Source organism: Petaurus breviceps, unplaced genomic scaffold (genome assembly GCF_028583685.1).
Source record: "Petaurus breviceps papuanus isolate PSGF00001 unplaced genomic scaffold, PetGlider_PUasm1.0 90639, whole genome shotgun sequence".
Lineage (NCBI taxonomy): Eukaryota > Metazoa > Chordata > Mammalia > Diprotodontia > Petauridae > Petaurus > Petaurus breviceps.
The window spans coordinates 967914-1112092 of record NW_027187296.1 but is presented as its reverse complement, the minus strand read 5'-3'; the positions used below and the strand labels follow the sequence as shown (position 1 = coordinate 1112092).

Sequence of the window (144179 nt, the reverse complement as noted above, 5' to 3'; positions counted from 1 at the left end):
GCAGTACAGTGGGTAAGAGTGTTGAGTCTGAAGTCAGGAAGACCCGAGTCACAACTTCTGTTTGCCTCAATTTCCTCAGTGGGAAAATGGGAATGATAGTAAGAGTACCTACCTCCCAGGGTTGTTGTGAGGATCAAATGAGATAATATTCATAAAGCACGTGGTAGGCACTTCAGAAATACTTGTTTATACATCCCTTCCTATTCATATCATTCTTGATCTTTGTGACTTCCTTGACCAAAATTTCTGTCCCTGGCCATTAATCTCTTGAATCTTCCCCAATTAGGATGTAATCCTTTTTTTTCTTTGAGAATTCACACTATTTTTTGCCTTCATCTTGCTTTTTGTAATTGATTCCCCAGTACTTAGCACAGGGCCTGGCACGTAGTAAGAACCTAAAAGCTTTTTCATTCATTCATTCATGTATTTATCCATACATTTATTACAATAGTAACAGCTCCCATACAACATAACTGAACTATTGATCTGAAGAATGGATAATGGACAATAAAATCACTGATTCTAATTTCCTAGACAAGTTTAACCGTGTAAAATAAAAGGCCAAAAAGTCTAGAAAATGTCTTACTTAGCCAACATAAAAAGTCTTTTGGTAAATACTACTTACTGAAGATTTAAAATTGGATCATATCACATAACAATAAAAAGTAATTGAAAGGAAATATGTCTTCAAAATTCTTGGCCCGCGCCCCAACTAAGCCATAATACTCCAAGTACATTTGTAGATCATAGAGTAATAGATTTAGAGTTGTCAGCAATCTTGGGAAGGCATCTCATCCAACTCCATCATTTTATAGATGAAGAAATGGAGACCCAGAGAAGTCGTGACTTCCCCAACGTTGTACAGTCAGGAACCATCAAAACTAAGATTCTGAACCAGGTTCTTGGGTATCAGATCTAGTGCTCTTTCCGCCGCCCAACACGGATGAAGAGGTCTTGCAGCCTTTCCATAGTGACCTATTGTTACCATTGATAGCACTGTAGCCACACTGCATTTGAACTCAGCCTGTTATATCCAAAGTACTTATAAGGAATGAAAAATTGTCCTTAAGAAAACTGAGCAAAGTAGCTAACTCTAACCAAACATACATAGGCATACCTTGTTTTATTGTACTTTGCTTTACTGTAATTCACAGATAGTAATTTTTTTGTTTTTTAAAGAAATTGAAGATCTGTGCAACCCTGAGTCAAGCAAGTCTCTTGGTGCTCACATGTCTCTGTGTCACATTTGGTAATTCTCACAGTATTCCTGATTCTTTCATCATTATTATATTTGTTGTGGTGATCTGTGATGTTACTATTCTAATTGTTGGGGCTCCAAGAACTGTGCCCATATAAGATGGAGAATTGATAAGTTTTGTATGTGTGCTGGTCCCCCCACCCTTCTCTTCCCCCACCCCTTTCCTCTGTCATCCTTATTCCCCGAGATCCAGCAATATTGAAGAATATTACATAAACTCAGTTGATAAAGTAGCAGCAAGGTTTGTGAGAACTGACTTCAATTTTGAAAGAAGTTTGACTATAGGTAAAATGTTATCAAACAGCATCACATGTTGTAGAGAAATCTTTCATGAAAGGAAAAGTCAATTGATAAAGCAAAGTTCATTTTTGTTTTAAGAAACTTCCACTGTAAAAAAAAAAAACTGCCACAGCCACCCCAGCCTTCAGCAACTACTACTGATCAGTCAGCAGCCATCAACATATAGGCAAGACCTTCCACTAGCAAAAAGATTGACTTGAGGAAGGCTCAGATAATGGTTAGCACTTCTTTTTTTTTTTTTTTGTTTGTTTGTTTGTTTAAGCAATCGGGGTTAAGTAACTTGCTCAAGGTTACACGGCCAGTTATTTCTGGGTGTGGTGCTGAGTGTCTGAGCCCGGGATTCGATCTCCAGGTCGTCCCAAACACTGGAGCCGGTGCTCTTACTCGCTGAGCCACCTGGCCACCCTATGGTTAGCACTTCTTAGCAACAAAGTATTTTTTAATTAAGGTATGTACTCGGGTTTTTCCAGACATAATACTATTGCACACTTAATAGATACAGTATAGTGTAAACATTAAATGCACTGGAAAGCCAAAAGATTTGTGTGACTTTCTTTATTGTGACATTCATTTTATTGTGATAGTCTGGAACCAAACCTGCAACATCTCCAGAGTATGCCCATACAAAAGAAATGTGCTGAAAGTCACATCATTTTGAAGGTATTGGGGGGTAGGGTGGGAAATTAATCTTCAAAATACCTCAAGAAGGGCAACAATCCAAAAGAATGAAAAAAATCAAACAAAACGTAGATAAGTATTATTACCTAAAACAGGTGACCAAGAAGACACTGACAGTCCATATGCCTACTTTCTCACCTCCATAAAATCTTTATGAGACTGGTCTATGGTCTATACACACACTGACATTGATAAAAATATGAGAAAGGAACAGGAAACCTTTTGCAAATGATTCTTCAAAATAGACCACATCTTCACTGTCACACAATTGATCGAACTGTATTAGAGGATACAAATTCCTTAGTGTTTACAACTTGTCTACAAAAAGCCCCTGACTAGGGTAGCATCAATGTGAGTGGAGAGGAGGGAATATCCAGTCATGTATTTATTTCAAAGCTTTGTCTGAGAGAATATTGAAGTGTTCTCTTTGTAATCAGAAAATGAAGCTCAAAGCAGCACTGAAGAACAGGCTGCTTTGGACTTTCAGCTCAATCGAAGTCAGGGAAAACAATAAGGCTGCAGGTGATGGAAAGGAGCTTCAGAGAAGAGATGTGGAACACAGTTTCTTTTATACATGTTTACAGAAATCCATATGTGGAGGAGCAAGACAGTTCTTGGTGGGGAGTACAGCCAGTGTATACATGCAGAGTTTGGATATGAGGGCATCATTACCAAGAAACAATAAAGAGGCTGCTTGGGAGACAGATATAAGAAGACTGGAATAATAGGAAAGTGGCAGGTTATGACGGGCTTTTAAAAAGCCAAGGGATTTTATATTTGATCTTGGAGGTAATAGGGAGTTTGTTTTTTTTTAAAAAGTTTTTATTGATGCCTTCTGTTTTTTACATCATCCTCTGCCTCCCTCTTCCAGAGAGCCATCCCATGTAACAAATAGTATCTTTTTTCTTTTTTTTTTTTTATAAGCAATCGGGGTTAAGTAACTTGCTCAAGGTTACTCGGCCAGTTATTTCTGGGTATGGTGCTGTGTATCTGAGCCCGGATTTGATCCAGGTCATCCCAACACTGGAGCCGGTGCTCTTACTCGCTGAGCCACCTGGCCGCCCCTAAGCAATTGGGGTTAAGTAACTTGCTCAAGGTTACATGGCCAGGTGTTTCTGGGTGGGTGCTAAGTGTCTGAGCCCAGGATTCGATCTCCAGGTCCTCTCAATACTGGAGCAGGTGCTCTTACTCACTGTGCTACCTGGCTGCCCACAAATAGTATCTTTTAATGATAAAAAAAAAAGGGGGAGATCAACACAATGGATACATTGAAACAGTCCAACAATTTGTGTAATGTGTTAACAACTGTGAACTTCTCATTTTCACAAAGGAGTAGATTTGGAGTGTCCTTTCATGTCATTCTTGATCTTTGTAATTTTGTTACATTTACTTTTGATTTCTGGTATGGTTGTTCTTATCCTTTGCACTGTTGTACCTATTATTTTCTTAACTGTTTATATGTATATATTATTTTCTTGGCTCTGCTTACTTTACTCTTTATCAGTTCATGTAGATTTTTCCATGCTTTTCTGTATTCGTCACATTCATTATTTCTTATAGCACAGAAATACTACATTACATTCATGTACCACAATTTTGTTTTAGCCATTCTCTAGTCAAATATCTACTTTATATTTACTTTTTTGCCAATTCTGACTATCATGAAAAGTAGTGCTATAAATATTTTGGTGTATATTAGGATTTTCTTCTTATCATTAGCTTCCTTGTAGTAGAAGGCCAGTAATAGAGTCTCTGGCTCAAAGGATGAGATTGTTTTAGTTGCTTTATTTATATAATTACAAACTATTTTCTAAAATTGCTGTACCATGTCATAGTTTCACCGATAATGTATTTGTATAACTATCATCCCACATCCCACAAACCCTCCAATTTTGACTATTGATATTTTTGTCATTTTTGTCAATTTGTAGGGTATGAAGTGAGCTGTCGGAGTTGTTTTGGTTTGCATTTCTCTTATTATTAGTCACCTGGAACATTCTTTCATGTGGTTGTAAATTCTATGAAATTCTTTTGAGAACTGTTTATTTGAGAACCTTTGACCACTAGCCAGTGGAGTTCACTTAATAAGGGAAGGTGACATTGTCAGATCCATACTTTAAGAAGATCAGTCAGAAGCTGAATGGAGAATGGATCAGAGAAGGGGAAGGCTGGAGGCCTGGAAGCCAACCATCAGGCTATTGCCAGTGATGAGGAGATGAGGGCCTCAACTTGGTGGTAGAAAAGGTAGAAATCACTTGGACATGACAACTTCTTGGATATGGAAGGTGATAGAGTGAGAAGTCAAGGATGGCACTTAGTTTGGAGCCTGGGTGACCAGGAGGATGGTAGTACATGTGACAGTAATAGGGAAATTTGGAAGAAGTCAAAGAATTCAGTTTGGGACATGATGAGTTTAAAATATCTAGGGGACATCCAGTTCAATAAGTAGTTGGAGACAGGAGACTAGAGGCTGGGAAAAGGTTAGCACTGGAAAATACATCGGAGAATCATCTGAATTGTTGTCAAGTCATTTTTCAGTCCTCTCTGACTCTCTGTGACCCCATTCTGGGTTTTCTTGGCAAAGATACTAAAGTGGTTTGCCATTTCTTTCTCCAGCTCATTTTACAGATGAGAAAACTGAGACAAACAGGATTAAGTGATTTGCCCAGGGTCACACAGCTGTAAGTGCCTGGGGCCAGATTTGAACTCATGAAGATGAATCTCTCTGGTTCTGAGCCCAATGCTTTATCTACTGTACCACTAGAGATGATAATTGCAACCATGGGAGCTGATGACATTACCAAGTGAAATTTTACATTTCATACATATTTTCATTTTATATTTTATACATATAAAAAATAAAATATATAAATATATTCATAACTTATTTATAAAATATGTATATATACATTGTGTGTGTGTGTATGTGTGTAGGATGAGGACCTTTGTGACAGAGCTGTTGGAGACTCCCATAGGTACTGGATGTGATCTGGACCAAGATCCCACAAAAGAGACTGAGGATTAGTCAGAGGGGTAGGAGGAGAACCAGAAGACAGCACTGTCAAGAAAACCTAGAGAAGGGAATATCAAGATGATGATCAACAATGTCCAAGGCTGCAAGAGAGGTCAAGAAGGAGTGAAGATTGAGAAAAGGTCATTAGGTTTGACAGTTCAGAGATTACTGGCAACTTTGGAGAGAGCAGTTTCAGTTGGGTGATAAAGTTACAAGCAAGACTGCAGAGATTTAAGAAAAGAGTGAGATGAAAGACATCTATTAAATATGATCTTCTAAAGGAGTTTAGCCGAAAAAGGAAGAGAGATATAAGATGATGCTAGTGGGGTGGGTGGATCAAGTATTTTTTGAGGATGGAAGAGACATAGGCATGTTTGCAGGCAGCAGGGAAGCAGTCGATAAATAGAAAGCGATTAAAGATCGATAAGAGACTAAGAATGATGAGGGTGGGGACACTCTGCTGGAGAAGATAGTATGGAATGGGATCACTAATGAAGGTGGAAGGGTTTTGTCTTTTCAAGGAGAAGAGCCACTTCTTCATGTGAAACCAGGTTGAAGGAGGAGTCAGCTGTCAAAGACATCTGAATGACATGAGATGAGGAGGAGAAGAGGGAGCTCTTTGCTGTGGCCTCACTTTTGGTTTTTTTTTTTAGTGAAATGTGAGTCAAGGTAGGAGTTTCAGAAAAGCTTCTGTGGTGAAGGGTTGAATGAGTGGGATAGCAAATCAATTAGGGAAGGGCAAAGGAATTTCCTTGCCAAAGTGAGGGGCCAAGTTGATATTATGTAGAGGACCCAGTCAACATGGTTTTGTGATTTTTCTCTAGTTTTGTTCAGCAGCATGTGAGTGGGAGTGACGATACCAGATGATGGGAGTAATTAAAGCTGGGGTTTGGCAGGGCAAGTTCAAAAGGATAAAGGAACATGGTACTATAGAGAAGAGGACAGTATTGAGTGAACTGGTTCACCAAGGGTTCAAGATGAAGAAGGGAACAGAGTGTAGCAAGTACAGGGATGATGGTCTGAAGAACTGAGTGGTGAGGATGATGAACAAGGTTTGGGGTAGCAAGACAGAGAAAGGGGTAGAATGCCAATAGATTCTGATTTGATAAAAGAATTACAAGGATTAAGGATGTGAGTGCTGAACACTTGTAGGTGATGACAAGATCAAGAGTAATATCATCTCTGAGTGTAGCTGTGGTGGGGTGGAAGAGTAACAACATCATGGGAAATGAATAAGGAAGAATTTGGAGGCTAGGGTATTTGAGGAAGTATTGCTATACATTCCGAAGTCCCCTTATAAGAGGGCAGTAGTTGGGAAGGAAAGAAAGACTGATCCAAGCACTGGATTCATTAAGGAAGGAAGAAAAGGGTTCTGGAGGTCAGCTGACAACACCCATCAGAATCCTGATTGGGTGATAAATATGAACTGAATAAACCTCAAAGGAAGCAAGTTACTGAGAGATAATGGTAGAAGGACAGCATGGAAGTGCCAGTGGGGAGCAAGTAATCCAGCTGCCCCACTATGATCAATGAGAGGGGCAGAATATGAAGGAAAGCACAACCAGAGCTGGAAAGGGCAGCTAGGGAAGCTTTCATCAGGAGGGATCCAGGTCTCAATTAGGAGAAGAATATGGAGGGAACAAGAAAGGAAAAATCTTAAAATGAAAATGCAAAATATTTTGTTACCTGTAGAGTAGACAAGATCACACTGGAAAGACTGGATAGTTTTAGATTAGGAAATTGGAGGGATTGGGTTGAAGGGGAGTGGGGATAGTGAACAGAATTTGAACAATGATAACTGGGGGACTCAGAATCACTGGGGTGCAGTATTACAGGATAGAAGTTTGTTATTCTTTGAAGAATGAATTTACGTGGGTAATCATTGTCCACAGGGGTCCGTAGTTCTAGGTGCTATATTTGTAAAGGGTCATTGTTGAGCTAGAACATATCCCGAGGAAGAAAACAGAGAGAAGGCTTGAAATGACTATACATGTATTGGTTGAAAGAATTAAGGATGTCAAACCCAGAAGACAGGGCAAGCAAGAAGTTTAATCAAAATATTAAAAGACTGTCAAACAGAAGAGGAACAACATGTATTCTATTTGGTCCCAAGGGGCAGAAAGCAGCTTTTGGCTCAATACATGGGAAGACAGTCTAACATTTGAAACTGTCCAAAATGTAATTAGCTGTCACAGGAGGTGGTAATTCATGGTCACTAGATTATCAATAAGATACTGAATAAATATTTATCAAGGATGCTATAGAGTGAATTTATGCTTCAGTGTCATGGGTGGGGGAAGGTGGAAGAAAGGAGGGATGGTCTAGCCTAGGACTAGAAAACTACTGAGTTTACTTTCAATTTGAAAATGCTCTATGACTTTATAATTCATTGAATGAAACTGATTCCACAGGGGTAAGGAGAGCAAGGGGTGGAGGGAGAGAGGGGAAAGGTGGACAGCCAAAGTATTTCACAACTGGTACCCTTGAGATGTCAGAAGAAAGAGAGGAAAGCCTCCAGAACATTAAGCAGAACCCCTATGGTCAATATATGGGAAAAAATAGACAAGACTCATCCAGGATGGGAAGGCATGGGTGCAAAAAGAAATCTGTATATTCACTCTAATAATATTTGCGTTTTATTGTATTTCTTATTTATTTTGCTAAATATTTCCCAATTACATTCTAATCTGATTTAGGCCATGTGTTTGACCCCTCTGGCCTAGAACACTGAGAGGTCCAGTGCTGTGCCCAGGGTTATACAGACAGTATATGTCAGAGGCAAGACTGGGTCCAGGCCTTCTAGTGTAGAGGCCAGCTCTCTATCCACCCCCAAGGTATCTTTCCAGAGTAGGTATCAAATATATATTGGAGAACTGATTAAGAACTTTACTTGGTAGTCAATAGGGAACAGCTTTAGGCATTAGAGCAGAGGAATGATATAACAGCAGCTGTGCATAAGGAAGAGAAATCTGGCAGCAATGTGAGTTGTCATTCATAAAGATAGCTTTCATGTACTTAAATGTATGGACAATTATGATATTTATCCCACAGTATTCCAGTAAGCTGGGGGCAGCTGGGTGGTGTAGTGGATAGAATGCCAGGCCTAGAGTCAGGAAGACTCCTATTCTTGAGTTCAAATTTGACCTCAGATATTTACTAGCTGTGTGATCCTGGGCAAGTCACTTAACCCTGCTTGTCTCAGTTTCCTCATCTGTAAAGAAAATAGAAAACCACTCTAGAATCTCTGCCAAGAAAACCCTAAATGGGGTCACAGTCAGACATAACTGAAAATGACTGAAAAAACATTCCATTAAGCCAAACTGACCCTAACCCCTAAATCATGTTGTTTAAACTACTAGCACCAATATTTGCAAGAAAATTCTTTCTAGCTTTTATTGTGTCAGTTTGCTCAAGTCTGTCTATTAACCAAGTATAACATCAAAAGGATTGGACTTGTGATTTTATTGCCATAGGGATCTCCCAGGGGAGGAAAGTCCCTCTATCAATCAACATCTGCTCTGCAATTTAGAGTCTTAGAAAATTGCACTAAGACATTAAGGGATTCCCCCAAGGTCACATAATGAGTATGTCAGAGGAAAGACTTGAACCTGGTATTCCTGGGTTCAAGGCCAGTTCTCTATCCTCTATTCCAGAGGTGTCAAACATACAGCCCCACCAGAGTGTTGCCCAACCAGATAAGAATGTAACTAGGAAATATCCAATGAAATAAATAAAAATAGAATAGAATATAGAGAAGGTTAACACATGGTTATCTATATCAATAAGTGGCTGGCAGGGATCCTTATATTCAGTTTAGTGCCCCACCCCTTTCCATTTGAGTTTGACACCACTGAACGTCACACTGCTTCTCAAGATTTAAAATACAGATTATGAAAATGTACTTTCGAAGGGAATGCTATTCTTAATATTTAATAATCACAGCATTTGTCTTTTAAACTCATTTAAATCTCAACTTCTCAAAGTAATGGGCATCAGAAAGAGGACAAATGAAATCCACATAGTTTACAAACCTCATTTTGAGAAAATATGCCAATTACCATTAAAACTTTTTTTTTCAGTGACTGCAGCAATAAAATAGATTGATTTGAATTCCTCCTCTTTTCCTTCTCTTGATAACTGTCTTGGTAGATGTCCAGTAAAAGGCAGGCCCTAGAAGTGAAAGAGGTCAGTCAATGGTTTGGGATAATGAGTTTAGGATAATCTAAGGGTTTAAACAAGTGAAGGATGGATCAAAATTTAGAACACCCAGACTCTATCATAATTCACTCAGTGAAGAAATTACCACTTTTCTTAGTCCAAGTTTTTCCATTTATATAACCTCCACCCTGAATTCCAAATCTGTTGCTGAAGGACTAGGCTTTCTGCCTCTAGATGTTCTCATTCAGTCCATCTTGAATGCCTCAGCCAAAGCTGTGTACCATTCTGACCTCATTGTTCTTCAATACATCTTTAATAGTGCCTCATCTAAACATTAAACCAAAGTCTAAAGACTGTGGGCTTTGTGGCCCTCTGATCAGCCCACTCCATTCTACCAAATCTAAGTGAATGGGAATTCCTGATGCCTCCACTTTGCAAGAGATAATCACTTGTTCATCAAGTCCTTACATATAGTTATCCAGGAATGGGATAACTCTTGCTTCCATCCATCAAAATGGCATCCTTTCATTCTTATAGCCCATTTGAAAGTCATTCACCACAGTGAAGCCATTTCTTGACAACATGGGATAACAAACACATGTTCAGCTCCCAAATATGCCATATGTTTCTCCCACAAATTTGGGAGTAATTTATTATATACATCTAGTTTTCACTATAAGGAATTTGCCTTTTGCAGCAATCTGTCAGTATTTTACAGACCTGTTACACTTCCTATTGTGCTAATATAGAGTTCCTAGGGGGAAATGAATCACGAAAAAACCGGACTTCCTTTTGCCCTGTTTGGGGGAAGAAAAAAAGAAGACTACTTAAAATGAGACAAAGATTTTTTTTTACATGCCTAATGCAGGAATTTGTTTTGCTTGACTGCATATTTGTTAAAAGACTCTCTCTCCACTTATCTATTATTCAATTTTTGGGGGGAAAATAGGAGGGGAGAAAGACAAATGCTTATGAATTTTTTTAATTGACTAAAAAAAGACTACAAAATGACTGCTTATGATAGAAGCAGGAATTAAGAAATAAAATTAATATGTTCTTTTCTGTTTCCCTTCCCACAGAAGAAAAATAGCATTGACCTATCCTGTGACCAAATGTTATTTGACCTGGTACTATTTTTACTAATGATGGGGAACATATAAAATATATATAATGCAAGAGGCAGATAAACAGGTGTCATGTGGTTTTTTGGGTCCTCTGTTTTGTAGAAATAAGCTACCAAGAATGGATAGTAAAACCTTAGCTCTATGAATTAAAGCTGAGGAAATGTAATACTAAAATAAATATTTCATGCTAGATTCCTTTAATGTGTCTCCAATTGATGTAGCTCATGGAGTTGATTCAATGCTATTTAAAGTATGAAAACTGTAAAAATTTGCTATAAAGCAACCAAGGTAGATAGATGATTCCTGTTTAAGTAATACAATGAGACCATCAAATTGAGATAAGTGTAACTTCACAACTCTTTTAAAATATAAAGTAGGATAAAAGTATATTAGCTGTCTTTTCTAAATTGTTAACATTTAGCCTCTCTAAATGACAAGCTAATGGGCAGTGGACCACCCTTCAAGTATGAAATATCTGGGTTCAAGGCATATTAGCTAGCTGGCCACAAGCAAGTTACTAGCTTTTAACACAGTGCTTGGCACTGAATAGATGCTTAATGAGGGTTTACTGAATGATTGATCGAATTTACCATCTTAGTGCCTTCAAGCAACTCTCTAAGAATCCAAGGTATAGAGCAATTGATGATGCACAACTGTGGAGAGCATTTCCACACCACTCTTATAAAATCACAAGCCCACACTCCAGAGACTCTCCCTTCTCCTTCACTTTCCCACGTGTCTCTTATTAAGATCTTAGAAGTATTAGCATTTTCTAAGAAGCAGGGTATCAAGGAGAGTCATAAAAGGTACTAAAAAAAAAAAAAACCCTTCACGTTAATTTCAAGTGGCAGCATATTTTAAAGGCTGGAAAGAAGAAAACCACTAGGAAAGACTTTTTGCCCACGGTACAACACTACGATTGCAGTCCCTGACTCACTAACCATCTTCTTATTCGCCCAAGTCTCTTTCTCTTCTCTTTTAGCACTTCTTTCCTTAGTAGTTCTTCCTTCTCTAGGACTCATTTTTGAGGGAAGAGAGGAATTGAAGTGTCAGTTAAAATGACAATACAATGATGTGTCTCTTACTAACAAGTCTGTTTTACTCTAGTGGATTATGGCACCCATAGAGGTATTGGTTTAGGCTGCAAAGCAGAAATAATTTAATTATATCAGTGATGTGGACAATAGCTTAAGGGCTTGTCTGAAGTCCATCTAATTCCTTTGCTTCTAAGTACTTGAAGCCACTAAGAACACGGTTGCATGAAGGCAGCAAGAGGAAAAAGTACCCCTTTTCACTCTACCATTCCACTTTCTATTTTCTATTTCAAGTCTTTTTTTTTTTTCTTTTCTCTTTTAGGTCAGGATAGATTAGGAGGAAGGGAGGAGATCGGATATTAAAGAGTCAGGGAAGGTTATCATAAGATAAAAGTTTGAAACTTTCTGGTGTAAACTGATTAGATCTGGAAAAATAAAAAAGGGAGCAAGCTGTTGCTGCCAAAGAAATTCCAGAGATGTTGGGAATTGGGGATGGGAATACCATCCTCAGGAGAGTCATCTCTTCAGGGTTAGAGGTGGAGGAAAAAAATAAAACAAGAATTCTATGACCTTTCCCTTCTATTTGTCACTGGGGATAGGGGGGAGGGGAGGGGCAAGAGGAAAGTAACAGAAGAAAAGGTAGGAACTTTGGAATGATTTGCACACCACAAGACTGTGGAATAGATGGGATACTGCCAAAGCTCCAGTGTTACTTCTCTTTACTCCCTTTCCCCCAAGGATTATTTTTTGTGGCTTGGTTTTCTCCAGATAAATGGTGGAAAACTCCAGCCCTATTTTTTAGGCCCATTGCTGTTCCAGAACTTGGCAGGGAGAAGCACAGAGGTGGTATGGGTCTATTTGAAATAAAAATGAGCAACTACCAAGAGCGGGCTGTTCCCTCTTGCAGAATTTCATACCAGATAAGCTGTTATTAAAGCTTTACCTAACCTTAATGTACCATGGGCTAATAGAGTACAAACACTTTTAATTCTAGCTTCTATTTACTCAGAAAATCATTTATCCTATGACCTTAGAAAATATGAGTACCTACTTTTTTTTGGAGCTAACAATTTTTTTTGTAAGAGGCTCCTCACCACTGCTGCTGCTATGTGCTTTTATGATAATGCATCAGCAGTCCAAGAAACAGCTGGACATTCTTCTCTCTCCAAAATATTTTCCCTTCTGCCACCCTCATCATCAGTTTCCTAGTCCACAGGGATGTTAACAGGCCAAGTAAATCATTTGGGACTACTTTTAGAAATGGCCTGGTCCCTGGGTTAAGAGAACTCAGAAGGCAGGGTAGCCTTATGTCTTACAATATTTATTTTCTTAGAACAAAAACTGGATAGCTCCCATATCCACCAAATGCATACATTTGAAAAGAAATTATGAAGAGAAAAAGGGTTGGTTGTCCTTTCCCCCTTTATCAAAATTAATGCTAATTCCTGGAACAAATTCAGAAGTAATACTAAGAACTGTCTCAAAGCAAAAATCCAAGCATAGTAGAATTCTTTACAGAGACTCTTAGCTCATGACTGATTAGCTAGTCTTGGAAATACTTGAGCACATAAGGTCAGAATGTTAAAGGATCAGTGTTTTCAACAGTACTGTCTCAATTTTGGACCTATCTTCTCCAAAAAGAAAAATTAAAAAATTCTCTCAGGGAGAAAATTATCATATTAGTGTTCTCACAGGCACGAGTTAGTAAAAGGCTCACATTCTTCAAGAATTACATGCCAAAATTTTTGTCTTCTTTTAAAAAAAAACCTGAAATTCTCCCAGAAAGAAGGCAAATAGATCCTTTCTTCTAAAATATCTCTAAAATTGCCTAAAGAATTCAAGAAACAAAACTATTTTGATTTTGTTACCCTTTCTTCCAAGTAAAGTTTGTGACCATTAATTTTGAAATTCTCAAATTACCTGCAGAAAAGGAGTTCAAATATCAGAAAGCATATCCTTAGAGATATGGTGAATTTGGAGTTAGAAGATATGGGTCCAAATCCTGGTTTTGCTGCTTACTATCAGTGTGGACTTAGGTAAGTGACTTTATCTGCGTCTCAGTTTCCTCACTTGCACAATGAAGGAGGTGGCCCATAAGATTCCTTCTAGCTGTAAATCCTATGATCCCCATGACCTATTAAATTGAAGTGAGGAACATAATCCTATCTAATTAACACTTTAGGAATAAACTGGGGTGAATAGAGCACTGGCCCTGGAGTCAGGAGGACCTGAGTTCAAATATGGCCTCAGATACTTAATACTAGCTGAGTGACCTTGGGCAAGTCACTTAACCCCAATTGTCCTGCCCTCTCCCCTTCAAAAAAAAAAAAGGAATAAACTGTCTTCTTTCCAACCCACTCAAATAAATGGCAAGAAATACTTTCCACTCAAATGTGGCCTCAGACACTTAACACAAAAACCAGCCATGTGACCTTGGGCAAGTCACTTAACCCCAATTGCCTTCAAAATAAAAAAAGAAAGAAATACTTTCCAAATAGGAATTCTTGGTCTGATTGCCTTGGTGCATTAAAATATAAGGACTAAATATTTAAACTCAGTAAGGTATTGTTACTCTAGTGATTTGCTCAATATAGGTAGAGAGAGTACCATTTTTCCATGACTTTTCAACCCATATTATTGTCTACATCTTTCCATAAATCCTCCATGGTTTCTCATAAATCTACAGAATGTGTTAGAGGTCTCATTGCATTATTTTATATAGATTAGGGGAAACCAACGTACCTCTACATTCAGGCCATCCTCTTCCATAACTTTTGATTCACAAAAGTATGGGGTGCTAAGGGGAGACTAGTACCTCTGGTGTGAGGGCTGCTGAGCCCTTTTGGAGGCTGTTTTCCACCATTGGCATCCACCTGCCACAAAACACTCACCTGTGGCTCCAAGAAGCTGTAGTATGTGAAGTGGCCAGACTGTTTTGGCAAAAGGGCTAAATCAAGTTGAGAGTAAATGATGGGCCTCAAACCCATTGGTGAATTAGGGCGGTGTCTATAACAAGCATGTGAAGAGTTCCCCAGTGGCAGAATAAGTGAATGTGAACAATGTTCTAATGGGCCAGGAAGGTGGTGGAAGCAGGTGCTATGGAGCCCAAAGTTTGGCTAGACATCTAAGATGCCAATGTCCCCTACTGCATCCACAGTCACAGCTAGTCAACTTGACTTCTGGCTTGACATTGGACTCTGAAGATTCTAGAAGAGAGAATGAGGCCAATGACTTCACACAACTCTGCCTCACTTACATCCCATGTATGCACAAGTCAAAAGACATCACCTGTTCCATTTTACCATTTTTACTTACCTCAAAGTCTTGTGATGACAGCAAGTGATGAAGCAGCAGGTGTAGATACACTGAGAAATGTGTTGCCATAGGAGGCCCAGGACCCTATGGTTGTCTTCTCACTGGACTGAAGCAACAATGGAATTTCTGGGTATCTGAACAGCCTTTTTAAAGGACCACACTGATTACCTCTTGGCATGAGGAAGGGGCTAGAAAAGGCACCCTAAAAATTGTCTGCTTCACCTAACCTAAATGTGGCTTGCTTAACTACAGCAGTCAGGGAATCCTACCCTGTGGTTAAAACACAAAAAAAAGTACAAAAACTTTTGCAATGATTTGATTCACTGTATGTATTCAAGAACCTGTATGGGCAGCAAACCCTGAGGACGTGCTTGGGGTGCTTGCTGCTACAAAATGGCATCACGAACAGGATCTGCAGAGTAAAAGGAAAGTATGGGGACTGGGATAATTGTTTGTTTCCCAGTTGTGGTAGCCGTGATTCTGTGGAGCTGTGGAGCAGGAGAGAAGAGTGGCCTGCATGCAGACTTCGCTGAGCTGAGAGAAGGAATGGTGAGCTGCCTGCATCGGGACCTGGGCAGAAGCCAGGAGCGGCTGCTGCCTGCGGGAGGAGAAGGAACCCAGGAGTTCGGAATTCAGCCACAGGAAAAGATAAGAACTGAGCAGCAAAGCAGGGGCACTGAGTGTGTTTCCTGGCTGCTTCCCACAGTTTGGGACCCAGGGGGAGGATGGACTTGTGACTATGGTGGGTGGGATGAAGTACCTTGGATCCCCAGGGACCCCACCTTGTTGGTTTTGTTGCCCAGCCCCCTCTCTGTGCTTGGAAGCAGGAGCTGTGTGAGGGGAAGGATACCCCTCCCCCCCCAGAGAACTTTATTTGAACTCTTGTTTTAAATTGAGGTAATAATGCTATGTACTTTGTGTTTGTTTAAGGCCCAGTGGCCACTTTGGTAACTTTAGTTCTGTACCTTGGACCTAAGAGATGTTTAGTGCTAATTCAAAAGTAAATTGTCTATGCTATGGGCATGAAAGATCTTGGGGCTGAATAAATGCGAATGTAAATTTTAAAGATCTTCCCTGCCCCTAGGCTAGAGTGCATCTGAAGCTTGGGGAGGGAGGCTTGTTTTTCGGTAGATACTTCTTGATTGGCCAGTGAGTCAATAAGGTTGTTACATTCTCTGAGCCAGGAGAAGGCTATATAAGCCCTGATGTGTAGCTTTGAGAAGTGTTCTGTGATTTGATCTGAATTCTGGGAAGCCGTTGTTGAGAGTCCCCCGGCTTTGAAAAACCCAGATGTGGAAACCCAGATGTTGACTGGGTATGGATGTAATGGTTGGACAGTTTGGAAAGCTGTCTGCTTGATCTGTTAATGTCTTGATAATGCTGCCTGTATACTTTGAAGTTCGGGGTGCTGACCTTTTTGCCCTGAACAAGGTAAACGATATATGGTCTGACTGATTAAAGTAAGCTTGTTAACCCATTTTGAGTTGCTTTCCTTTAACAAAGCAGATCCAAGAACCTGTGGTAGCTGCAAATCCTGAGGACTCTTGGGGTGCTTGCTGCTACACTTACCATGTGCACGCATTTATGGACAATGTGAAATCCAGTAGACCTGAAAGACAAATAGCTTTGGTTGTGAGAGAACTCTGCAGATACCACATCCAAGTACCAGCCCTAAGTGAAACAAGGCTGGTAAAGGAAGGTCAGTTTACCAAAGTCAGAGCTGGATACATGTTTTTCTGGAGTGGTCACGGTGATGGGGAGCACTGTGAATGTGGTGTAGGTTTCACAATAAAATCTAATCCAGTCAGTAAGTTTTTATGCCTCACAAAAGGAGTGAATGGTAGACTCACCACAATGCAATTGCCACTTGTAGGAAAGCATCATACCATGAACCCTGATGAGGTCAAGGAAAAATTTTATGAAGACCTGGAGACCTTCATCATCAATGATCCAGAATAGGACAAACTTGTAATTTGGGGTGGTTTAATGCTAGAGTTGGCTCAGACTACCAGACATGGCAGGGAGTCCTTGGGAGGAATGGAGCTGGAAACAGCAACAGCAATGGTCACTTACTACTTAAGACTGCACTTCATTACCTTCTCATCACCAACACCATCTTCCCTTTACCCAAATGCAACAAAATATCATGGATGCACCCTTGAAGCAAACACTGGCATTTAATAGACAATGTCATTGTAAGGAGAAGAGACAGAAAGGATGAGAGAGAGATGAAGGCAATGTGAGAGGAAGAATGCTGGACTGATCATAGATTTATCCTCTCCAAGAGAAATATCCACATTCAACAAGAGTGGCAGATCCAAGGCAAAATGACTACCCAAAGACCTGTTAACAGATTAGAGTACTTTTCCCTGTGTGAACAGTTTATGAAATTCAGTTTTATGCTGATAGTAACAATGCAAAGAACTTTTATGATGTTCACTTATGGGACAAAGAACTATCTGTGGTGCATCTCAACTACTCAGTACTAATGGAGCCACACTGATTAACAAAAAGGACAAGATCCTGGAGCAACAGGCTGAACACTTCCATAATGTTCTCAACAGACTGTTCATCTATCATTGATGAAGCCATTGACTGTACACTTCAAGTTGAAGTCAATCCCTCTCTAGCTAAACTTCCAACTAAAGAAGAGGTTTTTGAATGCCACTAGGTTTCTCTCATGTAGCAAAAAACATGGTGCTGATTCTATTCTAGAAGAGATTACAAAGTAAGGGATCCACTGCTCATACAAAAGCTGACTGAAATCTTCCAGGTTATATGGCAAGAGGAAGTTATCACCCAGTTCAAGGATGACTCCATTATCCACTATGTAAAGGAAAAGGAATTAGGCTGTCCTGTGACAATCATAGTGGGGCTTCTTTCTTAGTCATCGCCAGCTGGATTCTTGCCAGAGTTCCCCTTAATTGGCTGATCTTTCATCTGAAAGATAGTCATCTATCCTAGAGCCAGTACGGCTTCAGAAAAGACTGAGGAACGATTGATATGATGTTTGCTGACTGACAACTATAGCAGAAATGCCAGGAACACAACAGAGGTCTGTACACATTTGTCAACTTACCTAAGGCCTTTGATACTGTCCATCATCAGAGCTTGTGTTAGATTATGGCAAAATTTGGTTGCCTGGAACAGCTCATCAGTATTATACACCAGTTCCATGACACATGCTTATGTGGATTCTGAATAATGGACAATGCTCTCACATTTTCCCAGTCACCACTAGAATGAAGCAGGGCTATGTGCCTGCTCCAATGCTTTTTTATTAGCATGATATTTTCAGTGATGTCAGAATAATAAGAAAATGGTATCAAGGTAAGCTACTGCACTGATGCTAAATTACTTAACTTGAAAAGGCTATAAGCCAAGACCAAAGTGGAGGGAGAGCTGGTCTGCTACTTTTTGTTGCAGATGATTGTGCACTCAGTGCAGCCTTGGAGGCTGAGATGCAACAAAGCACGGACGGATTCTCTGCCACTTGTGCTAATTTTGGCCTAACAATGAACACCAAGAAAAAAGAGGTGCTCCATCAGCCACCACTACACCATCCATACAGTGAACCATTGGTTACAGCAAATGGAAAGATTTTGAATGCTCTGGATAATTTTACTTATCTTGGCAGTATACTTTTCCGGAACATACATACAAATGATGAGGTTGATGCATGAATTGCTAGAGCTAGCTCAGTATTAGAGAAGCTCCAAAAGAAAGTGGGAGAGAGGAGTATTAGGCTGCCTACCAAATAGAAGGTCTACAGAGCTGTTGTGCTGACTGGAGCATGAGCAGCCTCCTAGAGCCCTCTATTTGAAGATGCTTATGAGGCAGCCCATTCCACTTTTACACTGCTGTCATGGTTAGGAAGACCTTCCTTATGTTGTGCTGAAAACTACCTTCCAAGAGTTTGTGCCCTCAATAGTCAACCTAAAGGAAAATCATCCCTTGCATTCAAATGTCATATGTGAACTAGAGAAGAACCTAAGTCCCTTCTACTAGTTGGTGTCTACTTCTCCAGGGTCTATGTCAATGCCTGCACCAAGTAAATGTGCATTGTTTACAATGATGTGGGTCTTTTGCCAGAAAACAGTAATGGTAAGCATGGTTTTCTTTGGGGGTTGCTGGAATAAAGTTGCCATAGAGTAGGTGAGGGTAGGATAGTTTGGGATTTATATAGTTCTTTAAGGTTCATAGTGTTCTACATATTATTAAGCTTTGATAGCTTAAAGCCACATGGACACACTGTACATTTATTCATTTGATCCTCACAACAACCCTGTGAGGTAGGTGCTATTATAATTTTTCCCATCTTATTTGATGAAGATACTGAGGTTGAGAGGTGAAATAACTTAAAGTCACTCAGCTAGTGTCTGAGGCAGAATCTGAAATCAGGTCAGGGCTACTGCATCTAGCTGCCCTCAGAATGAAGGCCCACAAGAAAGATGAGAAAGCAGCTGAACTGAACTTGGAATCTGCTCCAGCCAATAGCCGATGGTGAGTTTGAATAAGCTCTTGATTCTCCCCTTAGATTGTAACTCCCTTAAAGGCAGACTGTCTTCTGCCTTTCTTTGTATCTCCAGACGTTAGCACCTTGCTTGGCACATGTTAGGAGATTAATAAATGTTTACTGACTGACTTGCATCAACAGAGATTTTGATTTTATTTTCTTCACATGAAAAGAAGTAGAAGAAACAACTGAATGAGCTACTGCCCTCACTGTCCAAATCAGCCTAATTACAGCTGTTTATACGTCAGGATTGAGTGGTATCCAATTTCAGGCAAAAATCTAACCTTCAAATCTATGCAGAAAACCTAAGTTTTGCCTATTAATCACCAGTGTTATTTTCCAAGTCGAAAATGCCAAGTTCTAAAGAAATGTCTTGAGAGAAAGTTCACAAAATTCTGAGAGGTAGAAGGGAGATTACAACAGAAAACAACTGGAGTCCAAATGGTATCTGCAGAGTATTAAAGGCTCTTCCACAATATTCTGGGTTGGTCCCCAAATAGCTGCAGAGATACTGAGATAATTATATTTAGCATTTTATTGTTTGCAAAGCACTTTCTAAGGCAATTCTCACAACAATCTCCCTAAGTACCAGGGCAGGTAAAAGTCTATATATGTGTGTGAGCCATTATCATCTTACTGTATAGGAAACAATCTCAGATTAAATGATTTAATCAAATACTCATTAAAGTGAATAGAGCTGAGACTAGAACTCAGCTATTCTGACCCCCATCAGCTGTGTCTTTTCACACTTGTCCCCAAATAAATAGCATGATGAAAATAATTTTAAAGGGCCCACTTAATTATATAAGCACATTTTAAATAAACCTGTTTGATGTTGTTCCTAATTAACACGTCCCACCTCCATACTTTGTACACTTGACCCTCATGCTTGGAATGGCATCCTTCCTCTACCTCAGGGCTCTTGGAATCTTTAGCCACCTTCTAGGCTTAACACATGTCACCTCCTTCAAGAAATGTTCATGTTGTTTGCCCCCAGTAAGCTCCTTAAGGGATTAAATGACTTTCTCATTTGTTTCTCTGTAACTCCAGTGCCCTGGCATAGTGACTGACACACAGTAAGTGTTTAACAAATGCTTGTTGAACTGAACTGAATGTAATTGTCCTAAAATCTTCTAATTTACAACAAATTGCAAAACAGGGTTAAGTGACTTGCCCAGGGTCACACAGCTAGTAAGTGTCTGAGGCCAGATTTGAACTCAGGAACATGAGTCAGGAATTCCTACATCCAGGCCTGGTACTCTATCCATTACACCAACCTAGCTGCCCATGCCCTTAATGTAAACTTCTTTTAACAGCCCTAATACTGATAAAGGTCTTAGGAATTACATGAAATCATCTCCCCATATAGGAATGTAAACAGTTAAACTTTATTGAGTCCCTTATGATTTCTTTTTCCTATTTATCTTTTTATGATTGTCTTATGTAAGAATATCAAATTTTCTATTCAGTTCTGGTCTTTTTATCAGGAATGCTTGAAAGTTCTTTTTTTCATTAAATGCCTACTTTTCCCCTGAAGGATTGTACTCCATTTTGCTGTGTAGGATATTCTTGGTTGTAATACTTGTTCTGTTGCCTTCCAGAATATCATTCCAAGTTCTCCGCTCGTTAAAGGTAGAAGTTGCTAAATCTTGTGTGGTCCTGACTGTGGCTCCACAATATTGAATTGTTTCTTTCTGGCTGCTTGCAATAGTTTCTCCTTAACCTGTGACTTCTGGAATTTGGCTATCGTATTCCTAGGAGTCCTCATTTTGGGATCTCTTTCAGGTAATCCATGAATTCTTTCAATTTATATTTTACCCTCTGGATTTAAGAATATCAGGACAGTTCTCCTTGATACTTTCTTGAAATTTTTAAATTTAAATTTTTTATTTATTCTTTTATCATGGTTTTCTGGTAGATGATTCTTAAATTACCTCTCCTCGATCTATTTTCTAAATCAGTTGTTTTTTTAATGAGATAGTTCATATTTTCTTCTATTTTCCATTCTTTTGACTATTTTATTTTCTAAGGTTTCATGGAGCCTGGTTTCCACTTACCCAAATCTAATTTTTAAGGAATTATTTTCTTCAATGAACTTTTGTACCACTTTTTCTATCTGACCAATTCTATTTCCTAAAGAGTTTTCTTCAGTGAATTTTTGTACCTCTTGCTTCCACTTGGCCAATTCTGAATTTTAAGATGCTATTTTCTTTGATATTTTTTTTTACCTCTTACCAAGCTGTTAATTCTCTTTTCCTAACTTTTTTTGCATCACTCTTTTCCCAGTTTTTTCTCTTTTCCTTATCATTTTCTGTCCCAGGAATTCTTGTTGGGCCGTGCCCAATTAGCATTTTCTTTGAGGGTTTGGTTGTAGCAATTTTTTTGTTATTGTCTTCTTCTGCCACCATAGTAGTTTTGTTGTTCCTGCTGTTGCTCATTTTTTCCAGCCTGCTTCTTGACTTTAAACTCTGTGTTAAAGTTAGGCTCTGCTCACTGGGAATGGGGGGTGGGGTGGAATGTTCCAAGCTTCAGGCTTTTTCCTTCTGCTGTTTTCAGAGCTAGTTCTGAGGGTCTGCAAGTTTTTCGGTGCCTCGAAGGTAGTGTTACCGCGGTAGAGGTATGGTCACTGCTCTCCTGGTCTATGCTCTGGTCTTTACCCAGGAAAGGTCGCTGCTCTCTTGTAGCCACAAACACTAGCACTTCTCTTGGCTCTGGAACTATGACCAGGACCTCTGTTCCCTTGTCACCCATCATAAGTGCTCCTCTTTACCCTGGAACTATGACCAGAACTGCATATAGGCAAGACAGCTGCCAATCGGTGCTAACTGTACCCAGTGCCAGCAATAGGTCCCCTGTAATCACTTTCAGCTCAGCTGTCTGACCCTCTTACTCTTTCTGGGCTGAGCTCCCCAAGATGCTGCTGCTGTGTCTCTGTGCTTTGGACAGACCTCCCCTCAAATTCTCTAAGGTCTGGCTTCCAACCTTATCATTCAATCAAAACTTTTCTCCAGTTAAGGATTTTCCCCCCCCAAAAACTAATGGCCTTTTCTTAATCCTCATCCTTCTTGACCTTTCTGTAGCTTTCTGACAGTCCTTGGTCACCCTCTTTTCCTTGATACTTTGTGACACCGGTTCTACCTAACTGACCAATCTTTCTCAGTCTCTGTTGCTGGATCTTCATCCAGGCCATGCTCACTAACCAAGCAGGTAACCTATGGGTGTTCCACAGGGCTCTCTTCTCTTCTATATCTCATTTGGCAATCTCATCAGCTCCCAATCAATGATGATCTCTATGCTGAAGATTCTCAAATCTACTTATCCAGCCCTAACTTCTCTGCTGACTTCCAGTCTTTCATCTCCAACCATTAGATATGCTGACTTGGACATTTCAAAATCATCTTAAACTCAACATGTACAAAACTGAACTCATTATCTTTACCTACCTGCCCTCCCCATCCCCAGCCGACCCTTCTCCCTTCACAACTCCACTCATACTGTCGAGGGAACCACCATTTTCCCACTCCCCTTGACTTACAACCTAAGTGTCATTCTTGATTCCTCAAGTCTCTCTTACCCATCCCCCCCAACCAATCTGTTGCCAAGATCTATTTGTAACACCTCTCACATTCAACCCTTTCTCTCCTGATACTGCAACCATTTGAGTGCAGGTCTTCATCTTCTCAGGCCTTGATTATTCCAACAACCTGCTAATAAATCAGCCTGCCAGAAGTCCCTTCACACTCCAATCCATCTGCCACTCAGCTATTAGAGTGATCTTTCTAAATCAGAGGTCTGATCACGTCACCCCCTGTTCAATGAACTCCAATGGCTCTTATTATATCCTGTTGGTGTCCAAAGCCCTTTATAACCTAGCCCTACTCTTAATGCCTCTCCAGTCTTCTTACATCTTACCCATCCCCATTTACTCTTTGATCCAGTGACAAAAGCTCCTTAGTGTTCCTCAAACAAAACATGATTTCTCAACTCTGGACATTTTTCACTGGTTGTACCCCATGCAAGGGATGTTCTCACTCCTCTTAGCCTTCTGGCTTCTCTGAAGTTCCAGCTAAAATACCACCTTATATAGGCATCTTTTCTTGATCTCTCCTAATTCTGGTGCCTTCTCTCTATCTGCAGATTATTTTTTACTTATTCTGTGTATAGTTTGTTTATACAGAAAGTAAGTGCTGTCCTCCCCTTTAGATTGTGAGCTCCTCAATGACAGGTACCGTCTTGTACATTTCTTTATAGCCCCAACACTTAACACAGTTCCTGGCACAAAGCAGGTGCTTAATAAATGACTGGCTAGGCATGTATATTTTAGTCTCTCAGTCCAGTCAGGTAAAAGAAAGAGTCAATAAGAATTATTAAGCAGCAGGGCAGCTAGGTGGCACAGTGAGTAAAGCTCCGGCCCCAGAGTCAGGAGGACCAGAGTTTGGTTCCAGCCTTAGACACTTAACACCCACACAAAAAAAAACTAGCCATGTAACCCTGGGCAAGTTACTTAACCCCAATTGCCTTCCAAAAGGCAAAAAAAAAAAAAATTATTAAGCATTTATTATGTGCCAGGAAAACAATAATTTAACTTTCTAAGAATAAACTTACTTTTTCAATGTTTACTTTTCTGATATTTGAATCATATTGCTCATGAAATCCACAAGTTTATTCTGTGACCAATACATGTTACAAAACAATTAAATGGCTTTGACTTCACAGGACATGTGGATCATGCTCCTATGAGGCACACAAGACACATACTAGGAGGAAAAAAAAACCCAGAGGAATCTTCAAAATATACTGTAATGTCTTTTCATATGGACACTTGTCTACAGCATCCCCAACATAGTCATGGGGAATTTTGTCTCACGTTTTAAATGATATTATGATACAAAAAGCAATTCTACCCTCAGCTCTTGTTTGTAAAATATCATTCCTAATGATTTTACTGCTGCCAGCATATGTATCTCCATTGGAGGCTCCTTGAAGGCAGACAGTATTTCCTTTTCATTTCTGTCTTGTAGCTCCAATGCTTTAGCACAGTGCCTGGAATATTATAAATGCTTAAGAAATCCTTGTTGCTTGACTGATGTATGGCTTCTTGATAAAGAGAAAATGATTGGATATGTCTCTCTGAAATTAAAATTCTCATGTCATAATTTTTATTATCTATAGAATGAAATTTTAAAACTAAGAATATTTTTTTAGCCACCATGGCTAATCTCTTAAACAATTTAATGTTTTTTGTAATGCAAATCAATTACAACAATTATTCGCCATGAATTAACATGAGGGGGAAAAGTAAAATCTCTCTATATTTTATGACAGTGTCCATCTCCAAAAAAATTAAAATGTCCATGTTTTTAGTTGAATTGAATGTTATTTTCTTCAAGAATATTCTTTTTTTCATGGAAATAATTCCGAAACCACTCTATATGCTCAACTTTTTCTTTAACAGTTAGAAATGGGTTTTTTGAGAGTCCACAAGTAACTAGTTCCATGAAATGACGAATTGGTCCTTGCTTTGGAAAATCTTCCAGGTATTTGTCCAAAAATATATGTTCATGAAAAGCAGCACCATCATCATCAATACCTAGAAAATGAGCCAAAACACATATAATTTGAATGCATACAAAAATCTAAATCAGAAATATATTAAAAACTGAGTCAGCTTATTGCTCTTTCCACCAATTAGGAATAAGAATGAAAGGTTTGTTCACAAAAGAGTTAAAATGAATATATTTATTTCCCATATATGTTTCTGTAAAATGGTGAAGTAATTAATTCTGAATTTCTTATAGCTACTTTTGGGACCTGGATTTTTTTTTTTTTACATTTGTGATGTGCTGAAAACTCACATGATGACAGCAATCTCATTTAAATAAGCAAGCCATTATAAGCTGAAAACAGATATTTTCACTGAAACTAATTAAATAAGTTGGCATCCTTTTAAGACAAATACACAGAAATACTCTTTCATATTAGAAACTGATCCACTAATCTATGAAATGCAGATTTGTAGAGGTAGTTTTCTCATTCAAAGAGATTTTTATACCACTGAAATTACAATTCCACCCCTATCCTCAAGTCTGAGATGACCTAGGTACTTATTTTGGAAGTCTAGGATAGGCAGGCAAGAGGTTATTTTATCAACTAAATGGTAAAGAAGGTGAAGGGGAGCGAAGAGAGTGCATGAGGAAGTACAAGGATGAGAAAGACTAATCATGCTTCTTATTACCCTTGTATCATCAGGGAGGGGTTTGTAATCATTTTAGCCAAGAATGTCTCTTAAGTGAAAACACCTGTTATTTCAGGTCTGACCTGGCAAAGGAAGTTGAAAAAAAAAACAACAACCAGAAATAAGAGATACATATAACAGGATGGAAGTTTTCATCAAGAACTTAACTCCAGTGTCATTCTAATACCTAAATGATGCAAAAAATATGCACTAGGGCAAAAGTCAGTTTATAACAATAATCTCTAAACTATTTTTTCATAGAGAATATCTTTGGGCACTGAATTAAATTTTGTCATCTTCACTCTGTATTATGTTTCTACTTCGTGTGCGTGACACAAACGAAGGCTGAGAATGTCTGCTCTAGATTTGCTCCATGCTACTCCCATGAGTTTCTTCTATCAATGCCTTGGCCTAAATATCAAAGAACATACCAACATGGGCTCCACAATATTAAACTTCTTCCCCATTACTCCAAGCAGATTGCCTTGCATAAAATAGGTGCTCAGATGAACACGTTGTCAGATAAATTGAGCAAGTCCAAATTGGCTCATTCTATGCCATGTATTGTGAAAGTGTGGCAATGAAAAGGGAACAAGGAGTCAAAAGAAGTATAATTGATATAATTCAAAATAGAGAATTACTGACTTTGGGTAACATCTCATTATTTCCCCAAACACAATTATTATTGTTTTGATTAAAGACAATTCTTCCTTGGGCACATATTCAAGGAACAAAGTTCCCAGCTGTTAACTGGGTGTTGCTATATTATTCCTAAATTTATTCAACAGTCAAATCCACAAAAGGTTTAGTTTTTCCTCAGCCCAATACTTAAGAGACATGAAAAAAATCTTGTTGTACCTAGTTATGTCATCATAGCCTCTGAAAATGTCCAAGAAGTGTGAAGAATTGTGGAAGAGACAACCACTTTGAATTTTGAAAGTTAATTTAGATGCTGCTTTCAGTGTCATAAATATAAAAGCTTTTTTTTTTAACACACACATACCCCTTTTCTTACTTTCTGATACCAGAAAAAAACATGAGAAGTTAACTGTAAACACACAAAGTGTAATTTCCATTATAATGTTCCAATGCTCACATTTGTTCAATCACAGAACTAAAGAAAAACTTTATTTATCTCATAAAGAAAAAAGATTGTTTTAAGTAAAACAACAATGGAATTTCCTTTGCCAAAGGAATGTGTGTAAATCTTCATGGAAGTTATTAATGACAAGTGAGAAGAACATGATATCTAGTAACCTTTTTAAAAAATGAAAATTAAATACCAAGGACAACAAAAGGAAAATAACCCATATTGTGAAGGACCAGGTCACAGTGCAGGTTCCTCAAAGTCTTTAGAAGTTTACAAATGTGTGGTTAAGAGGGAGATCAAATTCAAAAAGTTTCCATGGTTTCTTTCCTGTTTTTCCTTCAGATATTCAAAGTCTTAAGGAGCTGGAAATGAGACACCTCCTTTTCCTACATTGCGGCATCAATAATATGCAGTGTATATAGATACCTGTCACATTTTTCTTCCCTGACTGATCAAAACAGATGTTTCCCCCCTTCTCAGAGACTAAACATTCTCAGCAACTTTATCGACTATAAGATAAATTTTTGCTAGGTGCTGAAATTCAAGACTGCTGAATGGAAATAGAAAATTCATAGTTGCTATGACGATGTGCCCTGATTCACCTTCCTATAACTGTACTTGGTAGTCATTTGCACCAGAAAATACTGTTGATATTTCAGATTCAAAGGTTATATTGTGCAAAATTTTTTAAAAATGTACAGGAATACAAAAAGTCCAGCTATCCAAAGCATATACTACAAGGTCATACCTAATTATACTGGAACACTACCTTATCAAATGTTGCTAACTGTGTCAGGGCTTAAAACATCCAATCTGCATAAAACTTACTGATGTTTTAGGAATGAATGAAATTGTTTTCTTGAGAAGAGAGATTTTTCTTTTTCGAATGTACATTCTTTTTTTCCCTCTCTTTATTTTTTAGTTTACATCATTCATTTCCACAAGATTTTGAGATACAAATTTTCTTCCCAGTTTTCCCCTACCCACCATCCCAAAACAGCATTCCCACTGAATATTCCCTTCCCCAATCTGCTCTCTCCCATATCTGCCCCCATACCTCCTCCGACTTTCCAGTAGAGCATGGTGGATCTCTATGCCCCAATGCCTGTATATCTTATTTCCCAGTTACATGTAAAATAATAATGATAATAATAATAAGAAGAAGTATATATTTTTAAACATTTGATTTTAAAACTTTGAATTTCAGATTCCTTCCCTTCCTCCCTCATCACCCACCCTTACTGGGAAGGTAAGCAATTCAATATAGGTTGTACATGTGCAGCTATGTAAAACATTTCCATAGTGGATATATTGTGAAAGACTGACTATATTTCCCTCCATACTATCCCACCCTGCACTTGTTCTATTCTCTACTTTGATACTGTCCCTTTTCAAAAGTGGGTGCTTCCAATTTCCCATCCTTCCATCATCCCCACTCTCATCCCCTTCCCCCCTACTCTTCTGTAGGGTGAGATAACCTATTTAGTGTGTATGTTATTCCCTCCCTAAGCCAAATTCAATGAGAATAAGGTTGACTCATTCCCTTTTACTTTCCTGTTTTTCCCCTCCATTGTAATAGTTTTCCCTTCCCTCTTCTAAATGAGATAATTTACCCCATTTTGTCTCTCCCCATCCCCTCTCATTATTTTCCTCTCTCACTTCCTTAATTTCACCTTTTAAGTAATATCCCTTCCTATTCAATTGGTCCTGTGCCCTCTGTCTATGTATACCTGTATACATATTTACACACACTCACATATGTATTCATATGCCCATATACCCTCCTATAGAGACATATATATTATGTATACATATATGTATATACACACACACATTTCTATTCCCTTCAACTATTCTCATACTGAGAAAAGTTTCATAAGTTACAATTATTGTTTTTCCATATAAGAATGTAAACAGTTCAACTTTGATAAGTTCCTTATGATTTCTTTTCCCTATTTACCTTCTCATGTTTCTCTTGCTTCTTGTATATGGATGTCAAATTTTCTATTCAACTCTGGTTTTTTCATCAAGAATGCTTGAAAGTCCTCTTCCATTGAATGACCATATTTTCCCCTGAAACATGATACTAAGTTTTGCTGGGTAGGTGAGTCTTGGTTTTAATCCCAACTTCTTTGACCTCCAGAATATCACATTCCAAGCCCTTTGATCCCTCAGTGTAGAGGCTTCCAGATCCTGGGTTATCCTGATTGTTTTTCCACAATATTCAAAGTGTTTCTTCCTGGCTGCTTGTAACATTTTCTCCCTGATCTGGGAACTCCGGAACCTGGCTATAATATTCCTAGTTTTCTTTTGGGGATCTTTTTCAGGCAGTGATCGTTGGATTCTTTCAACCTCTATTTTGCCTTCTGGTTCTAAAACATCAGGGAAATTTTCCTTGAGAATTTCTTGAAGGAAGATTTCTGGGTTCTTTTTTTGAGCATGGCTTTCAGGGAGTCCAATAATTTTCAAATTATCTCTCCTGGATCTATTTTCCAGGTCAGTGGTTTTTCCATTGAGATATTTCACATTGCCTTCTATTTTTTCATTTGTTTGGATCTGTTTAATAGTATCTTAATTTGTCATAAAGTCACTAGCTTCCATTTGCTCCAATCTAATTCTGAAGGAATGATTCTCTCCAGTGAGCTTTTGAGATTCTTTTTCCATCTGGCAAATTCGGCTTTTTAAGGCATTCTTCTCCTCATTGCCTTTTTGAGCCTCTTTTGCCATTTGAGTTAGTCTATTTTTTAAGGTGTTATTTTCTTCAGTCAGGTTGTTGACTCTCATTTCATAATTTTCTTGCATTGTTCTCATTTCTCTTCTCAATTTTTCTTCCGCTTCTCTTATTTGATTTTCAAAATCCTTTTTAAGCTCCTCTATGTCCTGTAACCAGATCATATTTTTCTTGGAAGCTTCTGGTGCAGAAGTTCTGACTTCACTGTCTTCTTCCTGTTCCATGCTTTGATCCTTTTTGTCCCCAAAATAGGTGTGTAAAGTTGGGTTGCTCTGTTTGCTTTGCTTCCTTTGCTTGGTCATGTTGCCACTCAATTACTTGACTTTTGAGCTTTTGCCACAGTAGAACTCTGCTACCAGAAATGGGAGCTTTATCCCAAATGCTGGGGTTTTTGCAGCTGCTGGAGGTATTAGTTGGGTGCCCTCTCTGAAGCCCCCACACGCTCTGAAAAACTGCTCACTCACCCCAGGACCTCCACCCTAGACAGCAATCTAGATCCAAGCAGGTTAAAGCAAGAGCAATTATCCCTCAGACTGGTTGCTTGGTCCCTCTACAATCTGCAGGCCAGGAGCTCTGAAGCAGTGCCTCAGCCACTTCTCACCTGGGGGGCAAAGGCCGAATGGCACTCCCAAATTCCCAGGTCCCAAAGTTCACACTGCAATGACTTCTTACTTTGTCCTTGGCATCTATGTGTTGATAATTCTGAAAACTGCCACAGCTGCTAGTGATCAGAATTCCCTTCAGCCAGCAGCTGGTCAGGCCACCCTGAGGCTAAAACCTCCGGCTCATGGGGGCTGGGCTTGGCTCCCAAAGCACTGTGCTGGCTGCTTCCTGTCAGCCTGCTGGATTGTCTTCAGTGGGAATTTAGCTTCTCTCTGTCATTTTGTGGGTTCTGTAGTTCCAAAGTTTGGTTAGAGTAAATTTTTACATGAATTGGCGGAGGTGGAAGCGGGAGCTGTGCAGAAGTCCTATTTCTACTCTGCCATCTTGACTCAACCCCTGAGATTTTTTCTTTTTAACTGATTCTATTTTGTTCTGTTTTATAGTTCATGAACATACAGGTATTTTAAAACATGAATAAACATGTAAAACCTGAGTATTTGTACAATAAAATTGTAATATGACAAGAGAAAATTCAGCAAGACTCAAAAAGGCTTCTGTAAAATGTAACCTTCCTTAAAAATAAAGGAAAGGAAAACTATTTCAGGACTACCTGGTGTATTAAAATTTTTCCATTCTATTTATTATTCAATTGAAAATACACATATAACATTTAAAAATAGTATTCCCATTTCAAAATAAAAATCTGTTACAGTGCTAATTAAAAATCAAAGAGTCTAAAATTCTATTTAAATTTCCTAAAACCTATGTAAAGGTTTGTCATTTTTATGCAATTCAGTGCCCTACCTTTTCCGACCCACCAAAGAAATTCAAAGGCTCTATTCTGAATGAAAACTATTCAAAAGAATATTCAGAAAATACTGGATACATTTTGGCTGATGGCAAAACAGGATAAACAAATATATTGCAGCTGGGTAGTTTTCTCTTGATTTAGGAAGCTCCAACATTCAAGGGGAATAGAAAAAAGATGGCACCAAGAATCATGGCTTCTCATGGAAAGTTTGCATAAGACTTCAAACTCAACAACACATTCAATTTATAAGAAAATCATTTCCTATAGGGGAATTAATGTTTCAAATATAGGCTGATATAGATAAGGTGAGGTACTTTTAACTCACTGCTTTTATACAGTGAAGATTTTAAAGTCCTGCTAAACTTGTTCAAATCTATAATACATGAGAAGTGCCATACTATAATCTCTTTGGAATATAAAAAGTCATCACTACTTAAATGGATACAATAAACTTTATTAGCATATGACATCAAGAATGGATATTTGCCATGTCATTTTTTTATGTTTTCTTACTAAGTTGCTAGGAATAAATGGAAATCTAAAAGTCTTATCTCAAATCTCTCTAAAAACTCATTTCTAGGTAATATGAATGCATTTACTCAAAATTATATACATATATGGAGCTTAAATTAGAGAATCTACCAGAAGTAGTTTCTATCTTCTAATTTAAAAAAAAAAAAAGACATACCAGCTTCATTGTTAATTGGGAATGTCCACAGTTTTCCCTCTTTTGTCCACTGGATCATCTCTTCAAAAGCATTCTGGGGAAGTTGTTGATTTACTTTGGCTAACTGTTTAGCAAATTCCACATCCCAAAGTGTTGGTGATGTCTCTGTAGTAAACAAATTATTTCAAATAAGTGCAATCATAAAGAACTTTATCCCAAAAAGTTAAAATTGAACATTAATGTTAGATTTTTAGACTCATGTAATTTACAAGACAAAATCCATAAGATTTTTCACTTATTAGCTATAATTAAGAAACACTAGAAAGGTTAATGTTTTGACCTGAATGATATAATGATTTAAGCTTTCTTTTAATATGGAGAAGGTTCAACTTCTTATTTGCTGGAAAAAGAAACCAATGAAAAATGATGTCTCTTCCTACAGAAGTAGTGAGCTTATAGTATTTTATGTAAGGGTGCCTTCATAACTAAGATGTAGTCTAACAGAAAGTGTCTTGAATATTGACCCTGCCCCCTTATAAGCAATGTAAATTTTAACAAGAAATTTCATTTTTTTGAACTGTGGTTTTTTTCTGCTATAAAGAGAATTATATTTTTACTATGTATCTTACAGCACATTTTTGAGGATTAAATGAAATCACATATGTTAAATACCTTATAAACCATAAAGTATCATAAAAATATAAATTGTTATTTGTCATTATTATTTTGGCTAACAGGTTTTATTACATTTCAAAGACTTTGGGGCAAAAGTAAACAATCCAGAAAAGAACAAAACTTACAAAGTCCCAGATGCCTTTTAATTCTTTTTTAAATGAACTTTTTTTTTACTGTGTACATAAGACATTTTAAATTTTTTTTATTTAATTAATTTTTAAATTTATTTTTAGTTTACAACATTCAGTTCCACAGTCCCTTCAGTTTCAAATTTTCTCTCCCCTTCCTCTCCCCTTCCCCTGCTGTCATGGCGGCATGCACTCAAATACAGGATCTACAAATATCTTTACATTAATCATTAGTCAGGTTGTAAAGAAGTATTATAACTGATGGAATGATCAGTGGGAAAGAGGAAACAAAACAAAACAAGAAAAAGAAAGAGGGCAAGTAGTTTGTTTCAATCTGCATTCAGACTCCATAGCTCTCAATCTGGATGTGGATATCTCTTTAAAAGCCATCATAAGTCTTTTGGAGTTGTCTTATAACCTTACATTGCTGAGAGGAGCCCAGTCTATTGAAGCTAGTAGTCACATATACATTGTGTCTGTGATTGTGTACAGATTTCTCCTGGTTCTGCTGCCTTCACTCAGCATCAGTTTATATAAGTCTCTCCAGGTTATTATGAAGTCTGATTGCTCCTCATTTTTTTATAGCACAGTAGTATTCCATTACATTCATATACCACAGCTTGTTCAGCCATTCCCCAATTGATGGGCATCCCCTTGATTTCCAATTCTTTGCCACACAAAAAGAAGTGCTATAAATATTTTGTACATATGGGTCCTCCTCCCACTTCTCTGATCTCTTTGGGATATAACCCTAGAAATGATATTGCTGGGTCACAGGGTATGCACTTATTTATACCCCATTGGGCATAGTTCCAGATTGCTCTCCAGCATGGTTGGATCAGTTCACAACTCCACCAACAGTACATTAGTTTTAACTTTTTTTTCAAAAATATATCTACCTGCTCTCCCTTCTACTTCTTTCTCCCATTAAGAAGAAAAACAAAATCTTTCTTATAAACATGTATAATCAAATAAACAAATTCCCACATTAATGTTAGCTATTATTAAAACAACTTGACCTTGTTAATTATTGTCTGGCATCTGGAATGTTAGATTCCATCAAAATAAGAATTAAGGATTTCTTAGTTTTGATGACCAGTAAAGGCATCAATACAAATAATGTGATTAGTGTTATTCATAACAATTCTCACAAAATTCCACACTTTAATCCTTAAGACTTCAAAAGGAATCACATTGTATAAGTTTCGTGTGCTTTACTACTGTAACTAAAAAAGCATTTAATAAGCACCAGTTACTGTGTGTCAGGCACTGACTGAAGTACAAAAAATGACAATCCATAAGGATCTTATGTTCTAATGAAGGAAAGAATAAGTACATAAATGAATATAGCATGAATAAAAAGAGAATAGATGCGGGGCATCCAGGTAGCACAGTGAGTAACACCGGCTCCAGTGTTGGGATGACCTGGATCAAATCCAGGCTCAGATACTCAGCACCACACCCAGAAATAACTGGCCATGTAACCTTGAGCAAGTTACTTAATCCTGATTGCTTTAAAAAACAAAAAAGAGAATAGATGCAAATATATACAAAATGGTTAAATGGAAGGTAATTCGGGAAGGAGGGCACCATTAGTTTGTGAAAATCAGGTAAAATTTCATGAAAAAGACTGTGCTTGGGCTGTATCTTACAGGAAGGAAGGGTGCAGAGTGCATTCCAGGCAGCAAGAACAGTTAATAGTGTAAAGGAATAGAGCCATGAGATGCAGTCATATGTGAAAAACTGAAAGAAGGCCATTAAAGGTGAATCACAAATACAGGCTCTATCCAGTGAGCCTGGAAATCTAAGTTGGGTCCAAGGTATGTAGGCCTTTAAAAGTTAAACAGGGCTGATGTTTTATTCTAGAAGCAATAGGAAGCTACTGGAGTTAACTGAGTAGGGAAGTAACGCAGTCAGATTTGCATTAAAGGAAAATTACTTTAGCAGCAGCTTGTAGGATAGACTGCAATGGTGTGAGACTTGAGGCCAGGGAGAGCAATTAGGAAGCTGTTACAATAGTCTAGGCAAGAAGCTGATAAGGGCCTGAAATACAGTAGTATTTATGTGAACATAAAGAAGAGTTTGGATGAGAAATATGTTGTGCAGGTAGAAACAGCAAGATTTAGTAAATGACTGGATATGTGAGTTGACAAAGAACATGAGTCAAGGATAATGCTGGGGTTACAAATCTGGGAGACTGACGGATGGCAGTATTTTCAACAGAAACAGGAAGTCTAGAAGAGAGAAGGGTTTGGGGAAAAGATAATCAGCTCAGTTTGGGATATGCTGAGTTTGCAAAGTCTCTAGGACATCTAATTTAAAATGTCTAAATGGTGGTGCTACACTTCATCTTGTTCTCCTCTTAACTTATATCACTGCCCCAAAGGCTTTAAAGTGCAAATAGCAGACACCATAGGTTATTAAGACTCAGCTCACCATCTGAATGAATGAAAATATACCAATATAATCAGATGTCATCATTCTATATAGATAATTAAGCCCATTCTTTACTATGACTGCAACCTTGGTGCACATGTTCTAGTCATGCCATCCATGTAGAAACAAACTAAGGAGATAAAAATTACAAGCTGAGATACAGTCATGGTTTCAAGTAATAATAATAGGTATAGAAAATGGAAGACATGAGCTTCTCTGAATAAATAGAGTCATATAAATGGGCCTCTTGGAAAGAGACAGCTTTGTCCTTCACAGCAGTTTAAACACTTAAGTTTTGACTCTCTATCTGGGATTTGGTTGTTTGTCTGATTTACTACTTAACAAGAAGGATGTAACTATAGGCACCAATACAAAAAAACATCCGGGAACTTCAACTGTAATAATTTTAAGAGAAACAGCACTTCAAAGGCCTTGTAGGTATGTCTGAAGCTTACTTCAGTACCATCCTTCTGGCACAGTATACAATTCCTTCTCTATAGTACATGCTTTCTGCAATGTCAATATATCAAATAGATCATCTCTATTTTCAAATAATCTAGGAAATGACAAACATTCCCTGATTTACAAATATCTCACTCCTACAAAGATCCACTCTCCATGAAGCTAGATACAAAGTTCTGTATGCCACAAACACAAAAAGTTACTTTCTTGCCATGTACTCCATCGGCAGTAGCTGTGAGGTAAGTTTATAGTTTTTTTTTTTTTTTCCTTTTGGAAGGCAATTGGGGTTAAATAACTTGCCCAAGGTTACACAGCTAGTTTTGTGTGTGTGTGTGTGTGTGTGTGGGTGGGTGGGTGTTAAGTGTCTAAGGCTGGAACCGAACTCAGGTCCTCCTGACTCTGGGGCCAGCGCTTTACTCACTGCACCACCTAGCCACCCCATAAGTTTATAGTATAAATCTATCTTTTTAGTAGGAGGAGAGGAGATAGGTTCCCAATGCCTTAGTGTTTTCTTCTACCACAGTTTAAAATGTGTTTTCCCATGGAAGCATGTTATATACATGGTGCTAAAGCTGTCAGGTTAGCCTATGTTGTGGGCTATCTGCAATTTAATCTCCACATACACTGTTTCTATGGGAAAATTTGCTGCAAGCAACCAACTAATTAAAAAAAACCTTTTGTAACACAACTCAAAAGTTATAGAAAAGAAAAAAATTAATACTAAATAACAAAAAAATTTCTATTTCTCCCCATATTTCTGCCTTCCTCACCTCCCCCCCCAAAAAAGTTGACTTATTTTCAGCCTGGTATCCCTCTGAAGGCAACCTTAAATAAAATGTAACTCTGGAATTTCAACTTAATGACTTACAAGTCCAAGTTTGTATATAATGAAAATTTTAAGATGTGGTTTTGGTTAAAATCTAATAACATTCTACAAAAACTCACTATAGAGTCTGTATAGTCAAGTTATATTTATAATCAAAGTGACTTTAGGGACACTTAAGGTTTTCTTCTAAAATTTTTTTTTTAGCAAATCTCAGAATAAATGTCCTACGTGGTGAGCATGCACCATTTTATTATAACTGATAATAAGATCTTTTAGCTTTAATTTACTATTTAATTATTGGATTTCTCTTTCCTAAAGAAAGTCAATGAAACACTCAGACTATGTTTTAAACTAATTCAGGAGGCTACCAATGTTAGAAAACATTATTTAACATAATCCCCTCTACTGAAGTCCTATCCTAGTATCTCATTATGTCAAGGAGGTGACCCTGGGTTAGTAAACATTATAGAAATAGAACACAAGGGGCGGTTAGGTGGCATAGTCATAAAGCACCAGCCCTGGAGTCAGGAGGACCCAAATTCAAATTCAGCCTCAGACACTTAACACTTACTAGCCATGTGACCTTGGGCAAGTCACTTAACCTCAATTGCCCTGCCTACCCTCCCTCCAAAAAGAAAAAAAAAACACAAGAAATGGAACACAAGTTCTGGTAGTCCAAGAAGTTGGGAAGGCTGACTAAGCAAGCATATATGACTTCATCACTAGAAAGACAAAAAGATGGCCACCAAAGAAGTCTTTTGCAACCCTTCTTAATTCTAATGCTGCTCCCCTTTTTATTATTTCCTATTTATCATGCATATAGCTTATCTGTATTTATCTTTTGCTTGTGGTCTTCCCCATTAGACTGTGAGTTCCTTGAGGGTATGGACTATCTTTTTCCTCTTAATTGTATTCCTAGTAATTAGCACAGTCCCTGGCACACAGTAGTAGATCCTTAATAAAGTAACCTGATTAAAATTTTTTTTTTAGTCACAGAAACTCATTTGGAGTTGCACATGCATCAGTGCAAGGACAAATGAAATCAGGCCTACTTAAGAAATAAGGCAGTATTTAATCCCATGCCTCTAGGTAACATGTAAAATTAATTCCTTCTAATTATAACTGAAAACTAAGGAATTTTACTTCTGTCTGAAAAATAAGACAGGAGAATTTGGAGTATAAAGACTAATTACAAGAGAAAAAGAATAGGCCACGAGTGTTTTCCTTCATATTTCTAAGCTCCTATGATAAATAACATTTTGCAGTTACATAGGGGAGAATATATAAATTATTCATCATAAAGAATGGAGAGTGTTCATTTGGGGAAGCTAGTAATGTAATTAACCATCATTTCTATCTAAGATTTAGGCCACTAACAGGATAGCATATTCAAATACTTTGCCACTATGAATATAAAACACTGAGGTCTTTGAGAAATGAATTCTTGAGAAAAGTAATTTGTTATTGTTGTTTCATAACCAACCTGTTTCAGGTGCCTCTTCAGGAGCTGTTCCAGCCACAGGGAAAATATTAAGTCTCCTCCCTGTGAATAATCCTTTCCTAAAACCAAAAGGGGAAAATATATTTCCTAAGAACACTTTTATATGCTCCAATTTTAAGTTGTTTACGAAAAAAATATTTTACATGAAATGTTTTAAAGGTAGAAATTGAAACAAATTCTAGACGAAATGAGGTTTTATACCTTTGAATTTTTATTTCATAAGGCAATTCATTCGGTAATGCAGCTCAATTCCCAACATTCCTACTGACAGGATTAGCATAATATGCCATTATTTTATAGCTGATTTATTTCAATTTAAGTCATAAGAAAATCTAATGTAATGGCAAAACTGTTAAATATTAATTTAGCAGTTATAACTACAACATTGGGAATACCATTTCTTGCCTTTTTGATTGCATAAAATACTGTAAATTCTAATTGTAAACGATAACAGCTAAATCAAAACATTCCAACTTACAAAGCAGTCAAGAGTGCTTAGAATATTCATGTAGTTTCAACTTTTAATTAGTCTTTTAATTAGCCATAATTAATGGCATGTTAATCTTTTCTTCCTATACTTCAAGTTTTTGCACTCTGATGAACTATTTCATATTTCACTGCTTCCTACTCTTATGCACAGGATCTTCAAAGTGAAATGCCAATGTGACATGCCTCTCAGGACTCTGGGCAACTCAACACCTTCAAAATGCAGAACACATTCACTCATCTGCATTGGTAGTAGAAGTTTCCTATAGCCAATGAAAAAATAGATTTGGATCATACACATACATGTACATCACAAATGAATTTGGAAAGTGAGTGGTATAGCACAGGATTTTTACACTTTCCTATTTATGTAAAGTGATTTTCCACCGACAGATGAGGCTTAGGAACCTAAGGTACCCAAGGTGGAGAGACAATTTTCATAGCTTGCAAAGCCATTTTTGACATCAGGATCTCAGGCAAAATTGGTTTTCTACCTCTCAACCTCCTGGGCTTCAATTTCCTACCCCATAGTGCTTTCTTCTTCTTCTTCTTCTTTTTTTTTTAAACAGTTTTCTGGTTATTCAAAGCCCTCCAGGTCTGCTCTCTACTTAAAATAACAGCTCCTCCCCACTTCCTGGCAATTCAAATTGTCCCCACAGTAGAGATCTCTACTAGGTGAAGGAATCTAATAAAGGAATCTAATTAGCAGATTGTGGTAATTCTCAATAATGTATGAATTGCTGATCAGTTTAAATTCCTCGGGGGTATATCTGCATTTTAATAGGGGAGCCCATTAATATAAACAATCTTTTAACTGATGGGATCTAAGTGGGAGACATTTGGGAAGAGGGGGGGAGTATACCATTCTGCAACTCACCTTCCAAACAAACAGAGATGCTTTAAAATATATCAGGAGGGGTGGAGATAGAAATTACTCCTTTAAACTGTACTACTCCCAGGTTTTGACAGTTACTTCTCAACCATTATAAGAGGATCAAAAAAGGTGGGAAGCAGAAAGACCATACCTTTTCTCTACCATTTTAATCTATTTCAGGTTCAAGTTTTAATAAGTTGTTCAAGTCTGTCAAGATCTTGTTAGATCCTGACTCTATCATGCTGTGCATTAGCTATTTCTCCCAGTTTGTGTCACCTGCATGCCATGCATGTCTTTTAAGTCACTTACAAAAATGTTAATCAGCACAAGAGCAGGCACAGAGCCCTTGGTAACTCCAATGGAGACTTCCTATCAAGCTGACACTGAACCATTAATAACTATTCTGAATCCAGCCATTCAAGCAGTCTGAATCCATATAATTGCACTCTCTTCTAGTCCACATCTCTTCACCTTTTCCATAAGATTAGTATAAGAGACTTTAGGAAATATTTTTTTAAAAAATCTAGCAAACTATAAGCTACAAAATTCCACTGATCTACTAGTTCAACAGTGGTCAGATGCCAATTTCTAAAAAGGCCTTTTCTTTCTCCTTTAGTTTCTCTTTCTTCTGAAATAACTTTATGATCTGTAATTCATCTGTGCTCATATTATATCCCTCCTAGTACAACGTAGTCTTCTTGAGGGCAAGGAGTATCATTTTTATAAAATTAACTTCACAAGGGAATAAAATAGATTGGCATTTATGTGAATGGAGGAAAGAAAGGGAAAAGCTGCTATGGAGGTACAATAAAACTTGACCACTGACTAAATATGGGCAGTAAGGGAGAAGGAAGAGTCAGAGATAACTTAATGGAGGGACCCTCATAACAGTAACAGGAATGTCTGGAGGAGGGATAGGTTTAGGGAGCCGAGACTTAAAAGTGACCTCTGTAGACACGATCATTGAGTCCATGGAACCTAATTAAATCAGAGAACCAACAACAACAAAAAAGGAGAAACATCTTATAAGTTACCACTATAAAGTAAAATGATCTATCATTTCAACAACTTCTCTAGCATACTTCACATTTTAGGGTGGTAGCAACAGCAAGCTTCAACACCAAGATTTCCCTTGCTAAGGAGAAAGATTAGGGTATGTTACTATAAGCTGGTAAGAGTTTACTTCATATCACTAACGTACAACTGAAAAAACAAGGTTGCCAGATGAATATTGCTTATCTAAGATTTGGTCAGGTTTACCTAGCCCAAGTTGGGAAAGCTCTAATCAAAAGAAAGGAGGATTTCAAATATGGACTATAACATGAATGTTCCCAGAATAATATATGTACATGGATGCTGAATCTTCCTCCAGTGAAGGGAATGGGGCAGCATAGAGTGGGAGGATAGGTTTTAACATCCCCTGTCTGCTTAACAGTCTATGGGCAGGCAGATACACAGTCAAAATTCACAACCAAAAGAATAGAAGGAAACTTATAGTCATAGTTAGGAAAACGAGGCAAATAAAAATTGAGAATTAAAGACAAGTACCTTTTCCTAGAGTCATGTTCCAACAACTCTTTTGCAGACAAAAATCCATGTCCTTCATCAAACTGAATCTGATGGTCTGGCCTGGCATAAATTCGAGATGTAGATGTCTTGGAAATTTTCATATCTGAAATTATGTCACTGAAATTTAAACAACAAAAATGGCTTAAATGAGCACTGAAAATTCTAACTGAAAAATAGTAATATGCTTGCTGACATGTAATGATGACTCATGCTACTTATTAATCCTTATATCAAATTATTATAACCACTCTAAAACTGCCAAGTATTAATTGGCAACTATATAAGATGTCAGTTAATATTCCCTTACCATAGCTCTTTAAGGCTCTCATTTTATCTTTTTTAATTGTTCTTTGGATTTCTTCATTAAAAACTACAGTAGCCCTTCAAATTTAAAATAAACCACAAGCTCCGAGTTTAAAAGAACAGAAGACAATCTCAATAAAACTACAGTCCACAGCAAAGACACTTCCAGTCACTAATTCATTGTTATGATATGTGTGAACAGCTAGAAGCACTCTCTTCTCTTTTCTTCTCTCTCAATGTTTAACAATGATAGATGCATAAACTTTTTTCATTTCTACTGGGAGAAAGTAATATTCAGAGAGCTGAGTGAAAGAACTTGCTCAAGCTTACAGTGTTTTAGGAATAATTTTACAGATTCTAAAGTCTTTCATATAACAGGAACACAAATCTTAGAAATTAAAGTGACCATATAGGTCAATTCATCAAAACTTTTAACAGTTTTATTAATACCCTTATGAACTCTCTAAGTAATTTTTTAGTCTCTCTTTCACCATCTTTTCTCTTGCTCTGCCTTTTCCGTATTGTTTAGTTTTATACCATGTGTCCCATGTAGTAGACTTCATCATTTTTTCCCCAAACTTCTAAAAAGGGTTTGTTTGTTTTTTTTTTGGTAACTCTCCCTCTACCCATAGCCTTTTTTTTTTTTAAAGCAATTGGGGTTAAGTAACTTGCTCAAGGTTACACGGCCAGTTATTTCTGGGGGTGGTGCTGAGTATCAAAGCCCGGATTTGATCCCCAGGTCATCCCGACACTGAAGCTGGTGCTCTTACTCGCTGAGCCACCTAGCCGCCCCTAAGCAATTGGGGTTAAGTAACTTGCTCAAGGTTACACGGCCAGGTGTTTCTGGGTGGGTAATAAGTGTCTGAGCCCGGATTTGATCCACATGTCATCCCGACACTGGAGCCGGTGCTCTTACTTGCTGTGCTACCTGGCTGCCCCTACCCATAGCCTTTTAAAAAACAATCTCAGTTCATTTGGGGCCTTAGTCTTCTCGATACTATTTTTGTAAGTCTATGCAACTTTGGAAGACTTCCTTAGTCATATGCCCCTTCTTTTTTAAACATGTATTCTTAAAATCTGGGCTTATCAGATACTTGTCTTTGGGGAAGCTTCATCATTCTCTTTTCTTTGATCTAGAGTATGTCTTGTATGTCCAGATTCACTGGCAATCATAAACTTAAATTTTTTTCTTTCATCTTATTTTTATCTTTCAATTAACAAGCATTCGTTCTTTTTCTCACCTTCACCACCTAGTCCTCAATTTTAAAGAAAAACAAGACATTTTTAACAAATATTCACAAACAAGCAAAATAAATCCCCACATTGTCCATGTCAAAAATTGTGTCTAATTCTGAATCTTGAATTCATCACATCTCTGTTAGGAAGTGGGTAGCATCGTAGATCACCAGTCCTCTGGAAGTTGTCTTTATGGATGCTGTTACTGTAAACATTGTTCTCCTTATACAAGTCTTCCTAGGCGTCTCTAATATCATACCCTTCATCATTTCTTTTTTTTTCTTTTTTTTTGTCTTTATTAATTTGTTTGTTTACTTTTAGTTTACAAGATTCAGTTCTAAATTTTCTCCCCCTCCCTATCCTCTTCCCCCCACCCCCCATGTCGGCATACAATCAAGTATATGATCTGCAAATACTTTCACATTAGACAGTCAGGTTGTAAAGAAGGATTGTAATCGATGGAATGAAGAATGGGAAAGAGGAAACAAAACCAAACAAGAAAAAGAAAGAGAGCAGGTAGTTTGCTTCAATCTGGATTCAAACTCTGTTCCTTCTAGTTCTTTCTCTGAATGTAGACATCTCCTTCCCTCATGAGTCTTTTGGAGTTGAATTATAACCTTGCTTTGCTGAGAAGAGTCCAGTCTATCAAAGTTGGTCATCACACATATGTTGTGTCTGTTATTGTGTACAAATTTCTCTTGGTTCTGCTCTTCATATTCAACATCAGTTTGTGTAAGTCTCTCCAGGTAAATATGAAGTCTATCTGCTCCTCATATTTTATAGAACAATAGTATTCCATTACATTCATATACCACAACTTGTTTAGCCAGCCATTCCCCAATTGATGGGCATCCCCTTAATTTCCAATTCTCTGCCACCACAAAAAGAGCTGCTATAAATATTTTTGTACATATGGGTCTTCCTCCCACTTCTCTGATCTCTTAGATCAACCCTAGAAATGGTATTGTTGGGTCAAAGGGTATGTATGCACTTATTTATAGCCCCTTGGGCATAGTTCCATATTGCTCTCCAGAATGGTTGAATCCATTTACAACTCCAACAACAATGCATTAGTGTTCCAATTTTTCCACATCCTCTCCAGCATTTGTCATTTTCCTGTTTTGTTATCTTAGCCAATCTGGCTGGTGAGATGTGGTACCTCGGAGTTGTTTTGGTTTGCATTTCTCTAATCAATAGTGATTCATTTATTTATTTTTTTTTTTTAAAGCAATCGGGGTTAAGTAACTTGCTCAAGGTTACATGGCCAGATATTTCTGGGTGTGGTGCTGAGTATCTGAGCCCGGATTTGATCCAGGTCATCCCGACACTGGAGCCAGTGCTCTTACTCGCTGAGCCACCTGGCCGCCCCTAAGCAATTGGGGTTAAGTAACTTACTCAAGGTTACACGGCCAGGTGTTTCTGGGTGGGTGCTAAGTGTCTGAGCCCGGGATTCGATCTCCAGGTCTTCTCAACACTGGAGCCGGGGCTCTTACTCTCTATGCTACCTGGCCGCCCCATCAATAGTGATTTAAAGCATTTTTTCATATGCTCATAGATATCTTCAATTTCTTCCTCTGAAAACAGCCTTCAACTCCGGCCTCAGACACCTAACACAAAAACTAGCTGTGTGACCCCGGGGCAAATTACTTAACTCCAATTGCCCTCCAAAAAGCAAAAAAAAAAAAAATTTTTTTTTGCATCTTTATTCATGAGGGAAACTGGTCTATACTTTTCTTTCTCCATTTTGTCTCTTCCTGATTTAGGTATCAGTACCATATTTGTGTCAATAAAAACAATTTGGTAGGATTCTTTCTTCACCAATTTTCCCAAATAGTTTGTAGAGTACTGGAATCAACTGTTCTTTAAATGTTTGATAGAATTCGCTAGTAAATTCACATGGCCCTGGAGATTTTTTCCAGGGAGTTTGCCAATGGCTTGTTCGACTTCTTTTTCTGAGATGGGATTAAGTAATTTACTTCCTCTTCAATTCATCTCTGGGAAACTTTTATTTTTGTAAATATTCACCCATTTCACTAAAATTATCAAATTTACGTGCATACAATTCGGCAAAATAATCCTTAATTATTGTTTTAATTTCCTCTTCATTGGAGGGAGGTTTACCCTTTTCATTTTTGATACCCGTAATTTGATTTTCTTCTTTCTTTTTTTTTTATCATATTGACTAAAGGTCTATCAATTTTATTGTTTTTTTTTTCTTAAAACCAGCTCTTAGTTTTATTTATTAATTCAATAGTTTCCCTTCATTATTTCTTACAACACATTATTCCATTCATTTATATAACATAGCTTATTCAGTCATTTCCCAAATGATAGGTACCCCCTCAGTTTCATGTTCTTTGCCACTAAAAAAAAAAAAAAGAACTACTATAAATACTTTTTATACATATGTGTCCTTTTGCTCTGGGTACAGACCCAGAAAAGATCTCATTGGGTGAAAGGGAACGCACAGTTTAGTGACTCTCAGAACCTAGTTATATATTGCTTTCTAGAATGGCTATACCAATTCACAGTTCCACCAACAATAAATTTATGTATTTTTCCCCCTTAGCCTATCTAACATGCCATTATACATTTTTGTCATCTTTGCCAATCTGATGAATGTGAGGTAGAACCTCAGAGCTGCTTTAATTTGCATTTCTCTAATTATTAGTGATTTGAAGCATTTCTTCATATCCTGGATACCTTTGAGAACTGCCTATTCATCCATTGATCATTTATCAATTGAAGAATGGTTCTATCATGAACTTTAAAATGACAAATTCTCCATAGGTTTTCATCATTTCTATTTCAATCACTAATTTCTTTACTGATCAGAATTAGGTCCTTAATTGCAACAGAAAAATACTGAGAAAACAATCTATATGGCTGGCACTAGATAATAGCCAAATATATGTTATATTAAGGTATTATAAAATAGTGATATGAATAATATGAAACACACAACAAAATGTTGCAAGAGTTACACGAAGCAATAAAAAAAAATCAGTAAAATCAAAACTCTGTAAAATCTGACTACAACTACGATCCCATGAACTACATTTCAAAAAAAAAGAAAAGGAAAACATGTTAAAACTGTTTCTTATTCTGGTTATTCTGAAATCCCTCCCTTTCTAGTCAGTATAGTAAGCTTATAATCAGCTAGTATAAAAGCACAATAACAGAAATTAAGATGTAAAGGGGAACCTGGAAGTCCCATAACAAATGGTCCCAAAGATTAAAGAAGCGTAATTTACAAATTGTATCATATAGTAACCAAAATTCACATCCTGGTCACATGTGCTCAATCAGCAGAAGCCATGCAGGTATTGCCGTTGGGGTTCTGGTCCTATGCTATGTTAATTCTAGACAAATTCCAGACCTCCACAGTTCCAGATCAGCAAAACATCAAAAAAGTCCTGATTGGAGGTAATGAGGACATGTTAACTTTAAAGTCTTACCAATAATGTTGAGATGATTTGTGTACATTAATGAACTAATAATGTTCCCCTCCAAATCCCTATAAAAATGAGACTTCAAACTCTTGCCCCCCCCCACCTATCTCCATCATCAGGTCCATGATGCCTAGTGCCCTCAACTCTAATCCATGGTTATGTGAGTGATATTCTTTGCATTCCTCCCTCTGCTTCTTCTTTTTTCACCATTTCATTCTCCCACCACCACCCCAACATCTGCCTGTGTACCTCTTTTGCTGTTTATCTCTGCCTTTATGAGCTTCTTGCCCCCATGCTTTCTGTGCTTAAAGTATGATTAGCACCTCATTTCCTGCTGCCAATTAGGGCCTTTCCAGGCAAAGTACCCAAAGAAAAGGGAATGCCTGTCCCCATTTCATAATGTCATAAATTAATTAGCAGGCTAGGAAGGGGACACAAAACAAAAGCATTTTCTTTGGTTTAAAAAAAATTCTAATACATGTTGCTTTTGCTCTTATAGATATTTTACTTTTTTAAACATTTAAAAAAAATCTGGAGTTGCAAATTCTCTCCCTCCTTCCAGTGCCTCCCTTGCCCATTGAGAAGGCAAGCAATATATCAATTAAACATGTGAAGTCATGCAAAGCATATTTCCATATTAACCAAGTTGCTGCTACACCCCTCCCCCCACCCCAAGCAAGGAAAATAATGTGAAAAAAGTATGCTTCAATCTGCACCCAGAGTTCATCAGTTCTCCCTCTGAATATGGATAATATTATTCATCATGAGTCCTTTGGAACTGTCTTGGGTCATTGTATTGATCAGAGGTATAATCTCTCCATTAATAAATGCTTTATCCTTCCTTCATTCATCTTTGTTATCATCATCAAACAATAGTTTTCTCTAATATCCCAAGTGGGTGGCAATCTTCCCTTTCAGTGTTTCCCAACTCTCTAATACACAAACTATATAAATGAATTACTTTTGTTTTTGGTCAAATTGAAATCTTATTACTTCATTGACTTGGGAGCTCTCCGGTGAGTAAAAGTCCTGTTAGCAATGAAGATCAACAACTGCTCTGCAAATTTTAGTCTGCAAGTTGCCTGAGGTAATGAAAGTTTAAGTAAGTTGCCCAAATTCCTGACTGAGGCCGCCTCTTTAGCCAAAAGGCCACCCTGCCTTTCTTCCATATTACTGCCTATTTCTGTGCCCTACAACTAGGTGCCCACCATGCCTGAAATGCACTCCCACCTACCTCTGCCTTGGAATCTCTTTAATGAAACAAAAGCTGTATTTAAAACTCAAAAGTAATGTAGGTAAAAAGACATCTGAAAACCTGAAAAACTGCCCAATCCAGGGAATGAGGGAACATCTAAAAGTACAGGTATTCAGGTACAAATCAGCAATTAGATGACTAGAAAAAGAAGTTCAAGAAGTATCATGTAAATGATCCAGTTATAATAAGTTCCTTAAAAAGAGTGAAACCATTTAAGGAACACACAGTTCATATCCCCCACAGAAAGTTTTCATGACAGTCAGGAGGCAATGATAAGCTAACAAACCTAAGAAATGTGTAGCTGAAGCACAAAGGCTTGAAGATAACACAGACAAAGGCAGAAGGCCCAAGCTAGAATCCAGGAAATGTTTCAACTGCTTTCATTAGCATCACAGAACTGAAGGCTCTAAATGAATTTGATTACTAAAAAAGCCTAAGATTTAGTCTGGCACAGCTTTACTAGATTCCAAGTCTCTCTAAATGATAATTCCTATCAAGGGAGCTAAGTCAATCACCATCAGGAGGTCAGAATAAAGGGCCAGATTGCAGGAATCCAAAACTTAACTCCAGGGATCCAATACCTAACTCCTGACTAAATATGCCAAACTCCAAACAGATGAGAAATCCTGTCAACTTTGCAGAAGGCTCAGAAGTAGCTTTAGGCTACAAGTAAGATGAAGTCTTCCTGGCCAAAAGTGTTAACTTGCTTCCATGTCAGATACATAGGCCTATTTAAATAACATCATTACTAACATTTATGTATTTGGGGACAGACTGATAAAACACCAGAATGCCACTGCACTTGTATAGTTGCCTTCCTCATTTAACCTGCCATCAATAAATCTAGCAAAAGAAACCCTTCAAGAATAATTTAAAGCATATCTGAATGAAAGCAACATCACTCATTAAACTTCAGCAAGTAGACTAAGCTGACATGATAATGAAAATTCAGTTCAATTAGAATGTAGGGCCTATTATAAGGAAGTCCCTAGGCACTAGAGATACAAATAACCAAAAAAAAAAAAAGCAGCCACTACCCTCATGAAAGTTACATTGAACTTCGGGGATACATACATACATACATACAACACATATAGCAAGTAAAACAAAGCAACAGAGAGATAAAAAGGAGGGAGAGAGAGCATTCGAACTAATAACTGGGTTGGGGAGGGTGTCCAGAAAAGCCTCATGTAAGAGGTGGTAGCTAAGCTGTGATTTGAAAGAAGTTAGAGATTTATTAAAGCAAAGTGAAGAGAGATAGGGTTACACCAACAAGAAGGTAAATCCAAGAACCCTTGGGAACACAGTGCCCCGTGCATATGCCCCCATTCCTATACCAACACACTGGCCTTGCTTACAGCCCAGTCACTAAAGCAATCATCCACAGAAGCAGCCTTTGTGGAGAAAGGGCCAGCCACACCCTACCATATGTCACCTACAGGACACAAGCGCCAGCCTAGCTGAAGTAGCAAGGTATTCTGAAGGAGAGGTGGCATGTGCCAGGCAAGTCAAGTCAAGTCACCAATAGCATTTCTACCACAACTTTCCTTTAGGCCCTGTAATAGTAATGTAATTTGATCCCTTTGTATTGGCAAAGGTAACAGGGTACTTAGCACTTAGTAATTAATCAAGCCTTTGTTAAAGAAACAGAAGGTATGAACCCCTGTTGCTGATGTAACAGCAAGGACCTGGGAACTGTCTGCCTTTGAACCCAGGTGACAGTTTGGTGAATCCAGGTAGGACTTGGGAATCTGAGAGACTACCCGAGTCATGCTAAAAGAAGACTGACTGAGAAATTGTCATTTATTAGTGACCACCTAGGGGTGGAGGGCTTGTGTATTTTCTGATGATTGAATAGTGAATAAGTGACTGATTGAGTTAACTAGGTGTGCCCCATAAGTGGAGAACTTTGACTATTGTACTTTGTGTCCCTTAAGGAGGCAAACCTCCTTAAGGATGATTGAATGACTGAGAGGATTGAATGATTGAGTTACTAAATGATTGTTCTTTGTTCAAAACTTTGTGACCACTGGGGTAAAAATTATGTGGCCATTTTCTGTGATAAGTTGTGAATGCTGTATTTTGATTTTCTGTGATAAATTGTAACATTGTGAATGCTGTACCTTGATTTACTGTGAATGTCTTGCTTTGATTTGTTATTAAATAGAGTGTTCACTATCAGAACCTTTAAAGTTGTTCACAGCAGCCATCCTCTGGAAAGCTGCTCGTGTGTGGCTTTACAGGTCTTCATGGAAATAATCCAGGATCCCTACCCCAACACCCTTTCCCCACTCCTCCAATCTCCACTCAGAGACCACTGATTCTGCTTCCGGCCCAGTTCCCATAGCCATCATCCAGGGGATCAAATTCATGCCGAAGTGAATGCTTCTGCAGACAGAGCTAATGAATGAAGACTTGGAAAAGAGAGTTCTTGCCACCAAGATCCTTGTCATTATTAAATGGTTCAACAACAGAAACAGATATGATTTTATCCATGGAAATGACATTAAAGGAGAGATGCACTATTATTTGCTTTCCTGCTGTACCCTAAAAACCATTGTGGCTTTCCATCTTACTTATAGCTGAAACCTCCCATCATCTTCTATTAGAATGTGAATTCCTGAGAACCAGGACTGTCTTGCTCTTCTTTATGTATTCCCAGCACCTAACACAGTGCTCTGAAAATAGGAAGGACTTAATAAATGTTCATTCAGTCATTAATTCCAGACATGGAGACCCTCGTATGAAGGCACAAAGATGAAAGATGCAAAGTCACTAATGAGGAATACCTAGCAGGTCAGTATAGCTGTAACAGAGTGTGTGATTGGCAGTGATATGGAATAAGACTGGTAGGGTAGACAAAAGATGAACTATGGAAGATATTAAATGAGAGGCTGAGGATTTTATAGTTTATCTTAGAAGTGAAAGGGAGCCACTGGAGATTTTCTGTAGGAGGTGACAACTCTCTTTCAGGAATATCAATGTCAGCTGTGTAGATGATGAATTGGAAAAGCAAGAAAGTGAAAGAAGGAAGATGAATAAAGAAGCTCTTTCAAGAGTTCAAGAAAGAAGTGGTAAGGGCCTCAGTAGGGGGTCAGACTGTGAGTTGAGAGAAGAGGACGGGCAAAAGAAATTCTGTATAGGTAGGATCACTTAAGCTTTAGCAACTGATTGGATATAGGGATAGGAAAATGAACAGTCAGTCATGACCCCAACTGTATAAACTTTGGTAAGTTGAACAATAGTGATGGCATTAATAGAAGTGGTGCAATTTGGTATAAGGATAGGTTTTGGATGAAATATGAACTGCATTCAGAAGATGCTGAATTTGAGATGCTCATAGGACATCCACATAGAGACTCCAAGGCATCTGGTAATACAGGACTGGGGCTCAATAGAGAGATTAGGACTAGATATGTATACTTAGGAGTCATCACCATGGAGTTAAGAGATCACCAAGGCAGAAAGTATAAAGAGAATAAGCTGGGCTTAAGAAGATAGGGGAGATGAGCAAATTTCAGAAAAATCTGGACAGACTTACAGTGACTGATGCTAAGGGAGCAGAACTAGAAAAACACTGTACACATAACAGTAACACTGTGTGATGATCAACTATGATTCACTTAGCTTCTCTCAGCAATATAATGATCCAAGACAATTCCAAAAGACTTATGATGGAAAATGCTATACATATCCAGAGAAAGAAATATGGTGCCTGAATACAGATTGAAGCATATTATTTTCATTTTTTTGGTGTTTTTTTCCTTTTGTTCTGTTACTTTTTTCACAATATGACTAACGTGGAAATATGTTTAATATGATTGTACATATATAACCCATATCAGACTACTTGCTGTCTTGGGGAAGACAGACTGAAAGAGGGAGAAAAATCTGGAACTCAAAATCTTTATAAAAATGAAGGTTGAAACCTATCTTTACATGTAACTGGAAAAACTATGTAACTATTAAGCTGTGGAAAAAAAGAAGATAGTGGAACATCTAGAGATCCAAATCTATTAGTCTTTGAAACTGCCTCAGAAAGTGGAGTTGGATTTGATACATACAGCACATAAAGGAAGAAAAGAACTAATAAGTGAAAATTGAGGTAGTAAAAATGTTCATAGGTTAATATAACTGAAACTACCAGGACTGGCTTATATTCTTCCTCCAGTAAAGTCTGATTCCATAGTTTTTCCCAAGTCCTCCACAAAATGCCTATTGTTAACCTTCTTTACCTCAATCTGCAAAAGATTCACCTTGACTTTTTTTAGTATAACTTTGGAAATATATGTATAATAATTAAGCTTCTATTTCTCTACAATTTACACTCAGAATTTTGTGACTAGGGGAATGTCAAGAGGCTAGGCAGAAAGATTCTATAATTAATATAAGGACAAAGATTATGAAGGCCAAGGAAGAATTTATTGACCATGCTGTGTACATATCCAGCAATTTACTTTACTTAGTAAAATGTTTCCTGGGGGGCTATTGGAGCAGTGAATAGAGCACTGGCCTTGGAGTCAGGAGGACCTGAATTCAAATTCAAAAAGCTTCCTTTCACAGGAATATTTCCTTAAATGAAGGTTCTTCTCACAGTAGTTAATGACTGTAGTAATCCACTGTTTGATAAACCCCAAAACCCCAGTTTTGGGGATAAGAACTCACTATTTAACAAAAACTGGAAAACATCATGGTAGAAACTAGGCATAGACCAACATCTTACACTGTATGCCAAGATAATGTAAAAATGGGTACCATGATTTAGATATAAAGGGTGATACTGCAAGCAAATTAGGAGAGCAAGGAATAGTTTACCTGTCAGATCTATGGAGAACAGAAAAATTTATGACCAAACAAGAGACAGAGAACACTATGAAATGCAAAATGGGTAATTTTGATTACATTAAATTAAAAATCTTTTGTACACACAAAGCCAATGCAACTAAGGTTATAAGGGAAACAGAAACCTGGGAAACAATATTTACAGTCAGTGTCTCTGATAAAGGCCTCATTTCTAAAATATATAGAGAACTGAGTCAAATTTATAAGATTACAAGTCATTCCCCAACTGACAGTCAAAGGATATGAAGAGGCAGTTTTTAGATAAAGAAGTTAAAGCTATCTATAGATATATAGAAAAATGCTTTAAATCACTATATATTTGACACAGAAAAATAAATTAAAACAACTCTGAGATACCACCTCACACCTATCAGATTGGTTAATATGACAGAAAAGGAAAATGATAAATGATGGAAAAGATATAGGAAAACTGGAACACTAATGCATTGCTGGTGGAATTGTGAAGTGATCAAACCATTCTTTAGAGCAATTTGGAATTATACCCAAAGGGTTACAAAACTGTGCATGCCCTTTGATCTAGTAATATCACTTCTAGAGTTATATCCCGAAGAGAACATAAAAATGGGAAAAGAACCCACATATACAAAAATATTTACAGCAATTCTTTTTGTGGTAGTCAAGAATTGGAAATTAAGGGGATGCCCATCAACTAGGGAATGACTGAACAAGTTATGGTATATGAATGTAATGGAATACTAATAATTCCTAAGAAATGATAAGCTGGCGGATTTAAGAAAAACCTGGAAAAACTTAGATGAACTGATGCTGAGTGAAGTGAGAACCAGGAGAAAACCACATTATGCAATGACCAACTTTGATTGACTTAGCTCTTCTTAGCAATACAATGATCCAAGACAATTCCAAAAGACTCATGTTGGGAAAATGCTATCCATATCCAGAGAAAGAACTGTGGAGTCTGGATGCAGACCGACGCACACTATTTTCTCTTTTGTTGTTTTTCTCATTGTTTTTCCCTTTTGTTCTGATTCTTCTTTCACAACACGACTAATGCGGAAATATGTTTACTGTGATTGTACATGTATAGACTTGGGGAGGGGAATGAGGAGGGAAAATTTGTAACTCAAAGTCTTATAAAAGTGAATGTTGAAAACTAAAAAGATAAAAAGAAAAGAGGTTCTTAGATTTACTGTCTTTACTATTTTTTTATTTTTTAAAAATAGCCTTTTTATGGATAAAACTATCTAACTTGTGACATTTTAAATTGTTTTTCAAATGAATTTATATTAAGATATATTTGACACGTCAGTCAAATGAAAAAATGATTACTTTGAGTTACCATTAAAAAGACTACCATTCAACTTACTGACCTTATTTTAGCTGTTTCTTTTCCTTGGTGTGCTCTGAAGTCTTTCTCATGTTTCCTCAATTGATGCAGCAATTCTGATTTGACTGACTGTTTGTCAAAAGGAAGAGAATCAGCAACAGCAGTTGCAGCAGCCACTAATTCAGGAGTCAGTGATGGGTGACTGAAGAATGTAGAAGGAAAGAAAACAGAATATTACATACTGTTTCATTTATCTCTTAACCAAAATGCAAAATGATAGCCTTGTAATCTATCCTGCCTTTTTATACCCGGTCATATAGCTCCACTGGTTTTGGACCTTAAGGAATCAAAAATAAATTTGAGATCCTCAATATTACTTTGGTTTTTAAAACACCCACTTCTGGGGTAGCTAGGTGGCACAGTTAATAGAGCACCGATCCTGGAGTCAGGAGGACCTGAGTTCAAACCTAGCCTCAGACACCTGACACTTAGTAGCTGTGTGACCTTGGGCAAGTCACTTCACCCCAATTGCCTTGCCTTTCCCCCCTCCAAAAAAACCCCAAAACAAAAAACAACAAAACACTTGCTTCTTGAAGCACATATAACCTTAGAATGACGTTGTATTAAATAGATGTGTAGGTATATATTATAAAACTCATTATTCAAAGCTAATAAAGTAGGAAGGTCAGACTTACTTCGGTAAAAAGTCTGAATTACATAACACTGGTAAAGATTCAATTTTATTACTTTCAAGTACAATCTAAGAACAGATAAATAAAATGAGATTAATAATAGTTCTTTAATTCACCACTACATTACAGTGTTGTTCATGCTTTTCTTCAGTAATTGCATAACTTGAAATTGTTAAGATTTCTCCTTTCAAATCTTTCCCCTTTCTTTCCATTTCCACTAAACATCACCCTAGTCCAGCCACTTTGTAACTTTTAGACTCCTTCAACAACCTTCTAATTAATTTTCCTGACTCCATCTGTTCCTATTCTAATCTATCTATTGCACATCTGCATGAATCATTGTAACTGAAAACATGTATTCCCTCAGTAGAAAATTTCTCAGAATTTAGCTTATTCTCTTTAGCCCGAGGGCTTGTCATATGGTTTGTCAGAGGGTCTATACTTGAAGCCTATCAATCTTAGTATGACCTACCAGAGTTTATATTCCAGTGAGCACAGTCTTGAAAAATCCAGGATCATCTAAACATCATAGTGAAGTATGGGAATTAGACTGGAATGGACGGAGAGCAACCTTTATTTGTTATTAAAGAGTTCAAATTTAGGGACAGCTAGGTGGTGCAATGGATAAAGTACCAGTCCTGGAGTCAGGAGGACCTGAGGTCAAAAAGCTCCAATTTAAACAGTACAAATTCAAAGGGAAAAAAAATGGAATATCAAAACCATCATATCAAAGAACATTCAATTTACCTCTCAGGTGAAGAATCTTTCACAGCTTTCCGCCTCACACTACTTCTCCTCCCCAAATCTTTAACTTCCTCATTTCTTTGAGTCTGGGTTGTATGAGTTTTTGTGTCCTGTAACATGTTAGGTGTACTTAATTCAACTTTCATGCCCTTTACAATATTCAACAAGTTAGTTGCATTTTCCTTTTTATTATCCTGACTCTCTGGAACACTGTCAGGAATCTTCACAACAGGAACAGAAGACTCATCTTTCTTGCTGTAGATCACACTGTTTGTGCTGAAACACCTTTGGATTTTGTATTCTGTCCTAGGAAAGAAATTTTGAAGAGGAAAGAAAAGGAAAAAGAAAAGTATATATTGTATGAAGGTAATCCAAGAGTTTATACCTATTTATTACTCTAAATGGTATTCAGGACTGTGAATCTATACTTTAGTCAAAAACAGGATTTTTCCCCCTCAAAACCTTAGCATTTAATAGCACCACCTTTACCTGTCAATAGCATTACCATTCTACTAGGTCTGAAGCTTTAATCATATTTGATTCCTCACAACTAATCACTTGTTAAGTCTTACAGATTCTGTTTTGGGAATATCTCCCCTACCTATCCCTTTCCATTCCTATTACATTCCTATCCTATCCTCTGCACCTTTTGCACAGACTCCTTCAACAGACTTCTACATGATTTTCTAGATATTGCATCTTTCTATTCTAACCAATCTCACATACCAGCAGTTATCTTTCTCATCCATAGCTTCCTTTAGGATAAAACCCTCCAAAAAAAAAATCTTCAATGGCTCCCTAACTCCAACTAAAAGCAGTTGGCTTTCAACAATTTCTAGCTTTATTTGATAACAACCTACACTTCTAATATTTTAAAGTTTTTTTTTCATTTACTTATAAATTAACATACATTTATTTTCCCTCCCTTACACCTCCCCATTCTCCCATTCCCAGAGGGGAGGAAGAAAAAAAAACTCTTGTAACAAATATACAGTCCAAAAATATGTCTCATTCTGCCTCTTGAGTCTATCACCACTCTGTCAGAAGATGGGTGGCATGGCTTTTCATCAATCCCCTGGAATCTGTTGATCAGAGTTCTTAAGTCTTTCAAAGTTGTTTGTCATTACAATTTTGTCACTGTATAGAGTGTTTCTGGTTCTTTTCACTTCACTCTGCATTATTTTATACATGTCTTCCTAGGTTTTTCTGAAACTATCTCCTTCATCATTTCTTGCAGCATAATATTCCATCACACTCATATATCACAATTTGTTTAGCCATTCCCCAGTTGGTAGGCACTCCCTCGGTTTCCAGTTCTTTGCCACAGTATTTCTTTGATCTCTTGACAGTATAGACCTAGTGGTGGTATTGCTGAGTTAATGAATAGGCAGTTTAATGACTTTGGGAGCTTAGTTACAAATTGCTTTCCAGAACGGGTATATCAATCCACAGCTCCACTAACAGTATATTAATGTGTCTGTTTTCCAGAAGCTCAATAGCTCTCATTTTCCTTTGTCATCTTTGGAACCTCAGAGTTGCTTAAACACACATCTTAAAAAAACAAAAAAAAAACCAATTTTATTTATTTAGTTTGGCTTTTGGCATTCGCTTCCATAAAATTTTGAGTTCTAAATTTTCTCCCTCTCCCCAAGATGGCATGCACATACAGGCTCTACATACACATTCATAGTAGACATTTTCACATTAGTCATGTTGTAAAGAAGAATTAGTACCAATGGGAGGAATCATGAGAAAGAAGAAACAAAAGAGAGCAAATAGTACGCTTGGATATGCATTGAGACTCCACAGTTTTTCTGCTGGATATGGACAGAATTTTCCATCATGAGTCTTCTGGAATTGTCTTAGATCTTTCAACTGTTGAGAAGAGTCAAGTCTATCAAGGTCAGTCATAGTATAATGTTGCTGTTACTGTGTACCATATTCTCCTGGTTCTACTCACTTCACTCAGCATCAGTTCATGTAAGTCTTTCCTGGTTTTTCTGAACTTTGTCTACTCATCATTACATTCATATACCACAATTTGTTCAGCCATTCCCCAATAGATGAGCATCCCCTCAATTCCAATTCTTGGCCACCACAAAAAGAGCTGCTATAAATATTTTTTGTATGTGGGTCTTTTTCCCATTTTTATGACCTCTTTGAGATACAGATGTAGTAGTGGTATTGCTGAATCAAAGGGTATGCCCAGTTTTATAGCCCTTTGTACATAGTTCCAAATTGCTCTCCAGAATGGTTGGATGTTCACAGCTTCACCAGCAATGCATTTCTATTCCAATTTTCCCACATCTTCTCCAACATTTATCATTTTCCTGTTTTGTCATGTTAGCTAAGCTGATAGGTGTGATGTAGTACCTCAGAGTTGTTTTGATTTACATTAAATGTATGTTTCTCTAACTATTTTTAATCTAGAGCGCATTTTTACATGGCTTTTGATAGGCTCTGCAGCCTTATTTCTGCATATATACTATGCTTCAGCCAAATGGAAAAACTCACTATTCAAAAAAATTATGCTGGTCTTTCTTACTTCCATACCTTTGGTCACATGGTTGAAATGCACATTCCCATTTCTCACATTTCCATTCTCCTAGGTTTAGATGCTAACTTTTCCATAAAGCTTTTTCTGGTTTCCCCTCAGATGAGGTCTCTGGCATTTCCTACCATATTTTGTTTGTACTTCTATACTTGATTGTAACAGATCTTCTATCCCCAATAAGAGTGAGAAGCTTATTATTCATTTTTGTATTCATTCCTTCAAACATTACTATATAAAGGGAAATGCTATTAGACACTGAAGATACAACACAGACACAGGATATGACACAGACCAAAGGTTCACCACCACCCCTGGTAGAGAAAAGAATCGGTACAGAAGATGTCCAGAAGAATGAGCTAAATGTAAAAAATTAAGTGAAATTTGAGGGAGAGCTCACTTTGGTGGGGAGACAATGCTGAGGAATGTCACACGTACCAGTTGTTTTCTCTGTAAAATGGGGATAACAGCAACTACATCACACAGTTGTTGGGAGGATTAAATGAGATAACATATATAAATCACTATCATGAATTATATATGTGATGATATTCATTATATATGAATATATGTATTATATAAATCATTATACATGAAGGAGATGCTATCTGAACAGGAATGGAAACCTCCCAGCTACCGGGAGGAAACACAGGCACTAGGAAGGGGAACACAGAATACAATCAGGGGAATCTGTAATTCGATCTTTTTCAGCTGTGTCTGACTCTCTGACCTTATTTTGGGGTTCTCTTAGTGAAGATACAAGAGTAGCTTGCCACTTCTTTCTCCAGCTCATTTTACATATGGGGAAACTGAGGCAAACAGGGCTAAATGACTTGCCCAGGATCACACAGCTACTACGTGTCTGAGGTCACATTTCAACTCGGATCTTCCTAACTCCAGGCCCAGTTCTCTACCCGCCGGGTGAGTCTTGAGCTGGGGTGGGAAGAGCAGTAAGTTAAAATAAAAGGCTTGACACAGTAAGATTACTAAAGATTAAATTTAACAATCGCTGGGCAGCTACTCGTGCAAGAAGGAATCGGAGTGGGAGCTACATCCCACCAAGGACCTCTTACCGCTCTTTACGGCTAATTTAATTATTAACATCACACATTCACTGTCCTACCCTTTACACTACAGGAAAGTCATGGAGGGGGAAGGGGGTTTTCGGCCACCAAACCGCGCCGGCAGCCCTGCGAAGGGGATAGTCAGGGCTCGCCTACACCTGTGTCAGGGCCGAACTGGGAAGGAAGCGAGAGGAAGGCTCCGCGGGGCAGAGGTCACAGGGGCGGGGCGCGTGGTGCGCGCGGTTGCCAGGGTGACCCCCAGGCTCCTGGGTTCGGGGAGCGGAGAGAGAGAGCAGGGCGGTACCTGGCCAGACCGGTCCACAGTCCCCGAGTCTCCTTCGCCGCTTCGGAGCCACCTGGGATGCAAGGAAGACGGAGGAGGCGGGGGCGGCTGGGCCCGAGAGCCGAGACTCGGGAGAACATTGCAGCGGCGAATGAAGAAGCCGACCGGAAGCCACGCGTTCTCCCCGTTGAATAGTTCTGTCTTCTTCACACCTCTTCCGTGTGCACTCCCTTCCGTCCGGCTAGCTACGGAGTTCTGTCACTTGGTTCCGGGGCTGCCAGGAGTCATACATGACATCACCAGCCTTGGGAGGGGAGCGCGCCTGCGCAGCCCGGGGAATTTCATACCCCCAGGCGCCCGGCACTGGTCTCTTGCACAGGTTAATTTTACTGATTGTGCTTCTTTCTGGGGAGTAAGGAACAATCTTAGGACCCGATAATTTAAGGCAGAGAGGAACTTTAGAGGCCAATTTAATCCAGTTTTCTCTTTACTGGTAAAGAAACTGAGTTCCAGAGAGGTTAAAGGACTTTCCCAAGGTCATACAGGGCGCTGATGACCCAAAGCCTTGGACTTCAAATCCTGACAACTTACAAATCAAGAAGAGGGGATTGAAAGGCTGGATACCTTTGTTCCATTCTCAGCTCTACTAATTAATTTTACCTTTTTTACTTTGGGCAAATTTCATCCCACCTGAGTCATGCAGGTCTAGCACAGACCTGGAGTCAGGAAGACACTAGTTCAAAAGTGTCCTGAGGGGTGGCCAGGTAGCACAGCGAGTAAGAGCACTGGCTCCAGTGTCCGGATGACCTGGGGATCAAATCCGGGCTCAGATACTTGGCACCACACCCAAAAATAATTGGCCGTGTAACCTTGAGCAAGTTACTTAACCCCAATTGCTTTTTAAAAAAAAAAGTGTCCTGAGACACTGGGCAAGTTACTTAACTTCTTTCTGCCTCAGTTACCTCATTTGTAAAATAGGGATAATAACAGTACCCCTTTTGTAAAATGGGAATAACCCCTCCAGGGTTGTTAGGAGAAAATGAATGACATATGTGAAGCTCTTTGCCAACTGTAAGACACTGTTATTATCCTTTTTTTCTAGGCCTATGTTTCCTCCACTATAAAATGAAGGGGTTGGATCAGATGATGAGTAAAATCTCTTTGAGTTCTCAATCTTATAGTTCTGTGAAATCACAGAGATAGTTAATGTCATTCCTCATTAAGAAAGGAAAAGGACCTTGGAGAGCACCTTCTTTTTCATCCCTCCCCAAGTAATAAGCACACCTTTTCCAAAGCACTTTCATGACTTATGATGATTTTTACAACAACCCTAATATATGGGCAGGTTAAGTATTAATATTTCCATTTGACAGAAGAGGAAATAAACTCAGTGGTTTAGCGAGTTATGCAAGGTCATATAGCCGCAGAACCTGAAGCTAACTCAGTGTTCTTTCCTCTATGCCTCATTGCCCTTAAATTAGCTCTTCACCCCCATTTCCTGCCCTCATTGGGCATATAATCTAATGGGGGAGAGGGAACCATTTGTTTATAGTAATCAATCAACATGCATTTATAGAATATTTTGTATTTGCCAAGCCCATATAGACACATGCATTTATGCTTTGCAAATCCCCTTCAAGAACCTTATGGGGGTGTGTAATGCAAAGATTATTTCCATTTTATTGAAGTGACTTGACCAGGATTGCATAATAAGTATCATACCCAAGTTTCCCGACTTCAAATTTGGCACTCTTCCCAATCAGCATACTATCCTGGGTGATAGCTCCAGAGACCAAAAGAGGAAAATGTTCATTTTTCTTTCTCTTGTCATCCCTCTGGAGGGGAAGTAGGGGGAAAATGTTGAACTATACGTGTCAGAAGCAAGGAGAAGCAATGCCACCAAAGCAGGCATTGCTGTGGCAATGTTAACTTTACTTATCAAAATTCTCCTGGTACTTTTAGCATCCCCTAACATTCCATTAGTAGTACTGTTACTTTGAGGAAAAACTGTCCTTCAGTATTCTCCTCCCCCTCTCCACCCCACTCCACCTTTGCAACAAACTGTAGTCCTAGGTTAGAAGTGAAATTTAGATAATTCTGAAAATACAGCCTAAAAGCATAATTATGGATGTTTTTCTAATATGGTATATCCTTGAGTAATATGGTATATCCTTTGCTTTTGTTTTATTAGATTTATTAATTGGACACTTCATGTCTTTTGGGTCTGATGAGAAATACCAAGATTATATCATTTAATATTACTTCCTCCGAATTCTTGAATTAATCTTCCAAATCAGCCTTTAATATATGTTTATGTCACATTTTGGTGACATTTTATATCTATATCTATAGACTTATAAGAGACTGAGAAATATTCAGTCACTTCTAGCTCCAGAGCTACAATCCTATGGATTATCTTGCTCCTGATGGCAAGAAAAAGAAAAATGGAGTTATCTATAACTAGTAGTCTATAAATTCCTACATTTCCTATGGTTGTAGTGTGATATCTATAACTAGGAATCTATAAAAATTCCTACATTTTCTGGAATATAGACTGGGATAACCAACCAGCAGCCCTTGGGGCACATTCTAAATAGCACTTAAAATTAACCGTGTCCTTGCTTCAAGGGGAGAAAAAGAAAGACTCCTTGTTATGTTATTTATGTGCTAACTGAAAGTAGTACTAGTCTACGTTCTTTGAAATGTTTCCTGTATAAATGTATCATTTACATTGATATAATGTAGCTAGATGATGACAATACAAACCCATCAATTAGGGGAAATGTTTTTGGTTTTTTTTTCCCATCTGCAATAGTTTAAATATTAAATGTTTGGGGGAAGAGCTATCAGAACCCTTTGTTCATGACAATGATTAATTCTGACTCACTATTGGTCAAACTGGTCATGCTTTTAACTAATAGTAATAATTGACATTTATATGGTACAGGTAGATGGCATTGTAGATAGAGTGGTGGGTCTGGAGTCAGGAAGACCAGAGTTCATATCTGACCTCAGACACTTTCTAGTTGTGTGACCCTGGGCAAACCCTGTTTGCCTTAGTTTCCTCATCAATAAAATGTGCTGGGAAAGGAAATGGCAAAGCACTCCAGTATCTTTGCCAAGAAAACCCCAAAGGGGCCATGAGGGGTTGGACTCAACTAAAAATGACTAAACAACCACAACCTTTATATGATGCTTATTATGTTGTGGGTTCCATGCTAAGTAAGCACTTCAGAATTATCTCATTTGATCCTTACAACAACCCTGGGAGGTAAGTGCTGTTATTGTCCCTATTTTATGATGAGGAAACCAAGGCAAGCAGAAGTTGTCACTTGCCATGGGTCACACTGCTAGTAAGTGTCTGAGGTTAGCTTTGACCTTAGGTCTTCCTGAATTCCAGGTCCACTGCCCAGACCCTGGACCACCTAGCTGTTCCATACAATAAGTGCTACCCATCACAGGATCATAGGTTTAATGCTGGAAAGAATTTCAAAGATTATCTAATCCAACACCTTCAGTTCACATCAGGAAACTGATATCAGAAGAGATGATGTGTCTCTCCCCAGGGTCATAAAGCTAGTAAGTGGCAGAGCTGGTATTCAAACACAGATCCTCTAACTCCCCCTCCAGTATTCAGTAGAGTTATATAAGGCAGTAGTTTGAGGAAGTGGTAAAAATGAAACCTGAAAGTGGAAACACAGCTCTTCCCATACCCCAATCTGTTCTAACACTGATTCACTTCCCTACCCCTCCCCACTCTGGCTACAACCCTGGCCACACCCTCAGTCAGTTACACATGGGCACACTAGAGTGAGTGTGCACATGAACACGAGCATGAGAGCACACACACACACACACACACACACACACACACACTCCTTTCTGTCCTGCCTTTAGCACAAGGCAGAGCAGACTAACTGGAGCCAGTTTTAAGAATGGCTTCATTTGGCTTTGTCAGAGATGTCTCATGATACAGTAGCCCTAGTCTGACCAGAGGAGAAAATGGCAACAATCCATACAAAGACATTAGTGAAAAATGTTAATTCTGTTCATCTGTCCACCCAGCTGGTTCTCATTTTCAGCCATTTCCAGGGCCATTTATAAATCTTCCAGTTCCACTGTCAAATTTCCGGCCTGAAGATGATGACACACTGAGATGATTTGGCAATGTGGTACTTCATTGACAGTAAAACCAGGTTGTCAACTTGGTTGGCAGAGAAGTGACTATTTCCAAAATCTTGTTTTTGCAGATGTTAATAAGTGGAAAGATCTAAATTAAGAAAGAGCCAAGCAAACTTTGGGAACCTGAAGTAACCATTGCCTTTTAAAAAACAAAACTAGAATGCTATTAGTTTCAGAGGAATAATATGGGTTGTGTAGGAGAGAAAATTTTAACTGCATTTATTAGGAGAAAAAGACTTTGGACTACTGGATTCATTGAGTCTTCCCTTGTCCTCCCAGATAACCAACTTCTATTTATCTATGGTAATAGAAAATACTTTAAAACATATACTTTAAATACTACAAATACTTTTTTTTTGAAAGCCAACCAATAGTCAACTTCCTCTTCTGTCCAAATTTTATCAGAGCTGCAAATGTGTGGCAAGTGGACTGATATGAATTTCACTTCCTCTTCTTGTTTCTTGTCCTTGGTTTCCTGATGCTTAGGTCCATGTAAGCCCAAATGAAGAGCAAAATGGCCAAAGGTCAGGGGCAAGAGCCAGACAAAACAGCAATAAGAATTCACAAAGGAAATAATCAGTTCCTAAATAATAGTTAACAATAAGGGAAAAAAATTCTAATTGCAAAGTAAAGTTTTAAACTATTATATTGCAACATCCTGGAGCTGGGGGATATTAGATACTTTTCAGATCTTTTCCTGGAATGATTCTGAGGAGATGTTGAGAATTAATTAAATCTTAGACCTGCCATATCTGAGTTTGTGAAATAGGAAATAAATTGATGTCTAAGAAATTGAAAATGACCTCTGCCTTGGGAGGATAGTGCAGAGAATATAGGACCTTTTTGTGCCTCAAAAACAAGTTGGTAACATGTTCAACCTTGAGGTTAGAAGATTAAAGTAGATATCAAATTTAACAAAGAAGTGTATGTTGTTCTGTAAGGAAGTGGAAGCATAGACCTGATGTTATACGTAGACTGAATAGATTGCTGCCAGTATAGTTAGTTATAGTAAACAAGCATTTAAGTGCTTATTCTGTGCCAAGAAGTATGATGAGTTCTGGGGATACAGAAAAAGGCAAAAACACAGTCCCTACAATCAGATAGCTCACCTTCTAATAGGAGATAACATGTAAATAAGTATGTATATACAGATTCATACGCCATTTTGGAAGGAAGGAAATAAGCATTTCTATAGTCCCCAATTTGTGCCTGACACTGTGCTAAGCACTTTACAATTACAATCTCATTTGATCCTTGTAGCAACCCCTGAAGGTAGGTGCTATTATTTTCCCCAACTTTACAGATGGGGAAACTGAGGTAAACAGAGTAAAGTGACTTGCCCAGGGTCACACAACTAGTAAGTGTCTGAAGCCAGATTTGAACCACCTAGGTGCCTCTATTTCTGGTTTGTATATACTACATGTATTTTTTGTATATACATGAAATTTATAATTTGTATATATGCACACATATACATATGTACATATGTGTATACACACACAGAGCTAGGTGGCACAGTGGAACAGTAGATAGAGCACTGGAGTCAGGAAGACTCATCTTCCTGAATTCAAATCCAGCCTCAGACACTTATTAACTGGGTAACCCTGGACAAGTCACTTAATCCTTTTTGCCTCAGTTTCCTCATCAAATGGGGTTGTGAAGAGTTGGCCATGACTGAAAATGACTGCACAACGACAACTACATATAAAGTAAGTGGTAGGTAATCACTAGCCTCTTGGGTGGACTAGGAAAGGCCTCTTGTAAAAGAGGTTTGAGATGACTTAATGGAGTTTATTGAATAGAAGGACAGCATATACTGTAGAAAAATCACTTTGTCATCTGAGGGGAGCTGCTTGAGTAGAGAAAGATTTAAGGCAGGGAAATCAGTTAGAAAACTACTGCAATAATTAAGACAACAAGAGATGAGGACCTGAATTGGAATGATGGCCAAGTAAGTAGGAGGGACATGTATGTGAGATGCTGTAAAGGTAGAAATGACAAGATTTGACAACAGATTCGATATAGGGAGTGAGTGCCATACGTGGGCAGAGTGGGAGGTGACACCAAGTTTTCAAGCCTGGGTGACTGGGAGGATGGTGGTATTCTTGATGTCAATAGGGACATTGAGAAAAAGAAAGATTTTGGGGACACTTGTTGATGAAGGACCAGAGGTCAGGAGAGAGACTAGCGCTGGATTTATAGATCTGGGAATTATTTGCATAGAGGTGATAACTGAACACATAAGAACTGATGAGATCACCAAGAAACATAGTGTTGAGGGAACAGAAGAGGGCCTAGGACAGAGCCTTTGGGGACCTCCGTGGCTGAGTATGATCTAGATGAAGATCTAGCAAAGGAAGCATATGGAAAGGCCAGAAAGGTAAGAGGATTACCAAGAAAGAATAGATGTCACTAAAACCTAAAGAGTAGAAAATATCCAAGAGGAGATGGTGATCAACAGTGTCAGTCAAGAAGGTTGACTTTGAAGGGCAGCCGAGTGCCTAGCTGTCCTTCTAGTTTAGGGAAAGGGAGGGGAAGAATAATCATTGATAAGTGCCAAGGACTGTGCTAGGGGCTTTATAATAGCATCTGAAATTTCCACCACTGCAACTATTCCTTAATAATAAAAGATTAAAGCATTGTATCTCTGATTCTTTATTTTCCAGAAGTATCCTTCTAAAATGCAAACATATGAGCTAAGAAAAGGCTCATGTGTAGCCTTGAGGAAGACACTAATGCAATTTATCAGATTAACTGTCTACTAGGAAAGCAAAAAAAAGCAAATGCCAGAGGGAATTAGACATAGCTGAAGTGTCCATGGGAAAAATGAGTCAAAGCAAAGTTTTGATGCATGGGGCAATCATTACCCTCCCCACCCCCAGAAGAATGTGCCTTTTAGGAGAGATACAGTAAAGGATCCTAGACAGTTGTTGGACCATATGAAGAAGATACTGGGAACCTGGGGAACTAGTGGTGCCAGAGACCCCAAACTTTTAGTGTACTTCAAAATTTTGTCTACACTTTACTCTGCAGAGAAAACTAAATGTATTAAAAAAAAAGATTTATTATTACCTTTGTGTTTGAACACTAGTCATTTTCTCTTACTCTTCCCCATCCCCCCCCTTAAACTTTCCCTTGTAAGAAAAGAAAACATTTCAACAGTTAACTGGCAGAATGTATACAGTATCCACATTCTATACAAGTAGTAATTATCCTTTAGTCTCTTTCTCAAGAGGAGACAGGTGTGTTTCAATCAATCAATAAGAATCTATTAAGAACCTGCTTACAGGCACTGTGTTTAGGCATTGGAAACACAAAGACCAAACTGAAACAGTCTTTACACTCAAAGAGAGGCAACAAGGTGGTACAGTCAATTGAGTGCTGGGCCGGGAGTCAAGAAGGCTCAAGTTCAAATCCAGCTTTAGACATGTCCAGCTGTGTGACTCTAGGCAAGTCACTTTGCCTCAGTTTCTTCAAATATAAAATGGGAATAATAACAACCTCTACCTTACAAAATTATTGTGAATCTCAGATGAGATAATGACTGTAAAACACTTAGCACAGTTCCTTGCATGGAGTAAGTGCTATATAAATATTAACTATCAAAAAGCTTACATTTAACCAGGGAGAAAAGCCTGCTACATGCAAATTGGTGAACTAGGCAATATGAAAATAAAATAGGCCCAGGCCTCAAGAAGCTTATATTCTACTGGAAGCAGGTACCAAGTACTAAATATAGTATAGACAAAGTAATACAAAGTAGTTTCAAGAGGAAAAGAGTGAAGGCCTTTCGTGCAGGTGTCATTTTAGTAGGGTTTTGAAAGAAGCTAGAGATTTTCTAAGGGAAGTTGATGTTGAGGGGTGGTGACAGATTCCAGATGTGAGAGACCACTTGTTCAAAGGCTAAGAGGTAGAAGGTAGAATGTCAGGTATGGGGAAGAGCTAGTAGGCCAGTGTGATTATAACAGAGAGCTTGTTAAGGGAATAATTTAAAATAAGGTGAGAAAGGTAGGTGGAAACCAGACTGTGGGGAGCTTTAAATGTCAGGCTAAATAAAGGATTTTTATTTTATCCTAGAGGTGATATGGAACCATTGAAGAGTTTTCCCTTGGGGGATGATATGGTCAGATTTGTGTTTTAGGACTTATATTGGAGTTTTTGGAGGATAATTTAGAGAAGGAAGAGACTAAAGGGAGACCAATTAAAAGGCCATTACAATAATCCAAGCAAGAGGTAATGGTGGTAGAACAAGGGAAGATTGACGTGGACGGAAGGGGGTAAAAGCAAGTGATATTGTAGAGTTAGGGTTGAAAAGTTTGCAAACTGATTGGATGTGGGAGCTGAAGGAAAAGACAGAGTCAAGGATGGCTCCAAGGTAGCAAACCTGGGTGACTAGGATGAATATTTTGTAGAAGAGATAGGTTTGGGAGTGGGCTAGGAAATACAATCAGCTCATTCGGAGTATTTTGTGTTTGAGATGACTATAGAGCATCCAAATGGAGATGTACAGCAGACCATTGGTAGTAGAGAACTGGAGTTCAGGGAAGATTAGGGTATAAAGATTTGAGTGTCCTAAGTATAAAGGAAATTGATGATGTCATTGTGATAGTGAATAGAGAAAAGAGAAGAGAGCCTAAAGCATAGAGTTGGATGTGAGGAGGATGATTTAGCAAAAGGACTGTGAAACAGGAAACAGACACATAGGAAGAAAACCAAGAGAACACAGTGTCACATAATCACAGGAGTAAGGGAAAGAGAAAGTGTCCAGAAGGAAGGGGTGATTGAAGGTGTCAAAATCTATAGGAAAGTCAGGCAGAATAAGGAATGAAAAAGGGCCATTGGATTTAGCACTTAAGAGATTGTTGATAGCCTTGGAGAAAGCACTTCCAATTGACTGATGGCATTATAACCCAATGGCAATGAGAAGTGAATTGGTGCTACCGTAATTCATCAGAAGTTGTTGCTAATCAATGGCACCATCATAAAAGCCCTCTCCCTTGTCCACCATATCTAATCAAGGCTTATTCCTTCTTCCTACCTTAGCCCTTCTGATATTTCTCTCATCTATCCTTTTCTTTCCATTCCTGCTACTATGCCCTTAGCTCAAGTCTGCATCACTTCTGACTTAGAGTATTCCAATTGTTTCCCAGCCTGTTTCCTCCCCCTCTAAACCATTCACTCATTCATTCATCCATCCATCCACTCAATTAGTGTTTATTAAGCACCTACTAAGCATATCACTGTGTTCAGGCTGGGACTGAAAAACAACAATTCTCTCATACAGGGGATCTTCACTTTTCACTCTCTCTCACCTCCCATATTAAATCATTTTGTCAAGTTTTGTCAATTCTGCCTTGACAATATCTCTCAAATCTGTCTCCTTCCCACTCACACAGATCCAGCCATGTCATCGCAGCCCCACCCTGACTCCATAAATTCCAGTGGTTCCTATCACCACTAGCATCAATTACAATATCCTCTGGTGTCCAAATCTCTTCATAACCTAACTCTAACCCCCAACGCCCACTTTTCCCATCTTCTTTCACCTTCCTCCCAGCCATGTATGTTTTGATCCAGGAACACTGACTTCCTTAGTGTTCCATGAAGAAGACACTCCATCTTTCTGCTGTGGGCATTTTTTTTCTGGCTATCCCCCATGCCTAAATTGCTCTTCCTCCTTGTCTCTGCCTCCTGGTCTCCTTCAAGTCACAACTAAAATCCCACATTCTACAGGAAGTCTTTCTTAACCCTTCTTAATTCTAGTGCTTTCCCTCTATAATTATTTCCCTCCTATCTTGTCTAAGGCTTGTTGGTACACATTTGCTTACTTGTACTCTCTACTATTAGATTGGGAGCTCCTTGAGGGCAGGGACTGTCTTTTGTCTCCTCTCCCCCCCCCCCATCCCTAAGTACAATACCTGGCACATAATAAGTGCTTAATGAATGAGTATTGCCTGTCTGACTGACACAGCCAGTCACCTAACCAGGTCCTCATCATGTCTCACCTGTATTGTTTCATTTATTTTATTTTTTAATTTTCTTTTTGGAGGGCAATTGGGGTTAAGTGACTTGCCCAAAGTCACATGGCTAGTAAATGTGTCAAGTGTATGAGGTCACATTTGAACTCAGGTCCTCCTGATTCCAGGGCTGGTATTCTATTCACTGCACCACCTAGCCGCCCTCACCTGTATTGTTGTAATAGCCTTTTCCTGCCTCTAGTTTCTACCCTCTCCAATCCATATTCCACACAGCTGCCAAAGTGATATCCCTAAAGCACAGATATAACTGTGGTTATATTTATTATATATTGATATAATGATATATCATTCTCTGGTTCAAGAAGTTTCAGTGACTTTCTATTGCCTTCAGGATAAAATAAAACTCGTCTTTGGGGCATTTAATTTCCTTAACCATCTGGCTGCAGCCTACCTTTCCAGACTTATTATACATTGCTCCCTTTCCAAACACTACATTATCCCTGCAGTTACCAGGACCTCCCCCTCCCAGAAATTGCCTTATATTGACTTTTTGTTTGTTTGACTGGGTTCTACAATTATATTTTACAAAGATAGTGAGATGAGTACATATTACATGAATGGCATTCCTTCAAGTCCCTCAAAATTATTATTATAATAAAAGCATACATAGTATTTTATGCTTTGTAACACCCTTTCCTCACAACAATCCTATGAGCAAGTGTTGTTCCCATTTTACAGATGAGGAATATGGAAGGGAGAGAGGTGGAGTAACTTGTATAAGTCATTCCACTAAAAAGTTTTGACACCAAGCATTGAACACAGGACTTAGTATCCCAAGTTTTGTTCTCTTTCTTTTTTTCCCTTCAAACTGTTTTCCATATTAGCTTTTCTTATATTTACTTTGAATACATTATGTATTTATTTACATGTTTATATGTTGCTTTCCCCCAATAGAAAATAAGCTCCTTGAAGGCCAGGGGTTTTATTTTTCTTTGTTCATAGTAGGTGTTTAATAAATATTTGTGTGCTCGATTGAAGGAGCTTACAGTTTACTAACTTTGGGTCTCAGCTCCCTTATATGTTAAATGAAGAGGTTGGACTAAATGGCCTTTACTTTTCCATCTAGATCTAAGCCTATTATTTGAGGATCCCAGGACCCAGACCAGTCCTTTTATTGGTAAGGGAACAGTTGATATAAAAACTCCCTCTACCAATGCAGATCAGTAACTCCACTGTAATTTAGTCTTAGAGAATTTCCTGGGGACACTGAGAGTTTAGGTGACTTGTCTATGGTCATGTGACCAGTATGTGTTCAAGGAAGGCCTTGAACCCGGGTCTTCCTAACTCAGAGGGGAGTCTTCTAGTAACCACAGCTTGCTGTCTATTTAGTAGATTAGAGATACAGAAACCTTTTGTCTTTGTAGCCTTAACACTTGTCACAATGCTCGGTACATAGTAGGTGCTTCCTAAATGCTTGCTTATTGATATATGTGCATCACATATAATTGTATAATATAAATCTATATATTATCCAATATATTATTGTATACAATCATCAACAAATATGTATTAAGTACCTACTATGTGCCAGGCACTGTGCTAAGGACTGGAGATATAAATATGAAAAAGAAAAACAGTTTCTGCCCTCAAGGAGCTTACAACTTAATGGGGGAAGACAACATAAAAAAGGAAATTGAAAGGAGAAAGAATGTACCCAACATGGAGACATGGTGGAGAAGTCAAAGTCCAAAATGAGTGCAGCCGCATGGGAAATGAGGAGATATCTGAGGCAATAGCTGATCTGTCCTAGATTCTTTTTTTCTTTTTGGAGGGTAATTGGGGTTAAGCAACTTGCCCAAGGTCATATGGCTAGTTTTTGTGTTGTGTCTGAGGTTGGATTTGAACTTGGGTCCTCCTGACTCCAGGGCCAGTGCTCTATTCACTGCGCCACCTAGCTGCCCCTGATCTGTTCTATATTCTTAAATGGTGGATTATATGTCTATATATATTGTATTATATTAAATAATATTACAATAACACAAAAATATATATCACATAATTTTATACAAGATATAACATTATACCATGCATAATAATATTTGGGGCATGATTTCATAAATCATACACTCAATATTATTCACTATATATTGATATATCAATATAATCTTATTTTTATATACCATTTATGTAATATTATTGTTATACATTATATGATATACTAATGCATCACACTAAAGTATGTAGTAGATAGTTATATGTATCACATATATTAATTAGCAATGAAATTATATCAGGCACAGGCCTGGGTGCTGGGGTTGCAAATAAAAAAGTGAAACTGTCCCTTCTCTCCTTAAGGAGCTTCAGATCTAACTGGGGAAGACAACAATATCTACAAACATACAAAACAGATGCAAGATAATTTGGGATGAGGCACTAGTGACTGGGGGCATCTGGAAAGGCTTCATGTACAAAGTAAGGGTTGACTTAGGCTTGAAAGAAAAGAAGTATTTTAAGAGGCATATATGAAGAAGGAAGGCACATAGCATGGGGAACAGCCAGTACAAAAGATCTGAGATGGAATATAGAGGGTTGTATGTGAGAAAAAGTGAGAAGGTCAGTTTGACTGAACCATAGTATACATGAAGGTAAGTAATGTGGTAAAAGGGTGGCAAGGAAATTGGGACCAGGTTGTGAAGGGCTTTCAATAACAGATGTAGAAATTTATACTTGGCCTTAGAGGGGATACAGTAATAAACATAGACTTCCTATCTGACCTTAGAGGTGATAGGGGCCAATGAGATTTATTGAGTAGAGGAATGATATAGTCGGACTCACACTTTGGGAAAAACCAGCTTTGTGGAGGATGGATTGAAGAAGGGAGAGACTTGAGTCAAGAACAGCAATTGGGAGGCTATTACAATAGTTCTGGAGAGAAACAATGAGAGAAGTAGTTATGGCAGTGGCTTTGGGAGTATAGAAAAAAGATCAGTTAGTTGCAAGAATATTACAGAGGTAGAAAGGACAAGATTTGCCAACTCATTGGGTATGTGGGGTGAGAAGAGTAATCAAGTGTAACACTAAGGTTATTAACCTAGGTAAGAAGAAGGATGTTAGCATCCTTGACAGAAATAGGGAAGTTTAGAAGAGGTATGAGTTTAAGGGAAAGGTAATGAATTCTATTTTGGGTATGTTGATTTTGTGATGTTTTTAGGAAATATCAATGGGCAGTTGGTGATTTGGAGCTTGAGCTCCAGAGAGAAAGTAGGAATCTCATTAGAAGCATCAGTATAGAGATAATAATTAAACCCTTGTGAGTTAGTGAAGTCACTAAGAGAGGGTAGAGACAAAAAAAAAGAAGAGACCCAGGACAAAGTTTTGGGATACACTTACAGTTAGGCAGAATGACCTGGAAGATTATCTAGTAAAAGAAACTGAGAAAGAGCAGTCAGTCAGGAAGAGTAGAGGTGTCTCCCAGGGAGAAGAGAGTATCTAGGAAGAGAAGGTGATTGATCAACAAGGTCAAATGCTGGTTAAAGAGGATGAAAGCCTGAGCTGGGGGAGGGAGGGGGGTGGGGGGGGGGGAAGGAGGGACTCAGCCTAGGTGAGATCACCCATTTGGCTAGGAGGGGCCATAGTCTGCTCAATGGCTCAGGAAAAGACAATTATTAAATTTCCATTGTGAGTGTTTACACTTTGAAAATCAGCAAACACTACCAATTGGGGCTTGATTTATTGTTCTGTTTATTGGCTAGACCAGAGGTGTCAAACAGGGGCCCCAAGCACATGGGCTCACAATAGTACTTAGGCTGACAGAACTAGAATAAAATGTAATCGGGAACTATTTTAAAAATAAATAAAAACACAATAAAACATAGATAACATTACATTTTAAAACTAAGACAAAATACAGCCAGCAGGGATCCTTAAGAGTGGGTTTGTTATGGGCCCTGTTTCTATTTGAGTTTGAGACCACTCCACTAGACTTAAGAAAGTGGTGGGAAAATATTATTAATGCAATCTTGTGTACATTTTTTTTTCCTGAGGGAGAAAGGCTGTTAAACATTTACCAGCACACCCCTGCCCATTGACCACACAGAATATTTGTATTTTTACAAGTATAACAGCAGCAGAAACAGAATATATGTGATTTATGCTGCAAAGACTTTAGCACCTTCACTAGACAAGGTCTTCATGAGTTGTTATGGACAAACAAATTCCTCACCTTGTGACCAATATTTTGTAATGATCTTCTCTTTGTTTACCTAAGCTGGTCCTAGAGTGACAGTCTGTTGTTGGGCTCATATTTGAAATCTGTCCAGCTTGTTAGAACCCTCCAGGTTTGTGCTGTATCTTCATACCAGAGAGGAGACATCAGAATAGGACCTTAAGGATAGGATCCGTAGGCTGAATGACCAGAAGCACAGAAGGTGGGCAGTTATGGTTCTCTGCTGCCCTCTGGTGTAATGCTTAGACTACATTAATAGTATTGCATCCAGATCTATCCACTATTCTAGAAAAGATGTCAAGATCATAGGATAATGGGCATATTTGTGTTCAGGAGATCATGATCAGGATAACAAAGGGACTGAAAATCATGACATAATTGGGCCAGTTGCAGGAATAGAGGATGTTTAGCTTAGGAAAGGAAAGACTAAGATGGGGCACAATAGCCATCTTCAAATATTTGAAGCTCTGTCCTATGAAAGAGTTAAGATTTGCTTTGCTTGGATCCAGAAGAACAGTATTAGGAACAATGAATAGAAGTTGAGGTAGATTTCATCTAAAAAAATTTTCTTTTCTTAATAAGTGAAGCTAACGTTGAGTAAAATGGGCTGCCACAGAATGGACTGCACAGTCATGTCACATACCCTTTCATTATAGGTCACCAAGTGAAGGCTGAATGACAATATGTTGGGACTATTATAGGGGGATCAGGAACATTTGGGATCATATAATTTAGACCTGGAGGAGACCTTAGAGATAATTTTGTCTATTCCTCCATCCCCAATTTTATAGATAAAGAAACTAATGTCCTGAAACTTAACCTTCACTTTACCTTGTCATCATAAAGGCATCTTCTCTCTTGCCATGTGACCAGCCTATCTTCTTTTTTTTTTTTTATCATATATTTCAATCATATGCAAAGGCCTGATACCTGGCTTCCTCTACTTACTATACTATATGTGTTTGTTTCTTTTAAGATAGAAATTTATTAACCTAAATGGTGGAATTTCAAGCTGAGCTATTTTGAGGCAGGACATTATATTACACAGACCTATGTGTAAAACTGGGCCTAATCTTGGGAAATTTATGATGTTCAAGTGGCCCCTGAATCCCCAAAAGGTCATTTCCTGAACCATGAAAAAATCAAGTAAAGTGGCAACAAATTGGAAGAATCCACATTTCAGCATTAAAGGCAGGTTTAGATACATTAAAAAAAGAAAAGGAAGATTTAACTTGGCATTTTGGAGAATAATAAGCTCACATAGCACTTACCATTGGAATATAAGCTCCCTGAGGGAAGGAATTATCTTTCTTTTTCTGTGTACTTGTATCTCCAGTGGTGCCTGGCATACCCAAGCACATAATAAATGCTTTTAAATTTGACTTGCTACATAATATGATATGAATTAGGAACCTACTCAGTGGAAATCCAAAATTTTTAATAGTTACACATGTACAGAATTAACATGAAAGAATTTTAACAATGACATTTTTGGGTTTTAGAGCACATTGAAAATTTTAATCTTTAAGATATTAGTGGTTGATATAGGAATGGGAATCTGAAGGTCTTCCCTGCCCCTTGGCCCTCTGATAGGCTTAAGTGACTCTAAGAACTTTACCTGATTTTAAAATATACTCTGCCCCTTAATAGGCTGAATGTGGTCACCTGAAGACTGTGGTAGGAGGCTTGTTTTTCAGGAACACTCACACCTTGTTACTTTGTGATTGGGCAGTGAGTCAAGAGGGTTGTGACATTCTCTGATCCAGGAGAAGGCTATATATACCCTGATGTGAGGTTTTGTTTTGGGGCTCACTTTGCGAAGAGTATGATTTGACCAGATGAGACTCTGGGCAGCCGTTGAGCCCCCCGGCTTTGAAAACCCAGATGTTGGTGCTTCCCTCTCTGGTAACTGACTAGGTATGGATGTAATGGTCAGACAGCTGGAAGCCTGTCTGCTGATCTGTTTCTCTGTCTTTATTTTTTGTCTGCTTGTAAACTCTGTATTCTCTGAAGTTCAGGGTGCTGATTTTTTCCCCTGACTAGGTAAATGATAAATGTTTGATTGATTAAAGTAAGATTGTTAACCCATTTTGCCTTGCTTTCCTTTAGAAAAGCAGATCTAAGAATCTGTGCTAGCAGCCATCATGGGGGTGCTAGCAGCCATCATGGGGATGCTAGCTAGGGTGCTTGCTGCTACAGTGGTGAACTAGTGATTCTAAGTATTACCACTAACCATAGAAAGAGGGAAAAGAGGAACAGAGGCTTCCAATCCAGATGGTAAGTAGTTCAACATATGCATACTTTTATTTATGAAATAATTTTGATGGTTTAAATGAAAGCTTGTTTTGAGTTTTTGAATCATAGGTTATATTGGATCAATATCATACCAAATGCTCATGGCACTTAACATAAACTGTCTTATGCTTTATTCATGCACTAAAATTATCTCCTTGATGAAGGGGCAGAACATGTCTTAGATTTCTTTGTTATAGCACCTATTTTATTGTCTTGAGAAGCAAGAGGATACAATACACATTTGTTGAAAGGATACACTGAATGAATGTTAAGATGTTGTTTAGACTATGGGATTCAAAAAAATAAATTTTATAAATCAACAAATCAGACAATAAGTATTTATTAAGTGCCTACTAAGTGCCTTTCACTGTACCAGGTACTAGGGATACAAAGGCCAAAAACAAAATCAAATAATTGATGTCCTCAAGGAATTTAGTCTACCTGAGGAAACAACATGTAAATATATAAAGATAAAGAGGAGAATGCAAGGTAGGGGTTTTTTTGTCGGGGGAAGAAGAGGAGAGTAAGTTGAGGGGTTAAGGAAATATCTCATATAGTAAGTGGCACTTGAACTGAGCTTTAAAAGAAGCTTGTGATTCCACAAGGTGAAAGTAAGGAGGGAATGTTTTCTAGAAATGAGAAACTGCCTGTACAAAGTCACAGAAGGGGGAGATGGAACATCATGTGCACAGAACAGTACATGGGTCAGTTTGGCTAAAATGGGAAGAGTGTGAAGAGGAGTAATGTCTCTTTAGCCCGGAAAGGTAGACTGGTATAGCACCAATGCAATATTTACAGCACCTGTGATAACGATAGAGACCATGACTATAACTATTGCCTGATGTTGGATAGCAAGATATGCCAGACTCTCCAGATAAAAGATAAAGCTGAAGGATTTATTTAACCACCAGAAAACTGGATTCCAAAACCAGTAAGCTGAAGTACCAAAGATATTCAGAAGTCATAATAATAACACTGAGAGCCACAGCATCCTTTAGCCTTCCCACAAACCAATACAAGATCAATATTTACTCATGAGTCTGTCTGACTCCTGTCTCCAGCAGTCAGACTCGCTTTCTCTGAACACCAGCTTCTCTGTGGGCTCTGCTTCTCTTCAGCCAACTCCTCCTACCATAGGCTCCATGTGACTACATTCAGCCTATTAGGGGGCAGAGATTATCTTCACAGCAGGGGAGGGCTTCAAACTCCCCCTATGTCTATTAAGAGGCAGAGGAGATCTTCAAATTCCCATTCCCATTACAACTGGAGAGAGGTTATTTTATCCTAAAGACAATAACTATTGGAGCTTTTTGAGCAAGAGAAGAAGGACATGGTTATACAGGTGCTTTCAAAATATCACTTTGGCAACTGTGTTCAGGAGTAAATAACATGCTGAATATATTATTTTAATGTTATAATCAATTCAACACCCTTTTGCCAGGCACTGAGCTAAATGCTGTGGTGGTTATGAAAAAGAATAAGAAATGAGATCTTCTCTCTAGGAGTTTACCACTCCAAAGGGGAGATAAGAGAAGTATACAAGAGGCTGAAAATATGCCATTGAAAGAGATAAGCGCTAGGCAAGATGTGTCAAAGCACAGTGCAATCATTGCAGTTTCTTTTTTTTTGCCTCTTTTTTTTTGGAGAGCAGTTGGGGGTCAAGTGACTTGCCCAAGGTCACATGGCTAGTTTTTGTGTTAAGCTTCTGAGGCTGGATTTGAACTCAGGTCCTCCTGACTCCAGGGCCAGTGCTCTATTCACTACACCACTTAGCCACCCCCAATCATTGCAGTTTCAAGATATATTGTGGTAGAACCATTTCAAAGAATTCAGAGTCAGATCACCTCTAATCCAAGCATAGGCATTTATTGAGATTGATGCCTCTCATGAAGCAGGCTAAGTTCCAAAAGGAACCAGCAACTTCAGAGAAAGCAAGGTGGATTTTTATAGGGTAAAGATGCAATTACATAACAGAAATTCTGAATGTTAAAAAAGCAGGAGGGGTTTGTTAAGGGATTAAGTAACAGGGTAGGGGTCCCAGCCACAGTGGAACTGTGCATATGATTACCCACAATGGATAGAGAAAAACCTACTTGGGGGGGTATGCAAGTATGATAATGATATTATAATAAGCCTCTCTACATCATAAGTTCACTCTAGATCAGTTCTTTTCTATTACTGCTCTATTGCCTACTTAGGGAAAATCCCTTCTCTATTGTTTTGGAGTTCACATTCTGCTTGGGCATCCTGGTGGTGCTGCTTTCTAATTGGCTGGCTATTGTAGTCCTGTCTGAGATGAGATGGATGTGGTTGTGGTTGAGTGCATGGACACACCTGCTATTTCTGTGGGAAATATGAGGAATGGTTCTGGGAGGAGTGGCTAGCTAGAGGCAGTGGCTGGGACCTCATCACATGGACATGCCTGCTGTTTGTGAGAAATATGAGTTCAAGGACACACCTGTTGTCCTAGGGACCAGTGAGGCATATATGAAGAAGTTGGGATATTGGGATGGGGGGAGTGAGTGAGTGGCTAGGTAGGGGCAGTGGGCCTGCTGTCCAGTGGGGCCTATAAGGAAGTTAGAATATTGGGGCTGAGGGCAGTTTTATTAGGATTCCATCACATGAAAACTTTGTGAAAATATAGGCTATGTGAATTTTCCTGTAAATTAACTAATCATTAGTCTCCTTTTAACAGAAGGATGGTGAAGCCAATTGAACTATCTTAAGACAAATAATCTCACTTTTGCTTTCAGAAAAGTATAATTTCCCTACAATATTTCCTAAAGTTGTATATACAAATCATTCTCCTAATGTACCTAAAACCACTTGTTGGACATTGTTGTTTACAGAAATGTATGCAAAGTACTTTGCAAACATTAAAATGCTGTATCAGGGATTTTTGGTAGAACTTTGAAGCTATGTTGAAACACTAGTGTGTTTCTTTCATTGACTATCAAATAATATCAGTTAGTCAGCCAGACTTTACTTTTTTGATGTGTTTTTACCAAGATAGTATAGTAAGGTGAAGGAGGACAAGCATTTATATAGCTCCTATTACGTTCCAGGAATAAAGTGATTTTTACAGATATATTATTTTGTTCAATGCTCACAGTAACTCTGGGAGGTAGCTATTATAATTATCCCCATTTTACAATTGAGGAAACTGAGGCAAATAGAGGTTAAGTAACTTACCTAAGGTCATGCAACTAGCAAGTAGCTGGATTTGAACCAAGGTCTTCCTGACTTGAATCTTAACACTCTATCCACTCCACCACACAGTTGGTACAAAATATCTCTCAAAACTTGGGATCACACACTCCCATGAGTACATGCAGAGTCCAGGGAAAGTGAATTCAAAGTTAGAGCATATGTGGCACAGCAGTAACTTGGTTCCTGGTTTCTGGACGTTCCTTTTTTTCTTTCATGGGATCATCGTGAAGTTTCCCTAAGGCATAGTATAGTTTTCTGCTAGATTCCTTGTAGAGTCCTGTGGCTGCCTAAATATATCTAGCTTATCCTTGACTCCAAAAGTAGACACTGACATCAGTCACTGCTATTCCAGGGATATTGATAAGATTCATGTGGGATATTCTCATGGTCATGAGGGTGAGAAAGGAGGCAGCATATCTCTCCCTGCCCCCAAGTCATCCCCTCTCAGAGTTTTGGCTGTAACTACTTCTATCACTGGACTGGCTGGATACTAAAATGCTGGCTTCCAATTTGATCCAAGCCTCATGGGGTAAAACCAAGTTTCTTCAATCAATTCTAATACACTTCTTGTATAGCATCATTTCATGTTATGGGATGGATTTCATGCCTTCCAAATTGGTTAAGGACTTCTCTACATTCAGTTTAATGACTGATTAATTGATTTAATAGAGATATTCTTATATGATAAAGGTATCAGAGTATAGAAAAGTGGCCAGCAAACTTGTAGCAGCAAGCACCCTAGCATACCCAGGGTGGCTGCCAACAGGTTCCTAGACCTACTTTTCTAAAGGAAAGCAACTCAAAATGGGTTAACAATCTTACTTTAATCAATCAAACATATATCATTTTCCTAGTTCATGGGAAAAAGTCAGCAACCTGAACTTCAGAGAATACAAACAAGTTACAAGCACAAGTTATTAGCAGACAGAGAAACAGATCAACAGACAGGCTTCCAAACTGTCTGACCATTACATCCATACCTAGTCAATTACCAGAGAGGGAAGCACCAACATCTGGGTTTTCAAAGCTGGGGGGCTCAACGGCTGCCCAGAGTCTCATCTGGTCAAATCACATAACTCTTCTCAAAGTGAGCCCCAAAACAAAACCTCACATCAGGGTATATATAGCCTTCTCCTGGCTCAGAGAATGTAACAACCCTCTTGATCCATTGCCTAATCACAAAGAAACGAGGTATGGGCATTCCCAAAACACAAGGCTCCCATCACAGGCTCCAGGTGACCACATGTAGCCTTTTAGGGGGCAGAGTATATTTTCAAATCAGGGAAGGTTCTCAGAGTCACTTGAGCCTGTCAAAAGGCCTAGGGGCAAGGAAGAGCTTAAATTCCCATTCCTATAACAAAACTAGGGACCAGCATCAGAGGGCCAAATTAAATCTGTCTGGTTTTGTACTACTCATGAACTAAGAATGTTTGGTTGTTTGGATTTTTTTCAACATTTCAAAATAAAGTTTTGTCATATTTTAAAAAGTAAAAATTATTTTTAGCTTGTGAGTGATACAAAAACAAGACGGGCTGGATTTGGCCCTCAGGAAATAGTTTCTTTTCTTTTTTTTTTTTTGGAGGGGGGAAGGCAGGACAATTAGGGTTGTGTCGATTAAGTTAAGTGTCTGAGGTCATATTTGAACTCAGTTCCTCCTGACTCCAAGGCTGATGCTCTACTCACTGTGCCACCTAGCTGCTTGTAGAAAATAGTTTATTAACCCTGGATATAGAGCATCTTATCTTTCTCAAGACCACTTAATTTTAGTACCTTCTCTCTTTTAATCATTACCTATTTATCCTGCATATAGCCTATTTGTACATACTTGTTTACATGTTGTGTCCCCATTAGGTTGTAAACTCCTTGGGAGAAAGGACATTCTTTTGCCTCTTTTTGTATCCTCAGGGCTTAGCACAGTGCTTGGCACATAATAGGCATGTAATAAAAGTTCATTGGCTGACTGAGGTACTTTAAGGGGAAGGGGAGAATGATTCAATTGGCCCTCATCTTCCTATGGTGATACAATCTGGCTATGAGTAGGTTTCTCCACTGCCACCCACTGCTGAGGTGCTTTGTTAGACCTCTTTTTCATATTTTCTGCTGCACTGCCATCTTCTGGTTCAATGATGATTGAAGGACTACAAAATTCCCCTTTGGGACAGAGCCTATCAGGTTTGTTTTGTTTTTTGTTTTAGCTCATAGCTCCAAGGGCTTTCCTACCCTTTTGAGATTCAGAGCCCTGGTCCATCCAATCTGTAAGAGAAGCCCTTAGGCATTGTTTGTCTTTTGAACTATTTCTACCAAAGGCTCCTGCTAATGGAATTGGGATGTTCAGTCAGCATTTTTTCCCTTGATACTTGGAGCTAAAGAAAATTCCTCTCCACTCTCAACTTGACAATTATGGACCATAAAAATCACTCTAGGATTTCACCTAACACAGTTAGAGGGGAATTGGTTGGATTGGTGAACTTCGTCCTACTTTCTTGCTAGTAATAAAATCCCTGTTCTTTGGACTTAACAAAGTTGTTTCATTTTTTCTAGTGGTGTCAAGGGAATAGAGTTTAATCTTTAGATCTTCACTATTGTGACCATAAGTGAGCAAACACCGTGATAAATAATGAATGTTTTGTTATCTATTTTTTAATGAATTTTAAAATAGTGCTAGTTACACCCACACATACAAACACATGTGTATGTATGTGTGCATATGTATGTGTGTATGTGTATATATGATTATCACTGTCATTTGGGCAGCTGGAATTAAAAGTGAACCACAGCTGAAACTGACAATGCCAAACACTCGGACAGAATCTATTGCTCCAGATTGTTATGGTGAAATTATGGTTTAATATTCCTAACTTTGTGGACTTATTTCTTTGGGAGCCTGAACAGAATTTAAATGTTCATTAACTCTCAAAACCTTGATGAGGCAGTGACCATGTAAGAATATGGTTGATGAAGACTGAAAATGTGCATTAAAAAAGGATTAAAGAAGATTCCTTTGGATGGTGGCTATTGGTAAAACTGCCTTTCAGACCTCTGGGGCTGTGCATCAAAAGATTGCTCTATAAATGATATTTGATTATGGGGGTGGGAGAAACAAGGGAAAAACTGCATTGAGGTGGTATTGGAGTTAGAGTGTTGACCTTGGAGTTAGGGAGACCAGAATTCAACTCTTGCTTACTTACTAGCTGTGTGACCCTGGACAGGTCACTTAACCTCTGCTCACCTCAGTTTTCCCATCTGTTAAGTGGGGATTATAATAGCACCTGCCTCCCAGGGTTGCTATGAGTATCAAATGAGATAGTAATTGTAAAGTGCTTAGCACAGTGCCTGGCATATAGCAGGTACTATATAAATATTAATTATTATTATTAATAGTAGGAGTAGTAATTAACCTCTATCTTAATTTCTTCAACTGTGAGTATAATCATAGTACCTACCTCCCAGGGTTGTTGTATAATATGCTTTGCAAACCTTAAAGTGTTAAATAAATAGTAGTTATTATTATTATCATTAATAGTAGCAGAAGTAGTTGTTGTAAATATTGCTCAAATAGCATGAAAAATACAAATTAAAACAACCCTGAAATTTCATCTTACACCCATTAAACATGAGAAACTATATGGAAGGGCCATAAGAAGAGAGTCACACTAACACTGTCGACAGAACTGTGAATTGGCCCAATAGTTCTGGAAAACAATTTGTAATTATAATAATAGGTAACATTTACACAGCACTGTACAGATGTTCTCTCATTTGATCTTCATAACCCTATGAGGTAGGTGTTATTATTATTCTGATTTTATGGATAAGAAAACTAAGGCTGAGAGAGTTGTTTTTTAATGCCCAGATTTATGTAGCTAGTGGCTAATGCAGGGTTCAAATGCAGGTTTTGCTGACTCCAAGGGCAATAATCTATCTCCTATACCACCTACCTATTTTAGGAGCCATGTGTGAAATATGTCTCAAGTATACATATCCTTTGACTCACTGATACGACAAAAATGGGTGTATTTTCTAAGGAAGTCAAAGACAAAAAGAAAGGCTCCATATATATTAAAATGTTTGTACTTAAAATTTTTGTGGTAGAAAAACAACTGGAAACAAAATAAATGTCCATCCATTAAGGAATTACTCAAAAGAAAATTGTGGCATGTAATTGTAACAACATCACAGCTCCAAGAAATGACAAAAATGAAGATTTCAGAGAAGAATGGGAAGATTTATAAATTTGATGAAGAGCAAAATTAATAGAATCAAGAGAACAATACATATGACTACAATCATGCAAATGAAAATAATACTAAAAATGACCTTGCAGACTGACTGCATTAAATGTAATGGTCAGTTTTATTCTCAGAGGATATATGATAAAACACAAACCCATTTTCTTTGTAAAGAGATGGGAAATTAAGGATATAGACTATTGTATACACTGATTCTTCTGAGAAGGGAGAATTAGAGAAAAGGTAGATTAAGGAGAGATTATTATTAAGAAACAGATTCTAAGGATATACAAAAACATTTCTGGTGCAAAGAACGAGAATCTGAGTATATGCCATCAAGAAGAAAGCAAGGAACTGTTCCCCCTTCTCAATAAGCTAATATCCTATTTGCCAAAATAACTTTCCTAAAGAGTAGGTCTGACTGTGTCACTTCTACTCAATAAGTTCCAGTGGTTCCTTGATACCTGAAAGATCAAACATAAATGCCTCTATTTAGCATTTAAATATCTTTACAACCAGGATTCTATCTACCTTTACAAACTTCCTATACTTTACTCCCTTCTAATCACTATGCAATCTAGTTATACTGGTTTACTTGATATTCTTCACTCACAATACTCCACCTCCTGTGCTTATGTTTTGGCACTGAGTTCTTCTTCCCTAATGCTGCCCTCCGCACCCCACCCCCCATGCTTAGAATGTATTTCCTCCTTATTGTAAAGTGCTTAGCACAGTGCCTGGCATATAGTAGGTACTATATAAATAGTAACTATTATTAACCTCTTGGCACCCCTTATTTCTTTCAAGATTCAAGAAATATTTTCTACATAAAAACTTTTCTTCCCCCCTTCATATGATTGTGCATTCCCTCCCCAAACTATTTAATAGTAATTTAGTATAAATTATGCATATGCATATATATGTGTGAACATGCATGTACACATATACATATATGTGTGCATATATAGGTAAACATACATATACATTTTATAGATATACATATACTATATATACACACATATGTAGGATATTGCTCCAACTTGCACTAGAACTAAAAATATTGAACTTCCAGGGAGATAAACTGCTGCCTCAGGTTTTAGCAGTAACCCTTTATATGGCTATTCCTTTTATTGTAGCTCCTGAGCCCACACTGGTATGCTTCTCCTTTAATAATCAGTCAATTAGACTTAGCTCTTTCAGGAAAAGCATTTATTAAAATGGCATAGGAAGAATTGGTATGAAACATTCAGAAGCTTAAGATATATTTTTCTATAAATACATACAGGTTGATGGTATGAATAAGTTCAGATTAAAGAATAATGATGGCAAAACAAACATATAGGAAAGACATGTTGCAAAGAGGTCACTTAATTACTGGTGCTAGAAATTCTTTTCCCTTTTATACGTTCCTCACATAACTCCCCTTATGTGTAGTTCTTTGCTGAGAGAGTCACTCAGCTGAGGTTCCAGGATCTACTCCTTTCTTAAGTCTATTTGAATATCAGCAGCTACTCCCTCCACCCACTCTTCCTTGTTTGTATGGTCATCTACATTGCACATCGTGATAATGTAAGATAATATCCTCCAACTTTCCTCCTCTTATGAATTGGTCTAAGGAGGGAAGAACACACGCACACAGTTGGATACAGAAATGCATTTCACTCAACAGGAAAATAGGCATGAAAGATGACAAGGGAGAATTAGAGAAAGGGTAGATTAAAGAGAGATTATTCTTAAGAAAACAAATTCTGAGGATACACAAAAATATTTCTAGTGCAAAGAAAGAGAATCTGAGGTTATGCCTTTAAATTGGGGAATGACTGAACAAATTATGGTATGTACACATGATAGAATATCACTGTTATAAGAAATAATGAATAGGATGGTTTTAGAGAAATGTGGGAAGTTTTGATTGATTTGATACAGAGCCAAGTGAGCAGAACCAAAAAAAAAATGAATTTTACAATGACAAAGATATGATAAAGATGAACAACTCTGGAAGAATTAGGCATTCAGATCAGTATAATAACCCACCACAATTCAGAAGAATAAACATGCTACCCACACTCTACACATGGTTAATGCAGAATTTTTTTTTTTGACAATAAATGTTTGTAACATGAGTTTTGTTTTTCATTCTCATTGGAGGGGAGGGTAGTAGGAGAGAGAGGAGGGTTTTTGCTGATTGAAAAAAATACATATATAGTTTTAAAAAGTGAATAAAAAATAAAATTAAAATGAACCTCTTCTCCCAGTGCCCTTTCCTGAATTGAGCAAATTAAAAAAAAAAACCCAACATAAAATATATACATATCTGCATAGTCTGGCAAAATAAATTCCCACATTAGCGATGTTTAACAATGTATGTCTCTTCCTCATGTTCAGTTCATTACCTTTCTATCAAGAGAAGAATGGTGTGTGTCATCTTTATTATTTTAGACTTTTGGTTTATCATTGTATTGATCAGTGTTCTAAAGTCTTTCAAAGCTGTCTTTCTCTATGATATTATTATTGTATAACTTGTTTTCCTAGTTCTGTTCACTTTACTATTTATCAATTCATATAGATTACTCATTTTACTGTGAAACTATTCATCTTTCCTTATGGCACAATAATATTCTATTACATTCATATACCAAAATTTGTTTAGCCATTCCCCAAAAACAAGATACCTTCTTAGCTTTCAGTTCTTTGCCACCAAAGAAAAGGTAAGTGAACTTATCCACAGCATTCAAAACTTCTCCATTTGCTGTAACTGATGGTTCCACATATGGATGGTGTGGTGGTGGCTAATGGAACACCTGTGTTTTCTTGGTGTTAATTGTTAGGCCAAAATTAGCACAAGCAGCAGAGAACTGATTCATACTTTGTTGCTTCAGAGACTGCATTGAGTGCACAATCATCTGCAAACATAAAGTCATGTACCAATACTGCCTCCATTTTGGTTTTGGCTTGTAGTCTTTTCAAATTGAAGAATTTACCATCAGTGCAGTAGATGACTTTGGTGCCATGTTCATCCTCATTGAAAGCATTTGACAACAAGGCTGAAAACATCATGCTAAAAAGCATGGGAGTAAGCACTTAGCCTTGTTTCACTCCATTGGTGATGGGGAAGGCATGAGAGCATTGTCCATTATCTAAAACCTGGGCAAGCATGCCATCATGACATTGATGTGCAATGCTAATGAACTTCTCTGGGCAACCCAACTTTGACATAATTTTCCATAAGCACTCACAACTAACAGTATCAAAGGCCTTGGTCAGATCTACAAATGTTGTATACAAACCTCTGTCCTGCTCCTGGCATTTCTCCTGGAGTTGTCAGGCAGCAAATATCATATTGACTGTTCCTCTGACCTTTCTGAAGCCATGTTGGCTCTCAGGTAGATGACCATCTTCCAGGTAAAGGATCAGCCTATTAAGGAGGACTCTGGCAAGAATTTTCCCAACAATGACTAAGAGAGAGACTCCCCTGTAATTGTCACAGGACAATCTATTTCCTTTACCTTTATAGAGATGGACAATGGAGGCATCTTTGAACTCCCGGGATTCACCTTGGTAGTGTACTTTCCAGGTATGTACACATTGATAATGAGGTTGACACACACATATTGCCAGAGCTATCTCAGTGTTTGGGAGGCTCCAAAGGAAAGTATGGGAGAGAAGAGGTATTAGACTGACTACTAAACTGAAGGTCTACAGAGCCATTGTGCTGTGACCTCATTGTTGTATTCCTGTGAAATCTGAACAGTCTACCAGTGCCGTGCCAGGAAACTGAATCATTTCCATTTGAATTGTCTCAGGAAGATTCTGAAGATCATCTGGAAGGATAATGTACAAGACATTGAGGTCCTTACTGGAACTAAACTGCCAAGCATTCAAACTCTCCTTCAGAGAGTGCAGCTCTGATGGGCTGGCCATGTTTGTCAAATGCAAAACATAAGCTTGCCAAAAAATTGTTTTATGGAGAACTCACACAGGCAAGCATTCATGTGGTAGTCAGAAGAAGAACAAGGACACTCTCAAGGTTTCTCTCAAGAACTTTGGAATTGATTGTGTGACATGGGTGACACTGGCACAGGACCTCTCAGCATGGTGTGCCCACATCAGAGAAGGTACTATGCTCTATGAGCAAAATGGAATTGAAACAGCTCAAAGGAAATGCAGGTTGCGCAAATTTAGAATAAGTACCCCAAATGTTCACATGGATTATTTGTGCCCAACCTGAAAGAGCATTCCGAGTTCATATTGGTCTGATCAGCCACAGTTGGACACTTTGAAACTTGACTTTAGCATAGTGATATCATTTTGGTCTTTTTTGAGAATGAAGAATAACAACCAATCAACCTAAGAAAAGAATGTCTATGACTATTTTCTACATGTATATACTTTTTATAATTTTTTTTTTTTTGCTTTTTGGAGGGGGATTGGGGTTGTGACTTGCCCAAGGTCACATGGCTAGTTTTTGTGTTAAGTGTCTGAGGCCAGATTTGAACTCAGATCTTCCTGACTCCAGGGTCAGTGCTCTATTCACGGTACCACCTAGCTGTCCCCTTTTTATAAAATTTTAAAATAATATTTTATTTTTTCTTCAGTTACATGTAAAGACAATTCTTAACTTCATTTAAAAAATTTTTGAGTTTCAAATTTTCTCTCTCCCTCCTTTATTATCTCCTTCCCTGAGACAGTAAGCAATTGGTTATAGGTTATACATGTTCAGTCATGCAAAATATATTACCATATTAGTCATCTACATGTATATATTCTTTCCTCTTTTTATTTCTTTGGGGGTTATAGGTCTAGTGAAAGGGAAATTTTTAGAAAGAATAATTTTTCTTTCTTGAAAATATTTTCTTGAAAGGTGTCCTGCATTAATATTACTATTGCTTTGTTTAGTAAATAAAAAATTCTAAGCTTTTTGTCTTTGTATAACTTGAATGTGGAATTTTTTTGTTTCATGCTATAAAATCTAAGTTGGAAGTTACTTGGGTCAGAAAGAGTTAGCAGCATAACTTTGCTTGACTGAACCTCTCTCCCAGCAGAGATACTTGTGTGCTAATAAATTGTCTAAAATAGTTTGGGGGCTAAAAGGCCAGTTTCTCAATCTCCTTGATAGTCATGACCTAGCCCTTCAGTCTACCTTACCAATACACAGAGAGGGTTATTCTCTTGATCTTGTCATCACTCACAAGTGATCCATTTCCTTCTTTATAAACTTGGAAAATTCTTTAACTGATCATAATCTTTTATCATTTGACCTTTGCTATGTCTTATGATTCCTAATTTTGTACTTTGTACTCACTGTGAGTCATTTCTTATCAAGCTATTATTCCCTGCACTGATTACACACTCTTTCCCTCTCTTGACCTTTTTGTGAACCAATTCAACTATACATTAACTTCCATTCTCAAATCACCTGCTCCTTTGTTCTATCACCTATCATGTTTTTCCAATCCCCTCCCCCAGATTACTCCCATCCTTTTCCTCTTTCATCTCTGTTCATGTGCTGCTGAATAGAACTAGAGAAAATCATGAAACTTCCATCGTCCTTATTCTTTTTCTTATCTTCAGTCTCTCCCTATATTCTAACTCCTTTTCTGCTATCTATAAACATTTCTCTTGATCTTACCATTTCTACTAGTTATCATCCTCTATCTCTCCTCTCCTTCATGAACTTCTTTTGAAAGCAATCTACACCAGATGCTTCCATTTCCTCTCCTCACATTTTCTTCCATGCCCTCAGCAATCTGGTTCCTAACCCTATTATAGGACTGCAAATGTCAGTGCCCTCTTAATTGCCAAATCTAACGGTCTTTTTTTTTTTTGCCTTTTGGAGAGCAATTGGGGTTAAGTAACTTGCCCAAGGTTACACGGCTAGTTTTTTTGTGTGTGGGTGTTAAGTGTCTGAGGCCGGAACCAATCTCGGGTCCTCCTGACTCCGGGGCCAGTGTTTTACTCACTGCGCTACCTAGCTGCAGTAAAGACCACCCTAATGGTCTTTTTTTCAATCCTGATCCTTCTTGATCTCTCTGAAACATTTGACTCTATTGATCACCCTCTCCTCCTGGATAGTCTCTCCACACTAGGTTTTGGGGGGACAACTGCTCTCTTCTGCTTCTCCTATCTGTCAAACTACTTAACCATCAGTCTCCTTTGTTCTTCAGTTTTTTATTTTTTAGTTATTCTTCCATGTTACCTATCCATGGTCCCCCTGGTTCTGTCCTGGGCTTTCTCCTCTTTTCCCTCTATAGAGTCTCACCTGGTGATTCTATCAGCTCCCATAGGTTCAATTATTATCTCCATGGAGTTGATTCCCAAGTCTATATATCCATCCCTGGTCTTTCTCTGGAGTTCCAGCAATGGCCTTTTGGATTTTTCTAATGGGATGCATGGGCATTTCAAACTCCATACATTCAAAGCAAAACTCAACTTTACCCCCAAATCTTCCTGTCTTCCTAACTTCCCTAGAATTGTCTAGAGCAGGGGTGGGGAACCTGTGGCCTCAAGGTCACATGTAGCCTTCTAGGTGCTCAGTTATGGCCTTTTGACTGAGTCCAAATGTTACAGAACAGATCCTTTTATTAAGGGAATTTGTTCTGTGAAGTTTGGATTCAGTCAAAGGGCTGAACTTGAGGACCTAGAGGGTTACATGTGGCCATAAGGCCACAGGTTCCCCACCCCTGGTCTATAGCATGTAATCTTGATGTTATCCTTACCCTCTTATTTATACTCTCCTCAGATATCCAATAAATTGCCAAGTCTTTTCACTTCTACATTCACAACCTCTCTTGTATATATGTCCCCCTCTCTCCACTGAAGACAACCATAATTCTAGTTCAGTTCCTAATTACCTATTGACTGGACTATTGTAATGCCCGCCTAATGGGTCTCTTTGCCTCAAATCTCTTTCCTTCTTAATCTATCCTCTACTTATCTGTCAAGATAACTTTTCAAAACATAGATCTGATCATGTCAGCCTCCAGGATAAAATATCAACTCCTTTAGCCTTTAAAGGTTTTTTATATCCTGGCTTCTTCCTACCTTTACAACCTCCTTATGCCTTACTCCATTCTATTTACTGTATAATCTAATTACAATTTTTTTTCCCTAAAAGTTGGAACAACTTACTTTTTGTTCTATGCAGTTTTTATTTAAAATTTCTTGTAAATTGAAAACAACTTTTGGCTTTTGGGGAAAAAAAATAGTGGTTTTAAAGGAGTTCAGTAGTTCTCTGGACCAACCTGGTTGTATTCCAAATGGAACTACTTGACTGCCCTTTACTCAAATCACTCTGACTTTCATTGAATGACCAAGATCTTTTAGCCCAAGCCTCAGTGACTTGTTGTTTAGGTTTTGATGGTTTAGAATGAGTGTAAATAGAAAATATCTTCTATTCTGGTTAGAGACTTTGAAGGTCTTCCCCTCCCAGACTGATATTTTTGTGATGACCATCTTTTGTCTCAATTCTTACCTAAGAATGGGCATGGCCTGGGAAAGACCTTAATTTAGAAAGAACGAGGCCATCCCCTGCATCCAGGGCTATCTCCAGTTGTCTAGTCTTAGGTCTTACTCCTGGACTCTCATGACTCTGGAGGAGATAGTGAGGCTGATGACTGCACAGTTCTGCTTCACTTAAATCCAACTTATGGGTAAGTCAAGACATCATTCTCATGATGTCATTGGTCCTCTTTGAGAAAGGACAACAATAACAATCCAATTATATTGGCCTATTTGGGGTTCATTAAGCATGACATCCCATCTCTCTTCTCTAACTATACTTTATCCTTGGAATGTGATGCCCCTGCTCTTTTACCTTTTAGTTTCTCTGACTTCCTTCAAGACTCAACTCAATTCTCTTCTTATGCAGTAGGTCTTTCCTAGTCCCCTCAGCTGCTAAGGCCTTCCTCTCTCAGAATATCTTCCATAGTTATTTACCTTATTAGATGTCTCCGTATTAGAAAGAAAGCTCTTGGGGCAGCCAGGTAGCACATTTAGTAAGAGCACTGGCCCCAGAGCTGGGATGACCTGGGATCGAATCTGAGCTCAGACACTTAGCACCCACACAGAAACACCTGCCCGGATTACCTTGAGCAAGTTACTTAACCCCAATTGCTTTAAAAAAAGAAAGAAAGAAAGCTCTTTGAGGGTAGGATCACATTTTTGCCCTTATTTGTTTCTCCAGCATTTGGAACTATATCTGGTATATAGTAAGTGACTTTTCTTCCATATTCTTCATTTTACAGATGAAGAAAAACTACCCAAGGTCACATAGGTAGTAAGTGGCAGAGCTAGGATTTGAACCCAGGTCCTCTGACACCAAATATAGGTTTTTTAGCCAAAGACTAATATCTAAAGTTCACTTAATGTTTAATGCAACTAATCCTTTTATTTTTTCTTATTATTTATGAACTAAAAAGCACAATGCTTTTCACATAGGTACTTAATATTGTTGAGTTAATTAGTTGAACTATACTTATAGTTGTTTCCAATGTAAAGTTCTATAAAATATGTAGTCTCCTTTTGTAACACTATCCCAGTACTTTTCCCCCCACTGGCTGGACAGTTCTTTATTCTTACTACACATAGTTTTTAGGATTTAGCTGGAAGAGCTTGCTTTCTTGGGTGGGTTCAAAGCCATATTTTTACAGGTTTTAGGGTCAAAAGTTCCTTCTTTTCTTTGGAGGGGGAAAGGCAAGGAAATTGGGGTTAAGTGACTTGCCCAAGGTCACATGGGTAATAAACATTAAGTGTCTGAGGTCCAATTTGAACTCAGATCATCCTGACTTCAGGGCTGGTGCTCTATTCACTGAATCACCTAGCCACCCCTAAAAGTTCCTTCTTTAAAGTCCTTTTTTTTTTTTTTAAGCAATTGGGGTTAAGTAACTTGCTCAAGGTTACACGACCAGTTATTTCTGGGTGTGGTGCTAAGTATCTGAGCCTGGGATTCGATCCCAGGTCATCCCGACTCTGGAGCCAGTGCTCTTACTCACTGAGCCATGTGGCCGCCCCTTTAAAGTCCTTTTCAATTAAATGTGCTACAGCTTCCAAAAAGAGTTGCTTGGCAGTCAGTGATTCCTTATGTGTCAACTGGAGCTCAATAGGACACATATGGCTTGAGTTTGAAGCCTGTCAAATATGGAACCACAAACTCAGGAACCATTTCCTTCACCTTCACAAATTTCCCACCTACAGAAAGGTCAGTAAACTTGGCTCCTTGACCTTTGTAGAAGGTTCGGGGACCTCACTTGCTTTTCCATTTGCTCATTCTGTCTGCCCCTCAGACGAGGCCTTGAGTCAGAGCTGAAAGGAGGCCCATCCTTTGTATCTCAGCTACTCACAATCCAGCCACAAGCTATCCTGGTATTTTAAGGACTCTTGCAGGGTACAAATTTCCTGCCCTCCCCCCCCCCTTTTTTCTGGCGAGCAATTGGGGTTAAGTAACTTGCCCAAAGTCACATGGCTAATAAGAGTGTCAAGAGTCTGATGCTGGATTTGAACTCAGGTCCTCCTGACTCCAGGACCAGTACTCTATTCACTGTGCCACCTAGCCACCCAAATTTTTCCCCTTTTACAAAGAAAGGGACAGAAACCCTATCTACCACCTAATCTGGGACCAAAAATAAATGGTGATGTTGAATTGAAATAGAAAAACATCCTTTTGCTCATTTAGAAAATTTAAAGTAGGGATGACACACATTTTCATTTTCTGTGCAGTGTTCAGGTCACAATTTGTTCACTTTTAAAAGAAATAATGACATCCTTTGTATAAACTGCCTCATGGCTGTTGTAAGCAGGTATCCTGTTTTCGTGGAATTATTCACTTTTTAAAAAAGTATCATTAACCAACATGTTGAGAAATCTCTTAGAAACAACAATCTGTTCACTTTTTTCCATTTTTCAAGACTGATCATTCTGCCCCTAACCCTCACCAACGTCACACTGACTGCTTTAGAACAAAGATAGCCAGTTACAAGTGATGGTTGTGCAATCCCAACACAGGCAAACAGCAGAAGTCATGAACAAATCGGAGGAAACATGCAAACTTGTTTTCTTGCTTTAAATCCACATTTAAAAGCAAAAACTTGTGTCTCTAACTTCTGTCCAACCCCAGTCAATTGGAGATGATGTGTAGTCATCCTTAGAACAAAGTCACTGGAGATTAAATTCTGCAAGATCTTGGTTAAAAATAATACCAAAGCTAAGTAGAATGGATGGGCACTTAAGACAACTGATGATGAGGCCTGTGCCTCACTCTCTAAGGGTCCATATGATCCTAATTAAGCCATTTGAATCCCCTTTATTTATCTTCCCTTTTATAAACTAGAAATAGTGGAAGCAATCAGCAATTCAAAAGGATGTTTAGAAGTAAACATTTTTTTAAAAAAATTTTTAAATTTTTTTCAAAATTTATTTTATTTTATTTTATTTTTGCTTTTTGGAGGGCAGTTGGGGTTAAGTAACTTGCCCAAGGTCACACGGCTAGGTTGTGTGTGTGTGTGTGTTAAGTGTCTGAGGCCAGATCCAAACTCAGGTCCTCCTGACTCCAGGGCTGGCGCTCTACTCACTGCGCCACCCAGCCACCTCCAGAATTTATTTATTTTTAGTTTTCAACATTCCTTTACACAAGATTTTAAGTTCCGAATTTTCTCTCCATTGAAGTAAATATTTTTTAAAGTATCCAAGATTCTAAAAAGGTGCTGTTATTACCAAATACTCTTAAAATGGAGTACCCTATTGGAAGGAGCTCCTGATTTCTTTTAATAGACACACATTCCAGATAAGATATTAAAGTTGAAAACATGGAAAACAATGGTTAGAGGACAATGTTAACAAAGTTAGGTCCTGTGCTCAATCCTTTCATAGGCTGGTTGCTTCACATAAAGACAAACTGTCCCTGGTTGAAGACTAAACCCCTAACCTTGACCTGTATTGTAAATACCTACCACTGAACACAAGGGAAGATATAGATAGCTTGATGTAAATCCATCTCACTATTACTTGAAACATAATTTAAAGTGCATGTAGAAGTGGGTAGAAAGCTAGATTTGGATACAGGAAGACTTAGGTTTAAATCCCAACTCAGACACTTGGTAACTGTGACCCAGGCCAAATCACATAACCTCTCTGAACTTTGTTTCTTCATTTGTAAAATGGATAAAATAATACCATGAATATTTATGAATATTACACAAGAATCCATGCTGAGCATTTTGCACATCTTAAAACTCTCCATAAATGGCAGCTGTACTAATAATAATGATAGCTAACATTTATATAGCACTTTAAGGGTTGTGGAGCACTTTACAAATATGATCTCATTTTATTCCCATGCCAACCATGGGAGGTAGGTGTTCTTATAGCTATTTGATGTGTCAGTAATATCATTGCAGAATGGAGGGAGCAATCTTCAGAAGACAAGGAAGGGTGTACATAGAGGGGCTGGCTTTGGCAAAGAGAAGAGCTATCTCTTCATCTGAGGCCAAACTGTCTAGAGTGTAGACAGTACTATGGAAGCTGGAAAGACAGGAGGGTTTGGGGGGGGGGGCAAAGCTGAGTTATGTGAAGTTTGAAATGCCCATGGGACATCCCATTAGATATATCTAAAAGGCCATTGGTGATGAGGGACTGGAGCTGCAGAGAAAGACCAGGGAATATCTATCTGTCTAGATGATAATTCAACCTATAGAAGCTGATGAAATCAACAAGTGAGACTCTCTAGAGGGAAAAGAGGAGAAAGCCCAGAACAGAACCATAGGGGACACAGATGGTTAACATGGATGAATAACTGAAAAGCAAAAGACTGAAGAACAAAGGAGACTGGTGGTTAAGTCATTTGACAGAGAGGAGAACCAGAAAGAGTCCCAAAACCTATTGTGGAGAGAGTATTCAGGATGAGAGGGTGATCAATGGAGTCAAGTGTGTCAGAGAGCTCAGGAAGGATCAGGATTGAAAAAAATGCCATTAGATTAGGTAATTAAGAGGTCACTGACATTTTTGGTTGTAATACAGAGTCAGGAGCCAAATTGTGGAGGGTTTAGAAGAAGAAAAGGAAAGGAGAACAGAAATAGAAGCATCTAGCTTAGATTGCTTTCTTAAGGAGTTCATGAAGGAGAGGAGAGATGAAAGATGATAACTGGTGGAGATAGTAGGATCTAGAGAAATGTTCGTTGATAGCAGAAAATAAGCTAGTAGATAGGGAGAGACTGAAGATAACAAAGAAAATGAATAGCTTTTCATTAGATAATACATTGAAATTTTTGAATGCTTTTATGTATGTTTATTTCGCCAGAGGAAAAGTAGTAGGTCCTTGATAAGATTCACTATTACTGTTTACAAAATCCATTACTTAACTAGTCCCCTAGGTGACACAGTTAAGTAATAGCAATGGTCTAGGTCAGGAGTCAGGAAGACTTGATTTCAAAGACTGCCTTAGACATTTACTTGCTGCATCGTCTCTGCGGGGACTCCCTCAGTCTCTTCAATCGGTGTGAGAATCCATCCAGTGAGATAACTTCTGCAATTACAGCTATAAAATAGTTATCATTGGCTTCTTGGACATGTGCAAATGACATGAGCCTTTAAAATAAGAGGGTTGGATTGGACGATCTATAAGAGCTCTTTAGAGGTAGAAGGTGTGAAATGTTACAATTCTGTTAAAAGAAAATTTAAAAGTCATACCCAACTTTTAAATCAACTACATTCATGTGAGATTCTTATAATCTGTGGGGGTTCAGCTTCATACTCAGGGTAAATAGCTACTGTCAAATTATTTAAGTAGTAAGTCTACTGAGTTTCAGTAGACTTTAGGGTTAAATTGCCAGTAACATCTTGCTTGGTATTGTCTTTTCGGGTGAAAGAATGTTAAAATGTATTTTCTATGATGCAATACTACAACACCACATGGAAAAATGCTCTTGGTAAGTAGACAGAATGGTATTAAACTTTAAGAAAGAAACCTCGTTGGAGGAAATGAAATTAGAAACATAGTATCTGAGCCAAGGCACTTTGAATAGGAACATTACTTCCTGAGTATTACTATAGATGGCCGTGGGCTTCTGCCTCATAAGAGTATGGAAGAGATGTCTACTTTCCCCTCCTTATGCTTGAGTTCCTTTGGAACTCGGGGCCGTCTCGAAAAACGAATTACACCCCCCCCCCCACTCTTCTCCCTCCACTCCCCCGAAGGGTACTGTATTTATAAAGTAGATCCTTTTTCTATTAGGAGCTCTCCAACACCAAGAATAAGCAGACATTTAAAAAAAATGCAATCCTAAAGAAAAAAGTCATAGCAGTTATTAAAGGACTTCAACCGCTACTCTAGCTCTTGAAAAGCTGGGGCATTTTGGTCTTATTAATGTGGCATCCCTGGAATGGAGTCCTGTCTATAAGAAATAAATAGATCAATCAAGTATTTGTACCGTCAGAGTGAGCATTCAATATATATGCTTTTTAATTGGTATAATATCATGAATTCTCGTTCCCAAGGAGAAATGGCTTTCTCTCAAGCCCCCTTTCGGGGCGGGGCCAGAACCGGCCAGGGCCGGGGATGGGGGCTGCAGAGGCAGAAGAAAGCCTTTCCTCAGTAATGGTTTTGCATTCATTTCCCAACATTACATCCCAAAGTGCTCTTCTTCACTTTTCCTTAGTCCCATGCTCCTTGAGTTACAACTAAAGTCTTCCGTCAAAGCGAGCGACTTTAAAAAAAATTTATTTTTCAACATTCATTTTTAAAATTTGAGTTTCAAATTTTCTTCCCCTCTCCAGCCCTTCTCCCATGTATTGAGAAGGCAATAGGATACCTATTATCCATAAGAAGTCACAAAGTTACTCATTTCTAAATATGATCCCATTAAAACCTAGGCCCAGGAACTGAAAGTCACTTGATAAGCCCAAAGTCTTCTAGCGCCAAGCACAAACCCAGTCTACCAGATTGGATGGTCCTCCGTCCCCTTCCTGCCTTCATTACATCTCAAAACTGAAGTCAAGGAGCCCGAGGGGGTGGGGGTGGATAGGAAAACCGGATTAGAATAGGGCTAAAGAGTGATTCCACTGAAAACCAATTAGAGAAGGTCCATTCCACTGCTTCCCGCCTGCACACCCGGGAGGGCAGCGACGGCGGCTGCGGCGCAGGAAGCCGCGGATGCGCTGGGGTCCCCACGAAGGGGACGCGCAGCGCTCTTTGGAGATACAAGTTGCGTGGTAGGAGCTCTAGAGGCCACTAGCTCGGGGGCGGAGTGCAGTCCAGCTCAGCGGAGGCTTCTAGCTGACTTCCGCTTTCCCGGCTAGCTGGCGGAGCTGGGGAAGAAGGCTTAGAGTGGGCAGGATGGCCGGGGCAAGGGGGCAGGCGAGGAGGGCTGCACTGTGGGGCGCGCTACAGTCGTGCGTCTATATAAGTCTGTGGGGGCGGGGCGGCAAGGGTGTAACACGTACCCCGGGTTAAACAGCCTGGTCAGGGCCTTGGAGTGAGTGCAGCTACTGCCTCTAGCACTCTCACACCGCGTAGAGGCGGCGGCGGAGGAGGAGACAGAGGCGGCCGTCCCTCGGCGCCCGGCGCATTGGTGAGCAGTGCGCGGCGCAGGCCCGGGTCTTTGCAATGTGCGTGGGGCACCTCGGGGAAAGGAGGGGGAACCCTGTACTCTGGGGAGAGTAGGGAAGGTGAATCTTCTAGTTTCCTCCTTCCGCTTGGTTTCCTGGGTTTTCCCGGGAACTGGCTCTGACGTCTCCCTGCCCCTGACACGTGCTACACATACCTGCAGCGCTCCTGGGGACTAGAGGGCGGGAGGGACCCCCCTACATGCTTTGTCCCCCCAACTCCAACCCCGGGAAGGTGAGAGGGGGAGCTGCAGGAATCTCGTTGGAGGGTTTTGTGCCGCAAAGATTTGAGAATAATATGCCCATAACAGCTGGAAGCCAGTTGTTTCCCCTCCTCGGGGCCCCCCCTCGCCTAGTTCCTGCAACTGTCAGTCACGGTATCCTTTCGTCCCCTGAGTTTCGTCCTCAGTGGTGTCATTTGGTGGCTGACCTTAGCTGTGCCTCTTCGCAGAGAAACCAGGCGGTTTTATGAATGGGATGATGCCCTTCTATGTCGGTTCATTGTAAGATGGGTGGGAGGCAGCTTGGGCATTTGCAACTCTTTTTTATTTTTTAACCGATGCAGTTCTCTGGAGGAAAATGTACCCACCCTCGCCCCAAATCCCTAGTCTAAGACACCTGTTTTCCTCAGGAAGGAGAAAGGTGCCGCCTGTTGAAAACTGTTGCCACCTGAAAAGTAGCTTCATTGTTTCTTCTTTCTGAGGTCACATCCTCTACAGTAGAAATTGATTAAAAACAAAGTGGGGTGGTGGGAATAGTTAGCATCAAACCTTGGCTTTCGTACTAGCAGTTGAAAGTTCACAAATCCGCTTTCCTATGTCCAAGCATGGCCTTTCCCTTTCTAGCCTTCACCAAGTCAGAGTTGTGGGCAATTACTACCATATCTCCCTGCCTTGGACCTGCAAATAATTACCATTATGTCCTGGTAGACATTTTTACCAAGTTCCTTAGTCTGACTAACAAAAGTGTTAACTTACTTGCTTCAACAGAGTTATGCTCAACTGTATTCTTTTTTGATGCGGGGCTCATTCTTGGGATCTGGTCATACTCAAAAGGTGCATTTAACAGAATGTCTACTCTAAACTATCTTCACATTTCTCTACCATCACACCTTCTCTACCCCGCCCCCCTCCGTAAAGGTGTCACAAGGTTATTGGTATCTGCTATTAATCACACTTTTTCCAAAACAGTACAATATAAATATAGTGATAATTTTCCATATTAATGAATGTGGGTTTTCATTAAATCCTGTTGGCTGGACTGGAAGTCTTCAGTGGAAAACCTGCATTGCCATCACTCCTCAGAGATGAAGATTGATTCTTGTTTGCACTGGACGAGATGATTGTTGAGGTCCTTTCTCAGACATTTTTGGATTTTCAATCCCCCTTTGGTCCCTTCTTTTCTTCTTACTCCTCTCCTCCTTAAAAGCAAAACTGAATTTATTAGAAACAAAGGGGTAGAGCAGTTTGTTTTGTTATTATATTTCTTGTTTTTATTACTGCTTCTTAGGAGCCCTGGCCGTTGCATGAGGTTTGGAACTGATCTGTTATGTGGCTTTAGAACTTTAATTTGGATCATGGGACAACTAATCTGCCACATTTATAGTTGATAATTTAACTCTTCTGTCCTAGTTTCTAGTAACTCATCAGAATTCTTCTCAAAGCAATACCATTAGATTTTGTGTAGTTTGTATATTGATTTCAGTTGCTCTCAATTCTCCATTCTCCAGTAATGTTGTAACTTTGCAATTTAAAAAATCTGTGATTTTTTTTTTTTAAGAGTGAGGTTCAATGATACCACACCAATCCTTTTTTTAATGTATCTCAGCTTTCCAGGGATACAAAGTACATAGTAAGTCCTCATTATTTGAGAGACAGTCATTAGTTATCAAGTCTGTTATAATCAAACTGGGTACTGCTAAAGGCTTGGTTAACATTGGTTTTTCTTTCTTCTCAGGGGTATGCATTAGCAACCATAAGCTCTGGATATTTCTGTTCCAAGAGGGAGGCAAACAGGTGGGGCAATATGAAGTCCAATCCTGCCATCCAGGCTGCCATTGACCTCACTGCAGGGGCTGCAGGTAATTCCAGACAACATTCAATCCCTCTAGTTCTCTCTACACCTTCTCAGGATGAGACTGGTGAAAGCCTGTTAAGGTGCTTCCAGTCTCCCTGGAGAAGCCTCCCTGTTACTATGTAACAGATCCATTCTAGAGAATTTAACATGTTCTTAGAACATTACAGAAGGAACATATTCTTTCCATCACTTTCTCATTACTGTTTTATAATGTTTCCTTTTGAGATCTAGTGGACTATTGAGAGAAGCAGGAAAAGCAAATATTAGTTTACTCTTACCTTAAGAGTAGGGACTATTCTGTTCCCCTCAGCCCCCTTCTGTCTAAAGCACAACGAGTGCATAGAAGGTGCTTAAATAGTCTTTCAATTTGTGATTGATCTTCCTTTGACAGTCAGTCTAGTGGTCTATAGACTCCTCAAAATAGTGTTTTTAAATGCATAAAATAAAATATATGGAATTACAAAGAAAACTAATTGTGTTGAAATACTTTCAGAATATTTAAAAGATATGTTTGGCCCCAACCTAAGAATCTCTGTCGAGAGCTTACTGTGTATATCCATATAAGAAATAAACAAAGAGATTAATTTCAACAGAATAATATAGTTGTGTACTAAATAATCCCCAAAACTCCTTGACAAGTTTCTCTACCACCTGGGAATATTCTTGCCTCAAGTTGGGAATCCCTGTCCTAAGTAAATGGTAAGCAGTTGAATTTTACCTGAATGCAGCCTTATGGTTTCCTAATTCTACAGATTTGTTTTAGTCCCATAAAATGTAAGCTGTATAAATTTCTGAAATGTCTTTACAGACTTGGAAGGTTTTTTTTTTCTTATATCTCTCCTAATGAAGGCTGAGAAGGTGGGCTAATATCCTTCATTCAGATATTGTTGCTGCTGTACCTGTATCTCTTAAGCAAAAATTAATGAAATTTAGTGTCCCCAGATATGGATAGATGTGTTTTTCATTCCTCAGTCATTCTAGGGAATGCTTTTGTACTTATTCATGTCAAGAAGCTTCAGGATTCTCGTTTTATCCCATGAGCATATTTGCTCTGACAAAGAATTTCTTTTAAAATTACTGTAATTGTAATTTCTTTCTATGACTACAGGCAAGTCACTTGCCCTATCTGAACTTAGTTTCTTCATCTATAAAATGAAGGGTTTGTACTACAGAAACCTCAAGGTCCCTTCTAGTGTTAAGGTTCCATGTGAGATCAGGTGAATGAATAGATGTTCCCTTTGGACACAGTATTTTATGTATTTAAAGGACAATAATTCTGGATTTAGTTACTGGGATGCTTCTTATCATAGATCACAACTTTTTGCTTTGACCAATAAGTAGTATTTGAGAGCAAAAAGATATAGTCACAAGGTACACTCATTGTTTCCGGTCAACCTCCGTGAAGCCATTATCCATTAAACATACTGAGTGTCTGTTGTATGGAGCTTTGCTAAGTTCTGTGTAAGATACACAGATATATAAGATATGACTTGCCAATGAGAAGACCAGCAAGCCTAGTTAAAAAATCAACTGACCCCAGGGGAGAAATAGAAAGTGTCAGGTGTTGAGCAGGTAAAATCCCCTGGACCATACTTTTTCCTCATACCTTGGGGAAGGTAGTCCAGGACTCTGAGCCCAAGAACCTTGGAATATTGGTGCTACCCAGACCATCAACCCTGCTTCCAGATCAACTTTGCATCCATTACTGAGAGGAGTGATTCTTGTAGAGAAAGGACCCATCATCCCCACTACTATTTTGTTGTTGTTGTTCAGTCATTTCATTTGTATCCAACTCTTTCTGATCCCATTGGGGGTTTTCTTAGCAAAGATACTGGAGTAGGTTGCCATTTCCCTCTCCAGCTCATTTTACAGATGAGGAAACTGAGACAAAAGAGGGTTAAGTCACTTGCCCAGGGTAACATAGCTAGTAAGTGACTGAGGCTGGACTTGAACTCAAGTCTTCTTGACTCCAGGCCTGGCACTCTTTCCACTGTGCTCCCTAGTTTCCCTCCCACTACTACTACCTACAGTCAAATACCACCAATGGGCGAATAAATCTAAGAGGCCTGGGGAGAGCACCCTCCCCCATCCCCAGCCTCACTGTACTTCCAGCCAAGCCCCCATAGCCACAGACCAAGGAAGCAGCTCTTGTAGGAGTGAGGCTTATCGATTGCCTTTGCAGGGGTACAGTCCCTGCCCTCTCATCAGCCTCAGCTACCAACAGCCTGGAAAAGAAATTTCTCATTGACAAAGATCTTGGAGTTATCAGTGGTTAGCATCAGCAATGGATAATGGCTTTTATGAATGGAATGGACTTTAAAGAAGATGCATTGTCCTCCATTTTGTCATTGAACCCTAAGAAAAATGGGGCCTTTCCAGCTGACTTGCCTATGAAATCTCTGTGTTTTCTCCAGCTTTAGAATGTAATCTCCTTATGATTAAGAACTGTCTTTTTATTTTTCTGTGGGGTTCTTTAGCACTTATCACAGTACTTTACATATTTTTTATTCCCCCCCCCCCTTTTTTAACAACATGGCTACTGTGGAAATATGCTTTGCATGACTTCATATATATATATATATATATATATATATATATTTATATATAATGGGTATTATATTCTTGCCTTCTCAATGGGTGGGGAAGGGAGAAAATTTGGAACTAAAAAGAATTTTTTTAAAAAAGTGCAATGTTTTGCACATTGTAAGCACTCAGTAAATGCTGGGGGGTTTTTTGTTTGTTTTTGGTTTGTTTTCCCATTTAGACATTCAAAGAGCTTATAGCCTATTTAAGAGAACCCCACTATTATTGGCCTGAAAGATTCTTAGAGGATCTTGGTCTTAGAAGACTTACACTGGGGCAGCCAGGTAGCACAGTGAGTAAGAGCACCGGCTCCAGTGTCGGGATGACCTGGGGATGGAATCCGGGCTTAGACACTTAGCACCCACCCAGAAACACCTGGCTGTGTAACCTTGAGCAAGTTACTTAACCCCAATTGCTTTAAAAAAAAAAAAAGAAGACACACTATTCCCTGTAAATTTTAGGGTAGAGTCTCTAAGAGAAGATGCTTCCCAGGGAACAGGGCGAAATGAACTTGGATAGATTCAGAGGCAGATAATGCACAATCTTGACTACAGGTATCAAGGAGAACCCATTGTGAAGGATTCTAACTAAGGAAATGAAACATATGTGGTATATTGGGAAGATCAATCTGGCAATCTTGTATTGAATGTTAGAGGCCAGAGTTGTTGGAAGCAGGGAGACCAGCTAGAAGGCAATTGTAGGGATTGAGACTTTGTGCTGAGGTGATGGGAGTGATTATGGAGAGAAATTTAAAAAAAAGACACCACAAGATTTAGTAGGAGATTGACTAGGGGATGAAGGTGAAGAAATGATTAAAAAGAAATCTCCAAAGTTTTGTGGACTGAGAGAATAGGAGAATGTTGATGCCCTTGGCAGATATGGGGTAATTGGGAAAGGGACCTGTTCTTTTGGGGGGATTGAGAAAAGAATGACTTTCATTTTGGACCCAGAGTTTGAAGGGATGACATTCAAATGGGCATTTCTTGGAGGCAGTTGGAAATAGAGGACCTAGAGTTAGGCATTGGAAACTTTTGAGTGGTTTATTTGGAATTACATAGAAATAAGCTTAGTACCTCCTTAAGCCCCAAGTATCAATTGAGGTCTGAAGGTACAACTAAGATGAAGAAACTAAAATAAGTGGCTTGTCCAAGGTCACACTGATAGTAAGCATCAGAGATGGAATTTGAACCCATATCTTCTAACTCTAGTGAGCCAGAGATATTTCTGCTGCACAATATGATCTGTTACACTGATTTTTGGATATCACTTGTCTTACACATGTTCCATACCGAGGAAAGGAAATTTGAAAGGGAGATGAATTCTTTATTTGATTAAATGGCAGAGTACCAGGCTTAGAATCAGGAGCACCTGAGTTCAAAATCTACCCCCATATACTTGCCAGCTGTGTGATCCTGGGCAAGCCACTTAACCTCTGTTTGCCTCAGTTTCCTCATCTGTAAATTGAGGAAAATGATAGCACCTACCTCCCAGAGTTGTGAAGATCCAATGAAGTAATAATTATAAAGTACTTTGCAAACCTTAAAGGCCTCTATAAATACTAGCTCTCCTCCTCCTCTTTCCCTCTCCCTTTTTCTTCTTCCCCTCCCTGTCTTTTTGCCTTACCCTTCTTCCTCCCCCCTTCTTCCCTAATTAATATTTTGATTGTCAATGAATTCATTTCCCCCCACCCCAATGTTAGTAAATCTCACCTCACTGGTTTATAAATTGTCGGAGTGGTTTTACCAAAGCATGTTGATTATTTACTCTTATTCACATAGGTCTTTTCTTCTTAGAAACTCAAAGTATTTTATATATATATATACACACACACACAATGACTTTTAATACCTTTATTTAATACCTTTAATGATATTTAATCATTATATGGAGAAATTATCAAAGACTTGTGGTTTTCCCCAGGTTCTATTTCCATTAACATAGATGGTAGCCTTTTACCCCTTAATAGAAGATTTCATGAGTTGTCAAAAATTCAGTGTCTGATAGCTAGCCCTTTGGTAGTTATACCTTCTGGACTTAGCCAGGCTGGTCTTTTACTTGGATGGTACTTGAAGCCTTTTCAGTTTCAGTAAGACCTTTCAGAACTTAAATTCCATGGGCACAGGCTTTATGAACCTGGGATCCCTCCTGTGCCACGATGAAGTACCAGAAAAGGACTTGTGCAGCTCTTGGCAAAAGCAACAGTTCCCATCTATAATCTCTTGGACTGGAGTTACCCAGTTATCATTTGTTTTCTAGGAGCAAGATGGGTCATTTGTAGTTGTTATTTTCACTGTGTTAATAGCAAAGTGATCGCTAACCTTAGAAATAACTGGTTTAGTAGATAAGAGTGCTAGAAAACAGAAAAACGAATTTTAGTTCTGGCTATTTTATGAATTCACTGTGACTTTTGGTCAATCACAACTTTTTTTTATGTAATACGGAGATAATGGTGTTGCCTTGCCTATCCCACAGGGTGTTCAGGATCTGTGAAGGAATACATGGGAAGATGCTTTGTAATTTAAAAGTGCCACATAAATAAACAATAAACAATTCACTATTTTTCAATATTGACTATACAGAGGCAAATAGAAAAAGCCAACTCCATTCATTTTTACTAACAGTGTCCCCTAAATAGAAGAGAGGGAAACTCATGGGCATATAAGAAGGAAAAAGTATGGGATGGCAGATTTTTAAAAGCGATTGGCCTGAACACGGTAGCCCTTAGAGCCCACCTGGCCTTGTACTTAGATCATGGGGTTCTTTGTTGGGTCATCTTTGTTCCTTAGACCCTGTTGCCACAATGTGTCCTGTAGTTGTCAAGCTAAAGGCCTCTGTTGCTCCATGCTGTTTTTCAGGGCACAATACCCTATCATGAGCCCTTTTCAGCACTGCACATTAGGTGACCTTGTAGTCTTGTGGAAAAATACTTTGTTCCTCTCTGAAGAGAGATCGATTTGTTTATTTTGAAGTGGATGATGGAAGGGCTTCTAACAGGTTTTGGTTTGTTGACCTCTCAAGTCCCACTGGGTAAGGTAAAGTATTAGGCAACCACCCCATTTTGTCCTCTCCTGCTCCTGGAAATTGATATATACATATTGTGGGTATCTGGTCATGGTGTAGGGGTACATCATTGTTTCATAAAATGAGATACTAGAACTTCAGTTGATATTCTGTGGGTCTTAAAAACAGATATCATAGGTGGGGAGGGTAACTTGGAAGGTGAGGGAGTTGGTTGATAATATAAAGAAAAAAGGCATTTCTAACCCCCATAGCACAAAAATACAAGAATAATTTGATTGGCTTCAGAGACATCATAGATCTTGTCATTTAATTAACCTTATGTCTCAATATCAATTTATTTTAAGATCTCTCCAAAAGGGGGTCCATCCGCTGGAGGCATTTTGGTTTTAATGTAAGGCTTCCTTAGTTGTTTAAATAACTTTTAAATTTAATCTCTTTTTTAATTGAATCTCTTGAATTCCAAGGATATAAATAAAAGTAATTGTGAGCATTTTAGGTGAGTGAGTATATTCTGTTCCATCAAGCCATAAGAAACAGTGTGGCTAGAGAGAAGACCTCAGAATAAGGAAGACCTGAATTCAAGTCACCACATTTATTGACACATATTGACCTTGGTCAAGTCATTTATCCTCTCAATATGGTGTGACCATGGTCAAGTCATTGACCAAGGCCTCTAAAGCTATAAGATGAAGAGTAGATGCTGATTTTCATTGGTTGAAGTTTTCCTCATCAGGAATTCCCTATACTAATAAGATCACAGGACTTCTTCACCAAATAAATGGCCTACTTCTAATTTTGTGGGCAAGATATCCAGTATTGGCGATCAAGAGACTTGAGTTTTGATTTTGTCTGATATTTACATCCATGTAATCTTGGTCAAGTTAGCCATCCTCTCCATTGGTAAGATAAAGGGATAGTATTAAATGACCTCTTAAGTGTCTTCTAGCTCTAAAAAAAATGTCGTGACTTCATGATTTTGAAAGGTTTTGAGAAGCATTATTAGATGCTATTAACTCTTAAAAATTATAATTATTTATTTCCCCCCAATTTTCCTCTTTTATTCTTACCTCCCCTCTTCCCCCCCCCCCCCACACACACAGACTTAAATAGTGAGAGAAAGCCTTCTTGATTCTTCAAGTTTGCTTTTAGTAAATCCAGAGGGAAAGCAGTGTGTGATATAGTGGAAAGAACACTGAACTCTGGGATTCAGGAGCCTTGGATTCTAGCTTTGGCTTTGCCATGAACTGGTTGTAGGAACTTGGACAAAATCGTTTTTTCTATATTTGTAAAGTTAAGGGACTTCATTAGATGAACTCAGAGTTTTCTTTTAGTTCTAAAGATTATAAGAAAAGCAGAAATGTCCTGAGATTCTAATTTTACAACTGTTTCTCTCACAAATGTAAGCCTTATTTTGTTCTCGAACTCTCCAAATGCTTACCTCCATATTTTTGTAATTCTTTGCTGACTATGCTGGGATGCTGAGTTTTGTCCAGATGCTGGAATTCTTACTGATCTATAGCATTTCTTCCAAGGACTTATCCCAGTAACTTTAACCCTTTGCTGAAAATTGAATCCTGTGGAAGGACATCCTTGTTTAATAGAGGCAGAAAACGGGAGGCAAGTCAGCAGACCTAACAGAAAATGCAGATTCTTCCTCTCAAAGCATCTAATAGTCTTTAAGAATCAGGATGTCATGGTGTGGCTCTCAGCCTTGGATTAAGGTTTGAGCAGGAGGTACTGAAATCCACACTCACTACTACTTAAAACAGAAGATGTCAGGTTTTTTTTTTAAATTTTATTAATATCTTTTGTTTTTATATCACCTGTATTTCCCAGGATATTCCTTCCTCCTCTCCTTCCCAGAGAGCTATCCCTTAGAACAAAATTAAAAAGAGGAGGGGAACCCAGTTTGGAAAAACTAACCAACATGTCAGAAAAGTTGGACATCATAGTTAATGTTCCACCTCTTCCATAGTATTCCACCTCTAAGAAGATATTAGGGAGGGGGGACCTGCATCCTCATAAGCCTTCTTTGGGGTCAAACTTGTTCATAATAAATTTTCAGCATTCAGTTTTGAGTTGTTCTTTCCATTTAGTTAGGGTTGATTTTTTTTTTATTTGTACTCTTCCTCTCTAAAAACAGATGCAAAGCCTCCTTTCTGGGAGGCTCTGGGAATTAGTGCATAACCAGAGGGGCACCAATGATGGGTGCAGAGAATCTATGGGCATGAGCAGCTATTGGCTTCATCCTTCTTGCCAAATCTGTATGTTAGTGATAGAGAAATCCAGTATTAACCCTGAGGTTTCAGTTTAGAAGTTGGGGTCAATGGTGGTAGAGAAACCAAGCTTGGTATTAGGGGTTAGAGGGAAGACTTGAGTTTTCTGGTAGAGTTGGTTAGACTCAGGAACCTTCAAACTGTCCCTTGTATCCCCTATAAGATAGACATACTTATGTCACTGGCAGGATCAAGAGCCCTTCACACAATCTAGATTGTTCATAGGGATGCTGGTCCCAGGGCCCTGGCACCTCTGCTAAGAGACTTCTTACTAGATGTATTGCTTGCCACACCTCTGTTTCATGCTGTCCTAGATTTGGAACTGGAAGGGACCATAGAGGTCATCTACTCCAACCTTATTTTACAAATGAGGAAACTGAGGCCCAGAGGGGTTAAGTGCCAGTGCTTAGATTATTTTCAGGCAGCTTGGTAGGAGAATGGATAGGGTGCTGGGCCTGAAGTCAGGAAAACCTGAGTTCAAATTTGGTCTCAGGCACTTGCAGCTGTGTGACCCTGGACATATCACTCAACCTCTGTCTGCCTTAGTTTCCTCAATTGTAAAATGGGGATAATAGTAGCACTTACCTCCTAGGTAAGTTAGGGTTAAGTGAGATAATATTTGTCAAGTGCTTAGTTAGCATAATATCTGGCATATAATAGAGGCCATGTAAATGCTAGCTTTTATCATCATCATCATCATCAGTAGTCCTAACATAGTCATATGGTTACTAAATGGCAGAGTAGGGATTTGACCCTAAACCCAGCATTCTTTCCACTATGCCATGCTCCTTCCTTTTCCCCCTTTCATTATTTAAATAGGCAAGTCACTTCATCTCTGTCTGATTCTGTTTCCTTGACTGTAAAATATCCCAGGGTTGTTGTGAAGGGCAAATGACATAATTATAAAACACTTAGCACAGTGCTTGGCACACTGTAAGCACTAGATAAATATTAGATAGTGTTAGTTATTATTAAACAATAAAACAGAAACAACCTCTGTTTAAATAGTTGAACTTAATAGACAGCAAATTTTGTTTTATTATTTTTTTTTTGCTTTTTTTTTTGGAGAGGGAAGGCAGGGCAGTTGGGGTTAAGTGACTTGCCCAAGGTCACATAGCTAGGGGGGTGTGTGTGTGTGTGTTAAGTGTCTGAGGTCAGATTTGAACTCAGGTCCTCCTGACTCCAGGGCTGGTGCTCTATTCACTTCGGTGCTTGAGCAAATTTTATTCATGTAAAAGGCAGCTTTTTGTGTTCACTGATGAAAAGTTACTAAAGCTTGAGAGTTACTTCCAGCATATGGATGTTGGAGGGACTTGGGTTGTTACATTCTATTTTTTTCTATAACTCAATGTTTCTGTTAAAGTAGCCCACAAATATTAGATATTATTTAATTTTAACTATTTTTCCTATAATTCTATTCTTATGAGTTTGTACTTCCTATCAAAATAGGGTTGGTACTAGCAAAAAATGGCACATTCGATTTCTCCCCCATTATTGTGTTGTGGGTAGAGCCCTTGGAGTCAGGAAGACCTGAGGTAAATCCAGCCTCAAGTACATAAAACCTGTGGGGCCCTGGGCAAATCACCGAACCTTTGCCTCAGTTTCCTTAACTGTAAAATGGGAATCATAATAGTCCCAGGGCTTTTGTGATATAAAATAATCATGGTGAAGTGATTAACACAGGGCGTGACACACCATAAATGCTTGTTTCCTTCCCTTTCTTATGGATAATTGAGAGCTGGCTCTAATACAAAGCTTTCATGCTTTTTTTTTTTTTAAATAAGAGAAGTATTCTTTGGCTGAATGGTATTGGGTAGGCAAAGGAGTTCTGACTTTCTGCTCCACATTCTAGGAGGGACTGCGTGTGTGATGACCGGGCAGCCTTTTGACACAGTGAAAGTGAAGATGCAGACTTTTCCCAATTTGTACAGGGGCCTAGTAAACTGCTGCGTAAAGACATACACCCAAGTGGGCTTTCGAGGCTTCTACAAGGGGACCACCCCCGCACTAATTGCCAACATTGCAGAGAACTCTGTCCTCTTCATGTGCTATGGTTTCTGCCAACAAATCGTGAGGAAGATAGTTGGATTGGAGAAGAATTCAAAGCTGAGGTTTGTCAATAGTCCTTTTTTTTTCTTTTGCTGATGACTCTTGTTTTTACATTGTGTTCATTTCCAAATAATCACCTTCCTTGCCTCTCTCCATTGAGGGAGACTTCACTTGTAACCAGTATTTTAAGAGAAGGAAAAAAATCACAGTTCAACCAAACCAACAATCACATCGAATACATCTGAAGCATGTGCATCATTATTGATACCTATAATCCTTCTACTTGCCCTGCTACCACAGTTGAAAGGCAGATGGTACATCTTCTTAATTCTTTCCTAGGATCAAGCTTTGCCATTATAATTCCACAATATTCAGGTTTGTTTTATTATTATTTTTTCCTGTTTATATTATTATTGCCATTGTGTATGTTGTTCTCCTGGTTCTGCTAATTGCAGTCTATACCAGTTAATATCAAACTTCCCATACTTCTCTGAACTCTTAATTATCTAATTCTTAAAGAGCAATTATATTTCATTACATCAGGTACCTTACAACCATTTCCCAATCCGCAGGCATCTGCTTCATTTCTAGTTCTTCGCCACCACAAAAGGTGCTGTTATGAATATTTTAGCATTTATGACTCCTTTCTTTTTGCCTTGATCTTCTTGAGATATGTACCCAGCAGTGGAATTTCTAGTTCAAAGGGTATGGGCAGTAAATGCAGTCTTAATAATTTACTTGTTTATTTATTTTTTATCAGCCCCTGATGTGTGCTCCTCATGAGTGGATGAGGAGATTGTAGGGGTGTTCAAAGTATCTCTTAGGCATGCATAGGCTCTTGCTTCAGAAGTTTCTGATTATAGAAAATTAAGCCACATAATACATGTTTGGGAAAACAGAACTATGGTCTCACTATTTCAGAAACTGATGCTGATTTGTCCATGTTACAGAATGTAGTCATAGAATCTTGGAGTGGGAAGAGACCTAGATAATATTCTAGATTAATCCATTCCTGACTAGGAACTCCCTTCTACTAGCTCCCTGATAAGTGATCACCTGTATTCCTCTTGAAGACCACCAGTGACTAGAAACCCACCATCCGTTGAGGTAGGGCAGGTCTAATTGTTAGGAAGGCTTTTCTTCTATTTTGTCAAGAAAAATGCCTCTCTGCAATTTCTGCTCCTAGAGGCCAAGCAAGAGGAAAAGAATACCCCAGGGGTACAAAGGTTGTGCATCTGTGGGCGTGTGATTGTCTTATCTAAACCAAACCAGAAACACCTTGGCTTTTAGCATGCCCTAGAACAGATACTAGCAGTTTAAATTCAGCCTTTACCACTGGCTTTTTTTTTTTTTTCAGTTTTCAACATTTACTTTTATAAGATTTTGAGTTCTAAATTTCCCCCTTCCTCAAGGCACCATGCAATCTGATATAATCTATACATGTACAATCATATTTCCACATTAGTCCTATTGTGAAAGAAGAATCAGAACAAAAGGGGAAAACCATGAGAAAGAAAAAACAAAACAAACAAACAAAAGAAAACAGTCTGCTTCACTCTGCATTCAGACTCTGTAGTTCTTTCTCTGGATGAGGGTACCATTTTTCATCATGAGTCTTTTGGAATTGACCTCGATCACTGCAATGCTGAGAAGAGCTAAGTCTGCTAAGGTTGGTCATTGAACAATGTTGCTATTACTGTGTACAATGTTCTCCTGGTTCTGCTCAGTTCACTCAGCATCAGTCTTTGCATCTTCATGCATGCAAGTCTTCCAGGTTTTTCTGAAATCTGCCTGCTCATCATTTTTTTATGGAACAATAGTATTTCATTACATTCATATACCACACTACCACTGGCTTTTTAAAAAATGGTTGGTGAGGTTCTCAACTTCCCTATCAGCAGTTATTTCTAGTATTTCCCATTGTATACCTTGGTAAATGGGACTTGAGGCAAATAGCTGTCTCCATCTAAATGTTCCCAATAAAAATAGTTTTTATGTTTAAAGGTGTGTAGTGACAGCTTTTCAGAGAAGTTGGTTATGCTGAGTGTTCTAGATAACTGAAATTTTACTGTAATTGAATGAGAACAAATCTTGTTCCTGGTTTGTTCTTGGTACCTTGAGAACTTTGTTATAATGTTGTCCTTATGGAACCCATGCTGTGGGTGAAACAGTGTTATAATGGTGAATAAGTGCGGTTTTTTCTCTCCCTTCTTTGCCCTTTCTCTTTCCCTTCCCTTTCCACTGAGAACTCATTATGTGGAAACTTCTGCCAGCTATGCAGACTCAGCAATTTGTAATTTACAGTCTTAGAGAGAACACCAAGAAGTCTAGTCAGTCAACAAGCATCTATTAAGTGCCAGACACTATGCTTACGGCTGGAGATTAAAATGTCAAAATGAATGGATGGATGAATAAAATAAAATAAAATAGACCCTGCTCTCAAGAAACTTCTATTCTAAAAGGGGAGACTGTGTAGAGACAACTAAGAAATACAGAGTAGATAAATGGGACTCTGGGAAAGCAAGGCATTAGCAGCTGTGAGAGGACTAGGGAAGATCTATAGAAGATGGGATTTTTATCTTAGTATTGAAGAAAGTCAGGGAAACTAAGATGTGGAAGTGAGGGAGCAGAGAATTCTAGATGTGGGAGAGTGTTTGGCTCACTCATATGCAGGCTTGGAACTGAAGAGGCTAGTGTGGATGGATCATAGGTCACTTGGAGGGGAGAGAAATTTAAAAAGACTAGAAGAATCAGAAGGGCCATATTGTGAAGAATTTTAAATGCCAAAGGGATTAATATTTTATTCTGGAGCTAATAGGGAACCACTGGAGCCCCTTGAATAGAGGGATGATGTTGTCATATGTAAACTTCAGACAAATCACCCTGGCTGCCGAAGGGAGGATACATTGGAGTGGAGAGAGCCTCAAGCCAGGGAGACCAATTAGCAGGGTGTTGCAGTAGTCCAGGCAAGAGGTAATTAGGGCTTGAACTAAGATTGAGGCTATCTGAGTGAAGAAGAGAGGATGTATAAGAGAGATGTTTTCAAAGTAGATATGTCAAGATTTGACAACAGATTGGCCATGTGAAGTGAGTGAGAAAAAAGAGTCAAAGACCTAGTGATTTGCCAGGATCACCTAGCAATCTGTATCAGAGACAGGACTTGAATCCAGATATTCCTTATTTTAAGACCAGCCTTCTATCCACTAAGCAACATTGTCTCTCTTTATTATTAAAAAATACCTATGTAACATCTACATAACTTATAAGATATCATAAATATAATTGCTACTAATAATATGATAGGATTGAAGATATAGAGTTGTAAGTAACTTCATATGGCATCTTAAACCCCTTTATTTTATGGATGAAGGAACTAAGATCCCAAGAGGTTAACAATGTCTACAAAGCTAGTAAGAAGCAAAATTGAGAATCAGACCTTTGTCCTCTGACTTCAAATCCAGGCTGAGTTCTACTGAACCATGTTACCCAATTCCTTTAACCAACTGCACTTCACTCAAGTTTGTTAGCAATAAAAAAATACCAATCATAAGTAGCTCACACTTATATACTAATACATATTTAATAATCGTTTTGACTGTCATTTATATGGTACTTTAAGGTTTGCAAAGCACTTTATATATATGAACTGATTTGATGCTAACTTCCTAATAGTATTAAGGGTACCTGGATAATGTTTAATCTTAGGGACAGTGGACATATTTGTAATGCTGTAGTAAGAAAAAAGTTTGCAAATTTCTACCATTTCTCCCTCTTCAGGGACAGATCATGTCCTCTGCTTAAGTACAGTTGGAAGCTTGTTCCTCTCAGGCTTCCTTGGCTGTGTTTGGGGTCAGGGGGGAGATGCTGGGGGGAGTGGAAGGGCTGTTAAGAAGAGATAGTGAAAGAGCTTTACCTTCTACTCACCAGCATTATTGGCTATCTCTGGCAGCCATGGAGAGATGCAGAGAATTCCTCTTCTCCTATCTCCTTCTTTGGAATGCAGGCTCTATCAGATAGCTTGCAGTGTTCAAGAACAAGGAAAAAGCAACTCTTCACACTGACCTCAACCTAATCTCTTGACCATCTCTAGCATAACAAGAGCTCTCTGTGGGCCTTAGTTAGTAGGAGTCTGGGGGATAGGGCTAGTAAACCTGTCGCCATCAAACTCTCTCATTTCTCTTTCTCTTTTCCCCTTCCATGGCAAACCCAGTGTGAGACAGAGAGAGCAAATCTCCAGTTCTTTGCTGGAAGGTGGTGGTGTTTTTTGTGGGTCTGACCTAGAAAAATTTTCAAAGAAGGGAGAGGAAATGGGGAACGGGGTGGGGGAGGGAATGAATAAAAGCCAAAGGAGTGACTATATTGGAAGTATGTTCTCTAGTTGACACTATTATCCAGAGCTTGACTTTTAGCTACACGGTTTGTGTGTGCCCATTTTATGGATGAAGGAACTAAGATCCCAAGAGGTTAACAATGTCTACAAAGCTAGTTAGAAGCAAAATTGAGAATCAGACCTTTGTCCTCTGACTTCAAATCCAGGCTGAGTTCCACTGAACCATGTTACCATGTGTGTGTATGTGCATGCATGTTTTAAACGAGCTAAGCTTACATTTGGTGTGAAATTAATGCTTTCCCTAACCCCTTATATTACAGTCATAAAATGGGACTTGTGTACCCTAGGTGCTTATACAGGGAGATGAAAGCATTTATTAGAGATCTAAAGTCCACACTGAATCTGGAATAATCTAGCCAGCATTTACTACTCACTTAGATTTCCATTAGACCCTTCATTCAGGGTGGACTGGGGAGTGTCAGATAAGCATGTCAATATGCCAATATATTCTTAGGCACCCAGGTTTCCTGTCATTTAAACCAGCCACCTTTAAGATACATAGCTAAACCTGAGTGTGGCAGAGGGAGAAGGAGAGAGAAATGGGCTCCTGAGAAGCCCATTTAATACCAGTCCCTACTCCTGGCCTGGCTTTAGCAAGATTTTGACAAATTAAATCAGTTCCTACCTCCTTTCTACCTCTCCAGCTGTCCCAATATGCTTGTCCTTTATGATACCATTGTCTCTAAAAATCCAGCCCCAGTCTCCCTTTGAAACCTGCCTCTGAGGGTACCGCACTGCAATGTCCTAAACCTATCTATATTTATAGACTGTTAACCTTTGGTCCCTAAAGCTAGATAATAACTACTTAATGACCTTAACTGATAGATCCTAGTCACCTGACTGACTGGATGGCCCTGAGAAAAGGCAAGCCTAACTTGAAGAGAGAGAATGGAAAAGTTTAAAGCAGAGGTGAGGAACCTTCAGCCTTGAGGCCACATGTGACCCTCTAGGTCCTCAGTTTCAGCTCTTTGACTGAATCCAAACTTCACAGAACAAATCCCCTTAATAAAATGATTTGTTCTGTAAAACTTGGACTCAGGCAAGGACCTAGAAGGCCACATGTGGCCTTGAGGCTGCAGATTCCCCACCCCTGGGTTAAAATTTGGGTTTTAGCAGAATTAGGAAAGCAACGATTTTTGCTTTGTGATAGTTGGAGGGGAGTGAGAGGAAGATTATGAACTGGGCAGTTGAGTTTGAAAGAATAATACAATGCATGTGTGCATGTTTACATGTCCACAAATATATTACACATGCAAACATTTGTATGTTTGTCTTTTAAAAAATTTAAAAGTAAATCCCAAAAGGAAACTTGTGCCCCAAACAGTGTGTTCTCCTTGTGAAAGAAAACCCCTCTCAGGATCAATTGTCAGCAACATGTTCACTTGGCATGCCTCTTGATCTCTCCACCTATAAGCCAAAGTACAGGGCCTGCTGCATTTTCAGTTAACATTAACTGCCCTACCACGCAGGGTGGGTGTTTTCTGAATTAATTTTCTTTTGTAGCCAGTAGACTGGATCACTTGGGTGTGAGTGAGTGTCATTATCAGTGATAAGAACTTGGGCATGCCTGTGCAAGGCTGATGACCTGCTGATGCTGTAGAACATTAACATGACTTAGAAAATCCATGGCTTGCTAGATTTGGCTTGCCAGAAAATTCCCAGCCCTGGTCCATTTGTCCAAGTTGTATGCCGTGTTCATTGTGTGTATTTGTGAATGTATGTGTATGTGTGTGTTTGTATGTACACATGTACAAGTGTATTCTCATTGGTGTTGGAGAAGGATCATTAGATTAGTGCTCAGAAATCCTGGGTTTGTCCCATCTTTGCTCCTAACTAGCTGTGTGACCTTGGGGAGACCAGTTGATCTCTTTGAAGGTTCAGCTTCCTCATCTATAAAACTGAGAGTTGGACTCCATATTCTTTAACGTTCCTTACAGTTCAAGGACTCTCTGAATATATATTGGAAATATACTATTGGGTGTTTGGGTTTCCTGTGATTCAAATAAGCCATCAAGGAGCCTGTACTAAGAAAGAACGCAGGACTTGGAGTTACCTGGCTATGACATTTACTGGTTTTGTGTGACCTTTGGCAAGTGATTCAATATCTCATTTCCTTTCTTTCATCTGTAAAATGGTGGTAAAATACCAATAGGCGCTCCAAGGGACTCAATGATAAGAAGAAAATTCTCACATACATCAAAATATTTATGACAGCACTTTTTGTGATTACAAAGAATTGGAAACAAAGTAGATGTCCATCTAAACAAATTGTGGAACACAAACATAACAGTAGATGATATTGTATTGTAAGAAATAACAGAGGTGTCCAAGTCAAGATGGAAGTGTGAAAGCCGCATTTGCTAAATTCTCAAACTACTCTCCCCTCCAAAACAACCCAGGACCAGATGGATTTGCTTGCAAACTCTACCAAAAATTTCTACCAAATTCTACCAAATATATAAAGAACAATTAATTCTGATATTACACAGACAGAAAAAATAGATTAAATTATCAGCAAGGGTATCAGCAAGGGTATTACAGTAATTTATCAGACACTATCACCAGGCTAGATGTATATCAGCAAGGTAGGGTGGATTCAATATTAGGAAAACTGTAAACAATAATGGTCATGTCAGTAACAAAACCAACAAAAATCAAATGATTATATCAATAAATGTAGACAAAATACAACATCCATTCCTATGAAAAATATTAGAAAAGGTAGGAATAAATGGAACTTTTCTTAAAATGATAAGTAGGATTTGTCTAAAAACTAAGAGCAAACATTATTTATACTAGAAATAAACTAGAATCCTTTCCAGTAAGGTCAAAGTTGAACCAAGGACGTTCATTTTCACCATTATTATTCAATACTTGTACTAGACATGCTACTGATAGCAATTTCAGAAGAAAAAGAAGTCGAAGGAATAAGGATAGACAATGACGAAACAAAACTATCAGTTTTTTTGCAGGTGATATGATGGTTTACTTGTGTAACTCTTGAGAGTCAACTAAAAAGGTAATCAAAGCAATTAACAACGTTACCAAAGTTTCAGTATATAAAATAAACCCATACAAATCATAAGTATTACTCTACATTAACTCTCTCAGGAAGAGATGGAAAGAGAAATTCCATTTAAAGTAATTGCACAGTTTAAAAAAAAAAACCTTGGGATTCTACATAGGAACTTTATGAACACAATTACAAAACCTTCCCCACACTAATCTAAATAACTGGAGAAATATTAATTGCTCATGGATGGGCCAAGTCAGTGTAATAAAAGTGACAATACTACCTAAATTAATTTACTTATTCATTGCCATATCAATAAAATTACCAAAGAATTATTTTATAGAGATAGAAAAAAAATAAAATTCCTTTGGAGAGAAACAGAAGATGAAGAGAATCAATGAAAAAAGTTTGAAGGAAGGATGCTTAGAGTAGCAGATCTTAAATCATATTACAAATTGATAATCATCAAAACAATTTGGTACTGCATAAGAAATAGAGTGGTTGATCAATGGAATAGATTAGGCATACAATATACAGAAACAAATGAGTACAGTGATTTCGTTTTTGATAAGTCCAAGATCCTAGCTCTTGGAGCAAGAACTCACTATTTGACAAAAAAGTGCTGGAAAAACTGGAAAATAGTATGGCAGAAACTAGGTATAGACCAATGTCTCCAACTGTATACCAAGCCAAGTTCCAAAAGAGTCCATGATTTAAAGGATGATATGAGAAAATTAGGAAACAATGGACAAAATTACCTGTTAGATCTGTTGATACAGAAAGACTTCATTACCGGCAAGAGATAGAGAGGTTCACAGAAAGTAAAATGGATAATTTTAATCACATAAAATCAAAAAAGGTTTTGCACAAAGTCAGAGCAGGCAAAATTAAAAGAAAAGCAGGAAACTGGGGGAAATTTTTTTTTTACTGCAAGTTTCTCTGATAAAGGTCTCATTTCTGAAATATATAGAGAATTGAGTGAAATTTATAAAAATAAGAGCTATTCTATAATTGATAAATGGCCAAATGGACAGGCAGAGGAAGAAGAGAGCTATCAATAATCATATAAAAATATGTTCTAAATTACTAATAATTATGGAAATGCAACCACATCATACCTATCCAATTGGCTAAGATGACAGAAAAGGAAAATGACAAAAGCTAGAGGGAATGTGGGAAAATAGGTACAGTAGTGCATTGTTGGTGGAGCTGAGAACTAGTTCAGTCATGCTGGAGAACAAGTTGGAATTCTGCCCAAAGATCTATAAAGTTATGCATAGTCTTTGACTCAACAGTACCAGTAGTAGGTCTATAATGCAAGGAGATCAAAGAAAAAGGAAATGACCCATATTTACAAAAATATTTATAGCACCTCTTTTTGTGGTGGCAAAGAATTGGGAATTGAAGGGATGCTCATCAATTGGAGAATGACTGAACAATATGGCATATGATTGTAATGGTGTGTGTATATGTATGTGTGTATATATATATATGGACATGCTATTGTGCTACAAGAAATGATGAAGGGGATAGTTTCAGAACAGTAACAGCAATATAAGGATACTAAACCATGGGAGACTTTATAACTGATCAATACTGTGATCTACCACAGTTTCAAAGGACTCATGATGAAAAATGCTATCCGACTATAGTTAGATAATTGATGAACTCAGATTGCAGATGGCAGCATGTTTTTCACCTTTATTTTTCTTGCTTTTTATCTCTCTGGAACCTGGCTAATGTAAAAATATGTTTTGCCTGACTTCATATGTATAGTGGGCATCATATTTTTTGCCTTCTCAATGGGAAGGGGGAGAGAAGGTGAAAATTTGGAACTGCATAGTAATAAAAAAAGAAATGATGTGTGAGATGAACAGAGAAGCATGTAATGATCTACATGAACTGATGAAGAATGAAGTAAGATGAGCCAAGAAAGACTGTATACATAATCACTAGAAAAATGTGAATAGAAAGAATAACCACATAGCAAAAAATAAAAAATGAATGTAGCAAAATTATAAAAGTCAAGCATGATTCAAATGAAGAAATGTGAGAGGACACCCCAACTTAGCCCTTCATGGAAGTAGGAGGTCCACAGGTGGTATACATTGCATATGTTTTCTGATTTTTTTACATGTATTTATTTTTTTCCTATTTAACAAACACTAATTATTATATGGGATGGCTCTAGAGAAATAAGAAGAATATTGGGGAAAACTATGATGATGTAAAAAAGAAAAGACATCAAAAAAATCTTATTTAAAAATAAGACCAGTAGGACCAGTGGTGTCAGGAAGGGTTGGACATGACTGAAATGACAATGACAACCACCAGCAGGACCTAGCACTGGGTTGTTGTAAGGCTTAGATGAGATAATGTGTGTACAGTTAGCCTTTGAGTGGGAATACACACATTTATTATTGCTCATTTTGCTTTATTACTGTTTATTATTTGCTTAATAGCAATAATCACTATTGCTATTATCATCTTCACTGGAGTGTCATTCCTTGAGGGCAAAGACTGTGTTTCCCTTTTTCTATTTTAAGGCCCTAGCACAAAGCTTTGGACATAGCAAATAGTTGATGGTAAATGACTATAAATAAATGACCCTACTAGTTTTGCTGCTCACATGTTCAACAAGCTTTTATTAAGTATTCACTATGTGTCAGGCACTTTGTTAAGTGCTGGGGCTACAAAGAAAGACAGAAATATGGTGGCTGATGTCAAGGAGTTCACATTCTAATGGGGGAGACAGTGCAAACAACTGTATGTAGGTATATGTGTGTGTATGTGTACGTATATATGTATGTGTAGATACATACCTGTCTATATTTGTATAAATATGTATATGTACATTTACATATATATTTCTATATGAGGATAGGGGGGAGAGAGAGAGAGAGAAAGAAAATGAATATGAAAGGTCGGAAGGTTATTGTAGTGGGGAAGGCAGAAGCACCTGGGTGTGGGAAGTGGAGGGGCAGGATGGACAAAGGGGAAAGGTAACTGGTGGACAGGGTCATGGTAAAGAAAGTCCCTTGGACTTGAGTCAACAGTGCAGGCTGGAGAGGAACAAAGACATCTTTGACATGGGTCTAAAATGCTGTGTTGGCATTCAGAGCCCTTCATAACCTAGCCACCTCCCACCTTTCCAGTCTTTTATTTTATTTTTTTTTTTTTTTGGAGAGGGGAAGGTAGGGCAATTGCAGTTAAATGACTTGCCCAAGGTCACACGGCTGGGTTTTGTGTGTGTGTGTGTGTGTGTGTGTGTGTGTGTGTGTGTGTGTGTGTGTGTTAAGTGTCTGAGGTCAGATTTGAACTCAGGTCCTCCTGACTCCTATTCACTGCGCCACCTAGCCGCCCCAATCTCACCTTCTATAAAAAGCATTCCTTAACCCCTCTTAAATCCAGTGCTTTTCCCTCTTTTAATTATTTCCTCTTTAACCTGTATATGTTTGCCTGTATGTTGCCTCCCTGTTAGATTGTGGGTTCCTTGAGGACAGGGACTGTCTTCTGCCTCTTTTTGTATCTGGCTACTCAGTACAGGGCCTGCTGTTTAATAAATGTTTATTAATTGCTTGAGTCCTGACTCCAGGCCCGGTACACAGGCCTCTGCACCCACTCTCGGCCCCTGTACCCACTCTTGGCCCCTAGCAGAGTCTGTTGCAAATAAGGATAGTGTAAGGACCTTACCAGTGATTTCCTTGATACTGGGAACCCATAGGTGAGGGAATTCCCTCAACTTGTAGGTCAGTACCTTCTTTGCAATTTATAGTTTAGGAAGTCACCTAAAACAACTCAGAGGTTGTGACTTGCTCGAGATCACACAGATTAAGTGTGTGTGTGTGTGTGTGTGTGTGTGTCAGAGGAGCATTTGAACTCAAGTCTTCTTGATTACAAGTTCAATTCTCTAATCACCTGTGCCATACTGCCAACTGTAAATAGTAGGTGCTTAATAAACGTGGGCAAATGCCTTGATTGTTGTTCTATTGTGTTCTCATTCAGTGATGTGCAGAATGCAGCTGCTGGCTCTTTTGCTTCTGCTTTTGCTGCCCTGGTGCTGTGCCCCACAGAACTGGTGAAGTGTCGACTACAGACCATGTATGAAATGCAGACATCAGGGAAGATAGCAGAAGGCCAGAAGTAAGTCCCATCAGTGCAAATCCACAGCACTCCTTTGTTACCTTGGGGGGTCTTGTGCATTGGATGCTCTGTATGCTGGTAGGAAGGAGGGTGAAAGTCTCTGGAGTTTGCTGCAAATAGAATCAAAAAGTGAATGTTAAACACAAAAACAAGCCTACTTTATCCTAATTTACCCACTCTAAAATATACTGATTTATTTAGAGAGCACCAGCATTCTCTCAATGAAATTTTTTGAAACAACCTTATTTTCTGTACTCTTTAAGACATTTAATCTGCCTTGATGCCAGAAAAAACTTAGACAAGGAGTGGAGAACCTGCATCCTTGAGGCCACATGTGGCCCTCTAGGTCCTCACGTGTGACCCTTTGACTGAATCTAAACTTCACAGAACAAATCCCCTTAAAAAGGATTTGTTCTATAAAACTTGGACTCAGTCAAAAGGCCACACCCAAGGACCTAGAAGGCCACATATGGCCTCCAGGTGGAACGTTCTCCACCCCTGGCTTAAGCATTCTCAAGAATTTAAGATGTTTTTAAAGAAAGTGATTTAAGGTGCTATAAAAGAAGGTATTGATGAGAATGACTGATGTAAAAGAAAAAGTAAATAAAAGTAATTTCTTCAAATTACTTTAATTTCAAGGTAATTATTTTTAAAAAGTAATTTAAATAACTCAGCTAGAAGAGTAGTCTGTTCTTTCCCCTTATATGTAATATTGGGGAGGGGGACATCTCCAGTCATCCTGATCTATATCTTGCTACTGGACCCAAATGTCTCCAGAGGAAAAAGTGAGACTGATTACTTCGCACGGCCCTGCCTCACTTAAATCCAGTTCACTTGGCATCACCTTTCTGATGTCATGGTCCTCTTCAAGAACAAAGGACAAACAACAGCAACAATGTAATATTGAACACCGTACCAAAAAGAAAAAGAGGAATGCTGAGTGATAGGAATTGAGATCTTTTGTTTCTTGGAAATGTCCCAAATGTCCCAACCATGAAAGGTAACATAACATTGGGACTAGTGGTTATTTTATCTTTGCTATTGGTCCCCAGAACAATCTTGGGCAAATCCTGTAAATCTCTTGTTATAGTTGCCCTCTCTAAAATGGAACTGTTTTGATTTCCTGGCTACACTGGAGGAACCTGGCAAATGAGCTAATATCTGGTTAAACCTTTTGAACTTGTCAAAGGAAGACATCAGATGCAAGTTATGTTAATTATCTTGGAGGGTGGCAGGTCCTCAGGTGACTTGAGTTTGAGTCCCATCTATTGCCACAGTGAAGTGAGAGGTGAATTATTACTTATGATTTGGGAAATGGCCTCTACCCAGTCCTCAATCCAGAAAATAAACAAAACAGAAACAAGCCTCTTTACAATAACTATAGACCAATGTCCCTAATGAATACTGATGCAAAAATGGGAAATAAAAATTTGGCAAAGAGACTACAGCAACATATAAAAAAAAATGATACATTATGACCAATAATGATAAATTGGATTTATACCAGGAACATAGGATTGGTTTAGTATTAAGAAAGTATAAGTGCAAAGGAACATACAGAGGATTTTAGCATTTAGAGTTGAGCACATCTAGTCCAATCCAGGTCTTCTGACCTCAAATTTGGTGTTCTTGCCACTTAGAGCAGGGCTATGCCTCTTTATGACAATGGCCTGGCAAAATGCAAAAAAAAAAATGGCAAAATTTTAGGTGTGCTTACAACAAGCAGCCCTACTCAAGTGCTTTCCCTGCTTCTCTTCTTTGTCTTTAATAAAGTAATTCAATTTCTGCTTGGCATCATGGGATAGAGATTGGGCCTTAGGACCAGGAATACCTAGGTTGAAGTCCCACTACTGACATAAACTGACTGTGCAGCCTGGGGCAAAGCCATCAACATCTCAGTGTTTTAAGTACCTCTGGTTTAAGTTGTGGAGAAGACACTGACCTGCACTGGCAGGAGTTACCTCACCTGGGAGTTCTTTATACCTGATGCAATCCTTATCTCTCTATGCTTTTTTTCAGTACAGGAGAGTTTAGCTATAGCTCAAACTCAGATAGTGGGCAGCATATTAGAAAAAACACAAAATAACATTACCTATGTTGTATTATACTTTTGTAATGTATTTTTATTTATTTTAGTAAACATTTCCATATATTCCATATTTTATATACATGTATTTCCACATATTCCATATATATGTATATATGTACACATACACGACTGTGGCAATTGGGTTTAAGTAATTTGCCCAGAATCACACAGCTAGTAAGCCCAGCTATATTTTAATCTTGATTCTGTCAGCTGCTGGGGAGTTTTGCAGACTCCTTGAGGCTGGCAAGCCTTGAATTTGACACCTTTTCAGTAGCTAATCTTTTGAACTGCCTACAAGTAACATTTACCCTCCAATTTAACTCCTTCCTCCTTATTTTAGTCATCTAGCCACCTGAACAAAATCCAATTGCTGCCTGCCAAAACACAACATGTAGAAAGGAAAACTGAGGAGACAGGAACAAGAGAACTTTTGAAACAGCCAAATAAAATTCTAATTTTTGTTAATCCACCACAAAAGGGCTGTGTAAAGCATGGGGTTGTCTGTTGTGAACTTTAAGGATAAACTGTGCCTTGGACTGAAATTGAATTGAGGTAATTTGCCTTTGTCCCTTACTGGAGGCAAAGAGTTAGCGGGGAGGAGAGGGGAGGGGAGGGAAGAGATGAAGTTGTAGATTTAGATAGCTAAGTGATTATGTAGTACTGAGGCTGGAGGATCACAAGCCCTGTCTTGCCATCAGGAGACTTCCTGGTGGGCTGAGAACAAACCTGTAGTTGGAAGAAAGGAATGGTGAGCAGGGTCCAAAAAACTCAAGGTTAGGCATATGCTAGATTCATCTTGTTTATGTTATCTAGAGAAAAGGCTATTCCTGTCTGGGGTTGCAAGAGAAGCAAATACCGGAAAGCCCAGTGGGACAGCAAGAATATGGCATTTGGAATCAGAGAACCTGGCATCTAATCTTCGCTCTGCTTCATAGTGTGCCTGTGGCCTTGGGCAAGTTACTTAGCTTTTCTGGGCTTCAGCTGATAAGTGAGGGGGTTGAGCTAGATGACCTCTAAGGTCCCTTCCAGTTTTAAATCTGTGATCTTGTGATTCTAGATAGGTTGTGAGGAGAATTTAAGCAAGGGAAGCCTAGGGCAGGGGTGGCAACTAGGGCCAGAGCCAGATTACAACTTCTTTGGGAAATATCTAACAAAGTAAATGAAAATGTGATACAACATAGACAATGTTAATTTGTGGTTTTCTAAGGCAAGGATCTGTTTCCCTTTCAGTATTACTCCTGGCCTAGGGAGTTTAGGGCCTCCTCCTCTGGGACTGAGTAGATTTAATTGTTATGCTAATATAGAATTGCTGTCATATATATTCTCTCTCCTTTTTGTCAAGTTTGTTCTTGTTTAGTCATATTCAACTCTTCATGACCCCATTTAGATTTTATTGTCAGAAATACTGCAGTGAGGGGCGGCCAGGTGGCTCAGCGAGTAAGAGCAAGCACCGCCTCCAGTGTCGGGATGACCTGGGGATCAAATCTGGGCTCAGATACTTAGCACCACACCCAGAAATAACTGGCCGTGTAACCTTGAGCAAGTTACTTAACCCCAATTGCTTAAAAAAAAAAAAGAAATACTGGAGTGGTTTGCTATTTCTTTCTTCAGGTCATTTTGCAGATGAAGAAACAGAGACAAATGGGGTTAAGTGACTTGCCCAGGGTCACCCATCAATTAAGTGTCTGAGGCTGGATTTGAATTCAGGAAGATGAATCTTCCTGACTCCAGGCCTGACATGTCACTCTCTCTACTGTGCCACTTACCTGCCCCTTCTTTGTCAATAAATCCTAGAAAATACACTCTTGTATTTCTCCTTAGAAGGAGAAGGCTGGCTGGCAGGTGATTATAAGAAAGAGGGGGCTAAGAACAGCATGCATTAGAAGAATAACCAGCCAGATTATTCTACCAGTTCGGTAGAAGGACAGGTAATTAGGGTTGAGGTATAATCTTTGAATTCAGGGAGCCAAGTTGGCATCAAGGCCAGGAAAAGTCCAGGAGCTCTGATAACTCCTTGCTGGGGATTAGAGACCAGGGAATTTTAGTCAGAATTGCAAAGGGCAAGAGCCCTGGGTCTTATGGCCAAGTTTCCCCTTTTACTTTGACCAGGAGGACCAGAAAGCTGGCAGAGAGATACCTCCAGAGCTGGAGTCCTGAATCTTTCCTAGGTAATGAGAAAGGGATTTATTCAGAGATGATAGCTCATTATTCGGACTGATGCAAGACCAACTTCTTTATTGCTAGGAGGCAGTCAGAACCCTTAGTGGATTGGGCCTGTGCCACCACAGCCAGAATTTGTAATAGATGGTTTCAGGGTCACCGTCTTAATTCCTTTGTCATTTGCAAGCTAATATGTATTTATGTTGTCTTTTCTCCCAGTACAGTATGGTCAGTAGTAAAGGGCATTCTTCGAAAGGATGGCCCTCTGGGTTTCTACCATGGACTCTCCAGCACTTTACTCAGGGAAGTACCTGGATATTTCTTCTTCTTTGGGGGCTATGAACTGAGCCGATCATTTTTTGCATCAGGAAGATCAAAAGATGAGTTAGGTATGTACTTCATTTCTTGAACATGTCACAGATGTTGCATGTGCCTTCTTTTATGCTAATTTTTGGAGGGGGGAGGGCAGGGAAGTTGGGGTTAAGTAACTTGCCCAGGTTGGATTTGAACTCAGGTCCTCCTGACTCCAGGGCTGGTGCTGTACTCACTGCTCCACCTAGCCGCCCCATAAAGTGGTTATGTTATAAGTCTGTGATGAAGAACTCTGTAGAACAAGAACTTTCCAGTGAATTTGGGTCTTGTCCTGAAAGATACAAGGAAAGCCAAGGGTCCAGAAGCTGGAAAAAAAAAATTGTGTTTCTGGCCGCCCTTAAGCGTCCCCTCCTGGGATTGTGTTCTTTGGCATAAGATTTTTTCTTGAGAAACTCTCCCTGGTGATCTTTCCCAGGTGTTGAGGTGATGATATAAGTTGCCCTCTACTTTTGGTAAAATGGTGTTTTCTTGTTTTCCTTTTTAGGGCCCATCCCTTTGATGTTAAGTGGTGGCTTTGGAGGCATCTGCCTCTGGATTGCTGTGTATCCAGTCGACTGTATCAAATCAAGGATCCAAGTTCTGTCCATGTCTGGAAAACAGGCTGGCTTCGTGGGGACATTTGCAAGTGTTTTGAAAAATGAAGGCGAGTCTATGAATGTCAAAAATAGAATGCAAAGCTTGTATGGTGGCTGGCACTACCTAATGCTTCCAGAGTTCCTTTAAAAATTTTTCTTGGCTGAGGACCAAACTTTAATGGGGGAATTTAAACTGCCACCCTCTTCTTTCTGTTCATCTGTATCTTTTTCCTTCATCTCTAAGCTCCTTAAGGTCAGGGATTGTTACATTTTTTGTTTTTTGTATCCCTAGCACTTAACACAAGGCCTGGCACAATGGGAGATGCTTACTAAATGCTGATTGATGATTTGATAGACATGACTAATCAATTACCAGCATTGTAGCTGTTGCTGCACTCATTCATCCTTGTTACATTCCCTCTTTGTTGTCTCCAAGTTGTTCACTAGGAGAAGTTCTAAAACTGACATTGCAGACATTGCCTGGTAGCCTCGGTTTGCTTAACACTTGAGTGATCTTTGGTTGGCATAAAGACTTTGAGTTCAACACATTCCATTGTATCTAACTAAACAAATTATAGCACATCTTTTGAAGTAATAATCAATTTCAAGTCCCTTAAAAATGACAGTGAACATTAGTGACCATGACTTTTCCATAACTGGCCATGTACAGATGTCTAATATTGAAGAAAGCCTGTTTATCACTAGTGCATCAGGAGCAATGGGAGGGACTAGAAGTTAGGTTGTGGGGCCAGTGCTGGGGATGTGGAAGCAGATGTTTGTGATTCCTGGCCCCCTAGAGGTTGAGTGTGAGGATATAGTACCAAGGCTGGTGTTTGGTCCTTGAAGATTGAGAGACCAGCCTGAGGGGAGAGGGGAATGATGAAGGGAAAAGCTTAAACAGAGTATGTACTATATGGTTGTTGCTGTTGGTGTAAGTCGTGTCCAGCTCTTCACGAACCCTTTTGGGATTTACTTGGCAAAGATACTAGAGAGGTTTGCCATTTCCTTCTCCAGCTTATTTTACAGATGAGGTAACTGAGGCAAGCAGGGTTAAGTGACTTGTCCAGGTTCACACAGCTAGTAAGTATCTGAGGCCAGATTTTAACTCAAGAAGATGAATCTTCCTGACTCCAGGCTTGGCACTCTATTCACTGTGCCATCTAGCAGCTTGAGTATTTTCTACTCACAGAATATTCAGATTGTATCCCTGAAGCCTAAAGAAAGTGGGAGCTTGGAAAGAATGAGTATATAGTAAGTTTGGAAAGAGGGGATTGAAGAGAGTGAATCAGGGAGGACCAAGGCAACTTCAGCCAGAATGAACTGCTCTCTGTGAGTCTACAAGGGTTCAAAGCAGTTATCCAAGTCCTAGTATCACTTTCCCTGGCCCCTCCCCCCCATCACCACCCTCAAAACAGTATAAATGCCAGTCAAGAAAGCAATAATGAGGGACAGCTAGGTGGAGCAGTGAGTAGGGCCCCGGCCCTGGAGTCAGGATGACGAGTTCAAATCTGGCCTGAGACACTTAACACAAAAACTAGCCATGTGACCTTGGGCAAGTCACTTAATCCCAATTGCCTTCCAAAAAGCAAAAAAAAAAAAAAAAAGAAAGAAAGCAGTAATGAAAAGTTGTGTATCAGATACTATATCATATAACATACCTATAGCAAGCATTTTCTGAACTCTTCCTCAGTTCTGTTTTGTTATCAAGGGCAGCACACTGTGATCCCGGACATAAGCTAATTTTCAGGATTATTAAAATCTTTATATGGGTATTAGGTCCTTCTAAGTTATGAAAGGATTGAAAAAAATAACCTCCTGAGTACTCTCCTTGTGAGCTCAGGAGGCCAGTACCCATCCTTCTAACAACCATTCTTTGTACCAATTGCCACTTGGCATTTCAGTTGGATTTTGTGTTCTAATTTCAAATGAACAAGAGATATGCAGAATTTGAGTATTGACTGTCCAAAAACAGGGCACTTAAAAATATATGTTTTGTTCACTCTGCAAGGTCCCTATACACATTTATTAGTCACTCATTGTCAATTCTGAATTTTTTTTGTATATTCTCTCCAGCACTGCCCAGATGGTTTGTTACCTCAAGGGTGTAATGAAGTTGCCTGTGACTTCTGTTTAGTATGGTTGGAGGAAACCAGTGACTGTACCTGTAACTGTTGTTTTATGTGCATTTACAGTCATTTTTAGCAGAGAAATAGAATGGTGTAGTGGATAGTCAAATTTTTAACCAGGAAAATTTGGGTTCACGTCTGTAGCAGCAAGCACCTCAAGTGTCCCCAGGGTCGCTGCCAGCACAGATTCTTGGATCTGCTTTGATAAAGGAAAGCAACTCAAAATGGATTAACAAACTTACTTTAATCAGTCAAATATGTATCATTTACCTAGTTCAGGGGAAAAAGGTCAGCACCCCAAACTTCAGAATATACAGGCAGAATTATCAAGACAGAGAAACAGATCAAGTAGACAGATTTCCAAACTGTCCAACCATTACATCCATACTAAATCAACATCTGGGTTTCAACATCTGGGTTTTCCAAAGCCAAGGGGGGGCTCTCAACAACAGCTTCCCAGAATCCAGATCAAATCACAGAACACTTCTCAAAGTGAGCCCCTAAAACAAAGCTACACATCAGGGCTTATATGGCCTTCTCCTGGCTCAGAGAATGTAACAACCTCATTGACCCACTGGCCAATCAAAAAGTATCTACTGAAAAACAAGCCTCCCACCCCAGGCTCCAGGTGCACTTTAGCCTAGGGGCAGGGAAGATCTTTAAAAACATTCCCATTACAATGTCCCATCTCTGATATGTACTGCCATTGTGACCTTTGGTTTGTCACTTAACTCCCTAGTGCCCGGGGCAGGTCTCTAAGACTTTAGATTGTAGAGAAGGTGACGATCTCCCTTAGGAGAGGGAGTTCCCTCATCCACAGTGGTGCCCTTATCACTGAAAGCATGAATTCTGTCCCTGTTGCTATCTCAAAAAAAAATTTTTAACCATAATTTATACTTCCATGTTTTGCCATATAGAATTTCATATTCATTGTTAAAATGCTAAATGATCTTTTTCTGTTTTGTTTTGTCTTGCAGGGATAGGAGCCTTATATTCTGGACTGAAACCTACTTTGATCCGAGCTTTCCCTGCCAATGGGGCCCTGTTTTTGGCATATGAATACAGTAGGAAGTTGATGATGAGCCAGTTTGAAGCCTACTAAAGTGTCTTGGTGGAAGGGGAAATGGATCAAAAAACTGCTGCTGTCCATCTCTAGGTTTCACTGAGTATGGAGACCAACATAGAATTGTTCTAACTTCATAGGACTTTTTCCTTCCTCTTCACACCTCCCCTGTCATTTCCCCAAAGAACCTAAATTATCCATCTTCTGGTTTCTGCTAGTGTTCTATCTCTTCTTCTAACCAGGAATATACCCAGTGAGCTGTAAGTCTCCCCATGTGAACCCATCTTGAAAATGGCTTCAGATGGGTCCATGGACACTTAGCATCCCCCTGTCTGTCCTTGTCTTTGGGGTATGAATAGTGGAAGGACTTGAAGTGAAGGATGTACTTTGGCTTCTTGTCTTTAACTTAGATTTCACTGGAAAAGACTTAGGGCCCATCATGTGTTAATATAGCATGAAAAGTGGATCAGAAGAAGTTGTAAATAATTATTTAAATAACACACTTTGAATTTGTGGTTTCTTTTTCAAAAGTACCTATTAAAATATCCCGAGCAGTCAATTTGTAAAATAAAATTTTCATTGTCTCTGGTGAAACAGACCTATCTGTCCCCCAGAATTTAATGGAGAAACCTGTGGCTTCCAAATTGGCATGGTTTCCATATTTCTGATACTGGGTAAGATTCAGAGCTAATGTTTCCCCAGAAAATCCATTAAGATAGTCTTGCCAGGAATAGCCCCAACAGTTATTTTTTAAAGTGGGACAAGCTTCTGCTCTGATGTTATGCAGGTAAATTTGAAATCATCGCAAATCCAATGACAATATCATTGCTGTTCACCTTCCTTTTTCTCTTAGGTCCCCTCCTCAGAAAAAAAATGTTCATGTTTCCATGGTTGTACTAAGTTGAATGAGGTGATAGGGGAGTGCTGGAATGCTATTCTGAAGAGATAGCTCTTGAACCATACAGGGCTGTTTGAATTTTAAAGCAGCATAGCCTAGGGCATCACTTCTTAAACTGTTGGTTGTGACCCCATATGGCATCATGAAAAAGGGTCCCTTGTGGGAAAAGCTTTAAGAAGCTCTGATGTAGGGTGCCAACGAGAACTCTGCTTTTGGCTGTCTTTTGGTCCACTTTTCTGTGGTCTCCAACTTTGGAAGAGGGAAGGAAGGATGGAAGACATCTAATTTGTATATGTACAAAGTAAATCCCCCTGTACCCTTGTAATCATCAACTGATGCTGGTGTCGGGGGTTCACTGCTCAATCACATAAATAGCACTGGAAAGAAAGATAATCTCTCGGTAGTGAGTAATGTCGATATTAACACATCCCAAAGTTCACATAAAGGTCTATATGTCACCATTTAATCTTTTAAGTTGTTTTATCCTTTTGAAATTTGTTCCAGAGAATGACTGAATTTTAGAAATGGTGCTTAATGATTTCTGATTTTTAATGTGTATGTCATGTGAATATAAAATTGCAGAACTGATTTCTGTAAGTCATAAGAAAAATAAGATCATTACTTTGTTGTGTGTGTGTGTATGCGTGTGTAAAATTACTGTAAGTTTATCGTAAAGGACTATTTACCTGGTTTCTTGCTAATGGCTGTTTTTACCACATTCATTGTGTGCACAGAATTGGGTGGGTAGAGGAACTGCTTACTCATAAGTGACTTATCAACCAACATTCAAAGATGAAATCAAGGACAATAGCAGTCACATTGTCTATACTTGGACACTTTAGGATGTTTCCATGCTGATACTCATGAATTGCTATTTTAGCTCCTTCCCTAATATTATTTTTGCAGTTATTTTTTTTAAACAATGGCGAAATCTCCCTTAAAAATGGATGATTAGCAATAACTGTCTCTGTCAGCAGATTTGAAAATTCTGCCTTAAAAATGCTGATTTCTTTCATTCTAATAATACTTATGAAACTATCTCCACCCCTACATTTCTAGTACTTTTTTTTTGCCTTTTGGAGGGCAATTGGGGTTAAGTAACTGGCCCAAGGTTACACGGCTAGTTTTTTTGTGTGGGTGTTAAGTGTCTGAGGACGAAACCGAACTCGGGTCCTCCTGACTCCGGGGCTGGCACTTTACTTACTGCACCACCTAGCTGCCCCTTACATTTCTAGCACTAACTAGAAATAAGGGTGTAGGAGACATAATGATTTTGCTAAAATTAGACAAGCTGCTATTAGGTTTGGTAATGATTCTCTGGGGTAGGGCTCAAGCTACCTGAGAGGCTGCAGATTGACTGACCTTAGTCTCCTTCTGAGTTAGGGCTTCCTAGCCTGAGATCTGTTAACCTCACAGATAGAATTTAGGGGTCCATGAACTTGGATGGGAAAAATATTGCATCTTTATTTTCATTAACCTCTATATGAAATTTAGCATTTGTTTTATTGCTCTCTTAGATTAGATCATTAGTTTGGATCTACTTTCTTATTCTGAGAAGGGGTCCATAAGCTTCATCAGAAGGGATGCCAAAGGGATCCAGGACACACAAAAAAGGGAAACCCTGTTCAGAGTGACTATTTTAGCATTTCTCTTAAAATTATTTGTCATTGTCTTTTGACTAACTGAGGTAGAGAAAAGAAACAAAATGCACAAAATGCCTGCCTTATCCTCTCTCAGAAGAATCTTGTGCACAAAGATCTTCCTGCCTATGTGAACCTGTTGAATTTCCTGCCATTAACCCTGTCCTCAGCCTAGCCTTTCTGCAGAACACATGTCCTTTCAACATGCTACCTTATTCAACAGGAGTCATTTGAAGTACCATGGGTGGAGTTGTAAACTAACCAAGTCAGAACAGAACTTCTATGGAATCTATTTGATGAATGTGTTCAACTTTGTAGTGCAATTGGTACTATTTAACATCGGTTTTTTTCCAACAGGAGTGTAACTTCAAATACCATGTTTAAAGATCTCTGGTATTTCAATCATTAAATTATTTCTTTAATACATTAGTATATTATTTGTTTTTTGCTATCTGATAAGTTTCTTTCCTTCCTTCTTCCCCATTCCTTCCCTCACATCTCTGCTCTCAAAAATTTCTTCTACCCTTAAATCTGATCGTAAATGTGGTTAAATGTGAATGTGGTAATATTTCAAAGTGCTGCCTTGATTCCAGGAAGTTTCTATGAAGAGGGCTTTTGTCATAATATTTTTTACCATATAAAATCTGGAAAAATACACATTTATTGCACTTGAAATGAAACAACAAATTTTTTTTCTTCTTACTAGATATACTGTCACTGATTTTTGGCAATGTGAACAAGACACACACATGTATACATCTGTATATATATATATCTATACATACATACATATATGTACATATCTATATGTGTGACTTGAAAGTAGTTTTAGGAGCTAGAACATGCAAGGTTGTATATGTACATATAGATCTGTCTTATTTTAGTCATCATCCTTCCACCCTCTATGTAGGGAATCTTTCCTTTTCTATCTCCACCAGATTTTTTCCCTTTGTCGACAAACTTGTTCAGATTCCCTGCATGGTTAAAAAAGAACAAAACAAAACAAAAAACTACTGTTCCATTTCCTTTCCTTCACTGTCAAACTTCTCAGAAAGAATGTTCTCAAAAGTTTTCCTACAATCCTTGCTTCCGCATCACCACCTATTCACTCCATGCCTTAAAATCTATTTTCATCCTCCCCAACTCCTGACACGATTCTCAAAGTCACCAGTGATCAGTAGATCAGCTCAATGGCATTCTGGTGTGTCTTCTTTGACCCTTCTCATGCTATACGACCTTGTTTTAACCCTCTCCTCCTTTGCCTTCTCTGACTTTATACTTTCGTGGATCTTTTCCTATTCTGATCTCTCCTTTTTTACTCCTAACCCCTAAATATTGATGTGTGTGTGTGTGTGTGTGTGTACATAGGAAGTAGTCTCTCCTTTGATAGCACATTCTACTATTTTTGGATAGCTACAAGTGTTAGCTAGAAAATATTGACTTTACATCAACCCCAAATACGCCTCTGCAAATTCTTCTTATCTCTCCTTTGGGGTCAAGTAGAACAGCAGTGCCCTCCCCCCCCCCCGACACACACTGAATAGATTTTTATTTTTTCCAATGATAGCACATTCTACTATTTTTGGATAGCTACAAGTGTTAGCTAAAAAATATTGATTTTCATTCAACCCCAAAACGCCTCTGCAAATTCTTTCTATCCCTCCTTTGGGGTCAAAGTAGAACGCAAGTGCCCTCCCCCCCCCAGACACACACTGAATAGATTTTTATTTTTTCCAATTACATGTAAAGATAGTTTTCAGCATTCATTTCTATAAGATTTTGAGTTCCAAATCTTTCTCCCCCTCTTTCCTCTCCCCTCTCCAAGACAGCAAGTTTTAACCTACTTTCACATGACAGACCTTTAGATACTGGAATACATTTAAGCAAGTGCAGTGTCAGATTTTATATGCTTGGGCTCAAAGATCACTGCAGACAATGACTACAGCCATGAAATTAAGGCACGTGCTTCTTAGAAGGAATGCTATGGCAAATCTGGTCACTAAATCTGGTACTAAAAATCAGAGATCACCTTGCTGACAAAGGTCTGTATAGTTAAAGCTATGGTTTTTCCGGCAGTAATATATGGCAGTGAGGGTTGGACTGTGAGGAAAGATGAGTGCCACAGAATCAACACTTTTGAATTGTGCTGGAGAAGACTCTTTAGGTTCCCTTGCACAGTAAGGAGGTCAAATCAGTCAATACTTAAATTAATTCATTCTATTCATTGAAAGGTTGAATACTAAAGCTGAAGTTTAAATACTTTGGTCACATAGTGAGAAAGACAGGACTCATTGGAAAAGGCCCTGATGTTGGAAAAGATTGAAGGCAAAAGGAAAAGAAGAGGGCAGAAAATGAGATGTTTGGATAGCGTCACAAAAGCAACGAAAATGAGCTTGGACAGACTTCAGGAGATAGTGGAGGCTAGGAAGCCTTGGTATGTTATGGTCCATCAGACACAACTGAACAACAAAAGCAAAACCAAACTGTTGCCACCAGTCTTTGCCAGGCTAAACATCCACATTTTCTTTACTTCATATGGTCCTTCACCATCCTGGTGGTTCTCCTTTGGACACACTTCAACTTAATTACCCATGTGTTTCCTACATTGTGGCCCCTGAAATTTAATGTACTACTCTAGATGTGATCTGACCAGGGCTGGATTTGCATCCAGGTTTTACTGACCCTAAGCTCAGTGCTGTATCTGTTCTGACAGACCACCTCTCAGCACAGCCACCCAATGGAAATAAAGGATATTTTTGATAGTGTCCTTCCTTTGAACCTGTCAATAATAGCACTGGTCCATATTCTTGGAATTTCTGCCTCTTAATACAGTCCAAGATTACATTTGCCTTTTTGGCTACCATGTCACACTATTGATGAAGTTTGAATTTCACTAAAACTATCAGGTCTCTTTCAAACAATCTACTCTCAATTTTTTTGAACCCAAGTGTAAGAAATTGTATTCATTCTAATTAAATTTCAGCATAATTGGTGACCTAGGCAGGGGTGGGGAACCTGCAGCCTCAAGGTCACATGTGGCCTAGGTCTTTGGGTTAGGCCTTTTGACTGAACAAAGTTTTACGGAACAAATCTTTTTTAGTAAGGGGATTTGTTCTGTGAAGTTTGGATTCAGTCAAAGGGCTGCACTTGAGGACCTAGAGGGCCACTTGTGGCTTCGAGGCCGCAGTTTCCCCACCCCTGTGACCTTGCCCTATATCCTAGCCTGTCAAAATCTTTTTGAAAAGCATGCCAATCTCTGCCTTTATTCAAGTAATTAATGTTAAGCTGCATGGAGTCAAGCACAGGACCTTTGGGGCACATTACTGGAGACATACTTACCAGGTGCATCATCCATGATAGAGAGGAAAGTGCTGGGTTTGGATTCCAAGAGCCTTTTCATTTCCCAGCTTTTAGAAATATAACTCTGAATTGGCCCATCCAACCAGTACTAAATACAACTGTCGGGATTACATCTCATTGTCATCACCTTTTTCACAAGAAGAACATGAGAAACTTTGTGAAATGCTTCACTAAAATGGATCAGTCAGTAAACATTTATTAAATACCTACCATGTGGCAGGCACTGGGCTAAGGACTATAAAAAGAGGCAAAGGAGTCCCTGCTCATAAGGAACTCACAATCTTTTGGAGACAATAAGTACATAGAATGTAAAAAACAAGCTGTATACAGGAAGGAGAGGGAGAGAGAGACAGACAGACAGACAGACAGACAGAGAAGGAAAGGGGGAGGGGGAAGAGAACTAAAATCCAGAGAGCTTGGGAAAGGCTACCTGTAAAAGAGAGGATATTTGTTGGAATGTAAAGGAAGTCAGGCAAGCTAGGAGGCAGAGATGAGGAGGGAGAGGATTCCAGGAATGGGGGACAGCCAGAGAGAATACCTGGATGTGGGAGATGGAGTGTCTTGTTTGTGAAACAGTAAGGGGGTTAATGTCACTGAATTGAATAGTGGGGATGGGGAATAAGGTGAGGGAATATTGGAAATGTAGGAGGGGGCTAGGTCACGAGGGTTTTTGAATGCTAGAGGATTCCATATCGGATCTTGGAAGTAATAGGGAGTGAGGTTATAGATTTTAAGGCATAAAAATGGAATGACAATATATTATGCTCAGAGGAATTTTAATGTTTATGAACATGGAAGTGGGACGTTTATGGGTGATGGGAAAGTCAAGGGAATGATCATCTTTTGTGTGTATCTGAAGATAAGGGGAGGAGTAGGTCATGGGGACTGAGTAGACTGAGGAATTGGAAAGTTAAAATATTTGATTATAGCATCAATATGTATGTGAAGTCCTCTAGAATGAGGGCAGGAGGTGGGGTGCAGAGAAAGGCTGTGAGAAAGGAAGGACAATGCTTATAGATATCTTTCATTTCTTCCTCTGAAAACTGCTTGTTCATATCCTTTGACCATTTATCAATTGGGGAATGTTTTAGAAATGAAGCCTTTATCAGAGACATTGTTTATAAAAATTATTTCCCAATTTTCTCCTTCCCTCTTCATCTTGGTTACATTAGCTTTGTTTGTACAGAAGCTTTTCAATTTCATGTAATCAAAATTATCCATTTTGCATTTTATAATGCTCTCTAATTCTTGTTTGGTCATAAAGTCTTCCCCTCCCCATAAATCTGACAGGTAAATTATTCCTTGCTTTCCCAAATTGCTTACAGTATCAGCCTTTATACTTAGATCATGCACCCATTTAGACTTGATTTTGGTATACGGTTTTAGATAATGGTCTATACCCAGTTTCTGCCATACTATATTCGAGTTTTCCCAGCAGTTTTTGTCAAAGAGTGAGTCCTTATCCCCAAAACTGAGGTCTTTGGGTTTATCAAACTGTAGATTACTATAGTCATTGACTGCTGAGTCTCATGTACCCAATCTATTCCATTGATCCACTGCTCTATTCCTCAGCCAGTACCAAGTAGTTTTGAGGACTGCTGCTTTATAATACAGATTAAAATCTGGTATAGCTAGGCCACCTTCCCTAGCATTTCTTTTCATTAATTCCCTTGATATTCTGGACCTTTTGTTCTTAAAAATGAATTTTGTTACTATTTTTTCTAGTTCTATAAAGTAATTTTTTGCTAAATTGATTGGTATGGCACTAAATATGAATTTAATTTAGGTAAAATTGTCATTTTTATTATAGTAGCTCAACCTAGCCATGAGCAATTCACTTCTTTATTGTTTATTTTGAGGTTAGATTTATCAAATTCAAAGTGAGGGAGATTAAGGTCCCCCTCTAGTATAGTTTTGCTATCTATTTCTTCCTCTAATTCCCTTAACTTCTCCTCTAGAAATTTGGACGCTATACCACTTGGTGCATATTTGTTAAGTAATGATATTGCTTCATTGTTGATGGTGCCTTTTAGCAGGATATAGTTTCCTCCCTTATTTCTTTTTTTTTTCATTTTTGAAATGCTTTATTAACTTCTGATTTACATCATTAATTTCCACCAGATTTTGAGTTACAAATTTCCTCCCTGTTTTTCCACTTCCCACCACCCCAAAATAGCAGTCCCACAGAATATCCCCTCCTCCAATCTGCTCTCTCCCATATTTTCTCCCATACCCCTTTCGACTTTTCCAGTAGGGCATGGTGAATCTCTATGCCCCAGTGCCTGTATATCTTATTTCCCAATTACATGTAAAATAGTATTAATGATAGTATACACACACACACACACATACATATATATATAAATATTTGATTTTAAAACTTTGAATTCCAGATTCATTCCCTTCCTCCCTTGTCACCCATCCTTACGGGGAAGATAAGCAGTTCAGTATAGGTTATATATGTGTAGCTAATGCAAAACATTAACATAGTAGATATATTGTAAAAGACTGACTATATTTCCCTCCCTCCTATCCCACTTCCCACTTGTTCTATTCTCTACTTTGATCCCATCCCTTTTCAAAGGTGAGTGCTTCCAAGTTCCCTCCCCCCCATCCCTCCCTCCATTCCATCTTCCCCCCTCTCATGGCCTTCCCCCCTACTCTCCTGTAGGGTGAGATACCCTATTTAGTGTGTATTTCGTTCCCACCCCAAGCCAAATTCAATGAGAATAAGGTTAACCCATTCCCTTTTGCTTTCCTATTCTTCCCCTCCATTGTAACCATTTTCCCTTGCCTCTTCTATATGAGATAGTTTACCCCATTCTGTCTCTCCTCATCTCATCTCATTATATTCCTGTATCAGCAAGCACCCCAGCATCCCCAGGGTGGCTGCAAACACAGGTTCTTAGATCTGCTTTGTTAAAGGAAAGCAACTCAAAATGGGTTAACAAGCGTACTTTAATCAGTCAAATATGTATCCTTTACCTAGTTCAGGGGAAAGAGGTCAGTACCCCGAACTTCAGAGTATATAGACAGAATTATCAAGACAGAGAAACAGATCAAGTAGACAAGTTTCCGAACTGTCCAACCATTACATCCATACCAAATCAACATCTGGGTTTTTCAAAGCTGGGGGGCTCTCAACAATGGCTTCCCAGTCTCATCTGATCAAATCACAGAACACTTCTCAAAGTGAGTCCTAAAACAAAGCCTCAAATCAGAGTTTATTAGGCTTCTCCTGGGTCAGAGAATGTAACAACCTTCTGGACCCATTGGCCAATCAAAAAGTATCTACTGAAAAACAAGCCTCCCACCCCAGGCTCCAGGTGCACTTTAGCCTAGGGGCAGGGAAGATCTTTAAATTTGCATTTCCATTACAATTCCTCTCTCACCTCTTAATTTCACCTTTTAAGTATCATCCCTTCCCATTAAGGTGATCCTGTGCCCTCTATCTATGTATACCTGTAAACATATATACACACATTCACATATGTATTCATATGCCATAATACCCTCCTATACACACACACACACACACACACACACACACACACACACATATATATATATATATATATGTTTCTATTCCCTTCAACTATTTTCATACTGAGAAAAGTTTCATCAATTACAATTATTGTTTTTCCATGTAGGAATGTTAATAGTTCAACTTTGATAAATTCCTTATGATTTCTTTTCCCTGTTTACCTTCTCATGCTTCTCTTGCTTCTTGTATCTGAATGTCAAATTTTCTATTCAACTCTGGTTTTTTCATCAAGGCCCCAGGGTGGACCTGACCAGCCACTGTCTGGAGGGACTCCAGATCACCAGCAGCTGTGGCCTTTTCCAGATTTATCAACACATAGATGCTAAGGACAAAGTGAGAGGTCAGTGCACTGTGGACTTTGGGACCCAGTAGTTGGGAGTGCGTCAGCTTTTGCCCCTGGGGCAAGAAGCTGCTGAGGAGCCCTGGCTGGCAGCCACCCCTCCTTGCCCCCCTTTCCGTGGCAGCTTCAGCTCCTGGCCTGTAGAGTGCAGGGGGACCAACCTCTGGCTCATGCGGGCCTGGGCTCAGCTCCCAGAGTGCTGTGCTGGCCAATTCCTGCCAGCCTGTCAGGCTGTCCTAAGCGGGAGGTTAGATTCTCTGTGTCATTTTGTGGGTTCTGTAGCTCCAAAGTTTGTTCAGAGTCCCCTTTTTTATTTTTTTATTATTCCCTTTTTATTTGGGGAAGGTGGTAGCCAGAGCCACGCGGAGGACCTGCTTCTACTCTGCCATCTTGACTCCCCCTTATCTCTTTTAATTAGATCTATTTTTGCTTTTGCTTTATCTGAGATAAGGATTGCTACCTCTGCTTTTTTTACTTTAGCTGAAGCATAATATATTCTACTCCAGGCTTTTACCTTTACCCTGTGGGTATCCCTTTGTTTCAAATGTGTTTCTTGTAGACAGCATGTTGTAGGATTATGGTTTTTAATCCATTCTGCTATCTGCCTCTGTTTTATGGGAGAGTTCATCCCATTCACATTCACAGTAATGATTGCTATCTGTCTCTTTCCCTCCATCCTATTCCCTCCCCTGTTTATGTTTTTGTTTCTTCCTTCTCCCTTACCCTCCTTAAGGGTTTTCCTTTTGACCACCGCCTCCCTCAGTGTTCCCTTCCTGCGACCCCCTCCCCTCTTTATCTACCCTCTCCCCTTACTGCTATTTCTCTGCCTTCTAATCCCCCCTCTTCTTATCCTCCCTTACCCTCCTACAGCCTATTGGGCACACTGGATTTTTGTACTTACCAGAATATGTTATTCTCCCTTTGACCCCAAACCAATGAAAGTAAATTTCATACAGTGCTCCTCTCCCTCTCTCCTTTCTCTCTATTTGAGTTTTTGTGTCTTTTCACGTTAGAATCTTAAACTTAACTGATTATTTTGATCCCGCTTTGAATCAGAACCTGTGAAAATAATGTTCAAATGATGTTCATCTCCCTCTTTCCTTCCCTTCTACTTTAGTCTGTTTTTATGCCTCTTCATATGGCATAATTTAACTTTTTCTGTCTCATCCTTTCCTTTTATCCCTTTACAGTCCCTTTGAACCCCTTAATAAGGTTTTTTTTAACATAAGATTTGTTCATTTATACCCACACTCTCTATCTATGTATATCCCTTTTAAAGGTCATGATAATCATATAAATTTCAATATTGACAGTTATCAGCTTCTCATATATGGATGTAAACAGTTTGCTCTTATTGCTTCCCAAGTTATGTGCATGTGTGCATGAGTGTGCATGTGTGTATGTGTGAGTGTGTTCTCCTTGTTTACCTTTTTATGTCTTTCTTGAGTCTTGTAGTTGGAGATCAGATTTTCCATTGAGCTCTGGCTTTTTTATCAGGGAAGTCTGGAAGTCCCTTATTTCATTAAATGACCATCTCCTTGCCTGAAAGATTATGCTCAGTTTTGCCGGTAGTTGAACCTTGTTTGCAGTCCTAGCTCTTTTGCCTTACTAAATATCAAATTCCAGTCCCTCCGATCTTTTAATGTAGAAGCTGCTAGGTCTTTGTAATCTTGATTGTAGTTCCATGATATTTGAATTGTTTCTTTTTGGCTGCTTGCAATACTTTTTCCTTAATCTTGTATTCTGGAATTTGGCTACTATATTTCTTGGAGTTTTCAATTTGGGATCTCTTTCAGGAGGACTATGGTGAATTCTTTCAATAACTATTTTACCTTCTGATTCTAGGACTTCAGGACAGTTTTCTTTGACACTCTTTTGGAGGATGTTGTCCAGGCTGCTTTTTTTCATCATGGATTTCTGGTAGACCAATAATTCTTAGGTTATCTCTCCTGGATATGTTCTCCAGGTCAGTTGTTTTTCCAGTAAGATATTTTACACTTTCTTCCAATTTTTCAATCTTCATGTTTTGTTTGATTGACTCTTGGTGCATCATAGAGTCCTGAGCTTCAATTTGACTGATTCTAATTTTTAGTGAATTATTTTCTTCAGTTAGTTTTTGAAGGTCCTTTTTTAGGGAGGTATTTTCTGCAATTAGCTCACAAATTTTACTTTTTAAGGATTTATTTTCTTCAGTGAGACTTTTTTCCAATTTGGTCACTGTAGATTTAAATTTATCTTCTGCCTTCCTAATTCAGCTTTTAAAATCTTTCTTGAGCTCCTCCAGGAATGCTTTTGGGACTTGAGACCAGTTTATATTTCCATCTGTGGTTTCAGGTGTGGACACAGAGTCCATGGTGTTTCCTGAAAGTGATTCTTCTCATTCAAAATAATAGGATTCTATTGTCTTTGGTCTTGCCTTTGCAAGTTGCTTCCAGCCCATTGTAATTGCCTATTTCCTGTCCTTTAAAGTGTATTTCTGCTCCTGGAGTACAGGGGGCTCTGACCCAAGCTTCTCCGGCTGGGAGCTAGGTGCTGGTTGTTGATTTTCTGTGCTGTAGCCTCTGGGTGTCTAGACTGAGGCCAAGGCCAGGACTCTCAATGTTTCCCCTGAGTTACCCTGAGGCTCACAGAGTAATCTGTGGGGAAGGGGTGGTCTGGCTGCTTCAGATTTCTGCCTCTATTCCCCTGGGCTATATAGCTCAGGCAGGCTTTTGCTGATCAGGTGAGGTGGGGCTTGTTGGGACCCCTCCAGCTAGTCTCTTCAGACTCCTTACTTCCTCAGTTATACCCTTTCTCCTTGACTCTTAAGCCTGAGGCTATTTCTGCTTTTTCAGGATTTTACTCTGGGTGGGACATTTATCTCTCCTTTTTCTTGGTCAGGGAGGGGGAATCTGGGTAGCCAGAGTTTACTTTGGCATCCTGGCCCCTGGAAAGTCAGGCAGGTGATTTTTAAACTTCCAGGCTGGGGGCTGATAGCCCCAGGAGAAGCTGCTGTCTCTGCTGCAGGCCCTGAGCTTTCTCTTACCCAGCTCCCACAGATTATCCTGTCCTTTGGTGAGAAGCTGGTGAGATGGCTGCGAATCACCCTTGGGGTGGGTGAGTCTGCTGGCTGGGGCTCCTCATTTGGCTGTAGTCCACTCTCTGGTCTGGGCTGGTGTAGCCCCTGCATGCTCCCCCTGCCCTGACCCACATGAGCACTTTCCTGGGCTGTATTCTGCCATGCTCTGTCTCCCATTGGATTCTGACACTCCAAAATCCATTCAGATTCACTTTTTAAAGTTTAGTGTTGGGATTCATGGAGGAGCTTAGAAAACCTACTGCTTCTGTTCTGCTATCTTGGCACCACCCTGCTCAGTAATTTTTGAGTCATGTATTACTCTTTGTGACCCCATTTGTAATTTTCTTGGCAAAGATACTGGAGTGGTTTTCCATTTCCTTTTCCAACTCATTTTAGAGATGAGGAAATGGAGGCAAACAGAGTTAAGTGACTCACCTAGGGTCAAATAACTATTAAGTGTCTGAGGTCAGATTTGAACTCATGAAATGAGTCTTCCTGACTCCAGGTCTGGCACTTTATCTACTTAGCTGCCCAAGTGCTATTATTATCCCCATTTTAAAGGAAAAAAAAATGTAGAGGCACAAAGGTTAAATAACTTGCAACAGCTAGGGAGTGTCTGAGGCAGTATTAGGACCTATTCACATCAATACTTCAAGGATATGTAATTTTAAAAGCACATTTTATTGGTGCCTTTTGTCTTAGCCATTTCCAAAAAAGCACTCCTCCTTCCTACCCCATATCGAAACCTTCCCTTGTAACCAAGAAAAACAAATAAGCAAAAGTTCCCAATACAGTGACTATATCTGACAAGGTATTCAACACCTTACCCTCAAAATACCTCCACTTTCTTCCATGAACAGGGAACTATTTCATTTTCTATTCTCAGGAACTATCATTAGTTTTTCAGTTACTCAGTGTCTTTACTTCCTTTTACTGATTGGTTCATTACATTGAGTTTAGCAATTGTGTATATTATCCTTTTGAATCTGCTTATTATATTATTCATCAGTTCATATAAAATTTCCTATGGTTCTCTGAATTCCTCATATCATTTTGTACTACATAATAATATTCCATTCCATTCATATGCCAGTTTCTTAGCCATTCCCCAATTGATAGGCACCCATCTTCTTTCAAGTTCTTCACTACCCCAAAGAATATTGCTGTGAATATTTCAGAATATATCATACCTTTGTTTCTATCTTTGAACTTTGTGGGGGTATGTATGTCCAGTAGTTCATTCTTTAGGTTAAAGTATATGGATAGTTTAGTTACTGTTCCTGCATAATCCTGAATTGATACCCAGAATCATAGGTCCAATTCATAGCTCCACCAACAGTGTATTATTGTACCTGTTTTCCCATAGTCCCTCCAACACTGTTCCCACTTTTTCTCATCTTCACCAGTTTGTTGGGTGTGAGGTGAAACCTCTGAGTCATTTTTTATTTCCATTTCTCATAATATTGATGATTTTGAGCATGTTCTTCAATAGTAATTTATAGTTTTCAATTTTGTTGAAAGCACTTGTGAAGTTAGTGGGAAAGAAAGTGACTGTGTCTGGAAGAGAGAACGTGGCTGGTGGAATGGAGAACCATAGACCTTGGTCTGTACCCTTCCTCGATTTATTTCCACAGGTAACATCTGACCCTAGATGGGAATTAATTGAGACGCTCTGGCTCCATTTGCACTGTTCTTGTTGACCTATTTGACTTTCTTTCTACCTGAACTTTGACCCTGGCTAACTCCTATACAATAGAGACAACCAGACCCAGACACCTCGAAGAGGCTCCTGCTTTGTGCAGGGACCTTGTTTCTGTTTTTCCCCCCACCTACGTCACCCTGGAACCAGCGATACTGAACAACTTTCTGTACCTGATCCAAACAGCAGCAGCAGGGTCCAATTCCTTCACTGTCCACTTTATACATGCTCTAAACTGGAAAGCTTCTGATTTGAATGAGGAATTCTGGGAGTAGGGGTGGGTTTTGAGCAGGTGACTGGTATGACTCCTCCCCCAGAATGCATATATGCATATAAACTAAGACTCCAGACATTACCATCACCATCACCCCCCACCCCCACCCCAGCCTTTTGTTTGTGTGGAACAGTTAGGGTTGTTTATTGGTTCGGGCCCCTTGATCCTTATTAGGCGACTTAGAAAATACTCTTCTCTCAATAGTCCAGATTACCCCCACCACTTTTTGATGAGGACATTCCCCTATTGAAGCCATATTGGTTCTTTGTCTAAAACTCTATGTGAGTATGAGCGTTCAGAGGCTTTGGTCTTCAACTGGAATGTAAATATTGTTATACATCTGGACCCACCTTCATTATATGCTGCCCTTGGACTGAGGGCATGGGGGCTGTGCATGGAAACTCCTACCAGCATCTATTCTCCTTCACCCATTATGAGAAGCAGTTGTTGTTTGTCCATTCTCAAAGAGGACCATGGCATCAGGAAGGTGATGCCATGACT

The 144179-nt window shown here is 38.8% G+C and overlaps 2 protein-coding genes across 7 annotated transcripts; one reads left to right on the top strand and one right to left on the bottom strand.

The window, feature by feature from the left end:
• Positions 1-24532: 24532 nt before the first annotated feature.
• On the bottom strand, positions 24533-58453 carry MRPS31 (mitochondrial ribosomal protein S31). Its single transcript, XM_069064618.1, has 7 exons — positions 58240-58453; positions 54324-54626; positions 52928-53086; positions 40470-40607; positions 37544-37620; positions 31555-31698; positions 24533-24986 (listed from the first exon to the last, which is right to left on the bottom strand). Exons 1-7 carry the CDS (start codon positions 58356-58358, stop codon positions 24757-24759), a joined length of 1170 nt encoding a protein of 389 aa, XP_068920719.1. The 5' UTR covers positions 58359-58453; the 3' UTR covers positions 24533-24756.
• A 37103-nt stretch (positions 58454-95556) lies between these two features.
• On the top strand, positions 95557-131828 carry SLC25A15 (solute carrier family 25 member 15). Of its 6 annotated transcripts, none has more exons than XM_069064613.1 (7): positions 95557-96528; positions 98886-99009; positions 108738-108996; positions 120343-120480; positions 124949-125118; positions 125586-125744; positions 128780-131828. In XM_069064613.1, the coding sequence occupies exons 1-7, from the start codon at positions 96478-96480 to the stop codon at positions 128902-128904; spliced, it is 1026 nt and encodes a 341-aa protein (XP_068920714.1). In that variant the 5' UTR covers positions 95557-96477; the 3' UTR covers positions 128905-131828. The 6 variants fall into 6 exon arrangements, with proteins under 6 accessions (XP_068920714.1, XP_068920716.1, XP_068920717.1 ...); XM_069064615.1 differs by having other exon boundaries at positions 95557-96536; XM_069064616.1 differs by having other exon boundaries at positions 95557-96895.
• The last annotated feature ends 12351 nt before the right edge of the window (positions 131829-144179 follow it).

Excerpts from the sequence above, each read along its gene's own strand:
- MRPS31 (XM_069064618.1), bottom strand. The coding sequence starts at position 58,358 with ATGTTCTCCCGAGTCTCGGCTCTCGGGCCCAGCCGCCCCCGCCTCCTC. Across the intron at positions 40,608-52,927 it reads AAAGAAACAGCTAAAATAAG|TGACATAATTTCAGATATGA; the intron begins GTCAGTAAGTTG and ends TTTAAATTTCAG. Across the intron at positions 31,699-37,543 it reads TGAAGAGGCACCTGAAACAG|AGACATCACCAACACTTTGG; the intron begins GTTGGTTATGAA and ends TGTTTACTACAG.
- SLC25A15 (XM_069064613.1), top strand. The coding sequence starts at position 96,478 with ATGCGCTGGGGTCCCCACGAAGGGGACGCGCAGCGCTCTTTGGAGATA. Across the intron at positions 99,010-108,737 it reads CCTCACTGCAGGGGCTGCAG|GAGGGACTGCGTGTGTGATG; the intron begins GTAATTCCAGAC and ends TCCACATTCTAG. Across the intron at positions 120,481-124,948 it reads AAGATAGCAGAAGGCCAGAA|TACAGTATGGTCAGTAGTAA; the intron begins GTAAGTCCCATC and ends CTTTTCTCCCAG.